This window comes from Rosa rugosa, chromosome 1 (genome assembly GCF_958449725.1).
Source record: "Rosa rugosa chromosome 1, drRosRugo1.1, whole genome shotgun sequence".
In the NCBI taxonomy this organism is placed as follows: Eukaryota; Viridiplantae; Streptophyta; class Magnoliopsida; order Rosales; family Rosaceae; genus Rosa; species Rosa rugosa.
Window position 1 is genome coordinate 55,255,783 of NC_084820.1, and position 142,257 is coordinate 55,398,039.

At 39.9% G+C, this 142,257-nt stretch overlaps 10 protein-coding genes, 4 long non-coding RNA genes and 3 pseudogenes across 19 annotated transcripts; 4 read left to right on the forward strand and 13 right to left on the reverse strand.

Moving 5' to 3' along the window:
• Positions 1 to 8,269: 8,269 nt before the first annotated feature.
• Positions 8,270 to 12,521, forward strand: LOC133725539 (tyrosine-sulfated glycopeptide receptor 1). The gene is made up of 2 exons (XM_062152827.1): positions 8,270 to 8,776; positions 8,918 to 12,521. The coding sequence occupies exon 2, from the start codon at positions 9,006 to 9,008 to the stop codon at positions 12,300 to 12,302; it is 3,297 nt and encodes a 1,098-aa protein (XP_062008811.1). The 5' UTR covers positions 8,270 to 8,776; positions 8,918 to 9,005; the 3' UTR covers positions 12,303 to 12,521.
• A 16,215-nt stretch (positions 12,522 to 28,736) lies between these two features.
• On the reverse strand, positions 28,737 to 33,799 carry LOC133730769 (GDSL esterase/lipase 2-like; annotated as a pseudogene).
• A 2,152-nt stretch (positions 33,800 to 35,951) lies between these two features.
• LOC133725540 (GDSL lipase-like) lies at positions 35,952 to 52,308 on the reverse strand. Its single transcript, XM_062152828.1, has 5 exons — positions 51,890 to 52,308; positions 51,677 to 51,795; positions 36,815 to 37,045; positions 36,462 to 36,708; positions 35,952 to 36,328 (listed from the first exon to the last, which is right to left on the reverse strand). The coding sequence occupies exons 1-5, from the start codon at positions 52,149 to 52,151 to the stop codon at positions 36,090 to 36,092; spliced, it is 1,098 nt and encodes a 365-aa protein (XP_062008812.1). The 5' UTR covers positions 52,152 to 52,308; the 3' UTR covers positions 35,952 to 36,089.
• A 9,069-nt stretch (positions 52,309 to 61,377) lies between these two features.
• Positions 61,378 to 63,427, reverse strand: LOC133741878 (GDSL esterase/lipase 1-like). The gene is made up of 5 exons (XM_062169595.1): positions 62,997 to 63,427; positions 62,782 to 62,903; positions 62,252 to 62,482; positions 61,910 to 62,165; positions 61,378 to 61,813 (listed from the first exon to the last, which is right to left on the reverse strand). Exons 1-5 carry the CDS (start codon positions 63,262 to 63,264, stop codon positions 61,575 to 61,577), a joined length of 1,116 nt encoding a protein of 371 aa, XP_062025579.1. The 5' UTR covers positions 63,265 to 63,427; the 3' UTR covers positions 61,378 to 61,574.
• A 13,233-nt stretch (positions 63,428 to 76,660) lies between these two features.
• Positions 76,661 to 77,518, reverse strand: LOC133730777 (GDSL esterase/lipase 1-like; annotated as a pseudogene).
• Positions 77,519 to 77,903: 385 nt separating this feature from the next.
• LOC133725542 (uncharacterized) lies at positions 77,904 to 79,994 on the forward strand. 3 transcript variants are annotated; one of them, XR_009854493.1, is made up of 7 exons: positions 77,904 to 78,152; positions 78,267 to 78,332; positions 78,482 to 78,556; positions 78,643 to 78,690; positions 78,956 to 79,073; positions 79,422 to 79,493; positions 79,698 to 79,994. It is a non-coding gene; the product is annotated as an uncharacterized LOC133725542 (long non-coding RNA). The 3 variants fall into 3 exon arrangements; XR_009854492.1 differs by having other exon boundaries at positions 79,753 to 79,994; XR_009854494.1 differs by having other exon boundaries at positions 78,956 to 79,065; positions 79,753 to 79,994.
• A 1,026-nt stretch (positions 79,995 to 81,020) lies between these two features.
• On the reverse strand, positions 81,021 to 83,079 carry LOC133725541 (GDSL esterase/lipase 1-like). Its single transcript, XM_062152829.1, has 5 exons — positions 82,655 to 83,079; positions 82,441 to 82,562; positions 81,937 to 82,167; positions 81,595 to 81,850; positions 81,021 to 81,488 (listed from the first exon to the last, which is right to left on the reverse strand). The coding sequence occupies exons 1-5, from the start codon at positions 82,917 to 82,919 to the stop codon at positions 81,250 to 81,252; spliced, it is 1,113 nt and encodes a 370-aa protein (XP_062008813.1). The 5' UTR covers positions 82,920 to 83,079; the 3' UTR covers positions 81,021 to 81,249.
• A 3,403-nt stretch (positions 83,080 to 86,482) lies between these two features.
• LOC133725543 (uncharacterized) lies at positions 86,483 to 87,663 on the forward strand. Its single transcript, XR_009854495.1, has 5 exons — positions 86,483 to 86,582; positions 86,683 to 86,754; positions 86,979 to 87,099; positions 87,197 to 87,304; positions 87,390 to 87,663. It is a non-coding gene; the product is annotated as an uncharacterized LOC133725543 (long non-coding RNA).
• A 5,373-nt stretch (positions 87,664 to 93,036) lies between these two features.
• Positions 93,037 to 95,243, reverse strand: LOC133741891 (B3 domain-containing protein Os04g0386900-like). 2 transcript variants are annotated; one of them, XM_062169602.1, is made up of 3 exons: positions 95,067 to 95,243; positions 94,327 to 94,504; positions 93,037 to 93,647 (listed from the first exon to the last, which is right to left on the reverse strand). In XM_062169602.1, exons 2-3 carry the CDS (start codon positions 94,456 to 94,458, stop codon positions 93,342 to 93,344), a joined length of 438 nt encoding a protein of 145 aa, XP_062025586.1. In that variant the 5' UTR covers positions 94,459 to 94,504; positions 95,067 to 95,243; the 3' UTR covers positions 93,037 to 93,341. The 2 variants fall into 2 exon arrangements, with proteins under 2 accessions (XP_062025586.1, XP_062025592.1); XM_062169608.1 differs by lacking the exon at positions 95,067 to 95,243 and adding an exon at positions 94,795 to 95,060.
• Positions 95,244 to 96,305: 1,062 nt separating this feature from the next.
• Positions 96,306 to 97,827, reverse strand: LOC133730784 (B3 domain-containing protein Os04g0386900-like). The gene is made up of 3 exons (XM_062158309.1): positions 97,745 to 97,827; positions 97,355 to 97,520; positions 96,306 to 96,611 (listed from the first exon to the last, which is right to left on the reverse strand). The coding sequence occupies exons 1-3, from the start codon at positions 97,825 to 97,827 to the stop codon at positions 96,306 to 96,308; spliced, it is 555 nt and encodes a 184-aa protein (XP_062014293.1).
• An 8,490-nt stretch (positions 97,828 to 106,317) lies between these two features.
• Positions 106,318 to 107,004, reverse strand: LOC133730790 (mitogen-activated protein kinase kinase kinase 20-like). Its single transcript, XM_062158313.1, has one exon. It carries the CDS (start codon positions 107,002 to 107,004, stop codon positions 106,318 to 106,320), a length of 687 nt encoding a protein of 228 aa, XP_062014297.1.
• A 432-nt stretch (positions 107,005 to 107,436) lies between these two features.
• On the reverse strand, positions 107,437 to 109,225 carry LOC133741901 (GDSL esterase/lipase 1-like). 2 transcript variants are annotated; one of them, XM_062169619.1, is made up of 5 exons: positions 108,924 to 109,225; positions 108,711 to 108,832; positions 108,297 to 108,527; positions 107,939 to 108,194; positions 107,437 to 107,815 (listed from the first exon to the last, which is right to left on the reverse strand). In XM_062169619.1, exons 1-5 carry the CDS (start codon positions 109,186 to 109,188, stop codon positions 107,574 to 107,576), a joined length of 1,116 nt encoding a protein of 371 aa, XP_062025603.1. In that variant the 5' UTR covers positions 109,189 to 109,225; the 3' UTR covers positions 107,437 to 107,573. The 2 variants fall into 2 exon arrangements, with proteins under 2 accessions (XP_062025603.1, XP_062025607.1); XM_062169623.1 differs by having other exon boundaries at positions 107,610 to 107,815; positions 108,051 to 108,194.
• A 2,691-nt stretch (positions 109,226 to 111,916) lies between these two features.
• Positions 111,917 to 115,552, forward strand: LOC133730794 (uncharacterized). Its single transcript, XM_062158318.1, has 5 exons — positions 111,917 to 112,013; positions 112,258 to 112,400; positions 113,041 to 113,220; positions 113,944 to 114,014; positions 114,725 to 115,552. Exons 1-5 carry the CDS (start codon positions 111,917 to 111,919, stop codon positions 115,158 to 115,160), a joined length of 927 nt encoding a protein of 308 aa, XP_062014302.1. The 3' UTR covers positions 115,161 to 115,552.
• A 7,899-nt stretch (positions 115,553 to 123,451) lies between these two features.
• Positions 123,452 to 125,391, reverse strand: LOC133730803 (GDSL esterase/lipase 4-like; annotated as a pseudogene).
• Positions 125,392 to 127,512: 2,121 nt separating this feature from the next.
• LOC133709994 (uncharacterized) lies at positions 127,513 to 128,684 on the reverse strand. The gene is made up of 3 exons (XR_009846433.1): positions 128,598 to 128,684; positions 128,404 to 128,515; positions 127,513 to 127,910 (listed from the first exon to the last, which is right to left on the reverse strand). It is a non-coding gene; the product is annotated as an uncharacterized LOC133709994 (long non-coding RNA).
• A 151-nt stretch (positions 128,685 to 128,835) lies between these two features.
• LOC133741920 (uncharacterized) lies at positions 128,836 to 130,623 on the reverse strand. Of its 2 annotated transcripts, XR_009862242.1 has the most exons (5): positions 130,262 to 130,623; positions 129,618 to 130,213; positions 129,435 to 129,500; positions 129,167 to 129,229; positions 128,836 to 128,877 (listed from the first exon to the last, which is right to left on the reverse strand). It is a non-coding gene; the product is annotated as an uncharacterized LOC133741920 (long non-coding RNA). The 2 variants fall into 2 exon arrangements; XR_009862241.1 differs by having other exon boundaries at positions 129,618 to 130,623.
• Positions 130,624 to 131,229: 606 nt separating this feature from the next.
• LOC133730812 (GDSL esterase/lipase 2-like) lies at positions 131,230 to 132,759 on the reverse strand. The gene is made up of 5 exons (XM_062158332.1): positions 132,495 to 132,759; positions 132,289 to 132,410; positions 131,890 to 132,117; positions 131,554 to 131,809; positions 131,230 to 131,456 (listed from the first exon to the last, which is right to left on the reverse strand). Exons 1-5 carry the CDS (start codon positions 132,757 to 132,759, stop codon positions 131,230 to 131,232), a joined length of 1,098 nt encoding a protein of 365 aa, XP_062014316.1.
• Positions 132,760 to 142,257: the final 9,498 nt, after the last annotated feature.

Below are 142,257 nucleotides of genomic sequence, written 5' to 3' on the forward strand. Positions count from 1 at the left end.
GGGGACGAAGAGTTTGGGCCTCCCTGAATTATTGCTGGTTCGCAACGGCTAGTTTTGGTGGTTTGTACTGCAGTTATAGTGCTACTTGTATTGCATGGGATGGTGACTCTATTAGCGATCTGGTTCTCGCGTCTAAGCACTGAGGAGGTGGTTGGCAAGAGCATTGCGGCGGTGGAACGCTTGGTTTACACCCTTTTGCTTACAGTGGCGGGGTTGCGCTTAGTTCCCTGTGCACGGCGGATCCGGTGGCACTAGTGGCGACTGTGGTGTTGTGGCGGAGGGAGCCCTCTCATTTAGGGTTTGCATTGGGTGGGCTTCTTGGGCCTGGTTTTGGTTGAGGCCTGTTAGGGTTTATCCAAACTGGGTCAATTGGATTCTGCGAGCTTGGTTATTTTGGGCTCATAGGATTTGTAAGTTTTTATTTTTAGATTTAGTTTTAGGTTCGCATCCTTTTTCACGAAAGAATGATGTGCCTGTTTTTTTCTTGCTTTGAGTGGGAGAGATCACAAAGAAAAGAGAGACCTCGTTTGCTCCTTTGTCGAGACTTTTATTTTATTCCTTGGGGCTCTAATTTCTTTTTTTGAGCTTAATCCTATAATTAAGGTGGGTGTACTAGGAGATTACTAGTTTAATTTGTTCTTTTATTTAGGGGTGGCTTAATTTGTAGTAGTTTCTCCGGAATGGTTCTTTCTGTCACTCCCAATAGAAGGGATTGTTTTTGTACTGCTTGCTGAGCTGCATAATGGATGACATTTCCAACTAAAAAAAAGAGTAACTTTTTGTGCCATTGAAATATTTGTTATACGATAACTTTGAAATTTACTCGTAAAACCTGTTCGATTGGATGAATAGAGTTGAAAAAGACACATTCAGTAACATTCTAACATATATAGTTTATAATTTGTCACACCTCTCTTTCCCTTGTATGGACTGGAGCCACTACATGCTCCATTTCCTTGAAATCTATAGAAAAATAACATAACGAATGAACATTAAGGAAGCAACATGACAGATAAAAAATAGGATATATTATAGTTTGATGGATTATTAATTTTATATTCCACGTAGGAAAGGGTAGATTTGAATTGAATATTGAATGGACAGCTCCAAGATTTTAGCTTCAGGAGGACTTCATCAAGTGCTCTAGACCTCTGGTGTGTAATTTTCCACTTGTTTCTTTGGGTCGAAAAAACTTCAGTAAGAGCCCAAAGCAGCCTAAAAGCTTACAAAGAGGGAGCTCTCTAGGCTAAGAAGAACCAGGCCTAAAGGAAACGGGTCTCAAAGTCACAGGCCACACAACTTTTTTGTTCAAATAACTACCCACTACTGAATTTCAAAAATATAAACAAGCATGCGTGACAAGACTAGTGCATAACCACTGAGCTTTGATTGGTAATTGATCAAGAATTTCTTCCAACTTTGTAGATCCGTTTTGCAGGGTATCAGACTCATTGTTGCATAAGTCATGTCTATGGTCAAAATCCATATCAATATACCTTTAAGCGTCATACACTTGTAGAGAGAAAACTCCTAGACAAATCATAATTTGCCAAGATTTGTTAGTCTTCGATGAAGTTTGTGGAATGTACTCGGATGTTGGAGAACTTGATGTGAAAAGTAGATGCGTATAATTGACTTTTTATCCAAAGTAATGTGGCAATCAAGCCATATTAATTTACAATTTATGAATGATATGTGTTTGATACGTAGTTCCATATCATTATATATAAAAAAGAAAATTAGAGTTTTTATTTGGTATCACAGGTTTTTTTTTATTTTTTATTTGTGGTGTCACAAGTTTTACTAAATTTTAAAATGTCTAAAACTCTTTTTCAAATTAAAAATTAAACTTAACCTAAAATCATCAAAGGAGGTTATTATGGTAAAATTAAAAACCACAAAATACAGAAATATGAAAAAGATTGAAGAACTAAGGGAAACTTCTATGTTCTTCAATTTCTGTGCCAAATTTTAAAATACCTTTTTTTTTTTTTGGGGCCGTGACCACTTACCCCATTTTAGCCTAAAAATTACCCACTTACTCCACTAAGAGTTTTTTAACCCCATTTACCCAATCTAACACCAAGAGACAGTTTTGCCCCTATTATTTAACTCTATCCTCTCAGACTCTCTCTCTCTGTGCCGCGCCCCATCTTCGGCTTCGCTCTATCTCTCTCCCAACACCGCCCAAATACCTCTCCCTCTGCAACTGAAATCCGGCATTCAACCCAGGCCTTCGGCGACTCAACCCATGACATCAGCCCACCGGATCTCTACTCGTCCATGTCTCCGAGCCCGAGGTCCTCCAATTCATAAATCACAGGCGACTGAATTCGATCCGACCCGGCGGCGATTAGACGAGAATTCTGTTTGCCTCGGATTTCGATCAGCTATTCCGGCGTCGGTTGACTGAGTTCGTTTCCGTCTCAGAGCCAGACGTCGTCTTCTGCGCCATGACCGTCCTCGAGCTCGTCTCCCAACACCAGGTCTCTCTTAGATGATGCCGGAGGTCTGTTAGTGTTTTCCCTCCTCGGGGTCAGCGCCAAGATCCGCGACCTCGCCCCGTCGGAATCGTGCCGGAATCGGGCTGGAGAAGCATGGGTGTCCACAGGGGAACTTTGGGTGGCCGGAGAAAAATTCTGTTGTTTTTTTTTTCTGATTTGGTTGGTTTTTTTTATTCTGATTTCGCTGGTTTTTTTTTTTTTTTTTTCTGATCTCGATGGGAAGAGCTCCGAGAATGGGGAATGAAAAAAAAGAAAAAAAAAGTGAACGTTTACAATTGAACATATAAATTGATCAATTATGTCTGTAGTGTATTCATTTTGGTTCACTTAAGGGCAATAATATGATTATTGGAGGGTAGTAATATGATTATTGGGGCAATAATATGATTACTGGGGGGCAATACTATGATCAATTGTGACCTATAATGTATTCATTTTGGTTTTGGGAGTTTATACAATTCACTGGACGGAAATAATATGAATTTGGGAGGCAATAATATGATTACTGGGGGGCAATAATATGATTACTAGGGGGCAATAATTTGATTATTGGGGGGCAATAATATGATCAATTGTGACCTATAGTGTATTTATTTTGGTTTGAGGATTTTATACAATTCACTAGACGGAAATAATATGAATTTGGGAGGAAATAATATGATTACTGGGGGGCAATAATATGATTACTGTGGGGCAATAATATGGTTACTGGATATTATTAAGGACCGGTCACCGGTCGCCGGATTCCGGTCACCTGTCACAGGTCGCCGGCGCCCTGCCACTGGTCACCGGAGGCCGGCAAGGTGGAGGATGACTTCTCCCTCTAAGTGAAAAAGAATGAGAGGGCAAAAAAGTCTCAAAAAAAAATAAAAAAGAATTAATTGGGTAAAGGGGAAATAATCCCTTAGAGTGTTTTGGGTAAATGGGGTTAAAAAACAGTTGGTGGAGCAAGTGGGCAATTTTTAGCCTAAAATCGGGTAAATGATCATTTCCCCTTTTTTTTTTTTTTTGAGAAAAGAAGAAAATTCATTAATCCAAGATATTACAACGACGGGGATGACTCCGATAAATCCCAACTACTCTAACTAGAGAAGAGAACATACTCATACCCCTAATATAGAACCAGCGGTTACAGATACCATGAGCCGATAGGAGCTTAACTCTAACCACATAAATCACCCTTTCTTCTGGGCTACATACCATCAACTTATCCCAAGAGTCCCGATACATCCTTACAGTCAACCTCAAGAAGAGACTAACCCCTTCCAATACCATATACCAAAACAGCCAGTATACGTGTAGGGGCGTCTCCCCATTACATTGACAACAAGAAAACATCGAAATTAAAACTAGTCCCTGGAGATGACACCATAACAATGGCACAATCACTAAACCAGGACAAACAAACCCTCGCTCAAATGAGGAAGGACTACTTATTAGACCTAACCAAAAACCAAAAAATAAAAACCTACTAATGCAAAAGAAAAAGCTGCAACGAACCGCTTTCCGTTCCCTCAAAGTTGACTCTAGCTTCCCGGAAACTGCCACAATAAGATGAGAGCTTGCAAGGTCAGTTAGCTCAAATCCAAGTCTCAAGCATCTAGGCCAAGGATAGAGGCGCGGCCAACCCCACTCTAGAAAGAAATCCCACCATTCCTTTCCGTAGCCACCAAACCCAAATCTAATCTCAGTGGAGACTAGAGATCGAGAACCATCCTCCCACCATGCCAACCTGCTCCTCCCTTGACCAGAAACTCCTACACCTTGCGAACCCACCGAGAAAACCAAACCTCGTTGCTCCATCAATCCCGTTTCAGCCCGCCATGTAGCACCAGACAGCTTTGTGGTCGACTCCAAGCAATGGAACCCAAATCGACTACGCCGTCCTTTGCCAGCGTTGAGCCCCCACGCGCTTGTAACGCAGCCCCACTCCACCATAAAACGTATGAGCGAAAGATAAAGAGAGGCGTTGCACCCTCAAACTCTGATAGCCACCCGCCACCCGCCGCAACCAAACAAAAACCCGTCCGGCCACACCCATTATACACCAACGAGGCTGGAAGCCACCATCAGTGTGAGGGCACCGCCGGACAGGCGACAAAAAACCCTTGTGTTTTTTTCCAACCCTAATTCTCTCCTATTTTTGCGGAGCAGAAAGCCGAGAGTGTTTAAGTATTTTAAATTTTAAAATACCTAAAATGCTCTTGCAAATAAAAGATAAGCACTAATAATAAAATCTTCTAAAATGGTTTTCATAATAATAAAAAAAATATAAAAAAAAACAAAACATATGTAAAAATTGAGGAACTGTGTGACAGAAGAACTTTGGCGTTCTTCCTTGCTTCACCAATCAAACGTGCATTGCACGGGTACGAGGCTATATGATTAAAGCTAAGCTTTAATAAAGGACCTTTAACTATAAATATTTTCTTGCTCTCCTCTTGTGACAAACATCTAGGGTTGGTCGGGTCCTTTACTTTTGATCGGCGCACCGATCTATCTTTGAAGATGCTTTACATCTTCGTCACTTTGTCGACAATGGTCAGCCCAACTGTTAAGGGTATGAGACTTAACCTTGTTTAGGAGTTAGGACATAAGGTATTCCATAATTACTTATTCCTCAAATAATGTTTGTATTCCTTTAAAAGGTCATTGAACATTGACTATCCGGACAAGTCAGTATATATTGCACTAAGGTTAACTAAGTTTTGAGTTACACGTTAGCGCATTCAACATATATAAAATCCTTTGACAATTGGTATCAAGGCTTGCAACTTTATGTATAGTGATGTAGCACTTATAATATTCTTAGTAATAAAATTCTGAACATCGTTATGATATAATCTATCGGACAAATTAGTTATTCATATCCACACATATGTAATGGTGCTAAAAACCAGTTAAATATAGAAGATGTTAACACAATCCTTTCTTGGAGCAAGATAACATCCCTGTCAACCTTGAAAACCCCTCTTTAGCAACCCTTTTGAACATCTCCCATTTTATCAATGAAAGCATATATGCTTAATTCACTCCATCTCCTAGTGGGCATAAAAAACCAAAGTAAAACCCCAATTCACAAGAAATTGATGTCTTAAAAATTTATTGATCAAGAGCAATAGTTGGTTCACATTAAGATATATCTATGAAATGATCAAATCTATGAGGTGTTTCTTTGTAGTGGGATCACATTCAGATGCCTATTATTTAGTTTGACATTTGCAATCTTTATTTGATTATTCCCCACTAGCTTCTTATTATTATTTTTTTCGTTTTCCATATGATATTGACTTGGTGCATCCAACCTGGTAATCAATCTATTTGCAGAAAAATATTTGTCTCCTAACGTTTAATTCAAGTTTAATATTAAAGAGAACTGCGGGTCATGATACCCAAGTTGACTTTGCACGTAGAGAACTGTGAGTAGTGCACGCTAATCACAGTGATTTTTCGTGATTAGTGATCGATAATGTGAATAGATGATAACTATGCTTTGTATTTCTTAATGAGAAGCTTAATAAGGATTATGAAACTGTTAAGTCGTACTTGGTTGGAAATTATCTAGGTTCATTATCAGAAATGGACCCACGTATCTAGGTATCTACGTTCACTTCATCTTTCTCTGATTAATGACCTTCTGTTCACAGTGAATCTACTGCCATCGCGTGGCTAAACCGCAAGAGTTCCAACTTTTTTTTTTTTTTTTTTTTTTTTTAACCTTCTTATTACAAAATAAATGAAGACAAAACTAGAACAAAAATTCACGGTAGCAACTTTTAACCAAAATAAAACGTGTAGGAAGATAAAACGTGAAGGAAGAATCAAATTGGACCAAATCCTAGTATCTTCAGTCCAAGATTTGTCATTGCATCCGCCACTGCATTGTCCTTCAAGTATCTTCTTACGATGTCAAAAATTTCATGAAGAATATGGTATTACGAAGACCTGTCTTCACTTCACAAGGGATTTCACACTATCATTGGATGCAATCAATTGATAGTTTGGAGTCTCCCTGAATATCAAGTTTATTGTAAGTTTGTAACCAACTTGTAGGTAGCATGAAGATCAATGTACAAAGCTAAACCTCCGGCTTGAAAAACATTATAAGGATCTAAATTTCTCGCTCATATAATTAAATGTTTATCATCTCAAAATATAATAGAAAATACTACTCTGACTCTCTCTCTCAAGAGAGAGAAATATCGCCGTTCTCTTTCTTGGGCAAGCGAAGGCGACAAAATTACTCATCTACTTCTCTCTTCGGGTTGCGCAGGTGACAAATCTTTTCGTCAGACTCTATCTTCGGTTAGGGGATGCGTATTTGCTGTAATTGATGGAGATTGGGTTCTAGTTAACCGGATCTGGCTTGGTGGAAGATTTCTAATCGGCAGTGATTTCGTTTTGACGAACTGTGCTGGTGATTGGTAGGCGCAGCGCGGCGGGCTGATTCACATATCTGCTGGCGGAGGTGATTGCGGCGGCTTCTATGCCTACTGCGGCAAATTGCCGTCTAAATCTGCTTGGGCAACCGATGGCGTGGTGGGATGTCCCGATGGTTTTCCTAGATTGTGATCGGCCTTAGGTCGGGGAGTGGCTGCGGACAAGGCGGTGTTCGTTCGACTTCGTGGTTTGGAGGTCGAAGATGTTGGAGCGGCGGCCCTGATGGCGAGCGTCAGCGATGGCGCAACTGGTGGTTGTTGGCTGGAAAGATGTTTGTGAGTTCAATGGGCTAGGGCTTTGGTTTACCCTACTCTTTGGGCCTGCTTTTGGAGTGGTTGGGCCTCTTGGGCCTTGAACTAGCTTGTGGGCCTCATCTTGGGCTCACTGGTCTAGGACTTCAAGTGGGCTGGATTACCCTTTTGCTGGGGGGGGGGGGGTTGGAGGAAGTGGGTCTCTATGGCCTTAGTTGGTTTCATTATGTCAACTTCGAGGTTTCTTGGTTTTTATTAGAATAAAGGTGCGTAGATTTCCTAAAAAATGAGTGTGTACTGTGGACTTTTTTGGGTTTTTATTCTTCTAGAATAGGGATTTCAGGAGGTTCTGAGGAACGATTCTTTCTGTCGACCCTATAGGGGTGCTTCGTTTTTGTATTGCTTGCTGAATTTAATGAAAGGGCTGACCTATTTCGATAAAAAAAAAAATGTTTACCATCTCATCTCTAAGAACAAAGCAGCAATAACTTGGTTGTTATTTTTAATTTATCCATCAAAATTTAACTTAATTTCATTTTAATAGGGCGGCTTCTATTTGATCAGTTGTGGTAATTTTAGTGCAAGCAGTGGCCTTATAACATGATTTTTTAAAATTTTTTTTTAACTTCTTTCATTATTGAAGGAAGATTTTGATATTACGAAGAATGACTAAATACTGAATTTAGAGCCTTTATATCCGTAATATTTATAAGGATTTCTCAATTTTTTTTATCGCTGAAACAAAAAAGTGTGTTTGTATGCTCCACGTGTCAGTTAGTCACCGTTAGAAGAGTTTAAATAGAATTTATCTTTTTGGTCGGATATGAATTAAAGACAGACAATGAATGAGTTTAAAGCGATCCATTTTGTCTCGTAATCATTCTCAAATATATATTTATAAATATTTGTTGAAATTTTTTCAGTTTTTACTTTTGATGGGGATAAACTGACAAATTGTCAATTTGATCAAAAGTAAGTGGTATTAGGTTGTTAAAAACGTTTTACACGTCTAGTAACTGTGGAATAAGAATTTCTACTCTATCATGTGATAAATTCCTCCATTGCAGCTGTGGCTTCTTTTCTCTGTTTTTGCCTTTTTGGTCAGACACTTGTTCTGTGTTCAGTTCAACCTTGCAAATTCCCCATTTTTTGCCCAATTGTTTTCTCCCAGTCCTCGCTCCAATTCCTACCTTTGACCAATGCAACGCCCGAGTCACGAAACCACCACAGAAGATTCCATATCCCATCGTTTACCAAACACAGCAACCTCTTGGTCTTCGACCATCTGAATCCGGGTTAGGGTCCAACAACTGCAACCCGGACCCGGGTTTGAATAAGCAGCAACCATCCATCCATCCATCCATCCCCAATTCCCCATTTGTTGTTTGTTTGAGAAGCAAATAATAATGGGAGGAGGAGGCCAAGTGTTTCAAAGAATATTTGAGAAAGTGAATATCCTAATCCTACTATACACGCTAAGCTCAGAGGAATCGATCATCATCATCATCCCCATCATGATTGCAAGATTAGAAAATGTCCAACAACAACACCAACAGCCACCAGCGGCCGCCCACAACAAAAGTAAACGCTTCTTCCTCTCCCCCCCCATTGGATTTTTTTTATCATTATCATCATCTCTCTATGCCCATGTCAACGTCACTTGGCCTCTCTCTCCCCTTCCCTCTCCTTCCTTCTCTCTCTGAGTCAATCTCTCTGTACCAGGTAGCTAGCTAGCCCTCACAGACGTACATATAGATTGGTGCCCCATTGATTGGGGGTTGATTAAAATGAAGGCGACGTGTTTGGTAAAATGAGTGACTTAGACTCAGCGCCCGGCCTAGTCTTCTTCATGTCTTCTTCTCTTGTTCCGATGAAACACGACAAGGAGCCAGAGGTCCCAACATATCCAAGAGTGGAACTGATCTTTTCTACTAAATGGGTTTTCGTTTTGCTGCTTCTACTTGTTCTTCTTCCTTGCTCTGTCTCTGCTGTCTGTAACAAAGTGGATCAAGATGCTCTTTTGTCTTTGGAGCTATCTTTCAAGGTTTCCTCCCCGTTGAATTGGTCTGTTTCTTCTGATTGTTGCCTCTGGGAAGGAATACTCTGCGGCCCCGATGATGATCGAGTTGTCAGTCTAACCCTGCCAGGGAGAGGATTAAGTGGTCCGATCAGTCCAGCTATCACAAACCTCACATTTCTCACCCACCTTAATCTCTCCCACAATTATCTTTCGGGTCTTCTACCCGATGGTTTGTTTCAATCCCTTCAAGTTCTGGACTTGAGCTTCAATCGGCTCAATGGCAATCTACCACTTTCATCTAACGAAACCAGCAAGCTTCAGATTGTAGACTTGTCAAGCAATTACTTCAATGGAACAATCCCATCTTCGATCCTCACCCCATCCGTCGCTGCAGGCTCTCTCGCCACTTTCAATGTCAGCAATAACAGCTTTGCTGGCTCCATTCCCATCTCTGAGTTCTGCAAAAATGGTAGCAATCACAGCAACCTCACCATCTTGGACTTCTCCTTCAACAAATTCAGTGGCCCAATTTCCACCGGACTCGGTTCTTGTTCGAAGCTCCAAGTCTTCCGGGCAGGCTTCAATAATCTGTCTGCTCCTCTCCCTGATGACATTTTCGACCTTGCTGATCTCCAACAGCTTTCTCTGCCTGTCAATCGCTTGGCAGGACACATTGGTGATGGCATTGTGCGTTTAACCAATCTGAAGGTGCTGGAGCTCTACTCGAACCAATTGGCGGGGCCAATACCAAGCCAAATTGGTAACCTTTTCAGGTTGGAACAGCTAGCTCTCCACATCAACAACCTCACAGGTGCCTTGCCTGCATCTCTCAACAACTGCACAAATCTATCCACCTTGAATTTGCGGGTCAATTATATGTCTGGACAACTCTCTGCCTTCAACTTCTCTACACTCCAACGCCTCACCACACTCGACCTTGGCAACAACAACTTCACTGGTGAGTTACCACAAAGCCTCTACTCTTGCAAGTCACTAACAGCAGTTAGATTCGCTAATAACCGGCTCATAGGCCAGATATCAGCTGAAATAGGTGGACTAGAGTCCCTGGCTTTCCTATCCATCTCTAACAACTTCTTAAGCAATGCCGCTGGGGCTTTTGAAAATTTAAGGAGTTGTAAGAATCTGACCACTCTGGTGCTATCCAAGAGTTTTATGAATGAACCCTTGCCGGATGATGAAAGCCTAGTAGACTCTGGTGGATTTCAGAATATACAGGTTTTTGCCCTGGGTGGCTGCAATTTCACAGGTCAAGTTCCTACCTGGCTTGGCAAGCTTAAGAAACTTGAAGTCTTGGACTTGTCAGTTAACCTCTTAACCGGTCCAATTCCCAGTTGGTTTGCTACTCTGCCTAGCCTTTTCTACATGGATTTGTCCAATAATAACCTTACTGGAGGATTTCCTAAGGAGCTCTGTGGGATGCCAGGTTTGACATCAAAAGAGGCCAGCAGTCTAGCAAAGAGCAGTAATCTAGAGTTGCCAGTATTTGTGATGCCTGAAAATGCAACTAATCAGCAGTACAATCAGCTGTCCAGCCTCCCTCCAGCTATATATCTTGGTAATAACAGCCTTAGCGGCAATATCCCCATTGAGATAGGGAAATTGCAGTTCATTCTTGTGTTGGACCTTAGTGATAACGGCTTCTCTGGCAGCATCCCGGTTCAGATATGTAATCTCACCAACTTGGAGAAATTGGATCTCTCCCACAACAGACTATCTGGTGAAATACCTGCTGCTCTCAAAGATTTGCATTTCATGTCTTCCTTCAATGTGGCATACAATGATCTTCAGGGACCCGTGCCATCTGGAGGTCAGTTTAATACTTTTACCAACTCGAGCTTTGAAGGGAATCCAGGATTATGTGGCCCTCAGACTGCACAGCACTCTTGCTCTCAATCAACAGCATCTCCACCATCAGCACCAGTTCGTAGTCGGAGGTCAAACAGAATCCTTCTGATTGGGCTTGCATCTTCTATTTGTTTTGGCATTGTTTTTATCATTGCAATGCTAGCTGTGTGGGTGTTGTCTAAGAGAAGAATTATTCCAGGAGGTGATTCTGACAAGATGGAATTGGATACAATCTCTAGCTATTCCACTGCTGCTGTTACTCCTGAGCTTGAGAAGGATACCAGCCTGGTCATCGTGTTCCCTACCAACACCAATGAAATCAAGGATCTTAATATATATGAAATACTGAAAGCAACCAACAACTTCAATCAAGCAAACATCATTGGCTGTGGAGGTTTTGGTCTGGTATACAAGGCAACATTAGCAAATGGAACCAATCTGGCTGTTAAGAAACTCTCAGGAGACTTGGGTTTGATGGAAAGGGAGTTCAAGGCGGAGGTTGAGGCACTTTCCACTGCTCAACATGAGAACCTTGTTTCACTGCAAGGGTATTGCGTGCATGATGGTGTTCGTCTATTAATGTATTCCTACATGGAGAATGGAAGCTTGGATTTCTGGTTACATGAGAAACCTGATGGTGCTTCCCAATTAGATTGGCCAACACGGCTGAAGATTGCACGGGGAGCAGGGGCTGGATTGGCTTACATGCATCAGATATGTGAGCCACACATTGTGCATCGTGATATCAAGTCCAGCAACATCCTGCTGGATGATAAATTCAAGGCACATGTTGCTGATTTTGGGTTGTCCCGGTTGATTCTTCCATATGAGACTCATGTTACAACCGAGCTTGTTGGTACCCTTGGTTACATTCCTCCCGAGTATGGACAAGCATGGGTGGCCACTTTAAGAGGAGATATGTACAGTTTTGGTGTTGTCATGCTTGAGCTGCTCACTGGAAAAAGGCCGTTTGAGGTATGCAAACCAAGGTCATCGGGAGATTTGGTTGGTTGGGTACAGCAAATGAGGAAGGAGGGCAAAGCTGAGGAAGTTTTTGATCCTCTCCTGAGAGAGAAAGGCTTTGAAGAAGAGATGCTGCAGGTGCTTGATGTAGCTTGCATGTGTGTCAACAGGAACCCTCTTAAGAGACCAACCATCAAAGAAGTTGTCGATTGGCTGGAAAATGTAGGGGCATCTCACCATGACTTGAATAAAGACTAGCAAAAACCTTTTCTTGACACATCCTAAGATCTTCATATGTATACTTGCACATAGATATATGGTTTTGTTGATGCAGATTTTCCCAACCTTACCTCTGTAAATGGTATTGTTTTGAAGCTCTATGGAATCACTTCTTGTGTTAAACTTATAAAAGTACATGTCATTAGTGAGAAAATGAATGCTCTCCTGGCACACAGGCCAGTCTTTTAGTTCTGCTCATTTTCATCTCTAGTACTGAAAACTATTGTCTTACTCATGCTCTTGCCTTAAATTCTTTGAAAATCTATACATCTGGAGACACTGCTGATGCATTACTGCTATAAGCATTTGAAATTTGTTCAAGGTCTCTGCAATCTGAAACCAAAATCTGTCATGGGAAGGAAAAAGAAAAAAAATAGTGCTTTATACTGCTTGCTGGTGGCAGGTTTTTCTTTTTTCAGTTCTTCTGCATTCTCTTGTGGATATCCCCTTAGTGATATGTCGATTCATTCATTCGCAGAAATTTGGGATAAGCACATACATGAAGCAACTCTGAAATCTGAATTGAATATAACTGAGAGAGCAAATTGTGCAGCTTTTGTTTTAGACTTCTTTTACTGATCGAGCAGGATATTCACTACGTGAGCAGTGCCCAGCCAGGTCTAACTACAACTGTATTTGTGGGTTTTGATACTGAGCTTTTACTTCTGGGAAAGTGTATATGTTGGTTGCAGTGAATGCAATGTGAACAATCTGCCCAGTTTAAATTTATAACAAGCGACTGAAGGATGTCAAAATAGGAATTAGAGCATATGGTTATATTTCGTATAAAATACATGCAGATGCTCACATCAAGTTTTGTTTATCTGGTGTTGGTAACTTGGTATCGAAGTATGATGAACTCTGTATTTGGAAACTAAGGATTCTTCCATCTTCCAAAACAAAGGAAACGTATTGTCTTACTTATGCTCTTGCTTTATATTCTATGGAGATCTCTACATTTTGAGACTACCAATGCGCCGTTATGTTATACGGATTTGAAATTCGTATGAGGTCTCCGAAGTCAGGAGACAATTGACTTCCATTTTCTCACAATTCGTCATGGAAAGACATGGAAAAGAAAGAACTATATATACAGATCTTGGAAGATGCAGATGTTATGGAGTAGGTATTTATGATTCACGTACAGTTCTAAAATTTTAGGTATGATTGAAAGCAGGAAGTTCCTCTGATTCTTTTTCTTGGTCTAGATACTCACAACTACAATGTTGCTGAAGTATCTTGTGTATCTGGATATTGCAGTCAAGTCTTGTTCTCTCTTTACTCGGACAGGAAGAACCTAGTTGAGAGTGAAGTGTAGAGCATTATGAGGCAGACAAGATTAGGGAGTGGGGGATTGATCTCATCAGTTTGGAGGTTGAAATTGAATGCCTGTCTATTTGCTCAGGCATGAAGATCATACTTTTATGAGATAAAGCTTGGTGTTGGACAACTTTCTGTGCAGAGTGCTTTTTGAGTCATTAATTTTGAAAATGAAAATTGTAGATGTGACACCACAATGGTGACAATAAACAGTACCGGATCAAGTCTTGTGATTTGTGTGTAGAAAGTTCTGCAACAAAGAATCATACTTCAGCTGCAAAAATTCAGTCACTCTCTCCCTCAGTTGCAAGAATACCGTTATATGTCAGGTAGATATCTTTTATATATTTACCGTTATATTAGTTAATTTTATTGACGTGTAGTTTTTTTTTTTTTCCGACTAGGTTGAGATTCGCGCTGTACAATGACTGCATACTATGGTATAAAACAAAGGCCGGTCAAAGAAGAAAGTTGACAACTTGTTGAATAGAAATAAGAAAATTGCTAATTATAATAACGGAAAAAAACGAATGTAAACAAACAAACACAAGCACAAGAGGTTAGGAGATTAGATAAATAAAAACAAATTAACTAAAGTCTTCTGTAATATTACCTTATAAAATGTTAACGTATTAATGAGTTGCATTGAAACAACAATGATTATGATGTCAAATGACATTTCAAGTGGTGGTTCAGCTAAATAGAATCACAACACAAAATGTGAACCGATCAACCAATCACATTAGCCCGAATTAGAAACATTCAAAATCAATCACTCAACTTTTTTTTATTTTTTATTTTTCATCCTTTTCTTTTGAGTGAAATCACTCGATTTATTTATTTATTTTCTTTTTAGAAAATATGACTCAATTTTCTAGTAATAGGAAGGTAGGGGAGTAAAAGCAAAGTCGAAGAGAGATGAAGCTGTGGGAGTTGACTGCGGTGCTGGTGGCTGATATGGGCATTAACGTTCCTCTACGGCAACCTTTCGCCTTTCGGATGCCCTCTCTCTCCACACTTGTCGATGGCCTCATCACTCTCCTCAGGACTATGTCAAATTTGCTTTCATCATCCACCAATTTTAAACAACGTTGCTTTGGAAAATTATTGTGATGGATTGTGAAACGGGCATTGACTTTATTTGCTTAATTGATTAGGTGGAAGCAATGTTTAAGTCGTCTCAAACATGTTTTTACGTCGAGTACGCAAGCAAGAAAGACATTCAAATATACCACGTATGAATGTATTGTCTTTTGTACATGGTGTGCAATACCGTGCATCACTGAACAGATTTCAATGAGTAATGAGCATAGGTTTATAAAAGGATCAATGAATATTCGTAGAAACTCACCTGAAACTCAGCCAATTTGGGGTAGTCAGAGATCATCCCTAAACATAGGCCAGCAAGAGTATTTACAGTCTATTGTTGACACTAGAACCGCAGAATATATACTGACAACTCCAACTTGCTGCCCATAGAATCCAAAGCATGCTTTGGAAAAAGGCTTAGTGTAGGTGTTAGCTACCTGGTCGGAAAAATGCACCTTTTAAGTTCATCGAGATAATAATTTGAACCGAATTCATCTCGGCCACAAGAGAGAAACAAGATGAATCCTTAAACATAAGATGACAAGGCTGTTTATGTCTCTAGTCTGTTAGTGGCACTATTGCAGTATTACAACTGTTTCTTTTCTAAAATTACATATAAAGGACATGAAGCAAGACAAAATTTAAGGTTGCAATTCCTACATTAAGCTGCAATATTATTGGGGGTAATTCTGCCAAGTATCTAGATGTATTCTAGGCTGTCTAAATTTTTGGACAAATGCAACCCCATGTAGCTGATTTCCAGGACTTTGTTTATGTGTATATTTCTTTTGTAAATTTGTTGCAAAAAAATCTTGTTAAGAATTTGATTAGAATGAGCATGCTGCAGTGTTTTTCTTTTAATCATATTATGTATTTCATTAGTATCTTCCATCCTAAACCAGGGAATCGTACGATATGAAAAGGAATTGGTAGCCAAAACTATTGATTTACAGACAATTAGTGGAGTTTGTTGCCATTGATGCCCAAGCTATTGATGGAATGCATTGAAGTATTCTCTGTATTTCCATATTTGTTCTGTTTTATGCCTTCAATTTATGTAGTTACAAATTATCTTAGCAACACTACCCTTTCCCCTGCCGTTATCATCTTTAGGTAACACCAAATCCCTTTATGTAATTTTAGGCCAAGCATATAACTGTTTCCAAGATGGGTCATTCCTAACTACTTCTTTTGCTAGCTATTGTTTGATTTCAAATTATCCTTATCAGTTATGGGATAACAGCCGTAAAGCACTGCCTATGGGACGGCTAAAAGCACCTTTGTTTTTAGATTGTACTGTTTGGCAAATATGTAACTGTGTTTAAGTGCTAAAACATTTGTAGTGGTTTTGGAAAAAAGCAGAGGCCAGGTACCAGAATTACATATTGAGGAATCATCAATTTATTTATTGGACTCTGTTCTACCAGTAATTAAGTTCTGTTTCATCTCTCTGATGCATATTATCCATTGATTCATTGCCCTGATTAAAAGACATGGTTTCAAGGAATTGGATTCTATATGAATATGTCTGATATCCCCCACCTGTGTTATCCTCATCCTTGTCCCAAAAGCTCAGGCTATTGGGAAGCATGTCCATCTAGCTCATATTGTTTACAGACAATTGTAAGATGTTGTTTGTAAGCGATGTGTGGTTGTACACTCTACTTCATTATGATCTTTTCTAGCTGAGTGCTAGCTGCATAAACTGTTTCAGTAATATTGCCATCCGTAACAAAGTTTATGTGGTGTGTGACAATCGGAGAGTATTTTTAACCACATAATCCAGTTCTGAAGAGGCAACTCAACTCAACTGTGCTTTCTTCATGTGCAACTACACATTTATATGTGGTAACTCTCTACAGATGTGTAGAGATGATTATACAATTAAGGTTTTCAGCTGGCTTTTGTGACTCCCTACTTCTAACTTCTCTTTTCTGAAATTTCAGGTATATCTCACTATTTTATTTTCACCTTTCTTGTCCTCCTGCTTTGGCCAGCATTGCGTTAGTTTTTGGCATCATTTCAGTGATCTGGTGAACAACTAATAAGTAGCATTACAAGTAAAACAAAAGACAAGGATGAAGATCTAAAGTGGAGTATGAGATGAATCTGGGATGCAGAAGGATCAATGGATCTTGTCCAGAAAGCCTTCAACGTTGCTGTTACATTTTTAACAGGTGAATGAATCCTATAGCTTTGATCTGATAGCATCTTTATGTTCCTGTAATCTTGATTCGTGAGTAGCAGCTGAAAGTGTTTCATAGAAGCCATATAATCTGGATGGGTATCATTTGACTCTATTTTATATAAAGAACGTGTTTTGCTTTTACTAGCATATCTTTTTTGTTGAAGGATATCGACATTGAGTGTGTCTCTTCAAACTAGGGTTTAGTTCTAGAGTTGTAATGGGAGAGAAGGTTCTAGATTTCCTAATTATATTCGGATTCTATTTCCTTGTATGACAAGATTATGTACTTTGTAAATCCCTATATAAAGGGCTCTTATTATCAATAATAGAATACACACAATTCTCTCATCAATCCCTCTGCAAATCATATTTTACTTAAACACGTTATCAGCACGAGCCCTAACCCTAACCCGAAATTTCTTTCACCAAAAACTGCCGCAAGTTCCTAGCCCTTGCTAGCCATACCGTGCGCTGCTCCTGCAGCCCTTGAGCACCCGTGTGCCGCCTACTGCCCCTGCAGCACAGCAGCACGCTCGTTCATGTGCAGATCAGCCTGTTTGCACGCCCCGAAACGTCTTGATCGGGACCTCAGATCAAAATCCTTCCTTCATAAAAGTTGTTCGTCTCTGCCTCTTCTATCTGACCTCAAAATTTCAGCCCTATTGGAGTCGTTTTGAGACCTGCACACCATTCGAAGTGGGAGCTGTTCAGAAGCGAATCTGCTTCAACAAGTAAGTTTTAAAGATTAAAGTTCCTGCTTTCTTGTCTTTTAAATTTCTTTATTTTCTGCAGGATTTGCAATATACGAACATGGGTTCGATTATTCAATAAGCGGAATTGTGGGGATTCACGCTAAACGGACTAAGAGCGTTCGTAATCAATGAACTAAGAGTGTTCATAATCTTCGGACTAAGAGCGTCCGCAAGCATCAATTTTTGACCATATTAAACATCATTGTTTCGGTCTAATCCAAATATTCTTGGAAATTGATTTCTTGGTAGCATAGCTCGGAAATCTTATTATTTTAGTTTTCGTGGAAGTTTTTACTCCGAAACTAATCTATTCTCCTTCGTTTTTGAATGTCGAATGCAAACGTGCAAAAACTCGACTTCACTAAACCAGATTCAAATAACATTGGTTATCACCGATGGGTGAATAACGTCAAGAATCACCTCACTACTAGTGGGATTCTGTGGAGAAGAGCACACAGAATAAAGATTAATTGAGAAAATCCTCTCATCCTTCCCCGTCTCAGCGCTAATGATTGCCAAGCAATATAGGCTTGTGTGCAATGCTAGATGGATCACGAGGTTTCATCAACTTATGTCAGTTACTGAGTAAGCTGATAACATACTCGTGAAAAACTATAATTCAAAGGCCCGTTGGATCTAAGAGCGTTCATGAGGTGAATTATAAATTGCGCACCTAAAGGAGGGCGCAAGGAGCGGAACCTTAAAACTTAGGGGACAACAAAATGGACGTGTGGGTCCATACAACCGCCCTACAAAGGAAGGAAAACCGAGAGATACGCGGACACGTGGCAACATTGGCCAACGTGGGAGAGACAAAACAGGCACCGTTGGTAGTGGTGGTGTCGCCATCAACGTCCATGGAGGATGTCCAAATGCACAAGGTGCATCTCAATTAATGGGAGAGGTAATGCTATATATGGGGATCTTTAAAGCATTGGTTTAAGCACTAGAATGCGAGTGGAAAAACAAAGCTGCACAATACAAGTGTATAAAGATATGAGAGAGCATGAGGCTCATTTCGCAGTTGAAGGATATGATGGAAATGACAATGACGTCAATCTCATAATTACAAACTTCAAATCTGGCGAGGAAAACAACCATGTTGATGCCGCAGATTTTGATTAAATAGTCCATTTATTTTCCAAGAATTATGTAATGGCAATTATGCCTTAATCAATAAATGACAATTTTGTATTAACTCTTTCTCAAGTGGCGCATCCAATGAAGTATGATGTCTAGGAAAGTGATTGAGATTAGTGGTACTTAAGAGAGCCTCGCTCCACCGACATCTCTCTCTACTTCTCTGGTCATATTTGATTGGAGTTACCAAACGGATTGAGTGACTACGATTTGTCTAAGTTTGATTTTTATTTTGGATTAGACTTTGGTTAAGAAACTTTGATGTAATCATTGGGTATTAATAAAGTGTCGATTCTTTTACTTAATGTCTTGGACATACCTTAATTCGAACTTTATTTGAAAGATATAAAAGCCAATGGTTTTCATGTGGAAACACATTGTGAGAATGGACAAGAGTTCCTTTGCATCACCTCTAATGACTACAGACATAAACGAGTATTAGAGAAACTTATGTGTCGCTCTAGTGGGTTGTATGCAACCACTATTCGAGTCATTGAATCCAACCATGTCATGAGAGATGACTTATGGGATTCTGACACATATAGGCTTTGGCACGACCGTTTGGGATACCCAGGTCATGATATGATGATCCGTGATACTAAAGACTTCACACGGACATCTCTTTTTCAGAACGAAGAGAAGTGAGAATCAAAAGGTGATTCAAAGAGAGCATTGCACCGCCGCCGCCATGCACCACCGGCCGGCCAACGCCGGCGCCTTGATCCCCCTACGGCAAAATCATGGCTTTGACGCCATGTATGGAGACTTGGCTCCTCTCTCTACTTCTCAAAGTAAATTGTGACATTGTGGCTCAACCAAAACCTTCATTGGTTGATTATAAGGCCAATCTTTCGTTCTGTAAAGCCTGTTTTTTTAGGATCAAGACCATCCTATGCAAAGGACACTATAGAAATAATTCCATTCTTACATAGAATCCAAGGTGATTTTGTGGATTGATTCAACCAACTTGCGGACTGCTTAGATGTTTTATGGTGTTGGTTAATGTGCGGACACGCTGGTCACGTGTCGCGCTATCATCCACTTGTAATGCTGCTTATGATGAACTCTTAGCCCAGAACATATGGCTATGGGCTCACTACCCAGATCATCCCATTCAGTCAATTTGACTTGATAATGCTAGAGAGTTTACATCGAAAATTTTCGATGACTATTGCATATCATTGGGTATTGATATCAAGTATCATATTCCCATGTACACACCCAATTGGTCTCGCGAAAAAGCCACCATTAAAAGACTACGATGGTAGCCTGGACTTTGGTAATGCACACCAATATTTCCGCTTGGGTTATGCAATATCGCATGCAGCTATGCTAATTCGTCTACGACTCATAGCCACTCAACTTTTATTTGCGTTACAGTTAGTGACTAGGTGCGAGTCTAATATCTCGTACTTATGCATATTTGAGTGTGCGATTTATGTGCCAATTGTGCCGCCACAGCTCATCAAAATGGGTCATTGCAACGAATGCATATATATATTTATGTTGGATATAAATATCCAACTATCCGTCCGCTATGTAGAACCCTTGACAGGCGATCTCTTTTTCGCTGGATTTGCGAATTGTCACTTTGATGAGACAATCTTCCCGTCATTTGGGGGAGATTAGAACGTCAATGTTCAACAGGAACGACAGGAATTGTCGTGGTCTATCCCCACTATGTCTCATCTTAATCCCCTAAAAGTGACGAGATCACATATACCTGCTGTAAACATGTCTGCAAGGATTGATGTCCCCACAAGAGGACATGGTGCCACCCAGAGGAGATGGGTACGGCACCAATACCATGGATGGTGGTACGGTGACGCCACAAAGGTGGCATAATGGCGTCATAGGCCATGGGTTCCGCTAGAGAGCGTAGGAGACCCATAGGTTCGATAGATTCTCGCCCTAGGAAGAGAGCGAGTTTGGCACAACTTGATCCATTGATCATTGATACTCAAAATCAGTCTCATGAGAATATTCTTGTCACGCCCCTGATTTTTAACACAAATAAAAATCGATATATAACCTCATAATTATACATGCGTGAACGTTCAGTCATCAATACAAAATACCTGGAAACTTTTTCCTTTTCAAACTACATACACATTGATGCCCTGAACACACAATGTCAATATTGACCCGACCACAGAGTCATATATTACAAAAACTTACGAATTAAATTGCCAACACAATATAAAACGTAACTGCTCCTCAGAGTTTACTACACAACGAAAGTCATAAAAAATGGTAGGGCCAACCAAATATGCTTCCTACCCGTTCTGCTGCCAACAAGCCACCTCAGCTTCAGCCACGATCACCCTGACCTGCAAGGTTAACCCCTACACCGTTTGAATAGTGCACCGGGTCGTCACACAACAAACCCGGTAAGCTTTTGCAAGCCCGTATGAGTAACTCAAAATAACTCACACCAAATTACGGGATAAAAGCCCGCACAACTCACGCCAACACGAGGAAAATCTTTCGACTCGAGAATAAGGAAAACACAAAAGTCACACAGTGGCAAAATCATATAAATCGTTAACCTAACAATTCAAATATGATAAATCGATCCAACCTGGATAAAACACATCAGTTTGGTCCAACCTGGACAAAATACGTACCCAGGAGTCATAAGTAACCTACTTAGACCCATGAAGTACCATGGCAGACAGACTAGCGCTCTAGCTTATCATACCCACTTACCCGGCCAACTGCGTGATTCCCCATTTCACGCCTTAGTCACTATCTGCGACCTATCACCATCTGTGACCTATGATCATTCAGACTCCGTCTGGTCTCGAAATCAACCTTTGGTCGCCATTTGCGACCTGTCACCATCTGTGACTCTTGGTTTTCGATCAAACCCCGTCTGGTCATAGAACCAACCGTTGGTCACCATCTGCGACCCATGCTTTTCAGACCCCATCTGGTCTCAAGTCAACGTTAAGTAAGTCACACCTGACCTAAAACGTTACAACCATCTAGTTCCGGCTTTCTCCATCCCTGCTCACCATCTGTGACCCTTGGTACAAGGACCAATATCTTTAAAATGAGTCCCGCTTGACTCCAAAATGTAACATCTAACTCAATACTTCTCAAACAATAGAAAACATCTTTTTCCACAATATTGTTTCTATGAAAAGTCTCATTCAACAATAATATGAACCCATCATGCATATTATTCATCACATATCATCCACAAGAATATATATATTTCACGTAAATATATACGTAGTCATTCGCTCAGGAATGCCTACTAATACCAACTATAGTTTGCAGTTAAATAATTAACGCCAAAACAATAATGGTAATTCCGTTCATAATGAACCTTGTGAGATTACTCACCTCGAAACTCCCGCTGCGTCTTCAATACAAAACAAAGCAGCCAATCACAATAGCCGTCCGAAGAATACTTCGTCAAGTACCTTAGAACAAACCGGACCGATTGAAACCCTAGAATTTCAATCCCAAAATTCGACCTCCACGAGTTGAATCGATGCAAGCCACCTTGTGGGAAGCATCAACGTCCTATGGGCTTCAAAAGCCCTCAAGAATCACCGGCAAAGGTGGCCGGAATCGGAGGTTCACATCTGGGTCCGACGCAGCTCCGCCGCCAGACTTCTCGGCCTTGCACCGCCCTCCACAGCTCGTTTCATGCTCCAATTCTTCCACAGACCTCAAGAGGAGATTGAGGCGAAGAGAACCCACTTTGAATCGCGTCCTATGGTGGCCGGAGGAGGGAGAACGAAGCCGGCGAAGGGGAGAGGCGAATCGGGCTCGGGGAGAGAGAAATAGAGCTGGGTTTCCCAAAATGGAAACCTGGCCTTTTTTGCAATTTTCGGAAAAATCCTCTATATATACCAAAATGGAAACTTTTTCCGACGACCATAACTTCTTCATACGAACTCCGATTTCCGCGTTCCACATGTCCACGAACTCGTATCGACGCGCTCTACAACTTTCGTGAAGGAAGTTTTCAGAGAATCTCAACACTTCAAAAGTCAACCTTTGCAAACCCCCTAAAGTCATACTTTCCTAATAAAAATTCGTCCGAAATACTTCCGCTCCATCCACGAGCCACGAAAACGTCCAATAACCACAATTTAGATTCCGGAAAATCCTCGGAAAATAAATACGAATTTCCGGGGCATCACAATTCTGGATTGTGGTTATGTCCAAGAGACATCGTTGGGGGACGCCTCAATGTTAGAACCAATTCCTGAGAATATAGAGATCTCTACGAATTACACTAGTGTACATGAAGACGTGGAATTATTGAGACCAATGACATCGAACCTTACTCCGTTGAAGAATGCCAACGTAGAGAAAATTGGCCTAAATGGAAAGATGCGATCCAGGTTGAATTGGATTCACTAACGAAGAGGAATGATTTCGGGCCTGAGATGCCAACACCTCCTAACATAAAATCTGTTGACATTAATAGGTCTTCGTTAGATAGCGTGATGAGAAAAAGATATGATAATCTTGCCTTATGGCGCAAGGCTTATCACAAAACACCCTGGAATCGACTACGAGAAGACATATTCTCTCGTAATGGATGTCATTGCACTCCACTACCTTGTCAGTTTGGTAGTTTCCGAATAACTGAACATGCAGCTTACGAATGTGGTCACTACGTATCTCTATGGGGATCTAGATACGGAATATAATGAAGGGTCTTGTGCACTTCATTTACCCAAATCAAGTGGCTTTTGACCACGGAGCGCGTTTGCAATGAGGGTGAAACGCTCACTAAAGTGACTACTTTGACTACTTGATTGGGAAGGGATATGATGAACTATGCCCCTGCGATTTCATAACAAGTTCTAGATTTGCAATTGTCACGGTTTATGTTGATAAACATAATTGGAACCCTTGAGAGTTAAGGGAAACCGCTAAACACCTGAAATCCGAGTTTGAGATGAAGGACCTTGGGAGAACACGGTTTTGTCTAGATTTAGAACTTGTATACCGTGTCAATAAATGCTTTGCATTTTGATAAAGTCAAAGATGCACTCCCATGGTCGTCCGTAGTCTTGACCCTAAAAGGGATACGTTTCGTCCCAGGGATGATGACGAAGACGTGTTAATTGGCAGAAGTGTCTTACCTAAGTGCAATATGCGCATTATTGTACTTAACACAATACAAGACCGGACACCTCATTTGTTATGAACTTGTTCGCTAGATGTAGCCCTGCGCCAACGCAACGCCATTGGACTGGTATAAAGACAATCTTTCGTTACTTAAAATGTATGATAGATATGTGCTTGTTCTATCCCTTCAGAGAGAAAAGAATGACGGAAGAATGAGAACGGATCTCATTAGCCCAAGTAGCACCGTCCAAGATGCCGTGATCGGCAAAGCTGCCGCCACCAACGGTGGCCCACGTCATCCTCCTCCCTTAATCAAAACCATGATGATGTTTTGATAGATTTTGCTGATGTAGGGTATCTCTCTGACCCTCACAAATGTCGTTCCCAGACCGGTTATGTCTTTACCATGGAAAGCACCGCGATATCTTGGAGGTCTACAAAGTAGACCCTTGTTGCTACTTCCTCAAATCATGCAGAGATTATTGCTCTACTTGAAGCCGTTCATGAATGCATATGGCTAAGGTCTGTAATTAGACACATTCGAGGAGCTTGTGGTTTGAAGTCTACCACAGATGAAACTACATGCATTTATGAATTGAGCAAATGAAATTAGGTTTCATCAAGGGCAACAACACCAAGCATATATCGCCTAAGTTCTTTTACAATCAGCAACAACATTAATCACTTCTAAAGATTGAAGTGAATCAAATCCGATCAGAGGATAATGTAGCGGACTTATTCACTAAGTCGTTACCTAAATCCACCTTCGAGAAACATGTGAAGAGCCTCGGATTGAGAAAATTATCCGAACTCCCATGATTGTAGCAATCAGGGGGAGATGTCGACATCAGGGGGAGAAATGATGTCTACATGATCGATCTCGAAGAGTGAAGGACGTGTTGTGCTCGTTTTGTCCTTCGACCAGGGTTATTTTTGTCCCACAGGGTTTTTGTTACCTGGCAAGATTTTTAACGAGGCAACGATCAAAGTGTCATCACCAAGTTTGAGCGGCACAAGGGGGAGTGTTGAAGGATATCGACATTGAGTGTGCCTCTTCAAACTAGGGTTTAGTTCTAGAGTTGTAATGGGAGAGAAGGTTCTAGATTTCCTAATTATATTCGGATTCTATTTCCATGTATGACAAGATTATGTACTTTGTAAATCCCTATATAAAGGGCTCCTATTATCAATAATAGAATACACACAATTCTCTCATCAATCCCTCTGCAAATCATATTTTACTTAAACATTTTTAACATTTTCTGAAAATTTCAATCTAGTCAAATTTCAGAGCAAGCTCTAATAACAGCAGGCCTATAGATCAGACTACTAATAGAAAATTTTGTGTTATCAATGCTATGGTACGAGTAGAATAACCACAAGATCAAGATTTTAACATAGGTTGAAGATTTAAGTCCAATCATCTTCAACTTCACAGGTACTAAAGATCGGATGAGATTCATAAAATCCTTCTTAGATTCCGTCTATATATCATTATTACATTGTCAGCCAGTTTAAAGCACACAGCCATTATTTTAGTGTAATTGGAACGCCGTTGTCTTACATTGATAATTATGAATCTATAAGATGTTGTCACATCCAATTTTTTTTTTTTTTTTTTTTTGAGATGCAACTCATACTCCAATCATGGAAATAAATTTCCAAAATCAAAATACGAATAATTGGAAATTAACGATACTAGACAAGTTTCCGAAATTGAAACACAACCTTTATTACAAGAGGGGTTTACACCAACATTTACACCAAAAGGGTCAACTATATTCCAAGTTCTTGTCTAGGAACCCAAGCATGATTAACAATAACACACATGTATATTACATTATTAAAAACACCCTTGCAGTAAAATAACTTCAAACTTATTTATTCGTCACCTGCAAAATGATAAAAAGGGGTGAGCATACATTGCCCAGTAGGAGAACAAAACCTCTGTGAAGATCATAGTTAGAATAGCAATAATGAATGGATGCAACTATTATCTATTCCCGATAATCCACATTGCAAAATAAACTGAACCTACATGTCTCATACCATGTATTTTACCACGGAGGTGACTCAGAGTATTCAACAATGTGAACTAACCCCCACCCAAAATCAATCCCCCTAACCCTCTTTTGCTAGTCATCTTGTCTATTCCCCTTTCGCCAGTCCCGAATTACCCTTTCAATATCCTATACTAAGTGCACATTAACAAGTGGGCATACCTGAGATCTGGTACCTGCTGAGGTTATAGACTCAACTACGTAAAAGATAAACCAACATACTCATTCCAATAGCATATTCACATTACCATCACCACCCTTATACTTCATGTTTTATTGATGCATAAATACTTTGAATATGTAAGTGTATTCACTATTCAGACATACCAAACAAACAGAAACAGAGGACATAAATGCATATAATCATGTACACAACCATCCAATACAATCATATAAACAACCATCCAATGCAAACATATAGGCTCCCCAAGTTTTTCCCCTACCTCGATTGATTTTCACGTTAAGTATCCGGATGAAAACAAGTTCCTATTGCAAGAATAGAATTCATTAGTTCCACACACAAAGAATTTAAAGCAAAACTCAGCTAACATACTATGAAAATCTTAGCAGTGAGTTATTTTGACCAAAATAGGTTTTTACTTGACAAACTGAAATACTGCAGTTTTCTGACCCAGTCACCTTAATGTTAAAAACTGTACAAATCTGTTTAAAATCTGCTTTCATAGTCTTCTAACGATTTGTAGCTGACATCCTAAAGAAACTCTCGGAATTTGAATCACCTGAAAACAATTTTCCTAGAATGAATTTTTAAAGTTCAGCTACAGTCCCACATTTTTCTGCAAAAACTGCTACTGTGTGCTAACCTCTTCAGTTTTAATATACTTTCTAAAACTCCCATTTGTGTAAAACTTTCAGTACTGAAAATGGACATTCTAAAGTGTCAAAGAAAAGAAACCACACTTTCAACAAGGCTTTAAAAGATGAGTGAAGGCTTTCTAAATTCAACTTTAAAACTGCATATGTTTCCTACTTGGTTCTTGACTCTTCTCAAGTCAGATTCTATTAATCTATGTCTTCCAAAAACTCTAATGACTAAAGGAAACAACAAACCAGATACAAAGTGATTTCAAATTCTAATTTGGATTAATTCAAAGACCAAATATATAAACTATTTTCCAGAAAACTAGTGAAATCAAAATAGAAGATGAGAAAATAATAAGTTCTAGCTGTTCCAGTAACAACAACTTTATTCCTAACTGAACTTTATCTCTATTGCAACTTCTTCTATCAACCCAGGTCTTAATAATAGCCTATGGATATTTAAAGCATAAACATAACCCAATTTCCAAATTGCATTAACCATCAGAACCAACAAAGAGCTTATCAAATTAGAAAAAGAATCACACCTGAGTTTTTACTCCTCCACTTCTAAGATACCAAAACCCTCTTTCTCTCTCTCTCCCTTGTTTATCTATGTATCTAGCAACTCAAGGAACTGTATGGAAAGCATAGATGGTTTAGCCTATTTATAGTGTCTGGAAAGGAGGTGTAAACGTAGAAAGCAAGATTGGTCTAACAGAAAGAAAATTGGATATTCTAATTGAAATCTTACCCATATAGGTACTAGACTCGCCACCTCCAGATTGCTAGAGTTCCAGCTCTTGATTCTAGGGTTCCAGCTCTAGCTAATCACCAATCTGAAACTTGATTTCCAAGGCTGTTGACACCTCCTACTTACCCATGGCGGCGGCTATGTCCTTTGTACTTTCCTAAGGCGGTGGCTAGTGTATCAGATGGAGAAGAATTTGGGGGTGAGAAAGCCGATGAAGAGACGGGACAATGCTTTGAGTTTAGACGTTTGTTTGATTTGGTTTTGTCGTGGAAATCGTTCTATAGGCTGTTAAGTTACTTTGGGCCAAAAACTTTGGGCTACTCTAATTACTTAAACCCAAAACAAAACAAGTAAAATTATCTATAAATAATAATATTTAAACAAATAATTTAGCACAATAATTAAAATTAAGCTTATTTTTTTAGAAAATGTTAAAAATTTTAGGTCGTCACAATGATTCTCAGCTTGTCAGCATATCTTTCAGCATCTTATTTGAGTTTTCTGTCCCAACTTTGTTAGAGCTCCTCCATGGTGGGTAGGCAGCAGTCTCTTTGGAGCATATTAAACAAACCAAATGATTGACTGCGCCCGACTCCTTACAACATCAGATGTGGAACTTACTATTTAGAGTCCGGTGCAGTACACCTAGCAGACACTGTTTAGAGTCCGGTGCAGTGCACCCAACAGACACAAGAATTGTTGAGAATATATACATCCCACATGGGAAAAATGAGACATTTCCTATGGGTTTATAAAGGTTTGTGCCACTTCATCTATTGTCATTTGGTTTTGGATGCGAACTCCAAATACTAGTTGTCAATTGGTTTTGGATGCGAACTTCAAATACTAGATTACTTTATCATGGTATCAGAGCAGACTATCCACGTGTGCATGCCTCACGGTCACACGGGCTCCATGTCACTGAAAGTTGTCCGGGCTCCACGTCACTGAAAGTTGTCCACGTGTATGGCTTGAAAATTCGCCACACATGCAGAGGCGTGTTGAGAATATATACATCTCATATGGGAAAAATGGGACTTTGCCTATGAGTTTAAAGGGGTTTGGGCCACTCCATCCATTGCCAATTGGTTTTGGATGCGAACCCCATATTATTTTATCAGATTACTTTATCAAGAATTTCTTCTGATACAAACAATTACACATTTTATATATTGCTGTCAATTATATTGCATAAACCATGATTACAGATTCTTCTGTTTTTGGCCACTTGAAATTATTACATAGCAGTTTACATCTTTTTCAGAACAGAACATGTATATATCTGCAAAATGCTGAGTTTGTTATGAAACAAATAGATCCACATTTGGCTAAACATCAAATAGCTCTTTCAGATTACTGTAAGGCTCTTTGGCATTAGGTACTTGGTTCCACGGTACCATAGCTCGGAAAGTTGCTGGTAAACCCTTTCTGTTGGATGGAAAGAGTCAAAAAAGACATCCTCACTAACATTGGCACATAACTGATACTTGGTCACACCTCTCTTCCCTCCACAGCTTTTAATTCCTCCATATGGACCAGAGCCACAGCATGCACTCTTTCCTTCCTTGAAACCTTTGCAACACAATCAATAATAACAAGAGGATCATTAAAAGAAAGACACAACTTTGCTTATGACAAAAATGCAGATAAGAGAAATGAACAACAATATACTAGAAGGTGAGGGACTTAGGCCATGCATACATACCATATTTAGATGGTTTATTGATTCTTTCAGTTAGGTAAGTGTCTAATTTTGCAATTGAATATTTGAATCCTTGCAGCTTGCTTTTCAGCTTTTCTAGGTGTTTAGGAAGTGCTGCATTGTGTATGTTTGCTAGCGATGTAACTTCTTTAGCACAGGTGCCTTTGTTTCCTGGTCTCTGGGATGGCAAAAGATCCCAGATGTGGCAATCTTGTAAACCCGAATTTCTGTCCTCCTTTATTGTATATTTCCTGACGAAAAGAATACGAAGTAAGAGCAACTCCCCCAATATGTGTATGATGATTCATATATGCATATGAACTATGATAGAATGTTTGAAAAGGAGAAGTCTAGTACTTTGATCACATTTGTGAGGTTTCCAATCACAATGCCAACATATTCCTCTTGTGAGTCAGTCTCAAAGAAACTACAATTTGTCGCGAATGGAGCGAAATTGTCATTGACTCCAATGCTGATCAAGTAAACAGCATTTGACAGCAATGTGTAGGTTTTTACATCACCTAGATTGTGCCTCAAATGCTTCTCCATATTCTTGAAATTAATTATGCAGTTGATCGTTAAGGGGTATCACCTAATAACAAAAATTCACACAATTAAAAAAAATCATGCTAATTACCAATAACCCAAGTTTCTTTCAATTCCAACCAATTCAGAAGTTGTAAATGTAACCAAAAGTCTAGAAGGCAGAGCACATACGAATCCTTTATGTGTTTCATTTAGAGCACCAGCTCCACTTAAATTCAGAGACAACTTCTAGAAGTGAAAGTCAATATAATGTAGCTAACTCTGGTTGACTTAACTAGCTGATGGCTATAGTTTGGCAGCTGCGAGGTAGTTGGCCTCTGGATGGTGGAGAGTTTACTTGGCCTCTAGATGTCAAGATTCTGTCGGGTTCTGTTGGTCGCAGTATCACCATGGCGGCCACGTCTTGGTTTGTTTTGGTATTTTGGGCTTTTGGGCTTCTGTTTTAGTTTTAAGTATGAGTTGTCTATTGAGTTTTTGGGCCTAGAACTCTTATTTTCTTTGTATTACTTTTGTAATATGTGCTTCATCTAATGAAAGTTCTATTTGACCAAAAAAAAAAAGTTAGCTAATTAGTTTTTTTTTTATTTGTCAATCACACGGTGTCCTCAAAGGCTTCCTAGGCCCAGAGACTAATCCGTGCTCGGTTGTCTATTGGGTTTTTGGGCCTAGGACTCTTATTTTCTCTGTATTACTTTTGTAATAAGTGCTTCATCTAATGAAAGTTCTATTTGACCAAAAAAAAAAACTAAGCTAATTAGTACGGTGTCCTCAAAGGCTTCCTAGGCCCAGAGACTAATCCGTGCTCGGGGGATCTTGTCAGAACGCTTCCTCCCCCTTGGCCACCACGAATATATTGAGATTTAATCCCAATAAGCGTCGGAGGGATTCGAACCCGGGTGTGGGGGTTCCACACTTGGAGGCTCTTACCAATTCGACCACCTGTGGTGGTTGCTAATTAATTAGTTGTTAGCTTTTCAGTCTCGTATACCTAGTTTAGTAACGTGTAATCTGAGTAAGGAATCTGTTGCACACTAACAAAGGCCAAAGTTAATCTCCCATTCAAAACAATTGCTCATTTTTTTAAGAAAGTTATTCTCCCGTTCAAAACAATTGATGCTTCTTGTAAGAAAGTTATTCTCGATCGCATCCAAAACAATTGCCTCTTCTTGTAAAAAAAGGAACAAGTACTGCACACTAACAAAGGCCAAACTGGAATGTGTTGTCCATTCAAACACTTTTGCCTTTAGTTGCAAATGTTCTAACTCTGCACATTAACTATAGAGAAAAATTCAGCTACCGTCCCCAAACTATTCTGCCAAGGTCAATTTGATACCCGAACTCTCAAAAGTATCAATGTGATACCCAAAGACCTAAATTAGCATCAACGTGATACTTCCGTCCAAAATTTTTTACGGCGCCGTTTGTTTGCTGACGTGGCAAGCACGTGGGTAAAAAAAAAAGTGAAATGACCCATTTACCCTTCTTTTTTTTGGAGAAAAATTCAGCTATCGTCCCCAAACTATTCTGCCAAGGCCAATTTGATACCCAAACTCTCAAAAGTATCAATATGATACCCAAAGACCTAAATTGGCATCAACGTAATACTTCCGTCTAAAATTTCTGACGGCGCCGTTTGTGTTGTTGACGTGGCAAGCACGTGGGTAAAAAAAAAGGTGAAATGACCCATTTACCCAAATCGAGCAATTGACAGTGTGTGGGAGAAGCCAAAGGTACCAAGTACCAGCTGCCAAGTCTTTTTCTTGATCTAATTGTGCTCAAATGCTATCTGGGTTGGTTTTGCTTTTTTGGTTTATGCTGGGTTTGTTTTTAGTTCTTGTATACATGAATTCATAGTTATATGTTGCTTTGACCTTGTGATTGTGATTTTGATCGGAGTATCTGATATCTGTTGTTACTGACATGACGGTGGCGGTGGCGGTGGAGGCAGATGACGCTGAGGTTGTGGCGGTGGAGGAGGGCGTTTGATGAACGGAGGTTCTATTAGCGAATGGGTGACGGTCTTTGCGAAGAAAGAAGATGGTTGGTGGAGCTAAGGTTCACCAGAATTTGGTGTGCAGCGAACCAGTTTCCCAGTTGGTTGTCCCGAAAGAGGAAAGTTGCTGGGCGGAGAAGAAGGAAATCGGTTTTGGCAGAGAAGAAGACATGGGCGTCTCTGGGTGCCCAGAGCGGTTTTCTGGGTGCAGAAAGATTTGATTTTTTTTTTTGTTAATCGTGTCACCCAACTTTGGTTTTGGGTCCGTCCGCTGGGAGTTTAGTGCGAAGAACATGAATTTGTAGCAGGAATTGGAAAGGATGATGGCAGTGTTGGTGATGGTTTGGGCGGAGGGGAAGGAGATGAGAGAGAGGAGGAGGCGAGAGAAGAAGAAGAGGACTGAGGTTGAAGAAGAAGCATAAGCCATTTTTCTTTGATTCTTGGGTGGAGGAGAAGGAGCGGAGCTTGCGGCGGTTTGGCTAGAACAATATCCCAGAAGAACAAGAACAAGAAGAAGAAAAATAAATGAAAAGAAAAAAAAAAAATTAACAAAAAAAAGAAGGGTAAATTGGTCATTTCACTTTTTTAAGGGCCCACGTGCTTGCCACGTCAGTAAACAGATAGCGCCGTTAGAGATTTTTGACGGAAGTATCACGTTGATGTCAAAATACGTCTTTGGGTATCACATTGATACTTTTGAGAGTTCGGGTATCAAATTGGCCTTGGCACCATAGTTTGGGAACGGTAGCTGAAATTTTCTAAAAAAAAGAAAATGAAAATTAACAAAAAAAGAGTAAAAAGTCGATTTTGCCCTTTTTTTTTACCCACGTGCTTGCCACGTCAGCAAACAAACGACGCCGTCAGAAATTTTGGACGGAAGTATCACGTTGATGCCAATTTAGGTTTTTGGGTATCACATTGATACTTTTGAGAGTTCGAGTATTAAATTGGCCTTGGCAGAATAGTTTGGGGACGGTAGCCGAACTTTTCTCTTAACTATATATGTGTGTAGGATTTAGCATAACGTCTTCTTCATTTCTCCTCCAGTGTTGAGAATTAGAATCAAGAAAACATCAATCACGTCTGTTTGAGTTTTAAATACTAGTTCAAATGATGAGATATATACATACTTATTTTGAAGTAGAAATTGTGTCTGAAATATGATAAATGTCCTAGAAAACCTAGTAGTCCTCCTTTTTGGCTACATTTCAAATAGCTTTTTCAGATTTAGGCAGTGGTGTCCTGTGCCCCTGTGACATTAGGAGTATGGCTCCACCATAACTTGGAGACTTGATGATTAACCCTTTTCGTTGGACGGACGAACTCAAAGAAGACGTACATCATATCCATTAGCATTAACGTTACATACTTTGTACTCGGTCACACCTCTCTTCCCTCCACAACTCCCTATTCCACTTTATGGACCAGAGCCACAGCATGCTTCTTACCTTCCTTGAAACCTAACACAACAGAATAAATACAAGAGGAACATTAAAAACAAATAGAAGAAGCATGTCTGATGGCTAAGTATACCATGTTTTGTAAGGATTGTTGATTCTTTCATTTAGAAAAGTAAAGAAGTTTAGATTCGAATATTTCAATCTGTCCTGGTGTCTCTTCAGCTTTCTGAGGGATTCAGCAAATCCTCTCTGTTGTGTAGTTTCGCCAGTTCTGGTAACTTCTTCCACAAGTGCATAAGTAGCTGCAATGAAAATTGAAATTTACTGTAATACCTTAGTGTTGAATAAATGTAACAGTATTATGATTATAATCTTTCCAATGATATCCGGGGTTAGTAGTCCATCCGAAAATCTACCAGTAAGGCCAGAAATTTGCCTGGCAATCAGTGGTAGTACTCAAGTAGTTGTTGTTCCGAACATCAAACAGTGAATCACCAAAGATAATTAAGGCTGAGTTTTTTCCATGATGCCTAGAATGGCCACCACAGCTGCTTGAAATGAGAAGACTTGCATAAAAAGGCAAGGTAAAAATCTGAAACCTTATGGCTGCCATTCTAGTTCTGGTTCACTACTCTTCTTATTGTCCCCACTGCTTCAATTTATTTATAGATCCATGGTATCAGACTAGGTCTAGGATCCTAACCTGTATTTCCTTTCCTCTTCCTTCTGTGTCTTCTTTCTTGTCATCCATGGCCAAGGTTTCAAATTTCGGTTTCGATTTCGATTTCGGTACTTCAAATTTAAGGAAATTTCGGAGAAAGTTTCAATTTCGGTGGAAATTTTGGTTAAAAATAAAGAAATCAAATTAATTGCATTTATAAAATGATATTTTTGAATGAAACTTTTACATAGACCAAACTAACCTATAATAAACCTATTTACAATGTAACATCTCTAAAATTATACATTTATAACATAATTATGATATTTTATATGGACAAGTAATTAACTAGTACTGTAGTAGATTGCTAAACTAGTATTTTTATCTATGTGTACTGATAATGTGTTGTATATTGATAATGTAAATATGATTTACTTTTTTTAATAATTAGAAAATTACAAGGAGGTGGGGCGGGGCACGTAAAACCAAAACCCCGTGAATGAAAATGAACAAGTACAACAAAAGGAATATAAAAGCTACTACGATGTGGTTCGATCTAGCTGGTTGAACTGCTTTCATTTAGTATCATACAATATTGCTCCGAAGTACATAAATTTTGGAAATAATTTTCGTACTTCATCACATGGTTATTGTATGTGTACGTGTTGTTCCCTTTCCACATGCAATCCATATATCGGATATTGTGGAATTACCTAATATGATATTACAGTGTATGAAGCATACAATATTTGAGACGAAGCAAAAAGGAAATCAAGTTATGGTTGGAGCATTCAACTTTGTAGCAAATAAAAACAAAAAGATTTTTTGTTGTATTCAACTTGATTACCAAAAAAAAAAAAAAAAAATGAAAATTTCATATTTTCTCTATAAAAGTATGAAGTAAAAATTCACTGTAGGTGACATAAAATTTAACAGAAATTTTAGAGAAATTTCGGTATGAATTTTTAAATATATATTGTGTGTGTAGATATTTCGGAAATTAAGAATTTCGTGGAAATGTATGGAAAATTTCGGAAAATTTCGGGAAACTTCTGACGGAAATGATATAGCATATGAATTTCATTTCGGTACTTCAAAATTACGGAAATTTCGGCAGTTTCGGAGAAATTTAAAACCTTGTCCATGGCTGCTTCATCCTCTTCCAACACCCCTACCCAAAACACTTCTCAGTTCATCAAACTTAATGAAACCAATTATTTAGTATGGCTACGACAGATCAAACCTTACCATATAATCTGGATGGGTATCATTTGACTCTATTTTATAGAAAGAACATGTTTTGCTTTTACTAGCATATCTTTTTAACATTTTCTGAAAATTTTAATCTAGTCAAATTTCAGAGCAAGCTCTAATAACAGCAGGCCTATAGATCAGACTACTAATAGAAAAGTTTGTGTTATCAATGCTATGGAATGAGTAGAATAACCACAAGATCAAGAGTTTAACATAGGTTGAAGATTTAAGTCCAATCATCTTCAACTTCACAGGTACTAAAGATCGGATGAGAAACATAAAATCCTTCTTAGATTCCCTCTATATATCATTATTACATTGTCAGCCAGTTTAAAGCACACAGCCATTATTTTAGTGCAATTGGAACGGCATTGTCTTATATTGATAATTATGAATCTATAAGATGATTCTCAGCTTGTCAGCATGTCTTTCAGCATCTTATTTGAGTTTTCTGTCCCAACTTTGTTAGAGCTCCTCCATGGTGGGTAGGCAGCAGTCTCTTTGGAGCATATTCAACACACCAAATGATTGACTGCGCTCGACTCCTTACAACATCAGATGTGGAACTTACTGTTTAGAGTCCAGTGTAGTGCACCCAGCAGACATAAGAATTGTTGAGAATATATACATCCCACATGGGAAAAATGAGACCTTGCCTATAGGTTTATAAGGGTTTGGGCCACTCCATCCATTGCCAAGGGAAAAATGGGACCTTGCCTATGGGTATATAAGAGTTTGGGCCACTCCACCAATTGATTTTGGATGCGAACCCCAGATTACTTTATCAATAATCTCTTTTGATACAAATAATTACACATTTTTATATATTGCTGTCAATTATATTGCATAAACCATGATTACAGATTCTTCGATCTGTTTTTGGCCACTTGAAATTATTACATAGCAGTTTACCTCTTTTTCAGAACAGAACATGTATATATCTGCAAAATGCTGAGTTTGTTATGAAACAAATAGATCCCACATTTGGCTAAACTTCAAATAGCTCTTTCAGATTACTGTAAGGCTCTTTGGCATTAGGTACTTGGTTCCACCATAGCTCGGAAAGTTGCTGGTAAATCCTTTCTGTTGGATGGAAAGAGTCGAAAAAGACATACTCACTAACATTGGCACATAACTGATACTTGGCCACACCTCTCTTCCCTCCACAGCTATAAATTCCTCCATATGGACCAGAGCCACAGCATGCACTCATTCCTTCCTTGAAACCTTTGCAACACAATCAATAATAACAAGAGGATCATTAAAAGAAAGACACAACTTTGCTTATGACAAAAATGCAGATAAGAGAAATGAACAACAATATACTAGAAGGTGAGGGACTGAGGCCATGCATACATACCATATTTAGATGGTTTATTGATTCTTTCAGTTAGGTAAGTGTCTAATTTTGCAATTGAATATTTGAATCCTTGCAGCTTGCTCTTCAGCTTTTCAAGGTGTTTAGGAAGTGCTGCATTGTGTATGTTTGCTAGCGATGTAACTTCTTTAACACAGGTGCCTTTGTTTCCTGGTCTCTGGGATGGCACAAGACCCAGAGGTGGCAATTTTGTAAACCCGAATTTCCGTCCTCCTTTATTGTATATTTCCTGACAAAAAGCATATGAAGTAAGAGCAACTCCCCCAATATGTGTATGATGATTCATATATGCAAATGAACTATAATAGAATGTTTGAAAAGGAGAAGTCTAGTACTTTGATCACATTTGTGAGGTTTCCAATCACAATGCCAACATATTCCTCTTGTGAGTCAGTCTCAAAGAAACTACAATTTGTCGCGAATGGAGTGAAATAGTCATTGCCTCCAATGCTGATCAAGTAAACAGCATTTGACAGCAATGTGTAGGTTTTTGCATCACCTAGATTGTGCCTCAAATGCTTCTCCATATTCTTGAAATTATGCAGTTGATCGTTAAGGGGTATCACCTAATAACAAAAATTCACACAATTAAAAAAAATCATGCTAATTGTTTGGCTCCAAAACCAGTTGGCTTGCAAACTGTCTCTTTTGAGCGAGTGATTGCGCAGGCGTGCCAGCACCGTGGGGTGCAGTCGTTGGGGTAGTCCCTTGACCTGACTTCTTCTTCAAGCGTTGTGGACGAGGAGAGCACCAACCTCGTCACAGGGTTCTTCTCTAGCCTTTCGGAAAAGGACTTTCTGCCTTACGGATAAGGACTTTGGTTGTGGTCTCTTGCGTTCACCGAATCGATACTTAGTGTTGTAGACTAAGCAGAGCAATCACTGGGAAGTTGGGAGAAGCACAGGTTTTTTGCTAAAGCGTGACTTTAGCTTCGCTGGGTTGCGAGGGCGTTACCCTTGCTTCGCTGGTAGTAACGGTGGCGGTTGCGCTCGCAGTCGGCTCGCTGGGAGACTGGGACTGGAAGTGCGGTCGCCGGGTTGGTCTGGTGATGCTGACAGTCGGCTCCTGGAGAGACTAGGACTGGCGCACGGTCACCGGGTTTCAACAAGGTTGAAGGTTTGCTCCGGGGAGGCTTTGTAATCGCTAGGATTGATTGATATGAGAGAGGTCCTTCCTCTGTCCTAGAAACCTGGTATATATACCTAGGGTTTCTACCGCTCCTTGTCGTAGAAGGAATATTGACCGGAGTTTCCTAGTCAATCTCTTTACTTGATTCCAATAGGACTTCGCTCTCCTCATGGATTCCGGAATAGGCGGAGTCGTAACCCAAAACCAAGTATGTTTATTTTTGGGTCGCAGGTATCGGCCCGCTGTGCTAGATCCACTGAAGGATATTGCCAAAATTACTTTTGGGCTCAAACATTGCCCCCCAGGCCTCGAAATCAGGCCCATGAAAGTGTAACTGATTGAAGGGGACTAAAACGACGCGTTCGATGCTCGAAACGATGTCATTAATGAGGGTTGCGTCTTTTTACTCGCGAAACGCCTTTTTGTCGCATCGTTTCCCTCACAAAATCTCTTATTTAAATCCGCAGCCACTTCAGACCTGTCACATCAGAAACTCTTTTAGTCTCCTAAACCCAGAAACCCTCCCTGGCACACATCTTCCTTTTCGAAACCCAGAAATGGCTCCCCCGAAAAAGATGGTTATCGACCAAGAAGAAGAACTGAATGAACAGGCAGCACGCTCTTGGGGAACTGGGATTGGCGCCAGCCTGATTCTCCAGACCACCATCCAAAGACCTCTGCTCCTCCGACTTTCGAACCACCATGCCGGGCTGGTCCCAACGCCGCGAGATGCTTTCCCGGACGACGCCATCGCCTTTTATGGTCTTCCTGTTTGTCGCCCCATCCCCGTCCTCCGAAGGACTCCTGGGGATTTTACCAGTTGGAGTGCCCCTAATCATCGATCAAAAATAGGGCATTGGCCATCCTCCATCAGTGCGGAAGAGCTTTCTTGGTACCGGGAAGCACGCGCTCGAGATCTAGCCCGCTGGAACGTAGCAGGTATCACCCATACTATCGATCTTTGTTTTCGTCTTCCGCGCGGTGGCAATCGTTCGCCACTCGCTGCCTTTCTTTGTTTCTGGAACACTGCTACCAACACCTTTGATTTTCGATTTGGCCAAATGAGTGTCACTTTATTGGACATTCTCACCATTACTGGCCTACCCATTGATGGTGAACCCTATCTGCATGGCCAATTTGACTCTGATACTTTCACCTCCACCATGGCCCAACATGGTCGCGGCGCCCATAGCAGCTCCTACCCGCGGTGGCTGGCCTATTACCGCCAGGAGCACAATGCGACTGGCGGTATTGCATTCTTGGAGTACTGGCTCTGTAAATTTATTTTCTGCACTTCCTCCTGTAAGCCCACTGGTGCCTGGACTTCTCTGGCGACGGCCCTCTACAACGGCCACCGTGTGGGACTAGGACAACCAGTATTAGGTGCCCTCTACCGTACTTTGTATCAAGCCACGATGCATCCCTTTGAGACTAGCATTTCTGGCCCCTTTTGGATCCTTGACTTCTGGATTCAAATTTACTTTCCATACTTTCGTCGCGACGACATCCCATTACTTCCGCCCACTGACCAACTCTTAGGTCGATGGCTCAGTCGCGGCGAAAGGTACACATCCCCTCCTTATTTTGAGTGCTTCACATACTTGTACTTTCTGCACGAGATGCCGTACTGCGACTTAGTGCTGAGTAGAAGATTCCCAGCTCCGCTTGAACATGGATTCCTTCCTGGCGCCTCTCGCTACAGTGATCGCGCGCGCTTGGCTTTTCGCCGCGCGATCTCCTGTTCCGACATCAGGATTGCCGCTGACGAACTCAGTTATGAGCTCTACGCTCCCAACCATTTCGCTCGTCAACTTGGTCTTGTCCAATTAGTGCCATTCCCTCTACATGATGCTTGGAACTACAACACTTCTTGGCGTAGAATTGGGCCCCTTTCTGAGCCTCCGCCAGCACAAAGCACGCTCGCGCTGGTTGATCTTCCTGACTGGGCCAAAGAGATCGACTCTGTGGACGCGACTGAGGAAGGATATGATGCATGGTGGGCAGAAGTCTCTGTTAACTGCTGGCGGCAACAGCACGATGAGGTATTTGCTGCCATCTTCGGGGAACTGCAATATCCCTACGCCGCTGACGTTGATCAACTTGCTCGCATCCCTGAAGACGCTGCACAAGCTTCTCCTCCTGCTGCTGAACCGGCTCCGCGACCCGCGCAAGCCCCACGTCAGGCCCAAGCTGGTATCGTAATCCGCGAACCCCTTCAAGAGGTAACTAATCTTGACTCATGTTTTGTTCTTTTATCCCTCCCCCTTTAAATTCAAACTTTGCTTTTCTAGGGGAGCGCGCCACTTTCTGGCAGTCGCGCAGCCAACGCTTCCCAAGCCGCTGGCCAGTCTGGGAAGCAAAAGGCAGTAATGATAGAGCCTGAGGACAAAGAATCCTCCTCTGATGATGATGACATGCAAACGGTAAGAGCCCTCTGTTTGTACAAGTCATGCTTCCTTTACGAGTCATACCTAATCCCCTACCTCTAACAGATCGCAGCTCTCTCGGCTCGGAAGCGCGCTCGTTCTGATCCTCGAACTGACCTGTGGGCAGAGGATGAACCAATCGCTGACCGACTGGTAAGACCCAAGCACACTAAGCACTTGTTAGAAATTTCTTTTCATTCTGCGTGACTCTGTGACAATCCTCATTTGCAGGTTCGCCACAGGTCCTCGAGACATGCTGAAGAAGGATCTTCAACTGTCGGTGAAGGCACATCTGCTTCCCAAGCTCCAGCGCCAACTGTTGTGAACCACTCTCCACCTCCTGCGGGCGCTGTAGATAATGCACAATTGGCCTCGATACCAGTGCAGATCATAGATGACAGCTCGCCGGAGGCTGAAAATAGAGTACTGCTATTGGATGCACCTCGCGAAGAACCAAGCGACGTTCCTGTCCTGGAACAGACAGCGCCTGACTCAATTCCTGTTCCCAGCGAAGCTAGCCCAGAGACAATGCTAGCGATCATTGTGTACGAGCCCCCAATCGAAGAGGTATTCCCCCTAACCAACTATTTCATCATTATTTCCTGGTTCAAGTATTCTGATAATGTCTTCTTCCAGGTTCCAAACGTCGTTGGAACTGGGGACGATGTAATCGGAGCAGTAGAAGCAGAAGCTGCTGAGCCTGTTCCTGACGTGGTTGATCGGGAACTTCCTCCCCCTGCCCCCCAAGTCGCTGAAGCTGAAGAGTTGGAAGACCTTCCTGAACCAGTGCCGGAAGTACCTATCGCTGAACCTCCTGAGGCCCCTGTCGCTGAGCCTCCTACTCCCTCTACTTTGGAAAGGTTAGCTCGTGTACTTGAAGTGACCCCCCCTGGGGTTGTAGATGAAGTCAGAGAAGGTCTTCGCCGCTTCCTGGGCCCTGATATCTTGATTCCTGGTGCGCCTGTGAGGGTTCTAGAATACTTGAGGGTGCTCCTCCGCGAGGGAGCCATCACTGAGGAACAATTCCAGGAAATCGATCAACTGTTGCAGGATCTTCCTCAAGGGCTCAACGAGCGGGCAGTCGCGAATGCGCAAGCCAGGCAGACCGAAATGCATTATCAGAACCTTACTCAGCAAACGGAGACCGCGCGCGACTTCTTGGGTGACCAAGCTAACCTCATCAGGGAACTGACGCTCGAGAGGAACCACTTGAGGTCCCAAATTCAGGCCTTTCAAGCCCGGTTAACCGATGTTACTGCTATGCTCGTTCATGCAGAGCCTCAGTTGGAACAACCCCTCGCTGCTCTCGAGACGCTATCCCAGGAACTGGCTCAGGCACGCGTGGCAGCCCAACAAGCCGCACAAGCTGCTGCGGACGCCAGTTTTCGTTTGGACGAACTCTTCCTTCGCCTGACCCATGCAGGCCGAAGACTTTTGGGCCCCTAGAATTAGGCCCATATTTTGTATGAACAATATTATTATTATTAATAACTTACTATTTAGCCCACTTTGCTTGGCCCAAATAATAACTTATTCTCTCAAACGGTTCAACGCTTTAAGTTGCCTTTATTGCTTTAAAACCGTTTGAAAAGATTGAAAAGATAATCTCGAAACGGAGCGGTTACCTCCTTGGAGACTGCCCCCACTTTCCACGCGCTTTCAATTACTTTCATTTCCGAGATCTTCGCATTTAACTCCGATTGATACGCTCATTGATGGCGATGAGAATATCACAACTAACCATCGTACGGTCAAAGCCACTGAGACTGGCACTATAAATACCTGCACTCTGGGGAGAAGATATACACAAACGAATATGGGTTTCCCAGAGATAGCAACAAAATCTCTACTTCTCTTCCTCCAGTTTCTACAATCTTCTCCTCACGATATTAGCCTTAGCCTCAAATTCCTAGGCCTTATGGCTTAACCTCAATACTTGGGTAGGTCTTCTGGCCTAACCTCAGGTCCAACCTCATGTCTTTGGTCTTTGGAAGTCGCGGTGAAACCACCGGTTTCATTTAGACCAAAGAACATGTGATGCTCCCGTACAAGATTCTGAGGGGTCTCCTCTCTCAGAGTCGCCCGCGTGGAGCAGGAGGAAGAAGGGCGGAAGACCAATATGGGTCGCCTGTTCTTGCTCCGTCGCCTGCCTCCAGGGCCTGACTGCGTGACTTATGTTTTTCCCCTGGAGGTAGATGTGGTTGTGAGTCGCGCTTCTCTGTGAAGACCATCTCCATCCCGGAGGATAATCCTTCCCAAAAGGGTTGCGATGGATTATTTCCTTCCTTTTTGGTCCGGTATAGACGGTAGCGGCTTGCAACTCAAAGCAGAGGAGGCATGTGGGTGAAGAGAGGGAGAGTAGGAATGCCCGAGCACAGCCCCTTTGCTGCCAGAAGATCCAGAAACTCTCAGTAGATCTGTAACCTTTATGGTTTTTACTCTAAGCCACTTCTGGCCTTGTAAACCGCAAATGTAATTATTTTGATTTGCACTTTGTACTGCTTTTGGCCGCAAAGCCACTTTATGAATGAAAGTTTTTAACACTTTTTTGCAAATCAAAGTATAAAATAAGGCCTCAGGTATAGGCCATTACATGCATTCTTAACACCATAATGTCAAAGAAAAGAAACATTGAAATTGAAATTTTGAAATATTTGAACGAAAAGCCTCAAATAAGGCCTGAATGAACGAAAAAGGCCTCAGGTATAAGGCCTCAATGTACAGAGTGTTGCCCCCCTAATATGCGTAGGTGAAGCAAGTACAGGATACTAAGGCCACAGGAAAGGCCTGAATGTGGACGAAGCGAACCTGGGTAGACTAAGGTTGCCCCCCTGGCTGAGAAGGAGGTTGATCCGGTGGATCGTCAAACTCCCAAACACTAGGGTAGTATTTCTTCAGGAAACGCCCGTTAATGGGATTGCGGTGGAGGCCGCCATCCAAATCTTTGAGGTGAAAGGCCCCGCGCTCCAGAATGCGATGAACAACGAAGGGTCCTTCCCATCGCGGAGTCCATTTACCGCGACCGGTCAACTTCTCGCCAAAAGGCAAAACAGCCTTCCAAACCAAATCACCCTCTTTGTAACTACGACCACGTGTCCTCTTGTCATAGGCGCGAGCAATCCTCTGTTTTTCCAAGACCAAGTTGTCCAAAGCTGCCAAGCGTTGCTCGCTGAGATCTTCGTGTTCTTGCCACATCGCCTGAACATAATCTTCCCCGATCAAGTGATGCTGATCTTGGACGCGCAAAGATTGGACGTTGAGTTCCAAAGGTAAGACTGCATCATGGCCGAACATTAGCGCATAGGGGGTTGTAGCAGTGGGATTCCTCTTGGAGGTACGATACGCCCATAAGGTTTCATACAGCGTATCGTGCCACTGTCTGGGGTTTTCAACCAGCATCTTCTTGAGCAAGGTGATAATAATCTTGTTACTGGCCTCTGCTTGACCATTGGATTGGGCATAATATGGTGTGCTGTGGACAAACTGAATACCCAACTCATTGACAAGCGTCTCTACATCACCGCCCATAAATGCTGCCCCCCTGTCTGAGACCAACACTTCCGGGATACCAAACCTGCAAATAATATTCTGAAAGATAAACTGACGAATGGTAGCGCCGGAAGCCTCCTTCAATGGTTCAGCTTCAACCCACTTTGTGAAGAAATCAGTGGCCACAATGATGAACTTATGCTGGAGCGAAGAGTGAGGGTGAATCATCCCAATCAAATCCAAAGCCCAGCCTCGTGCAGGCCAAGGCTTAATAATGGGTTGCATGGGAATATTGGGAATGTGCTGCACCGGACCATGCACCTGACAATCTTGGCAGCCTTTCGCGAATGCGATACAATCTTTCAAAATGCTAGGCCAATAAAACCCATGTCTTCTGATAAGCCAACGCATCTTGGGGCCCGCTTGATGGGCTCCACATACTCCTGTGTGCACTTCGCGCATTAATCGTTTTGCTTCGCGGCCATAGACACATCTAAAGTCTACGCCATCTTCTCCACGTCGTCGCAGCTCATCACCTCGAAGGAAATAATTCAAGGCAAGGAAACGAATCTTCCTGTCTGTTGTAAGATCTGGTTGCTTGAGGTAGTCAATCAACGGTATGCGCCAATCAACGTCGATAGGCTCGAGGACCGCAACGACTGGATCGTCTGGTGGGTCAGGCCGCGCGAGCCACGAAGGCAGTGTGCGGCGCTCGACTTTCAGAATGCGCTCGCGAACGCCATATTTCAATGTAATGCCTGTAGCCAATTGAGCGAGTTCATTGGCCGCAAAGTTGCGCTCACGAGGTATGTGCTCCAAGTCTACATCGTCAAATTGATCTAGAAGTTCAATGGCACGATGCATGTAGGGTATGAGCAAAAAGCTTTCACACTTGTACTTTCCTTGGAGCTGGTTGATTATGAGCAAAGAGTCGCCGTGTACCTGAACGTCCCTCACCCCTAACTCTAGCAGAACCTCTAGGCCAATGATAAGGGCCTCATACTCTGCTTGATTGTTGGTACACTTAAACTCCAACTGGAAAGAATAAGAGAACCGATCGCCCGCTGGATTTTCCAGAACAATCCCAACCCCTGCTAACGTTTCCGTTCTTGAACCGTCAAAGTATAGTATCCAGGGCTGTAAGGAGACTGTGGCTTGGTACAAAATAGCGTACTCTGGGATGCGCGCCAAATCTGGCCGAGTGATGGCCACAGCTGCTATTTCTAACTCCTTCACTATAGGGATGTCTAAGGTAGGGTGGTGCGCGAGGAAATCTGCGATAGCCTGTCCCTTTACTGCCTTTTGTGGTACATACTGTAGTGAGAATTCAGATAAAGCTAACACCCATTTGCCAATGCGGCCTCTCAGAATAGGTCGCGATAGCATGTACTTGACTAAGTCAGTTTGAGCGATGATGCAAGTGGTAAAGGATAACATGTAGTGGCGCAGCTTGCACGCTGAGAAGTACAATGTGAGACATAGCTTTTCCATTGGAGTGTACCTTGTCTCGCAGTCTGTGAGTGTCCTACTAAGGTAGAATATGGCATGTTCGACACCATCCTCATCGTCTTGGGCGAGTAGGCTGCCAATAGAAGCCTCAGCTGCTGATATATATAGCTTTAATGAAAATCCAGCCCTAGGAGGAACGAGCACTGGCGGGCTCGCCAGGTAGGCCTTGATTCTGTCAAAAGCCTCTTGGTGCTTATGTTCCCAGACAAACTCGCTTTGGCCCTGCAGCTTCAGCAGAGGAGAGAAAGGCTGGATCTTACCTGCAGAGTTAGAAATGAAGCGTCTCAGGAAGTTGATTTTACCAAGCAAGCGCTGTAGCTCTTTCTTCGTGCGTGGCGGAGATGCGTTGATAACTGCGCTCGCTTTGTCTTCAGGGACCTCAATTCCCCTCTGATGGACAATGAACCCTAGAAAGTCTCCTGCTTGAACCCCAAAAACGTACTTAGCAGGATTCATTTTAAGCTTGTGCTGTCGCATGCGCTCGAATACTTTCCTGAGGTCTGTGATATGATCCCCTCTTTTCTGAGACTTGACAACCACGTCATCAATGTAAACCTCCAAAATCTTTCCAAGTATGTCATGGAAGATTAGGTTCATGGCTCTTTGGTAAGTCGCTCCAGCGTTCTTCAGTCCAAAAGGCATAACCACATATTCAAAAACGCCCGCGAACCCAGGGCAGCGGAACGCGGTTTTGTGTCTGTCTTCCTCTGCAACCGGAATCTGGTGATACCCCGCAGTGCCGTCCATGAAAGACAGTAATTCATGCCGCGCAACGGCATCTACCAACATATCCGCGACCGGCATGGGGTAGACATCTTTAGGTGTAGCAGTATTAAGGTCTCTGTAATCTACGCAGACCCTCATCTTACCATTCTTCTTTCGGACAGGCACTATGTTAGATAGCCACTGATTGTACTTGGCCACCCTGATAATGCCTGATTTGTGCATTTTTTCGACCTCCTCTTTAACGAGGATTTGAGTCTCTGAATTCATTCTTCGCGGCTCTTGTTTCACAGGCCTCTTGTCAGGGAGTGTTGGTAGCTGATGGCAAACCAAGTCCGGTGACAGGCCAGGCATATCCTCATACTTTTCCGCAAAGCAGTCCTTGAATTCTAGTAATAAGTCAATAAGCCTCTGTTTCTCGCTAGGCTCTAAGTAAGCACTGATAGCCACTTCCATAGGCTCATCTACTGTTCCGAGATTGACTTTCTCGGTAGGATCTCTGACCTTAGGAGGCGTGTCGTCCAACGCTGCCGGAGCGAGCTGGATTTCTACCTCATCCTCTTGTTCCTGATCAGAGAGTCCCTCTTCAACGATTTCCAAAGTCGCGATTTGCTCATAGGCCTCTTTTTCCACTAGATATGATGATAATCTTTCATGCAGCGAGTGGAGGGCCTCTATCCCTTCTTCTGGAAGGTCGTAATCCATTAATCGTTCAAGGGTTTAGGCACAGCGTGGCCAGGCCTTTCTAAGCCTTCTTTTGCGAGCGTAAGCCCCCACTGTGCCAGTTCAGAGGCCGTCACCCCTGTGGGGCGGCCTTTGTTATCGATGCCACTGACTTGCAATGGAGCGATAGGCTCCAAGTAGTACCTGGCGTCCACATAGTTTGCGGATACTGGGAAAGGACGAGGGTCCGCTTTGATCACCTCAGCTTTGTCTGTCTCCCTGTTCCACATAATAAGTTCCTGATGGAGGGTTGACGGAACACAGTAGCTCCGGTGAATCCAATCTCTGCCCAGGATAGCGCTGTAGGCCGCATAGCAGTCTGTCACAAAGAAAGCGTAAACTCCCTCTGCTGGACCTACCTTGATACGCAAGAAAAGTAAACCCAGGGTTTTTGTTACAGTCCCCGCGAAGTTCTTGAGAGTAAGAGATGTCGACTAGATCTTCTCCTTCTTGATCCCTAGCAGGTGCATGGTCCTGGTAGTAATGACATTAACAGCAGCTCCAGTATCAACCATGATCTTGCTAACTTTGGTACCACTAACGTCCGCCGTGATGTATAAAGGTCTCATGTGCTGGACCATAGCAGGAGTTGGCCTAGTGAAGCTCATGAAGAATTCTTTACCGTTAGCGTCCTCTGTTTCCAGACAAACAAACTCTTCTACCGGTGTTGGGACTGCTGACGTGATCTGCAGGGGTTGTGTATTACTTTCCTCAGCTTCTACGCATTCCTGAGCAGCGACCGGCATTGCATACCGCGCTGGAAGCACATAAACCATATTGCAGGACGTTTCGAATTCATCTATGTCGTCCTCCAGGTTAAGCTTGGGTTCGTTGACAGGGATATCCGTGTTGAATTGTTTGACCAACCTATCCACTAAGGATTCCTCGGTGAGGCCTTTTACTTCACATTGTTCGAGCTCTTGAACCACTGAAGCTTGTTCAAGGGAATCTGGCTTCAGTCCCCCAGCAATATCCGCCTTTGGGGGAGCGACCACCAAACTCTGGACTTTCTTAGGTCTCCACTGTAAAGTGTCGGTAGTCTTGTCTCTGCCCCCCAGTCTCTCGAAAACCGAGGATTTGGCTTCTGGTTCCTCGCGAGACAACCTGCGCCTGACGTGTGGTCGCCTGGACGGCGAGCTCTCCTTTCTGGCCAGCGGAGGTGTTCTCTCCTTGGTAACCGGCAAAAAACGTTGGGCTTAGATGTCCCAGATTCTGAGCTCGCTGGCTTTCGCAGACTGCGAGGAGCCACTAATGGCTTGGCAGCGAGCGCTTCCATCTCCTTCTGATACTGCTCAGGAGATTTGACCAACTGTGAAGGTTTGATCAGGCCCTGGTCTAAAGCCTCTAGCGCGCGCTTGGCTTCACCAAATCTGCGCTGCAGTTTTCGCTTCTTGGAAGGACTTATCTCCACTGCCTTCCCCTTCTCCCTGGTGTACCACTTTCCTTCTTTGATGGTAGCGGTTGAAGCAGGTGGTATGTAGGGCTTGGTCAGAATGTCTTTGTGCTTGTTCGCGGCCTTTTCCTCCATCTTCTGATCAGCCGTAGCTGCCTTCAGCTTCTTGAACAGATTGGAGTCCTTTGGCGATGTAGGCGACCCCATTCTCTCCTTTTCTCTTGGGCTGGAAGGCTGGTAGTGTCGTGATGGCGAAGCCCACTTAATGGGCGGGAAAGAGCCAAAACGAAATGTCTGCTCGACCTCTTCGTGCGGCACTTGGATGCCACACTCTTCTTTGCACCGCGAGCATAACACTACTGGCGAGGCTTGACCAAATGGTTTAGCCTTCTTCTGGGCAGGAGCCTCTTTAGGCTCTGTTTCTTGTCCTTTCGTGGACAAATCCAGAGTTGGTTTCCTCTGGTTCTGCTTGGTCCAGTTCACATCGACCATGTTAATCCCAGTATCAGGAAAAGGGTTTAGGTCAACAAGCGCTGCTGCAGTTACTGGAGCTTCCACCTGAAGACTACCGTTGTTGAGCCATACCTGAATCTGGTCCTTGAGCTTCACACAATCAGCTGTATTGTGGTTCCACAGGTTATGGAATTTGCAGTACTTTTTTCCTTTCAGCTGATCTGGTCGAGGAAAAGGTCCAAAGTCGGTCTTCACCATCTTCGCGGCGATCATCTCATCTAGAATCTCGTGTGCCTTGTTGGCATCATATGTATACGTCGCGAATTCAGGTTTAGTGAAGGCCATCGATTTGAGCTTGACAGGTTCCTTGGAGATTTTCAATTGCTTTAAGGCTGGGTTCTTTCTCCCTGTCAGCTCATAAGCGGCGATGTCGCTTTCATCTTCCTCCTCGTCCTCCTGAGCCACGTCCTCACTGTGATAGTGGTAGTAAGGATCATACGTAGCCGGCTGGTAGCTCAGGGCCGCTACAGTGCGGTGTTTCCCTGGTACGTATGTCCCTCTGGACGCATTTTTCCTGGCGTCAGTTTCTCTGAGGAGGTGTTCGAAGCTTCCCACCTCTGTGATGAGCTCTCCCATTGACTGGATCATGCTGCCATGCTGCTTCTTTCGCTGGCGAGGCTCTAAGCCCTTGATCGCCAACTTGATCAATTCTTTCTCTGGCAGGATCACATTCAGCTTGGCCTTCTGAATCTGGAAGCGCTGAAGATAGGCCACAGCGGACTCTGTGGGCTGTTGGGCCATCTGGGTGAGAGAGGCCAAGTCTACCTCAGGTTCTGTGGCCCCGAAAGTCTCCCGGAAAAGCTTTTCCATTGCAGGCCAATCTGCTACAGTTCCTGGCCGCAATTTGGAGAACCACCTGAAGGCAGCTCCTGAGAGAGAAGTGCCAAAAATCCTGCACTTGAGGATGTCATCATTCTGGTACTGGCCGCATTGTACCCTGAACCTAGCCAGATGGGTTGCCGCATTCTCGGAGTCTTCCCCTGAGAAAGTAGCAAATATAATGTTCTTATAGCCCCTAGGGAAAGGCGCGAGCATTATATGCGGCGGGAAAGGTCCCTCATAGATCCCATTCATCTGGGCCCTAGGGTTAGCCTGCCTAATCATCTCCGCCACCTCATCGCGTCTCACGTACTCTGGACCCGGAGGAGGAGGAGGTGGTATGGCCGCTGCATGGCGAACAGGCTGCACAGGTATTGCTTGGTTTACAGTCGCTGCCCCTTCTCCTATGTGGACAACGCGGGTTGTAGCGAGTTGTTGAAGAGTCACTGCTGGTATGGGCATCTCCTTTGCCAGCGCTGTTATCCTAACCGGATTACCAGCCTGGTCAATCCCATAGTAGCTTCCCGGCAGCTCTTGATATACGTTCTCTGCCCCGTCGCTGTCGTATTGAACGAACGTAGAATCGGACGAGGTTCCAGCGCCCTTTGAGGCCTGGTGCTTCTGCCTGGTAGTCTGCCCACTTGAGGCAGTACCTTTATCTTTGCTGCCGCCGATAACTAGCGCTTGTTCTTTGTTTTTCCGCGGCGTGGCAGCAACAGTTGCGGCAGGTATAGCAGTATGGCTGCTAACCTTCTCGCGCTGGTTCGGTGGCACGTATTTGCCCGAACCGGATGGCTGGCCAAGAGAACCAAGGATAGCATTGGGATCACCCAAGGTCTGGTTTAATACCTCCTTAGCCTGGTTCAGCTCGGCCCTCTGCATGGCAACCTCGGTTGCGAGGATCTCTCCATCTTTACGGAGACCAGCCATGTCAGCCGTTGTTTGCTTCGTATGGTTCGCAATGGCCTCTATTATTCCTTTCTGGCGCTGGTTCTGCTCTTCTGCGATACCTGAAGCATGGGCCATCAAAGCATTCTCAGTCTGTGAGATTTGCTGCTTAGTTTCCTCCGCTTATTGGGAAATACGCTGGTTTATCTTGCGTATGACCTGGTCGGCTCTCGCATTATCCCTTGCAAGGTCAGCAGCTATCTTCTTGCTGTGGTTTTCGATGTTCTCCAGGATAATTGCGAACGCGACCTCGGAGGAGGCCCCGTCTGGGATAGGCTTCGGAACGAAAGCCTCTCTTTGCACACTCGTCGCTGTGTTGGAGCTAGCGACAGTGTCAACCGGCTCGCTGGCCTGGTTGTTAGTGACAGTTTGACCCTCAGCAGCGGTCGGACGATTCTCTCCTTTTTCCGTCGACATCTCGGTTGGATGGGGATGAAGAGCGAATCTTTGAGCCACTTGTTGCTCAGAAAGACCACGACAATCCGCGCGAGAATGCGGCTTGTAACTGGAGGTCTTATGCTTTGGGCAGTTAGCGTAAACCTTCTGGTAAGGGTTTTCGCTTGACTTCCCAATGGCTACCGTTCACGAAGAGACACTAGTTTGGTCCCACTGGGCGTGCCAAAATGTTTGGCTCCAAAACCAGTTGGCTTGCAAACTGTCTCTTTTGAGCGAGTGATTGCGCAGGCGTGCCAGCACCGTGGGGTGCAGTCGTTGGGGTAGTCCCTTGACCTGACTTCTTCTTCAAGCGCTGTGGACGAGGAGAGCACCAACCTCGTCACAGGGTTCTTCTCTAGCCTTTCGGAAAAGGACTTTCTGCCTTACGGATAAGGACTTTGGTTGTGGTCTCTTGCGTTCACCGAATCGATACTTAGTGTTGTAGACTAAGCAGAGCAATCACTGGGAAGTTGGGAGAAGCACAGGTTTTTTGCTAAAGCGTGACTTTAGCTTCGCTGGGTTGCGAGGGCGTTACCCTTGCTTCGCTGGTAGTAACGGTGGCGGTTGCGCTCGCAGTCGGCTCGCTGGGAGACTGGGACTGGAAGTGCGGTCGCCGGGTTGGTCTGGTGATGCTGACAGTCGGCTCCTGGAGAGACTAGGACTGGCGCACGGTCACCGGGTTTCAACAAGGTTGAAGGTTTGCTCCGGGGAGGCTTTGTAATCGCTAGGATTGATTGATATGAGAGAGGTCCTTCCTCTGTCCTCGAAACCTGGTATATATACCTAGGGTTTCTACCGCTCCTTGTCGTAGAAGGAATATTGACCGGAGTTTCCTAGTCAATCTCTTTACTTGATTCCAATAGGACTTCGCTCTCCTCATGGATTCCGGAATAGGCGGAGTCGTAACCCAAAACCAAGTATGTTTATTTTTGGGCCGCAGGTATCAGCCCGCTGTGCTAGATCCACTGAAGGATATTGCCAAAATTACTTTTGGGCTCAAACACTAATTACCAATAACCCAAGTTTCTTTCAATTCCAACCAATTCAGAAGTTGTAAATGTAACCAAAAGTCTAGAAGGCAGAGCACATACGAATCCTTTATGTGTTTCATTTAGAGAACCAGCTCCACCAGAAGCAAAGTTGACCCCATAAGTATAGTCCACAATCCTCGGATAAAATGCCGGTACAATTGGCAACTTTGCATACTCAGCTGCAGCATTAATGGTAATTTAACAATCAGTTTTGCACACAAGGTGTGAATAAAATGACCAAAACAAAGTATGTGAATGAATAAAGGATCTTACCAATGAAATCTGGGATTAGACGTCCGTCGCAAAATCTGCCAGTTGGGTACTTGAAGAAAGTTTCACCATAAGGGGACCAATCTGCCTTGTAATCATTGGTGGTACTTATGTAGTTATTGTTTCCAGGGTCAAATAATGAATCACCAAACACGTACAGGGCTGCATGTCTTTTCTGAAGCCCTGAATCGCCATGGGAGCTGCAAGGAATAAGAAGAGTTGCCCAGGAGGCCAAGATAAGAATATGGAACTTCAAAGCTGCCATTTCAGTCTGTGTATTATTGCATCATCTTCTCCCTTGTTTCAGTATATATAGGTGTGAGTGTGGAGTCCTGAGTCTTGTCTTGAGTGCTTCAATTTCTCTTGAAATGGAATTGAACACAAACGAAAATTCAAAGAAAGTGACGAGAATAATATGACAGAGAAATTTTGTGTTGCTCTTATCTAATACGGATTTTTTGTCCTCTATACATTATAATAAGAGCAATTCAGACAATAATGTAAAATATTGAGCTTCAACATGAATCATAATTATTTCTTGCTCAGCTGCACGAATCACGATTTCACAAATCCGGAAAAGTAGTGCAGGATTTGATAATGTCTGGTGTTAAAGTGAATCACTTGAAATAATGCAAGATTTAGCGTATCAATTGTTACATTATCTGTAGCTCAAGTGTCATCAGCAGCTTTCCATAATTAGCCATGTATTAAATTCAGAGACAACTTCTAGAAGTGAAAGTCAATATAATGTAGCTAACTCTGGTTGATTTAACTAGCTGATGGCTAGAGTTTGGCAGCTGCGAGGTAGTTGGCCTCTGGATGGTGGAGAGTTTACTTGGCCTCTAGATGTCAAGATTCTGTCGGGTTCTGTTGGTCGCAGTATCACCATGGCGGCCAGCCTCTACGTTGAAGTGAAGAGTTTGGTGTTAGGTCTTGGTTTTTTTAGTATTTTGGGCTTTGGTTTTAGTTTTAGGTATGAGTTGTCTATTGGGTTTTTGGGCCTAGGACTCTTATTTTCTCTGTATTACTTTTGTAATATGTGCTTCATCTAATGAAAGTTCTATTTGACAAAAAAAAAAAAAAAAGTTAGCTAATTAGTTGTTTTCAGTCTCGTATACCTAGTTTAGTAACATGTAATCTGAGTAAGGAATCTGTTGCACACTAACAAAGGCCAAAGTTAATCTCCCATTCAAAACAATTGCTGATTTTTGTAAGAAAGTTATTTTTGTTCAAGTAAATTCAGAATATGTGTCTGGCCCAAACTCAAGGTTACTTGCTCTAGTTGAAATAAGGTTTATATTAGAGATATTCTCGGATAATCTTAGGAAATATCCAATCAATGTACGATTATGTTTCCATGTACAACTCTATCTCTATGTTTGTAATCCTCTATATAAAGAGACCCCTATTATCAATGAAAGCACGACTCAATTATCTCCCAATTTCAGTTTTTCCTTAAACACGTTATAAGCACGAAGCCCTAACCCTGAAACAAATAGCTAAAACCCTAAAATCCGAATACAAAACCTTGAAACCTTTTCTGTCTCCGCCACACTACCTGAAGCCCTCGACCCCAGGAATCCAGAACCGGCGGCAGAACCACCAGAACCGGCCGGAAATATACTGAACCGGCCACCGGAATCTTCAAACCAACCGCAGCAAATATTCCACCGGTTCACCACCTTCCGGACTTCCAATTGCTACCAAATTTTTCCAGCAGTAGCATCTCAATCCCAGAAATCTAGAACCTGAAGAAAAACCATGTAAACCGGCCTAAAAGTCACTGAACCGGCCAACTGAATCATCCGGCAGAAGGAAAAGAAAAAAAAAAAGGAGGAAAGAGAAGCCCACTGCAACAGGCCTAAGCCTTCGACCCAGAAGCCCACTGACCCAAGCCCAAAAGCCCGTTGACGTCAGCAGCCACGTCAGCACTGGTCAACAACAGTCAACCCTGGTCAACAAAAGTCAGCGCTGGTCAACCCTCCGGTCAATGACATTCCGGTGACTTTTTCTGACCAAATTTCTCAGCGACCTATTTCAAGGTATTTTTTACTAAAAGTTACCGTTTTTTTAGTTTTTATTCAATTTCTCGGGGACTTGCAAACTCCATTCTTCTACCCCCCTTTATTCATCATAGGGGAGACCTAATTAAGCCGAACTGTGGGGGTTCGTCCCCACTCCAAGCTTGGAGCTTGTTGAGATCTCCAAACTTAGAGTTTGTAGAGAATTTATGATCGACCACTTACGTCATTGTTTCAATCTAATCCAATACCCCTTGGAATTGAATTTCTTGGAAGCGATTACGCTCAGAAATTTATAATTTCTTGGGAGCAACTACGCTCATAAATTTTTTATGTTTTCATGGTAGCCTTTAACGCTTCAAAACTAACCCTAATTTCTTGTTCTCTTTCAAGATGAGTAACCTGAACAAATTGGACTTTGCTCCATTGGGAACAACTGGCTCTGGATATCACAGGTGGGTTCGTGATGTCCGCCAGCATCTCAAGGTCGATGGAATCTTGGATACGATTCTCGAGCCTAGCCAGGACGTGCTAACTGTTGAGCAAGCTCAAGCTTTGGAAGCAAATAGAGCAACCTTAGAGACAAATAAGGTGAAAGCCATCATCCTAATGACTTGTCATATGGATGATCCGCTCCAGTACGAGTGCATGAATGAAGAAGACCCCAGAAGGCTGTGGGTCTCACTCGAAGAAAGATTTGGCAACGTCCATGACTCCCTGCTTCCTGACCTAGAAGTGAGATGGCATAGCCTCCGCTTCTGTGATTTCAAGTCAGTTCTTGACTATAACTCGGAAGCACTTCGCATTAAATCCTTAATGGAATTCTGTGGTAAAGAGATCACAAATGCGATGTTGATTGAGAAGACTCTCTCTACCTTCCCCGTCTCTGCATTGATGGTTGCTAAGAACTATCGAATCAATGTTACTGCAGGATGGATCACAAGGTTTCATGAGCTTATTGGAGCTATGAATGTCGCTGAAAAGCATGACAACATCCTTGTGAAGAACTATAATTTTAGATCCGTGGAAACAGAGCATATTTCAGAATCCAATTATAGTCGCGCCCCAACGAAAGAGCGCCAAGAGCGAAACCCTAATCTTAGGGATACTTCTGGACGTTCTGGTCCATATAATCGCTCTACTTGCGAAGGTAACCGCCAAAATAGGCAAACACGGAACCAAAGAGGTCAACGTGGAAAGAAAGAGGGAGGCAACGCCTCTGGCCATGTTGGTAGTGCCAGCAACACTAAGAGCCATCTAAATGACGCTTTCAAAGCACCTCAATCAATGGAGACTGAGCGAAGAGATGTATGTTCTCAATGTGGAGTATCCGGTCATTGGGCACACATTTGTAGAGCTCGTGAAGAAATTGTCACCGCCTACAAAGCATATTGTGAAGCAAGAGATGCTCATTATGTGGAACAAGAAGATCAAGAAGATGATCTAGAGTGAAGGGTTGAAGACTACAAATATGGCTGGGATCAATAGATCGTCAATTCTGTTTAAGTCTTTATTTTTCCAAGAGATGTAATAGGCAATTGCCATATACTTTGTAGTAAATGTCATTGGTTTAGTTTTTCTTCACATATGCTCATCCAAAATGAGTGTGATGTCTAGGAAGGTTTTGAGATAAGTGGTACTTAAGCGAGCTTTGCCCCACCGACATCTCTCTACTCACCTGGTCATATTTATTTTGGAGTTACCGAAAGAAGTCAAACGACTACCTTTGTTTTGCATTCGCTAGCATTTGGATTAGATTCTCCTAATGGTTAAGAGACAATGATGTACTCCGTTGGCTTATGAATAAAATTTCGAGTTTTTTTCATTATGACTCCATTTTGATTCTGAACATATTACTTTTGTGACTATGATGGCTAGGTCATCAATATTAATTCAAGGACATGGAATAGCCCAAGTTCCCCTTTGCCAAATGACACCTTGATTACTATCACAGAAACTCTTTACGCTCCTAGGGCAAATCGCCCCTATGAATAGCCAACGGATTCCATGCGAAAACGCATGTAGAGAACGGAAATGAGTTCCTTTGCAATACCTCTAATGATTGCGAACAAAGGCGCATCTTAGAGAAGTTTATGTGTCTCTCTAGTGGACTCTATGTCACTATTCAAGCTATTAAATCCAATAAAGTTATGAGAGAAGATCACTTGGATTTAGACACATATTGGCTTTGTCACGATAGGATAGGTCATCCTAGTCATGATATGATGGTCCATCCACTAAAGACTTCCCACGGACATCAATTCTCTCGAGCGAAACGAAGCATGAATCAAAAGTTGATTCCTGGACTAAGTGTGACTGCCGCCGCTGCCTCTGGCGCCACCGCCGTCCACCACTAGCCTAGGGCCGGCACAGTCCCTATCCATGACGCCATGGATAGCATCCATCATGGTGATGGCGCCCTAGGTGATGCTGAAATCACCAACTTTGCTTCAAATAGCGTTTCAGATGCTCAGGCCCAACCAAAATACTTATTGGTTGCTGCTAAAGCCTCTAGCTAGTTTTACAAAGCCCGTTCCTTAGGGAAATTAGGACTGAGTCCGTTCTATGCAAAGGATATGAAAATACTCATTCCGTTCTTACATAGAGTCCGTGGGGATTCTGTGAACTGATTCAACCAATTTGCGGACATTTAAATATCTCATGATGTTGGTTGACACACAAACATGCTGGTCACGTGTTGTGCCATTGTCCACCTGTAAATGCTGCGTATACTACACTCCTAGCACATATCATATGACAACGGGCTCACTCCCCGGATCATCCTATTCCGTCAATTGGACTTGACAATGCTAGAGAGTTTACATCGAAGACTTTCGATGGTTATTGCATTAGGGACTGATGTTGGACATCATATCCTCATGTACACACCCAAATGGTCTCGCGAAAACAACTACGATGGTAGCCCGAATATTGGTAATGTGCACCACTATTCTTAGATCGGCTTGGGGTGATGCAATATCGAATGCAGCTATGCTAATTTGTCTACGACCACTGCCACTCAATCTACCTATGCGTTACAGCTAGTGACTGGGTACAAGTATCATACTTACGCATATTTGAGTGTGCCATTTATGTGCCAATTGCGCACAGCGCTCTATGATGGGTCCTTACAGACGAATAGGTAACTATGTTGGATTTGAGACTCCAACAATCGTCCGCCACTTAATGCCCTTGCAAGGCGATCTCCTTACCGCTAGATTTGCGGGTTGTCACTTTGATGAGACAGTCTTCCCGTCGTTAGGGGGAGATAAGAACACGGATGTTCAGCAGGAATGACATGAATTGTCGTGGCCTGTCCCCACTATGTCTCATCTCGATCCCCGTTAAAGTGACGAGATCACACAAATATGCTGCAAACATGCCTGCAAGGAAGGATGTCCCTACGAGAGGACGTAGTGCCACCCTACATGGAGGTAGGCATGGCGCCAACGCCAAAGAGAGTGGCACTCTGGCGTTATAGGCCATGGTCCCAGCTAGGATGCATGGGTGGCCCGAGGGTTCGAAGGATACTTTGGCACACTCCAATCCTTTGATCATCGACACTCAAAATCAGTCTCATGAGTATCTTCCGGGTTATGGTTATCTTTGGGGGACGCCTCAACGTCAGAACCTATTCTTGAGAATATAGAGCTCTATGAAAATTACACTAGTGTACATGAGACGTGGGATAGAAACTCCATCATGATTGATGATGTAATCGCGCATTTCGTTGCCCATGAGTTTGTTGAGTCTGATGATATCGAACCACGCTCCGTTGATGAATGAATGCCAACGTAGAGAAATTTGGCCTAAATGGAAAGATGCGATCCAAGTTAAGTTGGATTCTCTAACGAAAAGGAAGGTTTTTGAGCCAGTGATGCCAACACCTCCTAACATAAAACCTATTGACTAATGGGTATTCGTTAGAAAGCATGATGAGAAAAAGAGATGGCAATCTCGCCTTATGACTCAAGGCTTCTCACAAAATGCCCTGGAATCGACTACGATGAGACATATTCTCTCGTAATGGATGTCATTGCACTCCACTGCCCTGTCAGTTTGGTAGTTTCCAAATAACTGACCATGCAGCTTACGAATGTGGTCACTACGTATCTATATGGGGATCTAGATACGGAATATACATGAAGGATCATGGTGAACTTGATTTACCCAGTCAAGTGGCTCTAGACCACAGAGCGCGTTTACAATAAGGTTGAAACGCTCACTAAAGTGACTACTTGATTGGGAATGGATATGCCCACGCGTTTCCATAACAAGTTTCGGATTCTATCGCGGTTCATGTTGGACATGATCTTCATTGGAAGCCCTTAAAGAGTTAAGGGAAACCACTGAACACTTGAAATCCGAGTTTGAGATGAAGGATTTTGGAAGAACACGATTATGTCTCGGTTTGGAACTTGAGCATCGTGTTGATAGATGCTTAGGCATTTTGACAAGGTCAAGCCTTCAAGCACCCCCATGATCGTCCGTACTCTTGATCCTAAAAAGGATCCTCTTCGTTCGAAGGATGATGGTGAAGATGTGCTAGAGGCGAAAGTGCCCTACATAAGTACAATAGGCGCATTATTGTACTTAGCTCAATGCACAAGATCGGACATCTCATTTGCAGTAAACTTGTTAGCTAAGATATAGCTCTGCGCCAACGCGACGCCATTAGGATTGGTGTAAGAGATATCTTTCAGTACTTGAGATGTACAATTGATATGGGCTTGTTCTATCCCTATAGAGAGATGATGGATTCGGATCCATCACAAACCAGGAACGCCGCCAGCACTAGCCTGCGTCCACTATCCCCATCCCAAAACGACATGTGTTTTGGAAGGTTTTGCTGATATTGAGTATCTCTCTGACCCACACAAAGGTCATTCCCAAACTGGTTAAGTGTTCACCATGGGTAAGACCGCGATATCTTGGAGGTCTACATAATAGACCCTAGTCGCTATATCTTCGAACAATGCAGAGATTATTGCTCTTCACGAAATGGTTCGTGAATGTATATGGATTGGATTCATAGTTACGCATGTTTGAACAATTGTGGTTTGAAGTCTACCACATATGAGCCTACGAGCATTTATGATAATGCTGCTTGTTTTGAACAAATGAAGCAAGGCTACATCAAAAGCGATAACACCAAGGGATAATCAGCAACAACAGACACTCCTGAAGATCAAAGTGAATTAGGTTTGATCTGAGGACAATGTGGCAAACTTGTTTACTAAGTCATTGCCCAAATCCACGTTCGAGAAACATGTGGCAAGAATTGGCTTGTAGAAATTATCTGAACTCCCATGATTGTAGTCATCAGGGGGAGGCGCAAACATCAGGGGGAGATGTCTACATGTGAATCTCGAAACGTGAAGGGTGTGTTGTGCTCTTTTTCCCCTTCGACCGAGGTTATTTTTGTCCCACTGGGTTTTTGTTACTCGGCAAGGTGTTTTGCGAGGCAACGAGAGAACCACCACGTTTGGGCAACAGAATGGGGAGTGTTCAAGTAAATCCAGAATATGTGTCTAGCCCAAACTCGAGGTTACTTGCTCTAGTTGAAATAAGGTTTATATTAGAGATATTCTCGGAGAATCTTAGGAGATATCCAATCAATGTACGATTATGTTTCCATGTACAACTCTATCTCTATGTTTGTAATCCTCTATATAAAGAGGCCCCTATTATCAATGAAAGCACGACTCAATTCTCTCCTAATTTCAGTTTTTCCTTAAACAATTCTCCCATTCAAAACAATTGATGCTTCTTGTAAGAAAGTTATTCTCGATCCCATCCAAAACAATTGCCTCTTCTTGTAAAAAAAGGAACAAGTACTGCACACTAACAAAGGCCAAACTGGAATGTGTTGTCCATTCAAACACTTTTGCCTTTAGTTGCAAATGTTCTAACTCTGCACATGCATTAACTATGTGTGTAGGATTTAGCATAACGTCTTCTTCATTTCTCCTCCAGTGTTGAGAATTAGAATCAAGAAAACATCAATCACGTCTGTTTGAGTTTTGAATACTAGTTCAAATGATGAGATATATACATACTTATTTTGAGTAGAAATTGTGTCTGAAATATGATAAATGTCCTAGAAAACCTAGTAGTCCTCCTTTTTGGCTACATTTCAAATAGCTTTTTCAGATTTAGGTAGTGGTGTCATGTGCCCCTGTGACATTAAGAGTATGGCTCCACCATAACTTGGAGACTTGATGATTAACCCTTTCCGTTGGATGGAAGAACTCAAATAAGACGTCATATCCATTAGCATTAACGTTACATACTTTGTACTCGGTCACACCTCTCTTCCCTCCACAACTCCCTATTCCACTTTATGGACCAGAGCCACAACATGCTTCTTACCTTCCTTGAAACCTAACACAACAGAATAAATACAAGAGGAACATTAAAAACAAATAGAAGAAGCATGTCTGATGACTAAGTATACCATGTTTTGTAAGGATTGTTGATTCTTTCATTTAGAAAAGTAAAGAAGTTTGGATTCGAATATTTCAATATGTCCTGGTGTCTCTTCAGCTTTCTGAGGGATTCAGCAAATCCTCTCTGTTGTGTAGTTTCGCCAGTTCTAGTAACTTCTTCCACACGTGCAGAAGTAGCTGCAGTGAAAATTGAAATTTACCAGGATTTACTGTAATAACCTTAGTGTTGAATAAATAACAAATGTAACAGTATTTTGATTATAATCTTTCCAATGATATCCGGGGTTAGTAGTCCATCCGAAAATCTACCAGTAAGGCCAGAAATTTGCCTGGCAATCAGTGGTAGTACTCAAGTAGTTGTTGTTCCGAACATCAAACAGTGAATCACCAAAGATAATTAAGGCTGAGTTTTTTCCATGATGCCTAGAATGGCCACCACAGCTGCTTGAAATGAGAAGACTTGCATAAAAAGGCAAGGTAAAAATCTAAAACCTTATGGTTGCCATTCTTTTTTTGACTTTGTCAAGGGGAACCCAAAGGCTTCCTAGGCCCAAGATAAACCCCTTCAGCGCATGTGAAATGCTCCAACTGTGCATTGCAGCACAGTGTCTGACCACTTTGACAGCTTCGGGGTTCGAACCTAGGTTGGGGAGCACACCCAACTAGGCAAGAACCACTAGGCCACTTGCAGTGGTTTATTGCTGCCATTCTAGTTCTGGTTCACTACTCTTCTTATTGTCCCCACTGCTTCAATTTATTTATAGATCCATGGAAAACCAAACAAAATCACTAACAAGCAAAGCGACAACCTTCTCCTCTGTCATAGTTCTATATCATTGAAATATCAAAGCTTTTCTAACTTTTTAAAAGTTTGTCTCCGCATTGCATTTTTATAGGTTAAAGAAGAATTTCACCATTTTAGTTAACCGGGGACTCTTTTTTTGAAAAGACTGAAGACTCTTATAACATCATAAATTCATAACTTTTATATCCACCGTTTCACAGTTTCTTACATCATCTCATCTTATGGCTCTTAACATTTATTGTTTCCCAAATTCTTCTTACGTTTCAGTTCTTTTGGTGTAAAAAATTTGTATCTAGAAAGTATCAAACATCTCGATTAAGTAATGAATAACTATGTACAAATATGGTATAGTAAACTTGAAAATTTGAGTTCCATTACCGGAACATAAGATGTATCCCGGCCCGATTCTTATTCTATACTTCAAATAGCTCTTTCAAATTGATGTAACGTGCTGTGACATCAGGAGTATGGCTCCACCATAACTTGGAAACTTTCTGGTATATCCTTTCCGTTGCATGGCCGGAATCAAAAAAGACATAGTCAGTAACATTGTCACATAACTGATACTCGGTCACTCCTCGCTTCCCTCCGCAGCTCATAATTCCTCTGTATGGACCAGAGCCACAGCATGCCATCTTTCCTTCCTTGAAACCTATATAACATACACAATAACATAAGGCACATTAGAAAATAGGGATCAGCTTTTGACACAGGCACAGGACAAACTAGTTATGATGACTGTATATACCATGTTTTGATGGATTATGAACTATGTCATTTAGGTAAGAGTAGAAATTTGGATTCGAGTATATGAAATCTTGGAGCTGTCCTTTCAGCTTCAGGAGGACTTTAGCAAGTACTCTATTGTGGAGTTTTGAAATTGCATTTACTTCTTCTTTACAGGTGCTTGTGTTTCCTGGTTTATCTGTTCTCATGCCCGGTGTACAACCCAAAGGCTCCATGCCTGCAATCCCAAATTTTCTTCCTCCTTTCTTGTATATTTCCTGAAAAAATGCATTAGAGGTAAGTTACTTGTCTGAATTCATTTTCAGATTCATAAACATGTTCATAAGAAGACGTTATATATTACTTTGATCACATTTGTCAGGTTTCCTGTCACCATGCCAACATATTCTTCATGTGAGTGAGACTCGAACAAACTTGAATTCGTTATGAATGGGGCAATGTAATCATTGCTTCCAATGCTAATCAAGTAAACAGCTTCGGACAAAAATCTGTGAGCTTCTGTTTCACCTAGTTTGTGCGTCAACTGCTTCTCCACATTCTTGAAATAACCCAGTTGAGTTTTAAGGTCCAACACCTGCACAAAAGAAATCAATCAAAAAAGGATACCCAATAATGTCATATATTATATAACTGGGTCCATGTATTCTTTTCAAGTCTCTCCGGAGGCAGAGTCAACCAAAATAATTTGCATGTACAATGAATGAAACACAATCTACAAGTCGGCAGCCAGCAACAACCAAATTATGATGGTTTTGACTTTGGTTTTGTGACTACATTGACTAGCTGTTGTGCAGGTTGAGCCGAACGTCAGCCTGTACATAGAACAGAAAAAGAAAAAAAGAAAAAAAATTCCTATGAAGGCAGAAGACATACAAATCCTTGAAACGTTTCAGCTAGAGCACCAGCCCCAGCAGATGCAAAGTTCACCCCATTAGAATAGTTGTCGAACCCCGGTTGTAAGTATGGTGGAATCATAGGCAAGTTTGCATATTCAGCTGCAGAAACAATTCCAAGTTAACAATTTAATCAATTATCTCATAATCCCTTGTGTTAAAAGAAAACACTGACATTATGTACAACAATCTTACCAATGATATCGGGCATTAGACGACCATCGGAGACCCTACCAGTCGGGTGGCCGAAGAAGGTTTCCCCATATGGGAAGAAATTTGCTTGGAAGTTGGTGGAAGTGTTTATGTAGTTATTATTTCCAACATCAAATAGTGAATCCCCGAAGATGAACAAGGCTGCATGTTTTGTCTGATGCACAGAATAATGGCCATAACAGCCACTTTGAATAAGAAGGGTTGCACAAAAAGCCAGGACATATACTTGAAATCTTGAAGAAGTTGCCATTCTAGTTATGGTATGTGTAATCTCGTCTGTTTGAGATCTATATATAGGTCGATTTCTGATTCAGTTTGGGAAAGTCCGACCCAATATTAACTACTCAGAGACTATATCAATATGGAGCTTCTTGAAGCTTTTCAGAGTCAACACCGTATTGAACTACATATGCACACAAAAAAAAAAAAAACCTTAAATTTGATAGTCGAATTGAACTGGTCATTGCTGTGCTAATCACACGTAAAATGATTGAAACCAGTTGCAAAGAGGAACACGTAAACTAACAAGTTTCTCCTCTGTTTCATTTTTTTCTTTATTAAAGCCGCAAATTGAGATAACAATTCGTGTTCCTCGTGTTTGGATCCTTCTTCTCTGTATTTAAAGTGGTTGTGATCTGACACGGAATTGGTGTTACATATTTTGGTCCTTTGGTGTATACATATCTTCTCTTCTAGACAAAATGATCTAACGCGGAATTGTTAATTATCTTGCCATGACCTTCACTTGTCATAGATTCTATTTCAAAGATGTCTAAGAATATATAACAATATTATTGAAGAAGATCATCTGATCTACTACACTAATAGAATAAGAAGGCTTCCACAAGGAAGTCGATCAGGTATATATTTGAAATCAAAGCTGCCATTCTAGATTTCTAGTTCTGCTTTGCTCGGTGTTACTCTCTCTTCTGGTTGTAGACACAAGAAATTTAATGAAAACAAAATTCATTAAATAAATCGGTCAATCTTTAAAATTTTGGCTAAACAAGCTTAGTTGGCACATGGGTCCTACAAAAGGTACACGTGGCTCGTACATCACCAAAATTATGTGAGTTTTGAGGATGACATATGTCAAAACACGAGTGATCCATCGATTGAATGACGCGGAAGCATCAATTTATCGCTGATTGATTGTTGCTCGAGTTAAGCATTTAAAACGGATCAATCGTATTAAACTGATTGATCTCGATGAAAATCAAGCATCAAATACAAATATCGATCAAATTAAATTGTTTAATTCTGATTGAAATCAAGTATTAAATACAAATATCGATCAGATTAAATTGTTTAATTCTGATTGAAATCAAGTATTAAATTCAAATACCAATCAAATTAAATTGTTTAATTCTGATTGAAAATTTGAAATCAAGTATTAAATCAAATCATATTTGATTGGCATATTCCTTAAATAAAAGGTAATTAAATCAACGAATTTAAACTGATTGATTTAATTAAATATTTAGGGAATGTGATTAATGCTATGTAATCAATGCATTCCAAATTGAGGGAGGTGACAACACTATAAATACCCCCTCTCAAATCAAGATGAGGGGAGACGGGGACAGACAGAAGGACGACAGACAGACGGAAGAAATCTCTCCAAAGCTCAAAAGTCTCCCAAGATCGTGAAGAACCATCAAGCTGCCAAATAGTCGGTCCCTTCACCTCACCGACTTCAGACAAATAAGGAAAATCACCTACAAGTTCAGAAGTCGTCAAACTCGCAGAGGATCAACAAGCACCAAGTAAACGTGCCGATTCATCCCAATCAAAGTCATACTTGCCACGTGACACCTCTCGTGGTTCAAATCTGACCAAGATCAAGCCTCTTCAGCCCTTGATCATCCGTCGTCTTCAAGTCGTCAACAAAGCAAAGCTTCTGCCAAGTTCTTCATCAAGCTCGTGGAGAATCAACAAGCACTAAGCACACGTGCCGATTCATCCACCATCAAAGCTAAAGAACACTCACCACGTGACATCGCTCGTGGTTCAAATTCGATCAAGAGCAAGCCTCTGTATCCCTTGGTCAACCGCATTCTACAAGTCGTCAACAAAGTAAATCCTCTATAAGTTCTTCATCAAGCTCGTGGAGAATCAACAAGCACCAAACACACGTGTTGGTTCATCCCCTACCAAAGCCGGAGAACACCCACCACGTGACACAACTCATGGCCTAAATCCGATCAAGATCAAGCCTCTACAGCCCTTGGTCAATCGTCTCCCTCAAATCGTCAACATAACAAGAAGTTCACACTACAACCGTTCGATTCAAGATCAAGTGCTTGCCACCCTTGGATCAAATCAACGTCGGAGATCAAATCAGAGGAGATTCTTGTGAAAGAACATCTACAGAGATTATAACCCTCAAATTCATTAATAAAGAAGTTATATTATTTTGTACACGTGTCCTTCTTTCATTCATTGCAGGATTTTCGTGTTTACACTGGTCTTGGCTTCATATAGGTCCTTGATTGTAATCAACTAGTGGAAAATCAAAGCAATATAAACAGCTATAATCAGATTAGGAACGTGCATTTGAACTTGTTTGTGTAATTGTGCAACTGAACTAGTCATCAATCATGCGAGTGGTACATTCTGTGCCTCAAAGTTGATGATGCCAAAATCATATACTAAAGAAATTAAAAACTATTTTAGAATGAGGGAATTCTAGAGAGATTGATGAGAGAATTGTATGTTTCATTATTGAGAATAGGAGCCCTATATATAGGGATTACAAAGTACATGTTCTAATGGTACAAGGAAAACTATTCCGAATAGGACTAGGAATTCTAGAACATTCTTCTCCTATTACAATCATGGAACTAATCCTAGTTTGATTTGGCACACATAAGTCGATTTCCTTCAACACTCCCCCTTGTACCGCTCAAACTTGGTGGTGACGCTTCATCCGTTGCCTCGTTAAAAACCTTGCTCGAGTGAAAAACCCTGTGGGACAAAAAACAAGCTCGAGAAGGAGAAAAAGAGTACAACACGTCATTCATTCTTCGAGATCGAACATGTAGACATCATACCTCCCCTTGATTACTACAATCGTGGGAGTTCGGATAACTTTCTCAATCCGATGCTCTTCACATGTTTCTCGAAGGTGGATTTAGGTAACGACTTAGTTAATAAGTCCGCTACATTATCCTCTGATCGGATTTGATTCACTTCAATGTTTAGAAGCGATTGTTGTTGCTGATTATAAAAGAACTTAGGCGATATATGCTTGGTGTTGTCGCTCTTGATGAAACCTAACTTCATTTGCTCAATACAAGCTGCATTATCCTCATAAATGCATGTAGGTTCATCCGTGGTAGACTTCAAACCACAACTTCCTCGAATATGTTTAATTACAGACCTTAGCCACATACATTCATGCACGGCTTCATGTAGAGCAATAATCTTTGCATGATTTGAGGAAGTAGCAACAAGGGTCTGTTTTGTAGACCTCTAAGATATCGAAGTGCTTCCCATGGTAAAGACATAACCCGTTTGGGAGCGACCTTTGTGAGGGTCAGAGAGGTGCCCTGCATCAGCAAAACTCATCAAAACATCATTGTCATTTTGATGGAGGGAAGGAGGAGGACGCCATCCACCTTGGATGGCGGCGTCGGCGGCATGGCCGGAGGTTATGCTATGGACGGCGGCGTCTTGCCTCTTGGGGTCCGATCCCAATTTTCCGTCATTCCTCTTCTTTATGTAGGGATAAAATAGGCCCATATCAATCGTACCTTTTAGGTATCGAAAGATTGTCTTTACACCAATCCAATGGCTGCGTGTTGGCACAGAACTATGTCAAGCTAACAAGTTCACTGCGAATAAGATGTCCGGTCTTGTACATTGAACTAAGTACAATAATGGGCATATTGCACTTAAATAGGGCACTTCGGCCTCTAATAATTCTTCGTCCTCATCCTTTGGACGAATCGGATCTTTTCTAGGCTCAAGACTACGGCCAATCATGGGAGTACTCACAGGCTTTGCTTTATCTTCATTAAAGCACCTTAGAATTTTCTGAGTATATGCAGACTGATGGATCAAAATCCCATCACTACGGTGCTCGAGTTCTAAACCGAGACAATACCGTGTTTTTCCAAGATCTTTCATCTCAAATTCGGATTTCAAATATTTAGCAATTTCCTTTAACTCATCTAGAGTTCCAATTAGGTTCATGTCATCGACATAAACTGCTACAATTGCAAATCCGGAACTTGTTCTTTTAATAAACATGCATGGGCATATTTAATTGTTAATATATCCCTTCCCAATCAAGTAGTTACTAAGACGGTTATACCACATCCGTCCGGATTGTTTTAATCCATATAGTGAGCGTTTTAATCTTATTGAAAACGCGCTCCGTGGTTTAGAGCCACTTGATTTGGGTAATTGAAGTCAATCTGGAACCTTCATATATATCTCTGAATCTAGATCCCCATAGAGATATGTTGTAACCTCATCCATAAGCTGCATGTCAAGTTTTTCAGAAACTACCAAACTGACAAGGTAGCGGAACGTTATAACGTCCATTATGGAAGAATATGTCTCCTCGTAGTAAATTCCAGGGCATTGTGAGAAACCGTGCGCCACAGGGCGGACTTTATATCTAACCACCTCATTTTTCTCATTACGCTTTCTAACAAAGACCCATTTATGGCCAACAGGCTTTACATCTGGGGGTGTCTGCGTTATAGGCCCAAATACCTGTCTTTTTGTTAGTGAATCTAATTCAACCTGGATCGCATCTTTCCATTTAGGCCAATCCGCTCTTCGTTGACATTCTTTGACAGAGCGAGGTTCGATATCATCATATTCTATAATTCCTTTTGCAACATGATATGCAAAGGCATCATCAATAGCAATAGAATTTCTATCCATCATCTCATGTACACTAGTGTAATTCATGGAGATCTCCCTATTCTCTGGAATTGGTTCTGACATTGGAGCGTCCCCCAATGATGTCTCTTGGACATAACCATAATCCGGAATATTCTCATGAGATAGATTATTTACATCGATGATTAATGGATTATTTTGTGCCAAACTCTCTTTCTTTCTTGGGAGAGAATCCATCGAACCTATGGGCCTCCCGCGCTTCCTGGCAGGAGTCGTGGGCCTAGCCACTGCGTCACCCATATAGGGGACGTTGGCGCCATGCTTAGGTGCCCATATCTTGATGAGACGCCACATGGATAAATCACTCCTATTGGAATACATGGCGATCAAGGATGCTAGAGAACTATGGGTTGCGCTAGAAGAGCACTTTGGCAATGTCCAGGATTCCCTCCTCCCCGACTTGAAGGTTCAATGGGGAAATCTACGATTCGCCAACTTCAAGTCCGTCGTTGAATATAATTCAAAAGCTCTACGCCTCAAAACTATGTTGGGGTTCTGTGGACAACCCGTCACAGAGCAAGAGCTAATTGAGAAAACTCTTTCCACCTTCCCCGTCTCAGCAATTTTGGTCTCAAAGCAATATCGTACCGAGGTTAATGCTGGACGGATCACGAGGTTTCATCAGCTTATCAATGTTATGTCTGTAGCTGAGAAACATGATAACATACTCGTGAAGAATTATAATTCAAGACCCATTGGAACTAAGAGCGTTCATGAGGCGAATTATTATGCACCCAAAGGAGGGCACAAGGAGCAGAACCCTAAGAATAAGGGACATGAGGGATGTGTGGGTCCATATAACCGCCCTAACAAGGAAGGAAACCGCAAGTTTGGTACGGATACAAGTGGTGGCGACGCCACATGTGGGAGAGGTGGACATGGCAGCACCGGCCGTGGTGGTGGCGCCAACCCTCCTAGGGAGCGTCCACAACGTGCACCTCAATTGAAGGGAGGCAACCACAATGACGTGTGTCATCGATGTGGATCAAGTGAGCATTGGTTCAAGCAATGCAAGGCAAGCGCCCAACTTGCTGCACACTACAAGAAGTATAGAGACCTGGGGAGCAAGAAGTTTACCTTGCAGAAGAAGAAGATGGTGAAGATGTCAATCTCACCATAGAAAACTTCAAAGCTGGAAATGAAGTGCACAAGGATGCCGCAGACTTTGATTAGAATAGTCCTTTTTATTTTCCAACAATTATGTAAAGGCAATATGCCTTAGTCAATAAATGACAATTGTATTAACTCTTTCTCATGTGGCGCATCCAATGAAGTATGATGTCTAGGAAAGTAATTGAGATTAGTGGTACTTAAGAGAGCCTCGCTCCACCGACATCTCTCTCTACTTCCCTGGTCATATTTGATTGGAGTTACCAAACGGATTGAGTGACTATGATTTGTCTAAGTTTGATTTTTTTATTTTGGATTAGACTTTGAAAACTTTGATGTAATCATTGGCTATTTTTATTAATAAAGTGTCGTATTATTATTCAATGTCATGGACATGTTTTAATTCTGAACTTTATTATTTTTCAGTATGTTTCCCGGAGAGTTGGAATGCCTTGTTGATAGTGGCACCACACATACTATATTGCGACACAGGCAACTATTTCTATGGATGACGCCTAGTCGATCTTTAGTGACTACGATAGTTGGACCAATCCAATTGATTCATGGTCGAGGACCAGCTCAATTTATGTTGCCAAATGGCACAAGTATTAATGTCACCGAAGCTCTATATGCTCCTAGGGCTGGAAGAACCCTATTGAGTTTTAAAGATATAAGAGCCAATGGTTTTCATGTGGAAACACATTGTGAGAATGGACAAGAGTTCCTTTGCATCACCTCTAATGACTACGGACATAAACGAGTATTAGAAAAACTTATGTGTCACTCTAGTGGGTTGTATGCAACCACTATTCGAATCATTGAATCCAACCATGTCATGAGAGATGACTTATGAGATTTTGACACATATAGGCTTTGGCACGACCGTTTGGGACATCCAGGTCGTGATATGATGATCCGTATATTAAAGACTTCACACGGACATCCATTCTTCAAAATGAAGAGAAGTACGAACCAAAGATTGGTCCAAGGAGCAACACTTGCGCCACAAGGCACCATGAGTATGCATGACCGGCCACAAAGGGCCGGCGCCGTCTACCCCCTACGGCAACAACATGGTTCTGACGCCATGCACCCCTCCTTGACTCCTTCTTCTACTTCTAAAATCAAATGTGATTTTGTGGCTCAACCGAATTCTTCCTTGGTTGCTTCTAAAGCCCATCATTCATTTTGCAAATTAAGCCTGCTCTTTAGCAAAGTTAGGATCGAGACCATCCTATGCAAAGGACACTAAAGAAAATATACCATTCTTGCAAAGAATCCAAGGTGATATTTGTGGACCTATCCAACCAACTTGCGGATCATTTAGATATTTTATGGTGTTGGTTGATGCATCGACACGCTGGTCACATGTCATGCTCTTGTCCACAAGAAATGCTGCATTTGCTAAACTCCTAGCACAAGTCATTAAGCTAATGGCTCACCAACCTGATCATCCTATTAAGTCAATTCGTCTTGACAATGCTAGAGAGTTTACATCAAAAACTTTTGATGACTATTGCATGTCCATTGGGATTGAGGTTGAACACCCTGTTCCTCACGTTCACACCCAAAATGGTCTCGCAGAAGCTGCCATTAAAAGACTTCAAATGGTTGCTAGAGCATTGGTTATGCGCATCAATCTCCCTGTTTCTGCTTGGGGCTATGTAATAATATTGCATGCAGCTGTGCTCATTCGTCTGAGGCCTACTGCCACTCAACCTTTTTCTGCACCCTAGATGGTTACTGGATATGAGTCTGACGTCTCACACTTACGCATATTTGGGTGTGCAGTTTATGTGCCAATTGCGCAGCCATAGCGCACTAAAATGGGTCCTCAAAGACGATTAGGTATTTATGTTGGATATGACTCTCCAACCATTATCCGCTACTAAGAACCCTTGACAGGCGATCTATTTACCACTAGATTTGCGGATTGTCACTTTGATGAGACAGTTTTCCTGTCGTTAGGGGGAGATAAGAACACTAATGTTCAACAAGAACGATAGGAATTGTCGTGGTCTGTCCCCACTTTGTCTCATCTTGATCCCCGAACTGCACAGTCCGAAATTGAAGTGCGGAGAATTCTCGATCTTCAGAATGTAGCAGACTCGATGGCTGATGCGTTTTCTGATATCGCTAAAGTGACAAGATCACACATACCTGCTGCAAACGTGCCTGCAATGATTGATGTCCCTAAAAATCATGGACATTGCGCCGCCCCTAGGGATATTGGGCACGGCGCCGCCACCACTAATGGTGATGGCAATGTGGCTCAGGCCGGGCTCCCAGCAAGGAAACGTGGGAGGCCCAAAGGTTCGATGGATTCTCGCCCAAGAAAGAAAGCGAGTTTGGCACAAAAAGATCCATTAATCATCGATAGAAATAACCTGTCTCATGAAGATATTCCAGATTATGGTTATGTCCAAGAGACATCATTGGGGGACGTTCCAATGTTAGAACCAATTCCAGAGAATAGAGAGATCTCCATGAATTACACTAGTGTACATGAGACGTTGAATAGAGATTCTATTATCCTTGATGATGTGTTTGCATATTCTATTGCTCAAGGGATTATAGAACACGATGATATCGAACCTCGCTCCGTTGAAGAATGTCAACGAAGAGCAGATTGGCCTAAATGGAAAGATGCGATCCAGGTTGAATTGGATTCACTAACAAAGAGACAGGTATTTGGGCCTATAACGCGGACACCCCCAAGTATAACGCCTGTTGGCCATAAATGGGTCTTTGTTAGAAAGCGTAATGAGAAAAATGAGGTTGTTAGATGCAAAGCCCGCCTCGTGGCGCAAGGTTTCTCACAACGCCCTAGAATCGACTACGAGGAGACATATTCTCCCGTAATGGACGTTATAACGTTCCGCTACCTTGTCAGTTTGGTAGTTTTCGAAAAACTTGACATGCAACTTATGGATGTGGTTACAGTATATCTCTATGGGGATCTAGATTCAGAGATATATATGAAGGTTCCAGATGGACTTCAATTACCCAAATTAAGTGGCTCTAAACCACGGAGCGCATTTTGTATCAGATTGAAACGCTCACTATATGGATTGAAACAATCTGGACGGATGTGGTATAACCGTCTAAGTGACTACTTGATTGGGAAGGGATATGTCAACAATGAAATATGCCCGTGCGTGTTTATAAAAAGGACAAATTACGGATTTGCAATCGTAGCAGTTTATGTCGATGACATGAACCTGATTGGAACTCTAGATGAGTTAAGAGAAACTGCTGATATGAGGACTAGTTGAGGACTTTCTAATCAATAGTTAAGGTATATATACATAGTGGCTCTTCTAATAAAGATCACTAAAATGAGGACTAGTTGAGGACTTTCTAATCAATAGTTTAGGAGACCCACTTTTCAATTACATTTGTTTGGCTCCAGTTTTGTTGCAGCTGGTCAACTGTCTATTTTCTGCGCAGGCTTGCCAGCACCGTTCGGGTGCGGTCGTCGGGGGTGTCCCTTGACCTGACTTCTTTAGAGCGACTGTGGACGAGGAGAGCACCAACCTAGTCGCGAGATTCTTCTGTGCCTCGTGCTAGAGGACTTTGTCTTGTATCACCAAGTCAATACTCAACGTTGTAGGTCGAGCAGAGCGAAATCACCTGGAAGTAGAGAGAACTTACCAAAGCGTGACTTTAGCTTAGCTGGTTTGCGAGGGCGTTACCCTTGCTTAGCTGGCTCCGTAACCGTTGTGGTCGTGGTACTACAGTCGGCTCTCGAGGAGACTAGGACCGAAGCACGTTGACAGAGGGTTTGGTGGCACTGACAGTCGGCTCTTGAGAAGACTAGGACTGGAGTGTGATCACCGGTAAGAGAAATAGAGGAGTTGCTCTTAGAGAGGGGTTGCTCTAGAGAGGCTTGGATAATCTTAGAGATTGTTGTTGAATTGTGTTGTTTGCGAGGGCGTTACCCTTGCTTGACTGGTTCTGTAACCGTTGTGGTCGCGGTACTACAGTCGGCTCTCGAGGAGACTAGGACCGAAGCACTTTGACAGAGGGTTTGGTGGCACTGACAGTCGGCTCCTAAGAAGACTAGGACTGGAGTGTGATCACCGGTAAGAGAAAGAGAGGGGTTGCTCTTAGAGGGATTGCTCTAGAGAGGCTTGGATGATCATAGAGATTCTTTGATGAATTGTGTTGTCTTGTGTTACTTGTTGTAGCCTCTATATATAGGCTACCAAGCCATAGTGGTTGGCCTTAAACAAATCATGATGGATTAAGCACTTAAACACTAATGGAATTGTTAGGTTTAAGCACTTAAACACTAATGAAATTGTTAGGTTTGAGCACTTAAACACTAATGGAATTGTTAGGTTTGAGTCACTTTCTGATTGTTTGAAGGCTTTCCACTCAAAACTAGCTCTGGCACTCTTCATAAGAAATTATCCTTGAGATGTCTAGAATTAATCTGGAAAGTTTTAGCTCATTTGGATTTCGTTTGGTTAGTCTGCCGCCCTTCCTTCCTTGTTTAGCTCAGTTTCTCATAGTCGAAGTAGGAAAATGTGGTAAAGTTGACTTTTCATTTCCATGCTTCCATCATTTCCTTTTCTTGCAGCTCGCATAATCTTCCATAATTCTGCATGTAGGCTTTATTTAGCCTCTAAATAATATATCTCGAACTTGTCAACAATATATAGCTTGAGCCACTGATATTGGCTCAATTTCTCCAAGACACACCTTGTCAGGCCAAAATGCTCATTTTGGATTCAAACAACATTACGACAAATCAACCGTTAGATGTTGATATATGCATGAGTAGATCACTACTGAAAATTTTCATCCAAATTGCGAATCGTTAAGGTATCGAACTAGATCAAATCAATAGATGAATCAAATCTGTCAAACATGAACCGTTTAAGTTCATAACTGATAAATCACGATTATTTATGTCTTAATGATTTTCAATTTGGGTGAAAAATTGCATAAATGATCTACATATAAATATTTAAACATCTAATGGTTGATTTGCGGAAATGTGATCGAAAAGTGGGTCTAACACAAAAGTCTTCAACTAGTCCTCATTTTAGTGGTCCTCATTAGAAGGGCTCCCATATATACACACTTATTTTGAAATAGTTGTGACTGAATATGATAAATGTCTTAGGAAACTAACAAAGTAGTCCTCCTTTGGCTACATTTCAAATAGCGTTTTCAGATTTAGGTAGTGGTGCCCTGTGACATTAGGGGTATGGCTCCACCATAACTTGGAGACTTGATGGTTAATCCTTGCGGTTGGATGGACAAAGTCAAAGAATACATATCCATTAGCATTACTGTTTACATACTTCATACTCGGTCACACCTCTCTTCCCTCCACAGCTACCTATTTCGCTGCATAGACCACAGCCACAACATGCCGTCTTTCCTTCCTTGAAACCTAACACAACAGAATAAATACAAGAGGTACGTTAAAAACAAATAGAAGAAACTAAAACTAGAAGAACCATGTCGATCTGATGGCTAAGTATACCATGTTTTGTAAGGATTGTTGATTCTTTTATTTAGAAAAGTGAAGAAGTTTGGATTCGGATATTTCAATCTGTCCTGGTGTCTCTCCAACTTTCTGAGGGATTCAGCAAATCCTCTGTTGTGTAGTTTCGCCAGTTCTGGTAACTTCTTCCACACATGTGCATGTGTTTCCTGCTTTATGTGCTCTTGAGCTTTATAAACAACTAAGACACCTGTCTTGAAATCCCAAATTTCCTTACCTCCTTTCTTACATATAGATAATAAATCTGCGCGATGCTGCGGAAAGGAGTTTTTTTATATTTAGTAAATATTAACTAAAAGATATTATTATTTTACATATTACTTTTTGTAGAACTGTGAAAAGAGCTTTATTCATGAAAACTCAAACCATTATATTTCATTCGTCCATAAGCAATCTCCACTTTTCAAGTTTTGAGCAGGTGCGAGTGTTTTGACCAAATTTGTCTTCTTTTTTTTTTATAGTTTTCAAAAAAAAAAATGCCGGTGAGCTGTGAATTGCATGTTGGTAAGTTATAAGCAAAGAAAATTTGGGGGCAAATCGGGTATTTCACTACACATTGACCAGTGATCCTCCCCATTTTCCTTTAGTGTAGTTACCCTTTATTTACTTTTAGATACAAACAACATAATATAAGGAGCAACATATGAAACTTCGCAGTGAAGCTTTTAAAAATCTGCATAACAATTTACTGATCTGTGATAGACATAAAAAGTCCTAAATTTCAAATTTAAGAATTGCTCAAGACACTCATTTATATAATACCATGTTTACTGACTTTTTCTATTTGTATTTGAAAAATCAACTTAAATCATGGCTCAGATTATTTCACATTTGACAAACCTAAGCCATATATAAAGACAGATAAAAAAATAAAGACAGATAAAAAGTCTATATAATCTACTAAGCTAAAACCATGGATTCAAGAACAAATAAATTTTAAGATCATAATCATCTTTTATTTCTATTTGCAATAATCCAATTGAGCTAATATTCGCGTTTTTTCGTTTTTTTTTTTTTTTAACAAAATTGGGGACAAAAGTGTTTTGACCAAGTTTGTCTATTTCTTTTTTTTTACAGTTTTCAAAAAAAAAAATACCGGTGAGCTGTGAATTGTTGGTAAGTTATAATCTAACATTATAAAAATCATGACCTCGACTCTTACTGACATATGTAAGGATAGGCAGGCTAAGGGTTTATTAAAAAAAAAAAAATTTGCAATCAGGGATAAAATATTCAAAGCAAAGAAAATCTGGGGGCAAATCGGGTATTTCACTACGCATTGAACAGTGATCCTCCTCATTTTCCTTTAGTATAGTTACCCTTTATTTACTTTTAGATAGATACAAATAACATAATATAAGGAGCAACATATAAAACTTAGCAGTGAAGCTTTTAAAAATCTGCATAACAATTTACTGATGTGTGATAAACATAAAAAGTCCTAAATTTCAAATTTAAGAAATGCTCAAGACACCCATTTATATAATACCATGTTTACTGACTTTTTGTATTTGTATTTGAAAAATCAACTTAAATCATAGCTCAGATTATTTCACATTTGACAAACTTAAGCCATATATAAAGACAGATAAAAAGTATATATAATCTACTAAGCTAAAACCATGAATTCAAGAACAAATAAATTTTAAGATCATAATCATCTTTTATTTCTATTTGCAATAATCCAATTGAGCTAATATTTGCATTTTTTCGTTTTTTTTTTTCTTAAAAAAAAAAAAAATTGGGGACAAAAGCGTCAAAGACTAAAGAAAATGGGGGCAAATATGGAAAATCACAGTATTATTCATTGAACAGTACCGCGCACTCAGAGTGGCAGCCGGTAATAGATGGAAAAAAAAGGGCAAAACCGTCATTACGTACGCTTATGAACAGTATGAACAGTGATTGACGTTAGTATATATTTAAAATTTCCTGACAAAATACATATTATGTAACTCAATTTAAAAACAAACTATAGTATATGGCACAATGCTAAATATCAAAAAAAAAAAAGATCAAACTAGTGGTACATATTTCATCTGTTATATATTACTCTGATCGCATTATTTGTCAGATTTCCAATGACCATGCTGGTAAATTATTCATGTGAATGAGACCCAAACAAACTAGAATGTTTTGTGAATGGGAAAAAATAATCATTGCTTCCAATGCTAATTAAGTAAACAGCTTTAAACAGCAATGTCTGTGCTTCTGCATCACCTAGTTTCTGTTGCAACAGCTCCCTCACCTTCTTGAAATAACTTGGTTGAGTTTTAACTTTTAAGGTCTATTTCCTGAAAAGTGGGGATATATAAGTGGAAATATAATTAGCTAGGCACTGCATGTGTAGCACATTTAAGATCGATTGTAACTCCTTTTAGCCGAAGGTAGATCACTTTTGAAATTGCATGTACGATCTTGGATTGAGATATAAATCATCACTTTGATGAAGCTAATATTATAATTTCACAAAAAGTTACTAAGTCTGAAGGAGATTAGTAGCTAGTGTAAGGTAGATGACATACAAATTCTTGATGAGTTTCAGACAGAGCACCAGCGCCAGCAGATGCAAAGTTGACCAGTATAATTGTTGAAACCAGGTTGTAAGTATGGTGGTAAGTGACAAATTTGTAAAAGCAGCTGCAGTGAAAATTGAAATTTACCAGGATTTACTGTAATAAACCTAGTGTTGAATAACGTAACAGTATTATGATTAGAATCTTACCAATGATATCAGGGATAAGTAGTCCATCCAAAAATCTACCAGTAAGGCCAGAAATTTGCCTGGTAATCAGTGGTAGTACTCAAGTAGTTGTTGTTCCCAACATCAAACAGTGAATCATCAAAGATAATTAAGGCTAAGTTGTTTCCATATATGACGCCTGGAATGGCCACAACAGCTGCTTGGGATCAGAAGACGTGCCAAGGTAAAAATCTGAAACTTAATGGCTTCCATTCTAGTTCTGGTTCACTATTCTTATCTTCCCCACTGCTTCAATTTATTTACAGATCCATGGAAAACCAAACAAAAGGACTAACAAGCAAAGCGACAACCTTCTCCTCTGTCATTAGGGGTGGGCTCGCGAAACTGAAAACAGAAAAAAACCGCACCGAAATCCGAACCGAAGCCGAATAAAACCGCACCGAAAAAAAACCGAACCGAAAAAAAAAAACCGAACTGAACCGATTATGTTCGGTTCGGTTTTCGGTTTCGGCCCGGTGAAAACTGAACCGAACCGAAAACCGAAATACTGTTCACATTTGATAAAACGACGTCGTTTTGTTTTCCTTTTGGTCAGAACCCTACAGCAGCCGCACTATAAATAGTTTGATCCCTCAGCCTTTCGCGATATTTCATTTTAGGCTCTTTCTCTCGCCTCTTTCTTCTCTACCGCTCTAGTCATCAAGGAGCCGAATCGCACCGCAAGAACATCAAGCACAGCCTCATCGAGATTGCCAAGATCATGAAGACCATATCGATGGCCAAGGATCTGAGTGGGACTGTGAAGGAGAAACTCTCAGTTGTGTGCACGATCAACGACAAGGACCCCAAGGATTTTCAGCAAGAGATTACTGACGGTGATGTTGAGGTGCTAGTATGAACCCAAGCTATTTCAGTTTCAAATTTCTCTGCTTTTAATGATTTGGGTTCAATTTTGTTCGTTGTTTGTCTTGATTTTGTGTTGGTATGAATTTCATGGCAGTGAATGGATGAGCTTGTTCATGGCGGTAACTTGAGAAGAACATCAGGTTTGTGCTCCTACAGCAAAGTAAGTATCTTCTCTCTAGTTCAATTTCTTATGTAGATGATTAAATGCAAAAAGAGTTGTATTTTGGTTGCTGAAAATTGTGACTTCACTAATTCTATAACATAATCTTAATTATATCTCAATTCAATTGTTTCACCATGTCATTTCAGGGGAAGAAGTCCAGATCTGATCATGTTCTTTCTGCACTTTCAAATATTAAGAATGATCTGGAGTAGGTGCTACTGGTATGCATATTTTTTCTCGATTCCCCACATGTGATGCTAAAAGATTTTGTTTGCCTTGTAAATCATGTTTCAAATGCTTTGTACAGGTCATATTGGGAGACAAGGGATTTGCAGCTGTTTGCTTCATTGTTTTTGTACGTGGTGTTTCTTTCTTCCTTATTTGGTTTTGCTAGTGTTTGTACATGTTTCTTACTGGACAAAAATTTGTGTCTGGAATCAATTTATTTTACATTATTCTACAACCACCCATTACGAAGATGTGCTTTCTCATTGTCATATTTTATTATAAGAACCACCTGTATTATGTACATATAAATAAAACTTCTATGCTTTAATTAAAGCATGAGACCTTGATATTAGATGGCTTTATAATGATAATCAACTTGCCATATTTTGCAGACATGCATGCTAAACCATTCCTTCCAGCCAAATCGTTTCCTCCATTAATTGGCGGTTCAAGGATTGTATGCTTGAAGTAATGATAAAAGCTGAACAACGGATTAAGAAAGGTGATGAGGTAATATGATAAATGCTAAATTTTTGTTCCACATCAGTTTAGTTTCCAATGAGAACTTGTGGTCTAGGCATTGTATATCGCGAAACTGCTAGTGATCTTGCAATTGCCACAACAATTTGCAGCAAGCATGCATTATTACTCTTTAACTAAATATGGCATTAGCATTTACTATATTAGCTTCTCTTCCCAGATTGGTGATTTATCACTGTTTAAATCAGAACAAGAGACGGGGACTACAATTTTGTTTGCTTTATATTATAGGCGCCACCTAGAACAAATTATTTCAAGGGTTTGTTTACATATACATTTTTTTTAACCGCATGAGTTGCTTGTCCTTGTTTTCTGCAGTTTCTTGCAGTCTTCTATTCCCAATACACTGCATTCATTGGTGAAATTGGACTACGTGGTGAACTTCACTCGGTAAGCCTATTATTTCAGTCTTATTTCAGCATTGTAATCTTATGTCAGCATTGTTCATATATTTTCTGAATATTATTGGCACTTGTGATCATGAGAGTTGATCTTGTTTGTGTTCTGATACATTGGGTCAAATAAGATGTTTCTGCATGGTGTTTGATTCCTAGACTAGAGTTTGTGATTTGAATCATTTTTCTTTCTAAGCAGTGATTGTGTGGGAATAGTTCATTAAGAAACGGTCCTGGTAATCTGGTATGTGCAGGTGGAAGTTCTTTTGGCGGTTGTCAATTGAGTTGCAAACACCATCAGTGCTTTCGCAATAATTGATGTTGGTGCTGGTCAGGTAGTCTTGCTCTTTTATATATTGCATTTGTTATGTATGTATATATATATCATCTGCATGGCATGCTCTGGATTTTCTCTTTGTTCTTTGTAACGTAAGTATACATTGATCTTCCTTTATATCATATGCATGGCATGCTCTAGATTTTCTCTTTGTTCTTTCTTCTTGTGTTGGTTGTCCACTTATATGCCTTAGTTGGAGGACTAGTTGGAATGTTGAAATCTGAACTGGACAGTTGCTCTAAGACAGTGTTTGAAAGTCATGAATCTTGTGATGTTGAACATACATTTATCTATGTAATTGGTGGAACATGTAAGCTGATATAAAGTCATCTAAAGTTAACTCAAGGTAGTTTTGGACAAGTAAAAGAGTTTTAAACCGAAGGTGTTTTAGATATTGAGAAGGCTCCAATGGCCGTATTGAAAAGGCTCCAATGGCCATATTGAAAAGGCTCCAATGGCCTAGATTTCTAATTTCCTAGTTTTTCAGTGTAATTTTTTAGTATATTGGTGAGCAAGGGGCCTGAAAGGCCAGTTAAAATAGAAAAAGAACCATCAAACGGTACTAAAAAAAATTTTGTATTAAATAATTATTATTTTAGGAAAAAAACCGAAATGAGCCGGACTGAACCGATCGGTTCGGTTTGGTTTTCGGTGTTGAACTCGGAAAAATGGAAAACCGAACCGAACTGAAGCTCTAGTTCGGTTCGGTTCTCGGTTTTAGCTCAAAATCAAACCGAAGTGAACCGAACCCACCCCTAGACTGTCATAGTTCTATATCATTGAAATATCAAAGCTTTTCCAACTTTTTAAAAGTTTGTCTCCGTATTGCATTTTAATAGGTTAAAGAAGATTTTCACCCTTTCACTTAACCGAAGGCTCTTATGACATCAGAAACTCATAATTTTTATATCCACCGTTGCACAGTTTCTTACATCATCTCATGATCTCATCTTGTGGCCCTTGACATTTATTGTTACCCAAATACCTCTTAAGTTTCAGTTCTTTTGGTGTAAATATCAATTATGTAATGAATAACTATGTATAAATATGCTTCTAATTTTGATAATTTTAGTTCTGGTTGTCTTAGGGGTTTCAAGTTGTAATTTCTTTTCGCTCCTCAAAAAAAAAAAAAAAAAAAACTATGTATAAATATGCTATAGTAAACTTGAAATTTGAGTCCTTGACTGGAAGATAAGATGTATCCCAATTCTTATTCTATACTTCAAATAGCTCTAGCTCTTTCAAATTGATGTAACGTGCTGTGACATCAGGAGTATGGCTCCACCATAACTTGGACCATAGGATATATCCCAATTCTTATTCTATACTTCAAATAACTGGAACATAAAATGGATCCCAATTCTTATTCTATACTTCAACTAACTGGAACATAAGCTGTATCACAATTCTTATTCTATACTTCAAATAGCTCTTTCAAATTGATGTAACGTCCTGTGACATCAGGAGTATGGCTCCACCATAACTTGGAAAGTTTCTGGTTATACCTTTCTGTGGGATGGCCGGAATCAAAGTAGACATAGTCAGTAACATTGTCACATAACTCATACTCAGTCATACCTCGCTTCCCTCCGCAGCTACTAATTCTTCTTAATGGACCAGAGCCACAGCATGCCATCTTTGCTTCCTTGAAACCTGTACAACATACATAATAAGGCACATTAGAAAATTGGGATCAGCTTTTGACACAGGCACAGGACAAACTAAAACTCAGAGGACTAGTTATGATGACTGTATTTACCATATTTTGATGGATTATGAACTACGTCATTTGCGTAAGAGTATAAATCTGGATTCGAGTATACGAAGTCTTGAAGCTGTCCTTTCAGCTCCAGGAGGGCTTTAGCAAGTACTCTATTGTGGAGTTTTGAAAGTGCATTTACTTCTTCATTACAGGTGCTTGTGTTTCCTGGTTTAACTATTCTCAAGCCCGGTATGCAACCCAAATTCCCTATGCCTTTAATCCCAAATTTTCTTCCTCCTTTCTCGTATATTTCCTGAAAAAATGCATTGGAGGTAAGTAACTCGTCTGAATTCATTTTTGGATTCATAAACATATTCAAAAGATGACATTATATATTACTTTGATCACATTTGTAAGGTTTCCTATCACCATGCCAACATATTCTTCATGTGAGTGAGACTCGAACAAACTTGAATTCGCTATGAATGGGAAAGAGTAATCACCGCTTCCGATGGCAATCAAGTAAACAGCTTCGGACAACAATGTGTGAGCTTCTGCTTCACCTAGTCTGTGCCTCAACTGCTTCTCCACATTTTTGAAATAACCCAGTTGAGTTTTAAGGTCCAACACCTGCAAAAAAGAAATCAATCAAAAAAGGATACCTCATAATGTTTATATAAATATCATATAAATGTGTCCATGTGTTATGTGGAAGCAGAGTCAACCAAAATAATTTTCATGAACAATGAAACACTATCTACGAGTTCGCAGCCAACAATAACCAAATTATTTTGACTTTGGTTTTGTGACTATATTGACTAGCTGTTGTGCAGGCTCTATAACACACACACACAGAGAAAAAAAAAAAAAAAAAAATCTTATGGAGGCAGAAGATCGACATACAAATCCTTGATGAGTTTCAGCTAGAACACCAGCCCCAGAAGATGCAAAGTTCACCCCATTAGTATAGCTGTCAAAACCCGGCTGTAAGTATGGTGGAATCATTGGCAAGTTTGCATATTCAGCTGCAGAAACAATTCCAAGTTAACAATTTATCAATTATCTCATAATCCCATGTGTTAAAAGAAACAATTGACATTATGTACAACAAACTTACCAATGATATCTGGGATTAGACGACCATCGGAGAACCTACCAGTCGGGTCGCTGAAGAAGGTTTCCCCATATGGGAAGAAATTTGCTTGAAAGAAAGTGGAAGTGTTTATGTAGTTATTATTTCCAACATCAAATGTTGAATCCCCGAAGATGAACAAGGCTGCATGTTTTCTCTGATGCACAGAATGGCCATAACAGCCACTTTGAATAAGAAGGGTTGCACAAAAAGCCAGGACATATACTTGAAATCTTGAAGAAGTTGCCATTCTTTTTATGGTACGTATAAACTTCTCATCTGTTTGAGATCGATATACATATATGGGTGGGTTTCTGATTCAGTTTGGAAAAGTCAGACCCAATATTAACTAGTCAGAGACTATATCAAGATGAAGCTTCTTGAAGGTTTTCAGAGTCTAACACCGTATCAAAGTTAAACTACATATACACAGAAAAAAATACCTTAAATCTGATAGTCGAATGCGCTAATCACGCGGAAAATGATTGAAAACAGTTGCAAAGAGGAACACGTAAACTAACAAGTCTCTCCTCTGTTTCACTTTTCTTTGTTAAAGTCGTAAATTTAGATAACAATTCGTGTTCCTCGTGTTTGATCCTTATCCTTCTTCTCTGTATTTTTTTCCCTGGGTGTATACATTACATTTCTTGTCTTACTAGCGACGAAATGATATAACACGGAATTGTCATAGATCGTATTTCAAAGATGTCTTAGAATATACAAGTCAGCAATCCCGTATTGAGGACCATCAAGTGGTTGTGTTTGGATTGGTTTCTTGTTGATTCAGTGTCTATGGTTTGTGTTTTTGTATCGAATACGCTGGAAACCAGATTCTGTTTGATTGAGAATATCTGGGTTTAGGAATACCAGTTAATTGAACCAACTGTTGGATTAAATTTTACGGGTGTACAGATGTTATCAGGGCTGCGTTTTTTGCTTAATTGTGTGGCAATGGCGTTGTACATGGGCAGATTGAATTGGGATTGTGAAATTAGCATTGAAAACCCAGGATTCGGAGGATAACAGGACTAAGAATCATCTTTACATTTGGTCTTTCAAAGCTGACGTTAGACTAACAGCACGTGTAAATCACGTGCTGTAACCACAAAATGCCACTTGGGTGGGCTGAAGAAGCTCCGCACATGCTTGCTCAGCATGTGTAAGAAAAACTCATTACAAAAAATATTAGTAAAAATTATTTAAAAAAATAAAAGGAAAAATAATCATTTTTGTCGCTCAGTTATGACTTGGTTGACACTTTCATCATTATACTTTTAAAAATTTCACTTCAATAACATAACTTAAACACTATCTATCACTTTGGTCACTGTCGTCAACTTCACTGTTAATTTCTTATAAAGGGAAAATTGTCCAAATAGTGTCTGAACTTTTCCGGACTATTAACTTTCATACCTATATTTTGAAAAATATCAAAATAGTACCTGACGATTTAAGCCCGATCCAATACTCATACTTTCAGGGCATTTTAGTCAAATTGAGTACCAAAATCTTCTTTTTGCCTTTTCATTTTCAGATATTTTGGCAAAAAAGAAAGAAGAAAAATTCTAAACTTTTCTCAAAGGTTATTGGGTTAATTACATATAAGTGCATATTTGAATGTTTTTTTAGCCATAAGGCCACCAACTAGTTTTTTCCCTCATAAGGCCACTAGATTAAAAAGGGTGTTATATTTTGGATATTAAAAACCAACATATTTACATAAATGCCACTAGAGTAAAAAGTCAACAATCATTCTCTCTCTCCTCTTCGACGAGACCTCCGGCCAACTTCCGGCGAACTCCCGCGACCACAAAAATTACTATCACTAGCACCAAAAGCTACTCTGATGAGATTTCCGGCAACCTCCGGCGAGGTCACAATTGCTACTATCACTAGCAACAAAAGCTACTGTCACTAGCAATAAAAGCTACTCTGGTGAGATTTCCGGCAACCTCAGCAATATAACAAAAGCTACTATCACCAATAACAAAAGCTACTCCTTACCAAAAAATCTATGCTCCTCAAAACGAAAAGCTACTATCCCCACAAACAAAAGTTACTGTTACCAGCAACAAATGCTACTCTCACCAACCCCAGAAAACAACTCTCACCAACAACAAAAGCTGCTTGCACCAACACCAAAACCTACCCTTACCAACAACAAAAGTTACTGTCACCAACACCAACGAGCTACTCTCACTAACATTAGAGAGCTACTCTTGTATCAAAAACTACTCTCACCATCAACAAAAGTTGCTCTCACCAACACAAAAAACTACTATCACCACCGTAAAAAACTACTTTCACCACCGACAAAAGATACTTTCACCAACGTCAAAAACTACTATCACCACCACAAAAAGCTACAATCATCACCACCAAAAGTTACTCTCACCAACAACAAAATATACTCTCTTCAACATCAAAAACTCTTCTCACCAACAACAAAACGCTACTTTCACCATAACTGATAGCTACTCTCACCAACTCCGAAAGCTACTCTCACCAACATTGAAAACCGCTTCACTTGCTCTCTTTCTGAAATGATACAAGTGCAAGACAGATATTGCCAAAATTCAACCACCACTACTACACAAAAGGCTTCACACGACACCTCTCAGACGACGTAACACTGTTTTCCGTGGTGTGAATAATTTCTCATTATTGAGACGACGGTTGTAAAATTTCCGTCTTCTAATATGAATTCAACCAACGGGTGTTTTTCATGCTGAAATTATGTATTGCTTCAGAAGACGTTTATAAATGGAAGCGTGGTGTGAGGTTAAATTGTCACAGAGGCAGCAAGTTTCGCACCAATTGGCACCAGTTAAATTTACTCAGCATGTAGTGTTTATACGACGGTTACTTTAAAACTGTGGTGTGAATCTATAGATTTGCAAGTTAAAAAATGTTCACCGATATTCCCTCCCATATTTCCCTCCATTTGTCTCCCCCAAATTTAGTTCCCTCTCAGCAGGCAATATGAGGTGGGAAAATTGAAAATTTTGAAGTGGCATTCAAACAACGTATATGTGAAAAACCATGGTCTGATGTCTTGTATATGCATGCATCAACTAATTAATGGCTTATCTGCCCGGCATGTGTCGTACCTAGCTGGAACACTTAATGAAAAAAAAAAAGTCCTTCCCACAACTAATGCTTAACCTAGCAGCCTCGAGGCCCTCGACACATGCAGCTGTTTCTACTGAAGAATACGGAACGAGACTAAGTGTGGATCATGATAGGGAGAGAGAGAGAGGGACACAAGCATGTATAGTGGTTCACCTTGCCCTTGAGGCAAGGCTACGTCCACTTAGATATTTTACTATGTAGTGAGGCCAAGTAGCCTTTGATAGTGATACAAGTGAGGGGATCATGGATCCATCCCTTCTAAGAAGGGGAGGACTTCCCTTTATAGCTAAGGGAAGTCCCCATCTATTCTATATTTTCGATGTGGGATACAATGTACATATTGCTTCTCTTGAAGCCTCTTGGGGAGCATGGGAGGGTGGCCTCCCTACGAGGTACCGGCCGACCTCCACCATAGCGAGGTAGCTCGGGTGTCGGACTACCGGATGCATGTCGTAGGCGGGACTATCCATGTCGCGGGGCCCACCTAAGAGGTCGTTGCTTATGCTTGGCGGTATGTAATATAGGTGGTATGTACAGCAGCATTGCCCCAAACAGCCAAACTATACCTCGAGATACTCGATCACAACATTGCCCCCAAACTATACCTCGACATAGCGCCTCCAAACCACGACTCGATCTCTCCGAATCACTCTGACTCACTCCATAGCTACCCGGCCCCGACTCACTCCACGGCCCTAAACCTTAAATCCACCGCCTCTAAAGGCCGGACTCTGGTGCGAATCTTTCGAAGCCCTAAGTCGGAGATTTGTCTTCGAATCTGGTAAGCCCTAAAATTTGGGGGTTTTTGGTTTCTCGTCATCTCATTCTTTTGATTTCACAAATCATGCTTTTGATTTCGGGTTCTTCACTTTTGATTTCAGGTGTTGAGTTCGGGTTCTTCACAAATCACTCTTTTGATTTGGGGTTTTGACTAACTGGAGATTCTGATAAAGGTATAATACCATCACTCTCATCTTTTGATTTGGGGTTTTGACTAACTGGACATTTTCCGGCCCTGACTTTGAACAAATTGAGAATGTTGTTTTGATTTTCTTCACTAGTTTAAGACGGATTTTTAATGGAAGATTTGATATCAATGTGTTGTTGTTTTTCTGGTTTTGATCACTTTAAACGTGAACCCACTAGTGATTTGCTTTGATTTCCTTCTCCCTATTAGGTTGACGGAAGATTTCAGTGGATTGTTGTTGGACGAGAACCCGGTGGCACAAGCTATCAAGCTACTGATAGAAACGAAACATGTTCTAATATCAAATTTATCAGCTATCGGAAATGGAACGGTATGTTTTATCAGTTCTTGAATGTGTGTAACATTTTTGATTCATGATGAAAATTTGTGTCATTCAATATGCAACTTAACTACATTTCTGTGTGTAGCCTGAAGAATTAGCAAAACAGTTCTGGTATTCGTTTGTTTTGTTCTCGGTGAAAACATTGAGTGAGAAGAGTTCTGATAATTCACAAATTGACAGCTGCTAAGCTGAAGTATGTTGTTTGTCAATCTACTTTTTTTTGCCCCCCTTGTAGCTTATGTTGGTTGCTCATGAATTCTTCTCATTTTGTTTTTCAGTTGCTTCCAGCATTGTGGATTTCTTTAAGGAGCTTCCACAGTTTATTGTTAAGGCCGGGCCAATTTTAAGTAATCTGTATTAATGAAGACCTCCTTATTAGCTAGTCTCTTGTTTGCATTTGTTTTCTTCTGCTAGTGTTTTCATCTTTGACTCGAATATATTAATTACTTCTTCTATTTCTAATTATCTGTTAACATGGCTGTTTCTCACAAGATATATGGAATTCTTTTCAGGTACATCATGGAGGTTCTGGGACAGCTGCTGCTGGTTTGAAAGCTGCGGTAACGTAATTGCTTATGCTATTCTTTGAAATCTGACATTTTTGAATGAAAGCTGCGGTAACGTAACTGCTTGTGCTATTCTTTGCAATCTGACATTTTTGAATGATTCAACGGCATATCTTTGGTATTGTGATTAACTTTGGTAACTGCTCATTTTTATGCTTGATTATCTTTGGTATTCTGATTAACTTCTGTTATCTTTTAAAAGATCCCTTCTGTGCTTATTTGGTTTAGTTGAAGCAACTTTATGTGATATTGGCTCAAATTGGGAATGATCAAGATCAATGTCTTTTAACTAACTATTCGGCAAAAGGCTGTTTACTTGGCACTTGTTATTGATATTGAGATTTTGTCCTTGTTCTTCTTCTCTTGCTTGCTATTTGATTTCCAAAATTGAAACTTTAACTGAAATTAGTCGACTACTTTGAGTTGATGACTTTTAGAGTAATTGAATTGGTCAGCCATTATCGACTACTTTGTGATTATTTTCCTGGACTTAATATATATCCTTCCTTGGTTTAACACTTCGAGTTCTGTCGTAATTCCCATAATTCAATGAATACTATGTTTCACTTTAGATTAATGTTTTGTCTCTTTTTCTGTGCTACTTGTAATTGTTTTTCTATGTTACAGGGCCATCACATAGAGAGAATAATGGGGATGATGAGAGGATAGAGAACTTGGCCAGGAGGTCAAATGACCAATCTGAACAATGTTGTGGGAGTAATGAGATATGCTCTTATGAAGTTCTTTGGGATGGTGAATGTGATACTGATTCAAAATCGCTTCTCAATAAGTTTGCAAGAAAGGTAAGGTGCCTCTCTTTTTATTGGTCCACTCACATCTCTGGCTTGTTAAGGTTTTCTCTCTCATTCATTGGATCTATTTTGATTTCTGTTAGTACTAGCTGTGGATTTGGGTAGTAATTCCAGTAACTCTATTGTTAATCACCATTTCAATATGAATTCAGAGACTTTTTTCTTTTCTTTTCTTCCATGAGACAATTTCATCATATGGTCAAAATTTGAGCTGCATATATTCTGTAAAATATAGATGTCTATAGCCTAATAACAATTTTTGGTAAGAAATCTTGGTTAGCATGATCAATCATACAATATCTCTGTTTACTTTGAATATTTCTATATTTGTCACAAGGACCCGTTGGTGTTTCACATTTTGCAACTTTGTTAGTGCAATGAATTTCGCATAATTAATCATGACATTCATATTTCCACAGGCGTCATTCAAACTTTCATGGTGGTGCAAAGGTGACCAGAGTGACCAGCACAAGCATGACATTGTCTCTTTTGAAAGAGGAAACATAATAACTGCAGAGCGCAGCAGTAAACAGATGAATTAACTCTATCTAAACATTCACTTTTATTTCAGATTTCTTTGAAGGGGAAACTCACCCACAGACTGTGCTTATACTGACCAAACCAAATTCAACTTATGTTCGAATTCTGTGTGCAGAAATGGTCAGGTATGGATCTTATCCTCTGTCACTTGTGGAATCAGATGCCACCCATTTGGTACTCTTGTCAATTCAGGGTTGTGATGTGGGATTCAAAACATTATTGCAAAGGTAACCCAGTAACATATGTTTGACCTTCCTCTTTTTTTTTTTGTTATTTTTCTTTGTTACAGTTGTTGGACTTCAATGTTTGGAAGACTGCTTGGAAAAGAACTGCTGAGAACTGAATTAAGGAACTTCTCTTGCTTTTGTGTAGTTTCTCTGCAAATAGTTTCTAAAAGAACATGGTTTTTGTTACAGTTGTTTTTGTCTTTATAGTGATTATGGATAATGATCCTCTGTGCTGACTTTATGTGTGTATATATGTGCAGTAATTCGTACCTGAATTTATAAATTAATGTATGTATATGGCTGGATTATGCTAATTGAAAAATCGACAAGTGGATCACTACTGTTAAGGTCTGTTTCTGTCCGGAGTCAACATGTAATATATTCAGAGTATTTCTTTCTGTTTTTGGTTGCAATCTTATATTTTTTTATGTGGAAAAATTCCTATATTGTTAGGCATTATTGATCTATTATACAAATTGATTACTGTAGTCAACTATATTTCCATGACTAATATGCATAAACCTTGTTCATGCTAGGGTCGGAGAAAACGAAAACTTATGTGCAGCAATATCATGCAAGAAGAAGAAAGCCAATGTCTTCGTTCCATTAATTGGAGTAGTTGGTGGACTTGCTATAGGCATCTCACAAGGGTCTGATCTAATCACTGCCCTTTACTCTTGAGCCTTGATCCTTGTCCACCTCATCTTAGGCCTTTTCGTTTTGAGGCTATGCTATTATGTTTGTAGCATCAATGGTTATATTATTTAGCATGAGAAGAAAAAGAAACAAGGTAATGAGCTCATGGCTGCAAAGTCTGCTGAAGCTCATGGACTGGAAGCTCTGAAGTGCAATAGGCTTGAAATTTATTTTTAGGGCTGGCCTGACAATTTTAAGTACATTTTTGGATGTATTTTGCAATGGGGTTTTCTTAGATGTACTCCATTTGTGTATCAATAGTAGCATATATTGTCAAATCCATTTAGGTACATTTTTGTGGATTATAACAATCATATATATATTGGTAAATTACTATTTATTTGGTGATTTTTGATTCCAGCATTGAATATGAATCATTCTAGTAGGACAACAAATGAAAATGTCGTCTGATGAGGATTATAGGGTGGATTCAAACAAATTTTCAACAATTCACACGACGGTTCTTATCGATATCATTGTTGGATGCACACAAAGACAACAAGTATTAGCAAAAACCATTGTCTCAAATGTCACCATACAACGGTTCGAGTTATATCTGTCGTGTGAAGGCACACATACACTGAACCGTGGTATGAGTAGAAGTCACACCACGCTAGAATCCTAAAAACCGTGGTATGAGTAGAAGTCACACCACGCTGGAATCCTAAAAACTGTGGTATGAGTAGAAGTTACACCACGGCATATTTTTGTCAACAGCTTGTCGACAGCATGTCGGCAGATCTGCCGGTCCATCAGACGACGGATTCAGCTGCAAACCGACGACCCAATGATCGGTATACGACGGTTGAAAACCGTCGTCTGACAGCGTTTCATCAGACGACGCCTCGATAGACCACGGAAAAGCAAAACGTGAGACGACAGTTTTAAACTGTCGTGTGAAGCCTTTTGTGTAGTAGTGCACAAAAACAAAAACACAAACCAGAATAAAACACCATCAGAAACATAGATACCATAACATCAAAATTGAACAATGAGGCATAAAATTAAGATCCAATTTCATTACCATAACTCAAAACAATACAAAAGCTACTCAGAAATCAAAACAACTGTAAAATCCATAGTAGTTACACAAATCAAACCAAAGCTATCAAATTGAATGACAAATAACAATACAGGAGTTTCTACCTTCTCCAAAAACAGTAACAATTCATGATTCAAACCACAAATCTATAAGAAAATCAAAAACTTAGCACAAATAAAACATAGACCGATCAATTCCAAATGCAGCCGAAGTTACCCGGGTCGAGATCGTACTGTACGGGTCTGAGTGAGCCGGGAACAAAGTCTCCACAACCACAGCAGCCACGCCCTCCCTAATGTGCTAGTCGGCGACCTCTTCTTCATACGCGGCAGCCGCCGTCAGAGCCTGCTGAAAATCCAGGACTCCGACTAACCCCAGCTGCCCTTATTCGTTCACGTACGTCCTCACGCACGCAAGATCTTCTCAGAGGACTCGGAAATCGCCTGGAAGACCTCTTGCCCGGTGGCCGGAGTCGATTTCCAAGAAGAAGAAGAAGAAGAGCAGGCGATTAGTCGAACACCGATCTGGAATCCTCTCAGGCTGAATTAGAGGACACCGACGACCTCGTATCTCGATGAGGAGCGTAAGGTCGCCGGAGTTGAACGACGAGGCGATATCGAAGACACCGATCAGATCAGATCAGCTTCATCTTGAAAGGATGGCCGGAGCCTTAATCGGCGATGGGGTGGCTGAGCTTTGGTCAGGTTTGTGTTGTGGTTCAATTGATGGTGACGGTGATGAGAGATGGTGGCCGGAATTGGTGCTTTCCGGTGATTGCAGACGGAAGAGAAGAAGAAGAGAGATCGGGGAAAGAAAGAGAGAGAGAGAGAGAGAGAGAGAGAGAGAGAGAGAGAGAGAGAGAGAGAGAGAGAGAGAGAGAGAGAGAGAGAGAGAGAGAGAGAGAGAGAGAGAGAGAGAGAGAGAGTGAATTTCTTTTTGTTTTGGCCAGAGACAGATCATAGAGTTAGTTTTCTTCCACGAAGGGTAAAATTGTCAGGGTGTAAATAATTTAAAGATACATGTGGCCTTATGTGTACAAGAAAACTTTAGTGGCCTTATGACTAATTTAATTTTCAAACTGACACTTGTGTGTAATTTTCTAAAGATTAGACTATTCTGAAAGAGAGACTAAGCTTGATCCTTCTAGCTTCTTCAATAAATATAGCCAAATTTTAATATTTTTTAGTAATTGGACCAAAATATCCTTAGTTTTAACAATGTGTAATGAAGTATTTAACGGCAGTTACTCAAGTGAAAAATAAATCTAAACTTAAGTGACTATAGCGATTTTTTTTTTAAAATAGAGTGACCCAAAGTGTCGATTGAGTTATTGTTGAATGACTAAAGTGATAATTTTTCCAAAATAAAATACAAAATTATCTGCAGATAGTTGGTTGTTATCTGCAATGAAAGTGGGTATTTTTCATGGAGTGGGTAGTTTTTCCCACGTACTCATATGTTTCACCATTATTGTTTTCTTCTATTTTTCTGTTTCTTTTGTAATTCGACTATATTATCCCTATCTATTTTATAAATGCTAAAGTTTATTAATATTTCAGGATTATTTTGGTACATTTATTTAATTTTGGTTTTTTTTGGCTGACAACACCTCTTCTGTTAATAATAGTATAGATAAGAATATTATTGAACATGATCTTCTGATTACTATACTAATAGAATAAGAAGGCTTTGGTTAATAAAATGGTGCGATAGAGAGGCTTTATTGCTCTCCTATCCACGATTTTTTAGCCCAAAAAAATAAATAAATAAATAATTAAAAATAAAGTAAGATGTACTCCATATCAAGAAGTAATTGAAATTAGTACTTGTTATGAATAAGCCTATTGGCCCTGAAGCACTTCTCTCACATAACATGTCCCAATTGACAGTAGATGTTATTCCCTCGCAAAATGTAAGTGATCTGAAACTGGCACATTGTATCATCTGTATCTGATTTCTTTTACCAAAAAAAAAAATCATAAAATATTGAAAAGATGGGGATTATATTCAAAAATTGTAATAAGTGAAGACTCCAAGCTCTATAATTGAACAATTTAGATTGATTTTGGGAGGAAGAGTACAAAGGTGGCTGATTCGATTCATCAACTAAGAGACTGCATAAATCAGTAGTGCTCCCTCCTATCTAGATAATAAACCAAATATGCACCCCACGTTCTTCTCATGTTACTAAGATAAAATCGTGTCAAAGTACAGCACAAGACCTACACAGAAACACATATCTAAACATATTAAAGAGTGGCAGGAATCTTACTATAGGCTCTACTCAGTTCCTGACCAGTAATGTCATTCAGGAAATTCATAATACATCCATGAAAAGGCAATATTGTTATAGAATAATGGGCTTCTCGGCTTCGTCACCTTTTTCCTTCTCTAAAAGTTCAGCTGGGATGTCACCTCGGAGGATTTGGACTCTTAATACTAGTTTTGTACTGCACTCCATGACTTCAAACACGCATCCATCTCCAGCCTTCAAATTGTTGTCGTCAATAAATGCTTTCCATGACTCTTTGTCCAAGCCTTTGTGCTTTTTGTTTGATCCATCACATGTCATCTCCCAACTCTTTCCCGCAAAGGTGAGAACCGTAGGGAATGAACAAGATGGTAGTATTGGATGAAGTTTGGCTGGGATCCCCTATTTCAGACAAATGATTATTTCAATGAAAGAGTACAGCTAATTAAACCATCAATCCTAAGTCAGAGTAAAAGTCCAAAGTAGCCAATCTCATTCTTCGATTTCACTCAATCAGCTTGAATATCAACTTATAATGTTAAAATTAAGTAAATATGGCAAATCTCAGTCTATGATCTTCCTATGCAGAGAGCAGGGCATTATTACATGCAGTTCTTACCAAGAAAAACAAAATACATTTTGCTCATGTTTAACCACAATGCAACATTTGAAGACTTCAAATGGACTCACCAAAAAGTTCAAATGGAACTTATCAGAAAAATAAAATTGTGAATTAGCTAGCAATCACAATGACCTTCTCTACATGTGTAACCAGCAGGCAATATTTTGAACTCGGCTTCAAATTCTCTAGGCAGAAATAAACATGTAGTTCAAAACGATATATGGTTTTGCTAATTGAAAATTTCTTTAGCCTGAACAAGGGCAACCCTTTATCTTAAGATAAGAAGCATTCAATTGAACAAACTGTCACTTAGTTGCCAATAACTATGAGGTAAAGATCAAATGGTCTGAATATGCAATTAAGGGTTTTCCCATGGAATAAAATCACCAACTATGATCACATGGACATCATCAAGAGTAGAGAAACCATTTATATGAGAACCTTCAGAAGGATAATTACCAGTTTGTAAAACGGTTTGACATGTGTTTTTGCTAGTATTATATCAAAGTAAGGTTTTCCTGAAAGAGGCCAAAATTCTTCCCCATGCAATTGAATTGTTGTATCTGATGAGGATTGAGCCGATTCTGCCATTTCAGGATCTTCTGCTTTGCCAACTGGGACTTAACAGAGAACTTATCTGCGATAAAGATGAGTACTACTACTAGCATCCTTTCCACAAAAATAAAACCAACAGTACAAAAACACAGAAAAAGAAACACTCTTTCATATGATGCTGATATCATGCATATGGAGCACAACAAACATAAATATTCTTAGTTACGGTTATCGATCCTATTTTTCATTGATACTTTGCTTAGACATTTTCCCTAGCCAATTACACCCTCAACTAATCCCTAGTGTTATCTTTCTGTTCTTTCCTGATCTGATCGTCTTTAACATCAGACAATTCTTGCTTGAAGCCCTTACCTAGTACCCACTTCTTTCCTTGATTTCAAGGAGCTAACACTCAAGATCCACCAAAGAATCTCAAGGCTTTCAAGACCAAATGTTGAAGATATTCAGAAAAAGCATTCAACAACACCAGAACCTTCTCTTCAAACACTGACATTGCAATTCTTTATATGAAACCGAAAAAGCTAAGACCACCCATTGCACATGGGTACATTAGAAATGAAGAACAAAAGGCATAATAATTCAAAATATAAGTGAAAATAGCCAATAGTGCTTTTAGAAAATACCTGTGTGGATAATATCTGGTGAAAGTTGCCTGAAGAGTGGAGAAATGCAAAGGGTAAGTATAGATACTTAAAGGAGTGGAGTAATCAGGGTTAAATTTTAGAGGGAGGAGTTTGGTGGTCTCAGTATAGTGTATACCATAATACATAGTTTCATTAATGGAGTCATAGCTGCATTTACCAAGGCATTTTGCTATTTTCAGGAAAGTTACACTAGCAAAAAGACAAACTTGTCACAACTTGGAGACCAACTTAAGCACAAAGAATCAAGAAACCAGGATTCCCGTGAACCAAACTTTAAAACCCACATGCCTCTTGGTAAAGGAAGTTCTCTGCAGTGAACTACATCACCTAATTTCACTGGCAAGAGATAATGGTGATGTTACAATAATGATGATGACTACTCTGTAGTGTACTATGGTGATATGACGTACTACTCCTCATGAAGTCACCTAAATGTTCTATATCACTAATGATAAGAGAAATTTAAAGCGAGAAAAATGTGTACATTTGATCTAAATTTTCATTGATGGAATTATATGGAGGCTAGGAGGATAGGATTGATGAATGGCAGGCCCCTATCTTGATCACATTTCAAAAGAAGAATTCAAGAACAATCGAATTCCTAATACTTCAAACAAAATATCCATACGCTTGTATTCAGGATCAGTGAAGTATTTGACAGAATCTACTAGTCTACTTGGTTATTGTTTGGGAGGACACACGTAAAAGTATATATACTTGGTTCTCATATGCATAAACATTAATTAAAATGTTTTGCTCCAAAATAAAGAGTAGATGTTCTCTCACAATATCCAACTGTCATGAAACAATCTCAGTAAGAGCCTACTTCTACAATCTCCATTGACAAGTTTATTCCATATTTTCTGGCTGATTTTTTCTTGCAATAAGAGAAATATACATAACTGATAAACAAGGAAAAATGAAGTAAGACCCATCTCCTCTGATATGAGAAGAAAATAAAAACCAATCTCTTTGGCGATAATTAAGAACATGAGTACAATTGCATTTTTCTGAAGGTATACATACATTAATGCTCATGTAACTAAAATGGTATCATGTCAAATTACACCACAGAACCTAGACATAAAACCCATAGATCTATACATATTAAAATCTAGCAGTACTCTCAATATGCTCTACTGAGTTCCCTATATTATATTAGCTCCTGGCCATTAATGCGATTCAGGAGAATGATAAACCATCCATGGAAAGGCAGTATCATTGTATGACAATGGGTTTCTCTGCCTCACGGTTGGCCTTCTCTAGAAGTTCGTCAGGGATGTCACCTCTCAGGATTTGGACTCTGAATCCTATTTGTGTGCTATTGCACTCCTTGAGTTCAAACACCAATCCATCTCCAGCCTTCAAATTGTTTTCATCGACAAATGCTCCCCATGACTTTCGATCGAATTGTTTATGACGTTTTTCTCCATTATAGGTCATCTCCCAACTCTTACCCCCAAATGTGAGAACTGTATGTATTGAACCAGAGGGTAGTACTGGTTCAAGTTTGGCTGGGATCCCCTATATCAAGCAAATGGTTATTTCAATGATCTAGACTAAAGCTAATATATTAATGATCCAAAATTACGGTAAAAGTCCCTATAAGCCGATCATGCTTTTCTGCTGCAATTACACAGCTCAGTTAACCTACAACCAACTATATTATAAAGGAAGATAGCTTATCTGGTAATACCATAAAAATATGTCAAGCAAAGCACTAAGATTTTTCAAGGTGATCTATTATGACCAAAGATATCAACGATAAAGTTCAGAAAATGTCAAAAGTGTATTAAAAATCTGCAGTTGCAAATATCCTAGTTGTTGTTGGCAGTAAACCCTGAAGTGCTCAGTCTGCTGTTATCAAAACATGATGGAAGACATGCATTTGAAGAATTTCAAATTCAACTTATACGACAACAAATTCAACTTGAAACTTAGGAACCATATGACCTTCTCCACATATCTAACAAAAAGGGAACATTTTGCACTCAGCTTCTTAGGCCTGTAGGCTCAAGCAAAAACGTAACCTGTAGCTGAACAAGGTCAACATTTATTTGACAATAACAAGTCTATATGTTCAAATTGACCAACCATTCTGATCATTGAACAAATTGTTACTTCTTTCACAATGATGATCTGATAAGATCAAATGATCACACCAGATATGATCATATGCACAGGCACCAGAAGTAACTAAACTGATCCAAAGAGATGGAAAATTCCACCATCTATGTAATTACGTAGGAGCTTGCAGGGATAGTTACCAGTTGGTAAATGGGTTTCACATGTGATTTCGTGAGTATGACGTCAAAGTATGGTTTCCCAGAAAGTGGCCAGAATTCCTCTCCATTCAATTCAACTACAGGATTCGATGAAGATTTGGCCATTTCGGGGTCTACAACTGGCTTCACAATTTCACATACAAATGATCTGCAACAAAGATGTGTACTATAAGCACAAAACACATAAACAAAAAACAAAATAAAAATCCTATGATGGACAAATAGATTTCAGATTTCAGTGATTATTGTGAGCAAAGATCCCCACAGTATCCGAATCTCCAAAATTTCAAGGCACTTTTTCAAGCCAACCTCATGTTTCAAAGTTTTTCAGACACTCAAATTGCAATTCTCTTTATGAGAACAAAAAACTACCCTTCACACATCAGTCCCTCAAAGATTGAAAAGGCAAAAACTTTCTCATAACCTGATTCCAGAAAATTGACAAACAGATGCATAATGGTTAAATTGGGCACAAAGAAAAGGTTTAAAGAGTGAAGACAATACCTTTGGAGTTAGTTGGTGAGAGTTACTGAAGAGTGGAGAAGTCTAAAGGGTAATGGCGGATACTGAAAAAGGAGTTAGATGGTCTCTAAATGGTAGCTCCTCATTCAAATACATTTTGCCATTTTCAAGAAAGTTGCTCTGGCAAAGAGGACAAACTTCTGAACTTGTGATACCTGGATTTCTTCTTCCGTTCCGTATGATCCTGTGAAGATACTGAAACGGGTAATCAAAATCCGACATAGGCTCGCTCTTGAATTGTCAGGCGTCACAGAATTGTGAAAGCAAAGTAATTTACTTTTCAGTGTCTTGTCTCATCAAACTTTTCTCTTGAAAAATGGGTCTGGCATATGATTGGCCAAAATACTTAAACAGCCTATTTAAATTTTTTTAATTAAAATTCTCAGTAAATATGGCGCGAAGCGAATCCTTTCTCTAAAAAAAATCACACTTTAAAATTCACCGCTTGTTTCTCTATTCTTTTATTTTATTTAAAACTAAAGAGAAAATATAAAATATAACTTTTCAGGAAAAAAAATGCTCTCTCTTCTGACTCTCGAAAGAGAGACTTCTCGACGGCAACCAATTCTGGCTGGTGGGGTGGTTCGTTACCTGTGACGGAGAGGGGTGTCTTTTCACCTCTCTTTGGTCTAATTCTTGGTGGTGACGGCTGTTTTCGACGGCACCCCTTGCTCCTGGGCCTTGGCCTCTTTCTGCTTGCTACTATCGCTGGTGATGATGGTAGCTCTGGTGGTTTTGGGTTTGATCTGAGATCGGGTCGGGGTTGGTGTGATAGTGCGAGGACCGATGCTTATGTTGTTGCGTTTGGTTGGATTTGGGAGACTGTTATTGGCTCTGGAATAGGGGGTGTTGCATGGAGACTTGAAGATGGCTCTGTTAATCAGGTTAACTTGGGCTCAAATCCGATCGAATGGGATCAGTTGTTTTTGGTGTTCGGGGAAGCAAGGATCGAGGGCGATCCCGTTTTTTCTTCAGCATCAACGCTTGCAGTTAGATTGGGATTGGACTTTGACGAGGGTGGTGGAGCTCTCTCCTCCTTGTTGGATTTGATCCCGGTGCGGGCTGGTCTGAGTGTGGACCTGTGCGGTGGAGGCAACGGCTTATGCGGCGGCAGTGGTGTGGATGAGGCTGACGCGTGGAAAGACTGCTTGGTGGCTAAGGACGCTAGGGTTTACCGCTGGGTTTTAGGTTTGTTGGGCCTGGGGTGGACCTTGGCTCATTGTTGGGGCTTTTGGGCCCGAGTTTGGATATTGGGTTCCCTGTGGGCTAAGATGGAGGAAATGCGAAAAAATGGAGGCGTTGTAGGGGATGCTATGGCATCCTTATCTACTAGCATACTAGCAATGTTTAATTTTCCCTTGGGTAGCAAGACCTAGTTGCTCGGTTGTCACATTTATTTTATTTGCTTCTGAGTTTCTAGGTTTTGTTAGAATAAAGGTGCTTGATTGTCCTTAAAAGTTGGGTGTACCCGGGAGTGCGAGGCTCTGTTTTCTTAGAATAGGTCTTTTGTATGTCCTAAATGACGGCTCTTTCTGTCAGCCCCTCAGGGGTGTGTCGTTTCTGGTACTGCTTGCTGAATTATAAAATTGACTGACCTCCTTCGATTCAAAATATATATATATATATATATAAAATAGAAGAGGGAAACATCAATCCAAAGTTCTCACTAAAAATAAAACTAATAAATGAAATAACAAGAATGAGATATGCGAGCTCGTTCCTCTGTTCTTTTATTTTAAAACAGAAAATATAAGATAGGAGAGGGGAATATCAACCAAAGCCTCTCACTGAAAAGTGAAACAAAGAGCAATTCTAGAGTAAAAAAAATAATAAATGAAATGACAAAGTGACGGGGCTAAAATAAGATATGTGGCTGGACTTAACACAAACTCCCCCAACAATATCACCTCTGTTGCCTCTCCAGATGTTGTTGAGGCCATGGCTTGTAGGGCTGCTTGCTCCCTAGCAATGCAGTCTCATCTTTCTCCTATTATTGTTGAGACAGATTGTCAGAGCTTAATTTATGCGATTGAGGCTGAGGGTGAGGAGACATCATCCTTGGGTCTTATTATTGAGGGCATCAACTACTCTTGGGATTCTAGTTGGTTCTTCATTGAGACATGTGTTTCATGAAGGCAACATGACTGCCCATAATCTAGCTAAATTTGCTTTATATTCTTTTTTTTTTTTGAGAATATATTCTTCTTTTATCTTTCATGAAGGGGGCATGTCTCTCTTGATATTAGAAGCTTTATAGTTTCTCATTAATTGTACTATTTGATTTTCAATATAATTTGGTTGTTTTTCCCCGAAAAAAAAAAAAGAAATGTGGCTGGAAAAAAGTATTAGAAGTTTTTTTTTTTTTGATGGAAAGAAATCTCATTCACCAAATATGATTGAAATCATACAAAAAAAATTATCCTAGATGAACTCCGGAGCTTGGTTGAACCTTGAAAAAAAAAGGGCAAGCTTGAAGTATATCCCTTATATCAGCAACCAAGTTGCTCAGACCAGAGAGGTCCTCTTCCAAAGTAGTTATAACTTGGATTGCCATCGAGCAATCACTTTCCAAAACAATTCTAGTTGACCCACTCTAACTCCAATGCTATAAGAAAGTGGAGATAATGAGAGAACCTTATATATAGAGATATAGAGAAACTTGAATTTTTTTTACCTGTGAAATTTTAACTATAAATAAGGCATGTAAATGTGAAATAAAAATGTCTAATCAAATTTTAGGACAAATCTTACCTATAACACCATGATCGATTCTATATCAAAAGTAAGCAAAAACTTTTTACCAAGAAGGGAGAAGCCACGCAAAAAATACAGATATGGGAGAAAAAGAAATAAACAAAGAAATGAGAAGTATGTTTTGGAAAGAAGATATGCACGGAAGAAGGAGAGGAAAAAAGAGATGATTCGGTAGAAAAAAAAAAAAAAAAAAAAAAAAAAGAAGGAGAAGGAGAAGGAAAATGAGGCAATACGTAATAGGTAAGATCAAGGAAGAGTAATGTCTTAATATATATAGATTCCTCTTTTGAATTCAATCAAGAAACTAATAATATAAATTAAAGTCAACATATTAAATTTGCTAATTTTACATTAACAAGATTGCAATAATTTAGTATTACAATTAATATTTTTTTATTGATTATTGTGCAAAATATATTAAATAAGGATATGTTAGGAATGAAAAGTTTAGGTGTTGAGTCAACAAGATAGAAAAAGGAATAAATTCAATGTGGCAGTAATAGGACCTCGATTAACAAAAATATTTATCTGTACTACATCTAATACAGGATGTGAGTTTTGGACTTAGATCAAATCAACTATTTATAATTCAATTAAGTTGTGAATATTGAATACTATTAACATTTTTGTCGGAATTTATGTAGTTTAACATTGCTGATAGTTTATTTGAAATTAAAAATTCTTCAAATTCGAAAATATGTATTGTGACTTGTGAGTCGAACTCACGACCTCCCACTACTTGTTGTATATGAGTTGTTTATTTGATAAAAAAAAAAGGGTGGTGCTATTCGCACACCCATTTTCTCTATTCACACACCCCCTCTATTTTTTCATTACTTTAATACAATTTTGTTTTACAAATTACTCTAACTACCCTCTCTTGTAATTATGTTTCTTTTTCTTTTTTCTTTTTTCTATTTGACAAGTCAATCATGAATTAAACATCATTATACAATAAACCAATTTTTCTTGTGAATGTCATTGCTGATTAGAAAAAAAAAAACCAATGGCCAGGACGAAATGCAATATGTCAAATGTTCTGCAATTAGTGTGGCAAAGTTTAGGGCTCAGATGAAAAATCACGATGTAATTGGGTTTGGGATTTAGGTATGTGATCATAACTGCTATACAAAACTGAAGAAAGATATAAGCATATCACCTAAACTAAAGGAGATCCAAAACCTCTCACATTTGATTAAGCAAAGTTGATTCAAGATACTATTCCCAGTGACATAAAGCATTTTGTAGAGCGATAATAGGACTAAAGTCAAAATGAAATCAAAACGTCAATAATTTCAAAATTATCAATCAACTGAAGTCAAAACTATAATTAGCAAGCAAGTCATACCAAAATCAAACTAAGACGAACAGACGCAAAAATTTAAAGCTTCTAGTCCACCAAATCACTGAGAAATTGATCTTTTTAGCCGAGAGCGATAGATTAAAATACACCAAATAATTTCAGTTAGAATCTTATCAGGAATGATGGATTCAAAGGGGCTCGAATGATCACTAAACTCATATTTTTCTTCCATGTCTCCATTGCAAATCAGATGTAATTTTTTTTTTCAAAGATGGTTCTAAAGTTGCTTGTTCTACCATAATTAAACTTCAAACTAGTTCAAAGCATCACGTTAGAGAGATAGAATGACTGCTAGAGAAGTTTTTGATGGAAAAGAAAAGAGAAAATCGTAAAGAGTTTTGAAGTTCTCTGTGTCTGTAGGAAAATAAGAGTTTAGGATTTGAAAATGATTGACTTGCCAAAAAGAAAAAAGAAAAAAGAAAAAAGAAAAAAGAAAAAAGAAAAAAGAAAAAAGAAAAAAGAAAAAAGAAAAAAGAAAAAAGAAAAAAGAAAAAAGAAAAAAGAAAAAAGAAAAAAGAAAAAGAAACAGAATTTTTAGGGAGGGTAGTTAGGGTAATTTGTAAAAAAAAAAAATTAAAGTAATAAATAAATAGAAAGAGTGTGTGAATAGAGAAAATGAGTGTGCGAATAGCACCACAAAAAAAAATGTCAATAATTTTCGAAATTTCAATTAACACTCAAATTTCCTATAAATTCAAAATACGGCAGTTTGCAGAAAAAAAGAAAAAGAAACAGAATTTTTAGGGAGGGTAGTTAGGGTAATTTGTAAAAAAAAAAAAATTAAAGTAATAAATAAATAGAAAGAGTGTGTGAATAGAGAAAATGAGTGTGCGAATAGCACCACAAAAAAAAAATGTAAATAATTTTCGAAATTTCAATTAACACTCAAATTTACTATAAATTCAAAATACCGCAGTTTGCAGCAAAATCGAACTTTTATATCTTGACATGGCCATGTGGGAGTGGTTGGTTGCGGAGTCACCCCATCGTACGTTGTCCAATGACTGCGAGTTAGACGAGACATGGTCGTCTGTTAGAGCATCAGCAGTGGGGACCCAAATTTGGGTCCAAAACCAAAATTTGAGTCCAAAACCAAAGAAATCATGCTGCAATGGGTCGGAATAATTTAGACCCAAATCCATCGGAGACCCAAATTGTGGAGCTAATCTGATCCAAGGAAGGACCCAAAAAAATTTGGACCCAAATTTTGTGGGACCCACCACGTGGGTGCTGATGCATGCAAGTGGACGTGCAAAGTGGGAATGAATCAGAAATGGAGTGGGTCCCGCTTGTTTAAAAAACCAACGGCTCTTTGGTTTTGAAACTGATGGTCATGATTGAATTATTAATTCAATCTGACGGTCAGAAATTAATTGATTAAAAATTTGTTTTAATACTTTTTTTTTTTTTAGAAACGTAAAATTTTTGTCAAAATTGACAAAATTGCTGTTTTTCAACGGCTTTGTCATGAAATTTTTTTATTTTGAATTTTAATGAATTTTATGTATAATGTTTGATGATTAACTTTTTTTTATACTAATTTGTGTGACATTTTTCTTATCTTAATTTAAGATATGTATATACACACACACACACATATATTAAAACAAACATAAAATAGAAGACTCAAATATATTCGTTCCACAGTGGAAGGATTTGTGTTTTGGACCCAAATTTGAGTCTAAAAATATGAGTCCAAAATATAGGTCCAAAAATAAGTCCTGCACCACTGTAGCACCCAATAAAAGTAAGTCTTTTTGTACACTATTCAGATGGACTCAAATCACTATTCCAGCTTATTTGGACCCAAATTTGAGTTCAAAAAATGAGTCCCCACTGCTGATGCTCTTAGGGGAGATCGATTTACCATGATCTAGGCCGGGAAGATTTGTATTCCATGTTGTTATGGAGAGGGTTTTTGATAAAGTTGTTGTGCCACGTTTTTTTTTTTTTTTTGGTCTGAAAGTTGTTGTGCCACGTGAATGATACGATAACACAATAGGAACATAGCAGATAACACAATAGGAACATAGTTAAAAATAAGTTTATATGCGATTGAGATTTGATTGGGTCTCCACCCACGCGATTAGTAAGACATTCTCCAAGTTTGGACCCAATGTGTGTATGTTTATATTGTTGCCTCTTTTTAGGGTTGTAGTTTCTCTGTTTGGGATTTAACCCATTTAAGGTCCATATGCGTATTTTTAATGCATTCCTATTTCCTACTTCCTCTGATAAGAATAAAAAAAAAATTAATTAATTTCAGAGATTTTATGAAACTTTTTGAAATAGATCAATTTGTACGTTAAGGAACTAATAAATCCACATTTGGCTGAACTTTGCATAGCTCTTTCAAATTACGATTCCCTGTGACATTGGGAGTATGCCTATGCCTCCACCATAACTTGGACATTTACTGGTAAACCCTTTGAGTTGGGTGGATGGAGTCAAAAAACACATATTCAGTAACACTGTCACCAAAGATGAACAAGGCTGCATTCTTTCTATAAAGCCCAGAATGGCCATTGCAGCTGGTTGGCAGGAAAAAGCTTGCACAAAAAGCCACGACATGTATTTGAAACTTTAAACTAAGGGCCATTCTAGTTCTGTATTCCTCTGTTTCAAACTTTCAAATTTATACACAGAAGTTGTTACCCTAGGAACATGTGTAGAAGGATTGAAAATGTTGTTGAGTGTTGAAAAATCTGTATATATTCCAGATTCAGTGCTTATATAGGATTGAATTAGACCTTAACTAGATCATAAGCCAAGACTTCATTATTCGAGTATGCAGACTAGTTTATCCAATTAATATGAAGTCCCAGATTGATAAACATAAACTTAAGATCGTACAAACAACGATAGTTTTTAAGTTCGACATGGGTCATATGTACTCTACTTGGGTATTTGTTAATGATCCAGAATTGGTGCAAGTCATTGAAAATTAAATTCCTTAATTTCTGGGAGCTAGGCATAAGCTCATGGTGCACATGTTGGTGTTCTGTTCCTGACCCTGCATGATGCTAAGTTGACAATTTGCAGTATCATACCATTAATTAAACAGAAAAATGAACATAAGTTGACATCTTGTATTAATAAACAATTTAGTTGAAGCTGGACTCCAATTAGAAGTATTCAATAGTTCTTATTGGTATGTCACTGTATTGTACGAGAAACTCTCAGCAGCTTAGTTTTGAATGAAATTCTAACACAATGAGCAGCTGTCCAAACTCCATGCGTTTTCACTAGATTTGGGCACAGTGACAAGTAGTAAGCCTTTTGCCTGAGTGGTAGAAATGGTACAATGGTGCAATGGGTATCTATGATGGTTGGTATAAATGTTCACCTAGGAATCTATGATGGTTGGAACTGTACATGAAAGAACCATCTCTAGATAAAACTTACCCTGCATTGCTCCAACCATCATAGATTCCTAGATGAACCAGGACAAGCAGAACAGCTGGGATCAGGAGTATGGTTTTTTTCATGCCTGTTTACATTAGATAGCAGCCTGTCTATGATAACTAACCAAGTAATTAGAGAGCTTTGATTTGGAGGGATCTCCCAGCAAGAAACACTTTCCTTATAGTATCAGGAAACTGAACATTTCCAAACAGGCTGTAAAATTACAGATGGAAACACATAGAAGGCAAGCAACACCCAGCCAGTGTAGTCATCCCAGAAATCTTGAACAAGCACCTCATGGCCAATCATAGAAGGGTCAGTAGCCAGAATACACAAAGGGCTAACTGGCCATCCATACATAGTAGAGTCGTACATTACTTTTTGATCGAATGAAAACATTAAGTGATTATAGTCGATCAAAGCTCTCGATGTGCATCAATGACAATCTCCTTTCGAATGCAATTTGATTGCAATTAATAGTTATAGGAACCCAAAGTGAAAGTTAAGAATGAAATTTTGGCTTTCCAATAGTGCTGCATTTATCTAGTTGTATTGTCGGATAGTATTGTATAGCCAATGAATGAGCTAATTGAGTATGATTAGTTATAAAAACAACACCAGTCAAAGAACAACACCAACCTTAAAAAGAACCAAGAGCAAGATAAAAGAGATCAAAACTGGACATCCATAAAACCAATTGAAGAATAATATACATTTAAATAGCCTTTAAAATCACAAGTACAGAACAAAATTAATACAATGGATTAACACAGAGTCAGCTCATGCTGCACCCATTACAGGAATTGCAGATGGTTCTTGGCACATTGTGCTAGCTCGGAACCAAATCACAAGATGAGACTGTCCAGATTGGCAAGCTGTTGCACACAAAAGGCTAGGGTGCTTACGTTCCTAGAGGGTTCATTATGAAGCACTTCCCCAAAAAATCCTCAGCCTCATCGTTTACCTCTTCCGGAATAATCGGAATCTCAATTGGAAACCCCCAGTCATCTTTTAAGTCAGTATTGAAATCCCAAAATCTCTTCCCAGTCAGCATCTGCAGAACACTGCAGCCTAGTGCCCAAATGTCAGCCAGCGGCTCAAGAATGTTTTGAATTGATACTTCTGGAGACATATACAATCCAGTGCCATGTATTTGTTCAGAACGCTTCACCATATTGTTTTTGGTAGCCCTTTTCGCTAGCCCAAAATCCCCGATTTTCGCTACGTAAGAGCCAAACCCAGTATCCTTAGGATCATTACTTACAAGGAATATATTTGCGGGCTTAATGTCACAGTGCACAAATCCCTTGTCATGAATGTACTTAAGCCCCTTCAAAACCGACAGTGTATACTTCCTTACGTGCTGCTCAAACAACTCGAAATTCCTCGGTGTCTTTATGGTTCCTTCTATGGTTCCTCTTTGAGCATACTCCAAGAAAACGTTGAACAACTTCTCACCTTCATCTTCTTCCGTCACATCGCTGCCATACTTGTTTAAGATAAAAGGGCAGTTCCGAAATTTCTTGAGAAGTCGACTTTCTTTAGCCAAGTCCGCCGATTCCGACAAGTCTGCCGACTTCACGGCCATAATCGGAGGCAGTTTCTTACTTGTTTTCACCGGACGAGCCATGAAAACCGTCCCGAATTCTCCTTCGCCGATGATCTCTTGTCGAACCCACACTTTGGTCCGATCGCGGTTGCCGGAATCCGGCTCCCTAAACACTATGAGAAACTTTTCCTTTCGTTAATCCTAGTGTTGTGCGGATTAAATATGTAGGATTAGGGTAGTAGAAGTGAAGATTTAATTGGGTTCCTTCATTTAATATATTATTCCTTTTCCTAGTGGGGTGCGGAATAGATAGGATAATAGAAACCCTTACCTACTTGGGCTTCAAGTTTTGTTTTTCCTTCTTGTATAAATTGTAAGGAAATTTGACTAATTAAGCTTTAACATTATTACAACAGTGTAAGACCAACCTAGCTAGCTAGATGAACTTATATTATTGGAGACAGGAAACATCAAACACAATATCTATTATTGAGTAGTGAATACTCGAGCAAAACGGTAATACATCCAAACTTATATTACAAACATAAAAACCATCTGCAAAATGCTTATTGCTTGGCACCGTGTGACCGAAATCAATCCAGGGTTGGCTAAACTTCGAATAGCTCTTTCAGATAAACGTGAGGCACTTTCACATTAGGAGTAGTATGGCTCCACCAATACTTGGAAACCTGCTCGTTAGCCCTGTCGGTTGGATGGGCAGAGTCGAAAAAGACATAATCGTTAACATTGTCACATAATTGATACTCGGTCACACCTCTCTTTCCTCCACAGCTCATAGTTCCTCTGTATGGACCAGAGCCACAACATGACACCTTTCCTTCCTTGAAGCCTTTAGAACCAAACAATAAAAAAGGCAGAATTAGAAAATTAAGAGAGATGAATTATAGCGCATGATAGAAGCAAAAGAAAAACTGAAACTACAAGGAGAAGAAGGTTTGATGACTATTTGCACCATGTTGTGATGGATTCTTAATGATTCCATCTAGGTAAGAGTAGACATTTGGATTTGAATATTTAAATCCATGAAGCTGTCGTTTAAGCTTGAGGAGGACTTTAGCAAGTACTTTATTGTGCAGTTTCAATACTGCAGTAATTTCATCCACACAGGTGCCTGGGTTTCCCGGCTTTGTTGCCCTCATCATTGGTACACAACCAAGAGGGATTCCATTTGCAAACCCAAATTTCCTTCCTCCTTTCTTATATATTCCCTGACACATTGAAATATATTATGATCACACCCTTTCAAAAGTGATGCTCTCAATTAAGTACATAATTACAAGAATAAAAGAGCAAGGGAGAGAATTTATTACTTTGATCACATTCGTTAGGTTGCCAATCACCATGCCAACAAATTTTTCTGGTGATTGAGTCTCATAAAAACTGGAGTTTTTTACAAAGGGTGCAAAATAATCATTGCCTCCGATGCTAATTAAGTAAACCGCTTCGGACAGCAATGTGTGAGCATTATCATCACCTAGCTTGTGCCTCAAGTGCTTCTCCACCTTCTTGAAATAACTTAGTTGAGTTGTAAGGTCTATCACCTGAAAATAAAAAAATCAACCAACCATGCTATTTAAGCATATATTTGGAGTTAAGTATATTCTTCTTCTTCCTCTACACACAATGGAACTAACTTTCAAGCATAAGAACAGAAGTTTTAAGACAAATATATATATATATATATATATATATATATATATATATATATCAAGCAGACAACATACAAATCCTGGATGAGTCTCGGCTAGAGCACCAGCAGCCGAAGATGCAAAGTTGATCCCGTAAGTATAGTCTTTGGACCCAGGTTGTAAATATGGTGGTATAAGTGGCAACTTAGCATACTCAGCTGCAACATCAAAAGGAAATTTAACTCTCAGTTTGACATAATCCCTACTGCTGAGCTAAAACAACAGGGATAGTATTTAAGAGAACCTTACCGATGAAATCAGAGATTAGACGCCCATCTGAAAATCTACCAGTTGAGTGGTTGAAGAAGGTTTCCCCATAGGGCCAGAAATTTGACTGATATTTAGTAGTAGTGTTCAAGTAGTTATTGTTTCCATTGTCAAATAGTGCATCACCAAAGATGAACAAGGCTGCATGTTTTCTCTGATGCACAGAATTGCCAAGGCAGCTACATTTTAGAACAAGAAGGCTTGCATAAAAGGCCAAGATATATATTTGAAACCTTGAAGTTGTCATTCTAGTTCTGGTTAACTTTGCATTATCTTCTCTCCATTTCAAATTTATAGAGGAAACTGAGAATGCACACGTCTATGGATTGACAAAAGCCTAATAATGTCCATAGTCAACAATGAACTGTTGAACACATGCAATAATGCTGTTATCATATGCGAAGGTCCTTTTTTATTTAGTTATTAGGTGGATTCAATTTTTGTATTTGGCTATTAGGTAGAGTAATTTTTCTTTCTTTCTTTTTTTCTAATTTGCTTCACTTTAGATGGAGGCCAAACCCTTTCAAAAAAAAAAAAATGGTCTTCATGTTCAGCTCTGCATCCATTAGATGCAAGTTTCTTGTCTTTTCCCATCAAATTTCCAGAATGACAATCTATACCAGTATATAATGTACGTCTTGTTATGACTTATGAACAATATATTGTTTACCAATTTACCAATATATATTTGAACCTACTTCAGGTTCCCATATTCATTTCTCTCGTCAGATTTCCTTCTTCAACTCCTACAATATTTCCAATCTTGTGTTCAGTTAACAGATTGACACAAGAGAAGTCGACACGACATTCTTCTTTTTCTCCGTACAATTCAGCACAAATTCAGCTGAGCATATCAGCCACATGCACCATTACATTTCTGAGGTACAAAATTGCAAAAATACCCTACGAGGTGTTTCAGAAAGCCCTTAGTTATGTCATATAGGATATTTCAACTCGGAGTTTACTGAACTTTGTAATCAACAAAGACCAATCAATTGAATAAGATATTTCTCAAAACTCATAAAAATTCAAACCTTCTCCCCATCAGTGGCAATATGACAACCTATTGAGGTTGTTGCTGGCTAGCTGTGTACAAAGTTCTCACAACTTGAGAGGATAGTCTGGTTGCGTCCTGCTTGTCATGTAACCTTCGAAATCAGAAATTTTATATGCTTTTAGAGTAGAAAAGAATACTTCAATTCAGGGTTAATTCGATAATTCTATTCATCCCACAATGAGGGTATATATACAAGTACAAAGGAGTAGTCTAACTCTAATAGGAAACAATCTTTCTATAATTACAGGATATCCTAATTAAATAAAATCCTAATTACATACAGATTTACAGAGATTCTACACTCCCCCTCAAGTTGGTGCATAGATGTCTATCATGCCCAACTTGTCAACTGAGCTGTCAAATACCTTCCTGGACACTCCTTTAGTAAGAACATCAGCTAATTGCTCCTCTGAGTTTACAAATGGAAAGCGAATAACCTTTCTGTCAAGATTTTCTTTAATAAAATGACGTCGGTCAACCTCCACATGCTTTGTTCTATCATGCTGAACTGGATTATGTGCAATCTCAATGGCAGCTGTATTATCACAATGCAAATCCATAGGCTTTTTAAGCTTGTAACCTAGGTCTTTCAAGACATTACGAATCCACAACATTTCACAGACTCCGTGTGCCATACCTCGGAACTCAGCTTCTGCACTTGATCTGGCAACAACTTTATGCTTTTTGCTACGCCAAGTGACAAGGTTCCCTCCAACAAAAGTGAAGTACCCAGATGTAGAACGTCTGTCAGTTTTATCACCAGCCCAATCTGCATCTGTGTACCCAACAACTTCCAATACATCTTTTTTCTGAAACAGTAACCCTTTACCTGGCGCCATCTTTAAGTACTTCAAAATAGGAAAGACTGCATCCATATGCTCTTCACTAGGACAATGCATAAATTGACTAACAACACTCACAGCATAAGCAATATCAGGTCTAGTATGTGAAAGATAAATCAACCTTCCTACAAGACGTTGATACCTCCCTTTGTCAGTTGGAACTTGATCAGGATAAATAGCAAGTCTGTGATTCATCTCAATGGGTGTCTCCATTGGTCTACAGTCCAGCATCCCTGTTTCAGCAAGTAAATCAAGGACATACTTCCTTTGTGAAAGCAAAATCCCCTTCTTAGACCTTGCAACTTCAATACCCAGAAAATACTTCAGTTGTCCCAGATCCTTCATTTAAAACTCCTTTGACAGATACTTTTGCAATTCATTCATCTCTTTCGGATCATCCCCTGTAACAATCATGTCATCAACATACACAATAAGAGTTGTAATCTTACCATTCTTGCGTTTGATAAACAAGGTATGGTCAGAATTGCTCTGTCTGTACCCAAAGGCTTTCATGGACTTTGAAAATCTTCCAAACCAAGCTCTTGGAGACTGCTTCAGGCCATACAAAGACTTCTTCAATTTCACTACTAGAATAATGTCATTAGACATCGCCACTATTAAATCGGTCAGGATTGCACCTGATGTTAAAAATCGTGCTAACATCAGTTTGTGAAAAAACCGATTTCTGTTGTTATTATAGACATCAGTCACCAACTGAAACGATGAGAAAAGCTTCGTTGGAAAAATTTAAAAAAACGCGGAGGGACTAAGTTGAAATTTTCAGATACGCGGGGGGACCAAAATATTCATTTCCCCAACACTTAGAATTTTTTCACTTTGTCTAAAACTTACAAACCCTAATTACTAACTCTCACTTTGACTCCAGCGCGCGCCTCCTTCTTCGCGTCGACCTCGTTCTCCAACCTGACCCGCCCCGAGCTCATTCTCAAACCTGAGCGGCCTCGAGCTCGTTCTCCGACCACCACCAGTGTAGGTCCTCTCTCTCTTCTCCCCACCACCAATACTGATTTTCTATCCGGCGTTTCATCGTCTTTTTCTTGTGGAGAGAGAGTGAGATGGGAGCGGAGAAAACAGAGGTGTCGTTGGATTCGTTGATCGCCGGGTTCAACAGTCAGATCTCAGAGCTCCAAGAGCTCGTTATTGCTCGAAATAGTAAGACCCAACCTGATTACCCAATCTTAAATTTATGAACTTTTGATACGGCTCTTATCATCTCACATATTCTTCCAATTAGTGCTCAAGCTCAGATATCTGGTGGCTGGAGAAAACTGAAAAAGAAATTAGGGATCATGTCTCGATTTGTTTCAAGCTTTTCAGAATGAGTCTACGGATTATATATGGTGGCAGGTAAATGGGTCTAGACTTTGTTTATGGCATGATTTTGATGTTTTGGCAGGGATTTGGGTATTTGTTTCTGGTGGCTGCAGAATATTTGGTTCAGGTCGGAATGATAATTTTTTGAGTTCAGGTGAAACATATGAGCTGCGGAATAACCTTGTTGTCCGGCCATTTAGGACTCAGCATGCCATACCAAGCCAGGTGTGTTTCACTATATTATTGTTTATCATTCACAATTTACTGAAATAATTGCAGTATTAGCGATAAGAGTATCTCAAGATTTTTTCAGTGAACACATCGGCAAAAGTTGATGATCTATATATAACAAAAAATATATATATAGAGAGAGAGTCAAAGTTACAAACTCCGAGCACTAGTACAGCAGAACCAAGCCATTGTTATTGTTAGTTACTACTTACTACTATTATTATTTACTGTGCCCGTGTGTTTCCGGCGATCGTGATCACTGGGTAGTGATTGCGGTGGTTGTGGAAGTGAGAACTGGACAGGTAAGGAGGAGTAAAGGAGGTCTGCAATTCAGTTTTTTGGGATAAGGGCTTTGGTATTAAATGCTGAAACCAATTCTATTTATTAGGCCACAAGCCAAAACTTCTTCCCGTTCTACTCTTTTTTTTTTTTTTTTTTTCTAATTTTACTTTCTTTATCTCTGTATCTGTCATCAAAGTATCACTGTGATTTTGGGCTCGTTTTTATTATCCGCTTTAATTCAACTACTACGACGGAATGTTTTCTCTTTACCTAAGGTTTTACTTCGTCTTTAACTCTGTTTCCTCTGTTTTGAATTTAATACTGGGATTACGATCTGAAAGATGTGTAAAAGGGTATTGTTTTTGTTTATATATATGTGACATATATATGTATTAGCTGTTTTGAGTCTTTTGCTCTCAATTCTGGAGCTGATTGTTATTGTTCTGGGTTCTGGGTTCTGGTTGTGGGTGCAGTTGGTTCTGAACTGAGGCAGAGGAAGCTGCTGTTCTGTGGATTACTTACCAGATTCAAGGTACTGTCTTTTCAAGTTTTTATTTTTTGTTGTTGTATGATTTAATATCTTCTGGGATCTGATTTAGATCTTTCTTATTCCTCCATTTTTACTAGTTTTCTTCCCATCTGGAGAGATTCGAGTCTGGGTTTTCACTTTTCCCTCTGTTTGTTTATTCATTTCTTGTCTGAATTCTGCTGGGTTAGATCTGATCAGTTTTGTTTGATTGACAAATAGAAATGGTAGTGGCCGGGAACAGGGAAAGGTCTTTGATTTCAATATTTTACTAATTGTTTAGCTCTTTAAAGTCTGTGGAGGCTGAGCCTCCCTCAAAAAAGTCACAACCTTTTCTGTTGTCTTTTTGGAGTCCACTGTAGAGTCTGTCCACTCTCTGCCAAAAACAATCAGCCTCTGAACTGATTTTATGTCTCCCTACTATTATGTTTAACATTGGTTTTGGGGTTTTTCATTGTTTTACTTTTGGTGGAAAAGAAACAAAAGAACTTCTGAGATGTTGGTTATGTACCCAGATTTTGTAGCTGGAAAAAAAAAACTATTATTTTTTCTTTTTCCTTCCCAAAAATTTCCAAATAGGTATTACTTGATGAAAATGTTTTTGATTTATTATGTTATGTGTGAGATGGAAATAGGTATTACAATGAGACTGTTGATATGAACAATATGCTATATTGTGATTACTTTGTTTCATTAATTACTGAATAAATGGTTCCCTCCATATTGCAGGACATTCGTCAAGCTGTATCAAGGTTGCAGTCTAAGGTGTCAGCGAAGGTGGTTCAGGGCGATGGGCTACGGTAATACCACTCTAGATCTGGTTTTTCTTTTGGTATGGGTGTGGAGTGTTAACTTGTTTAAACTTTATTTTGCTGAAATTGGGATTATTGGGATAATTGACTTGAATGGAAATTCTCATTGACTTATTGAATATCCCCTATGGGTTGTTTCTGGTTTTTCAATTTTGTTTGCTTGAAAAAATCTCTCTTGAATGTCTGGGATAGTTTCTGATCAACAAATCTCTCTTGTTTGGCCTTTTTCTTGCAGGACATCTTTTTGTAGAAGTACTTCTTTTTGCAGTCATTGTTTTTCTATTCTCCCAAAAAAGTTACAAACCCCCTAAGAAGCCTTTAACAGAGAAGGTTTGTGTGAAAATTTTATGCCAGTACTTTTTTCTTGGAACAATACACTCTGCTTGCGCACCTCCTTTAATCCATTGAACTGCTTTTTATATTCGTAACTTAACAAAACAAGGAGTCAGAAGTGTTGAGGCATTGTTGTAAATTGTAATTTGATTATACTTCCTCCTGGGATTTGAAAGAAAAGATCTGTGTGACCAATTTAGTTGTCAACTTTTGTCTCAATGAATAAAGTTTTTAGTTATGCTACTATTTGCATATCACCACATATGAACTTGCTAAATGTCTAGTTTGATTATATGCTTCTGATTCTTCTGCTTTCTGATATGACATTGTATCTCTGACTTTGTGTTGAATGCATTCTTTTATAGGTGCTTGCGTAAAGTGTGTGATTCATGGAGCTTATTTGTGGAATTTCCACCGAGTGGACAAGTTATAAATCGATCATCTTGCAAGAAAAGAAAAGTTTCATTGAATGGATCGAGTTTCTGTGGAGCAGATTTGTTTGCGCTAGTGAAAGACTCTGGAGGTTTGTTTCTTGAAGATGAATGTGACGATGAAAACAAATATGATTTCAAGCACACTCGAGAGAATTTCCAAAAAGCCAAAGAGTGCTTAATTTCGTTGAAAAATTCGATTGAATGTCTCCACCAAAAGAATCTATTTCCCTACAATCCTAATGCTCTTTTGAACCGGTGTGTGTCTTTGGTGGAGCTAATCTATGGAGCTATGGAGTTTATTGTTATTTTAAACAATAATGAACGTGAACTACTCAAACTGAACTTCTTGCTCTTGCTTGCAGCTTAATGAGGTTTCAGGAACTCTGTTTCGAGGAGGAAAAATAAACTACTCAAACTTGCTCTTGCTTGCAGCTTAATGAGCTAATCACTGGATGCCATGGTGCTGGTATGAAGATTATATTTTGCTGTGATGTGCAGGATTGTCAGGTGTAATGGGGGTTGCTTATATTCAAGAAGTTGGGAAAGCCAGCCTCTTTTTTGAGTTAGGCTAGTTTTTAATTAACATTTTTGTAGCAATTATGAACAAACATGAATACTAATTGCTAGGCTAGCCTTGTAGTAGGTGAATTGGGGTTTTATTTTGCCCATTTTGTAAACTGTTAAGGATGATGATTTTAGATATATATTTTGTGGACATCATCCTTGTAATAGCTCAATATTCAAATCACTCTTGTCAACTATCGAAATTGCAATTTATAACAGCAGCTATATATTTTGTGGACATCATCCTCTTTATAGAATGTGATGTCTAGATATAAAGTTGAAATCAGTTTTAACCATAAAAATTGATGTCTAGTAATACAGATACATCAGTTCCAAAATGAAAATCGATGTTACTGAAATATACAGACATCGATTTTTTGTCGAAAAAGATATGTTACTGAGTACCAGACATCAGTTCCAAAATGGAAATCGATGTTACTAAAATATACAGACATCGATTTTTTGTCGAAAACGATATGTTACTGAGTACCAGACATCAGTTCCAAAATGGAAATCAATGTTACAAAAATATACAGACATCGATTTTTTGTCGAAAACGATATGTTACTGAGTACCAGACATCAGTTCCAAAATGGGAACCGATGTCTGTAACAGTGTCAGTCATCGGTTCTTAAATCAATAACGATGTTAAAACGCAAAGTTGTGTTGTGTAATCTATATTTCTTTAAGCATTAAATACAATAAAATGTGGATTTAACAATAGTAAAACATGTAAGTTTGTTATCATTTAAACCTATTTACATCGATTTATAATTAGGAACCGATGTCTACACGAATACTAGACATCGGCTAAAAACCGATGTCTGCATTTTCTGGATCTTTCTCATCACCCACAAAGACATCGATCGGGTTTTTGTTTCTCATCGGTTTTTGGCCGATGTCTGGGGCTATAATTCTAGTAGTGTTTACACACCTTGCCAACGCCACTTGGGTAATTCTTAACACCTGGGGGCACATCCATGTACACTTCTTCCTCCAAATTCCCATTAAGAAACGCATTCTTCACATCAAACTGGTGCAAGGGCCAATCTTTGTTTGCTGCAAGTGAGATTAGAATCCGGATAGTATTAATCTTTGCCACAGGTGCAAAAGTCTCCTCATAATCAATCCCATAGCGTTGTGTATATCCTTTGGCAACCAACCTCGCCTTGTATCTATTAATAGTTCCATCTGCATTAAGCTTCACAGTAAATACCCAACGACACCCTATAGTCTTATTTCCAACCGGCATAGGTACTAGTTCCCATGTTGCATTCTTTTGAAGAGCTTCCAATTCTTCATTCATCGCCTTTGTCCATTTTGGATCCGTCAATGCATCCTGCACGTTACTAGGAATAGATACTGTAGATAATTGATCAACAACAAGTGCATGTGACCCAGAAATCCTATGGTTAGACATAAAATTAGCTATAGGGTATTTAGCTTTGGCTTTGATATCTGGTTCATATTGTTTCTTAGGAATTCCCTTGGTAACCCTTTGTGATTTCCTAGGTTCGACACTTTCTAACCCAGAAGATTAATTAAAGTTTAGGGGTACCTGAGGAGGATCATTCTGACCGGGATCTTCAGTTGGTGATGCAGAAGGGGGAATATCTTGTGTGTGAGCTTCAGATACGTCTTGATTTTGATTCAAACTATCCAGAAAAGTCGTCTCTTCTGTCTCAGAATTCACAACACTCTGTTCGGCAGTTACATTTTCTGTTTCGGAATTCACAACACTCTGTTTGGCAGTCGCATTTTCTGTTTCGGAATTCGCAACACTTCGTTCGGCAGTCGCATTGTCTATTTCGGAATTCACAATGCTCTGTTCGGCAACTGCATTTTCTGTTTCCAAATTTCTACCCTCAAATGTATCCTCCAAATTTTCCAAGTCTTCAAAGACATCAAAATCAATAATAGAACGAGGATTCCCTTCACAACCTCTCTCCCCCTGAAGGGAAGACTGAGAAGCTCCCCCTGAGTAATAAGGCTCGGATTCACGAAAAGCAACATCAAGAGAGACATGTATAGTGCCAGTAAGGGGATCATAACATCGATAACCCTTCTGGAAGTCAGCATAACCAACAAAGATACACTTACGGGCACGGGGATCAAGCTTGCTGCGTTGAGGCTTGGGAATATGAACATAGGATGTGCAACCAAACACCCGAGGCTCCAAATTAGGCATAGAAGGGATGGTCAAAAGTGTATGAAGCTTCTGATGAGGATTCTGAAACTCAATCACCCGTGAAGGAGTACGGTTGATAAGATATGCTGCTAATTTTACTGCTTCTCCCCAATAGGACCGAGGTACATTCATGCCAAATAAGGAAGCACGAACAACTTCCATCAACTGCCTGTTCTTCCGTTCTGCTAAACCATTATGTTGAGAATATATGTCATCCCACATGGGAAAAATGGGACTTTGCCTATGAGTTTATAAGGGTTTGGGCCACTCCATCCATTGTCAATTGGTTTTGGATGTGAACCCTAGATTACTTTAACATGGTATCAGAGCGGGTCCTTCTCCAATTGCGTCTCCACGTAGGCACGTATCATGAGCCCAAATTGGGGTTCCCTATATAAGAATTGGAGGTTTGATGACGAATTCCATGTGACCGGCAAAACTCAATCATAGGGCCATTCACAAACTCTCCACCATTGTCAGACTGAAACACTCTAAGGATTGTTGATACTGAGTTGCCACCATTTTGTGAAATTCGGTAAACATTCCAAATACATCACTCTTATTCTTCAGTAATGACACCCATGTCATGCGAGTGCAATCATCAATAAACGTTACAAAATACCGAGCTCCAGAAAGAGAAGGAATTTTCACAGGACCCCAGACATCGGAGTGAATCTTCATAAAAGGAACAGGACTTTTATTAAGACTTGGTGAATATGAAATACGGTGACTCTTGGCCAGTTCACAGATGTCACAGTGGAAATCCAAATCACTAACAACTGAAAACAATTGAGGTTGCAGCTTCTTAAGATAACGAAAGGATAGATGACCTAAACGGCGATGCCATAACCATACAGCTTCCTTCGCATTCTCTACCCCGTTGATCTGATTAGCTTGTCCCAAAAGATGCTTCTGTTTCTTTCCAGTCTCTGTCAGATCCAGATAGTATAATTTCCCCCTTCTAACACCATAACCAAGAATCCGTCGAGTCAGAATGTCCTGAAACACACAGAAAGACGGATAGAATGTCACAATACATGCAAGAGCTAAAATAACTTGACCAACAGACAGGAGATTATAAGCTAGTGATGGAACAACTAAGACAGATTCAAGGGTTAAGGTATCAGATAAAGCAATAGAACCTTCTCCGGTGACCGGAGTTGGAGTACCATCAGCAGTAGAGACAACGGCTTGAGGGGAACGTCTAAGGTTTTTCACAAGACTTGGGTCATTGGTCATATGGTCAGATGCACCTGTATCAATTATCCATGTACTATTAAAAGTAACCTTACCCTTCATACCTGACTGCGCTACATTAGGGGAGGCATTGTTTAGGTAAACTTCCTCTTTAGTAGCAACAGCGGCCTTGCCCAGATTCTTTTGCGGTTTCTTGGTGAAGTCCCACCAATCAGGGTAACCAATCACTTCATAGCACCGCTCCTTGCTATGACCTAATTCCCCACAGATAATGCACCTTTTGTTTGCATATGGATTTGGTTTACCTAGAGGACGGTGTGGAGAAGGTCCTGAGAAGCCTGGAGGACCCTGTTTGCGTTGAGCCATAACAGAAAATTTGGTAGTCACCGAATGCCCCATAGCCTGTTTCTCTGATTGCATCATTGAGGAATTCATGATTTTCGCAGGATTGGATTTTCAAGGGTTTCAAGATGGATATGAATGTTTTTGAAAAAAAAGTTTTTTTTTCTTCGAAAAAAGGTAGGGTGATGGTGGTTTGAAATTCAGGATGGTTTGATTTCAACGGTGGTGGTACGCAGCGGTTTGTGGTGTTCTTCGGGATTCGGGATTCAGGATTCAGGATTCAAAGGATGCAGCGCAAGTTCAAAGGATTGAACCTGGTTTGATACCAAGTAGAAAAGAATACTTCAATTCAGGGTTAATTCGATAATTCTATTCATCCCACAATGAGGGTATATATACAAGTACAAAGGAGTAGTCTAACTCTAATAGGAAACAATATTTCCATAATTACAGGATATCCTAATTAAATAAAATCCTAATTACATACAGATTTACAGCGATTCTACATTTAGTGAATAAGACTTCAATTATTCATCAAACATAATCACACCTTGTACGATTGGGGTCTCCATTGAATCTCAGCATAAGTTAGTTCTCAAAAAACAAAATTTGAAATTAATGTCATGTTGATAAATTAAAGCAGCAGCATACAATAATACTTTGGTCACACTTGTCAGGTTTCCTATCAGAATGCCAAAATATTCTTTATGTGAGTGGGAGTACTCGAACAAGCTTGAATTTGTGCCGAACGGATAAAATTAAGTAGCCATTGCTTCGGATGCTAATTTCTGCTGGAGCTTCACCACCTTCTTGAAATTACTGTTAGGATTGCGGCTCAATATCTAATTCCTTTTGTATTTTGGATTCTTTACTTCTGAAGGCTTTGGGTAAGCAATTCTAGTGTATCTAGGATTTATGGAGTTTTTCCTTAGAAGTAAAGGTTTAGGATTGAAGATCCTATTGGGAGTTGGACTAATCGTGAGCCTATAAATAGTCATTCAGGGTTATTGGTTTGGTGTGTGCTTTCAGAGATTGGAAGACACCATTTAGAGAAGATGTGAGTTGAAAGAGACTCATTCTAGGAGGTGCCGTTGTGGGTTGAAAGAGACTCATTCTGGAGGGTGCCGTTGAGACATCGTTTAGAGAGATCCGTGTGTGGATCAATTGAGTGGTCTGATAATTTGAGAGATTTTAGAGAGTTGCAAGCTTTGAGAGATCGGGTGTATTTAGGAATTCTCTATTGAGAATTTGGGTTGTGAGGAGAGAGGTTATTTGAGTGGAAGAACCAAAACGGTCTTCAAAGTTTGTAATCTTCTTCTCGTTTAGTGGATCCACCATCATCATCACCCGGGGACGTAGGTCAATTGTTTGACCGAACCTCGTCAACAATCTTGTGTTTGCTTGCATAGTTTGTGATTACTGTCTTCATTCGGTTTCGGTCTTGGGCTAGGGAATTCGAAAGGTGACCCGAATTTCCTAACAAGTGGTATCAAAGCTCTAGGTTCGAGAGCGACTATGAAGACGTTAGAGAAATTTGGAAATCAAGATAGAGACAAGACGTGGAGTGCTATTGTTGTATGAGTTTCGAGCATATCAGATATTAATGTGGAAAGTTGAAGGCTAAGGAAAATTGAGGAACTACTATAGGCATGGCTAGTGAAGATTTCGAAGAAGATTATGAGATGCAATCGTGATCACATCATGTTCAGAGAAGCCACAAGCTGAGTGGATATGAGATATGGGTTGTTTCGAACACATACAGATTTTTTTTTTTCTTCCTACGGGCCTGTGTAGGAAGGTTTAGTGAAGTGGGTTTGTGCATAAAACCTACGAAGTCGCTAGTGTTAGAACAATCAAAATTGAGGTGCATGATGGATCAAAGGACTTTAGTGAATGTCGCCATGTTTCTAGTTTCGAGAGAAATCTGATATTTCTTGGGACTTTGGATTTTTGAAGACCACAAGATGATTGTGGGTTAAGGTGGAACTTTTGAAGTGTTGAATGGAGCACTCGTTCTGATAAAAGTTAAGAATGTGAAGGGTCTCTATCATTGAGAAAGGAGCTTTGTTCGAGGTGGAACTAACTATTCCACTAAAAGTTTGGTTCAAGGTGGAAAGATTGGCAATCTTGGTTCCTATAGGCATTCGGGGAAGATGAGCAATAGTAAATGTGGAGGAACGAAATTTGCTTATGAGATGAAATTTCAAAGAGCAACAAAAATTGCAGCAGTCCTTAAACGGAGGCAGACCCATAAAGATCCTAACACAAGTTTGTGGTGGAGATATGCTAGCTCATGCATATTCCACAATCAGAGTGTCACCCACTTTGGAGAGTAGAGTTAATGAGGAAGTTGAGAAGCAAACTTGGTGTTCTAACAGTGATGCGTCAAGAGAAGATTTCCATGGAGTTTATGGTGAGAGAATTGTTTCAGGGGGATGTTGCTCAAGATAAGTTGTGCAAACCATTAAAGATCACTCCTATTAGGTTTGGCAACTTTGGTGAAGCCTTGGATTGCATGCAAGTGGCTGCACAGTGCATGTTTGGGAAAAAGAATTGTTATCCAAGGGTCAAGTTGGAGTGGTTGTGAAACTTGGCAAACTAGTTTGGCTATCAAGCGCAAGAGGCGCATTGAGGAGTGGTGGTGATCGTGGTTTGTTGAGATCGAAGACCCAAGGAAGCTTGCGTTCAGTGAAAGTTCAGAGATTTTGAGCCGAGGTGGAAATTGTTAGGATTGCGGCTCAATATCTAATTCCTTTTGTATTTTGGATTCTTTACTTCTAAAGGCTTTGGGTAAGCAATTCTAGTGTATCTAGGATTTATGGAGTTTTTCCTTAGAAGTAAAGGTTTAGGATTGAAGATCCTATTGGGAGTTGGACTAATCGTGAGCCTATAAATAGTCATTCAGGGTTATTGGTTTGGTGTGTGCTTTCAGAGATTGGAAGACACCATTTAGAGAAGATGTGAGTTGAAAGAGACTCATTCTAGGAGGTGCCGTTGTGGGTTGAAAGAGACTCATTCTGGAGGGTGCCGTTGAGACATCGTTTAGAGAGATCCGTGTGTGGATCAATTGAGTGGTCTGATAATTTGAGAGATTTTAGAGAGTTGCAAGCTTTGAGAGATCGGGTGTATTTGGGAATTCTCTATTGAGAATTTGGGTTGTGAGGCGAGAGGTTATTTGAGTGGAAGAACCAAAACGGTCTTCAAAGTTTGTAATCTTCTTCTCGTTTAGTGGATCCACCATCATCATCACCCGGGGACGTAGGTCAACTGTTTGACCGAACCTCGTCAACAATCTTGTGTTTGCTTGCATAGTTTGTGATTACTGTCTTCATTCGGTTTCGGTCTTGGGCTAGGGAATTCGAAAGGTGACCCGAATTTCCTAACAATTACTTCGCTGAGTTTTTGAATCTATCTCCAACATCAAAAAGAGAAGCATTCATGTGTCTGTAAAACTGCGTTTCTAGTCAAGTCCTAGCAGTTTGTCTTAGCTGTACTGGTTACGAAGCTAATCAAGATTTGCTAATTAGCAATTTCAAAAGATGCTGAACATTTCAAGGCCAGTGACAATGGCATTTCTTATCCACATTAGCTGGAAACTTGCTGCTTAGTTCTTTCTGTGGGATGACTGCCATCCCGAAACAGACCAAGTGTACGTATTTTCCTGATTTCTTTTTCTAATATGTTGTGCATCTCAGTCTGGCTTGTCCAATTTCTAATAATGAGTAAACAGTGCATATGCATTTCTGTCTAGCTCGTCTGGTTTCTATTCAAGTCCTTTAGTTTAGTTTTTTTTTTTCCCATTATTTTTCTGTCTAACACAAGTTGACCATATTGTATTATTAGATACTTAAGTTGACATTGCAAGATCAAACAAGTTGAAATTGTAGTGTTATTATTGGACTATTTTTTAAGTAGTAACACTGCATTTGCTACTGGCCTACTGCTGACATCAAATTTTTTGACTTGAATATAATTGCGTTGGTTAGAAAGTGTTTGCTCCACCGTCATAACCTAGTGTGATACAACTTGTTGCCGGCTTAATAAAAAAAAAGGGAGTAACTTTCTTAGTTTCTTTTTGTGTGCCAAGAGTTAGAATACATAAAAACATCGAAGACGATGTCCAAAGTTTGACGTAATAGGAAGATAAGATGCAGATGCAAAATGTTATTGCTTATGATACTAGTAAGTCACACTTAGCACTAAACTTCGAAAAGATCTTTCAGATTAGTGTAAGGCCTTGTGCCATTGGGAGTATGGCTCCACCATGACTTGGCAACTTTCTGGTTAACTCTTTCGGTTGGATGGCCATAGTCAAAAAATACATAGTCAGTAACATTGTCACATAGTTCATACTCTATCACACCTCTCTATTCTCCACAGCTATCAATTGCTCTGTATGGTCCAGAGCCACAACATGCCACTTTTCCTTCCTTGAAACCTTAGAGCATAATATTAACAAAAGCAGCATTAGAAAAGAAAGATTAATTAGCTTATGACAGAAACAAAAGAAAAACTGAAACTAAAATGTTGAGAATATATACATCCCACATAGGAAAAATGGGACATTGCCTATAGGTTTATAAGGGTTTGGGCCAATCCATCCAATGCCAATTGGTTTTGGATGTGAACCCCAGATTACTTTATCATGGTAACAGAGCGGGCTACCCACGTGTGCATGCTTCACGCCCATATGGGCTCCACATCACCCAAAAGACCAATTAGTTTTCGGTGTGAACCCCGGATTACTTTTATCACGAGGAAGTCTCGTATAACCATGTTTTAATGGATTATTGATTATTTTAGAAAGTTTGGAGTAGACATTTGGATTTGAATATTTGAATCCATTGAGCTGTACTTTCGGCTTCAACAGAACTTTAGCAAGTACTCTGTTATGTGCTTAATTTTCTTCGAGATCCTCATCTTGTTCCATGGCGTTTATGAGTGGCATGGGGTAATTGTTTGCATTGCATATCTCAGATGAACTTCCGATCTTCTCATATTTTCAGGGAAGGTAATCAAGTGGTAGATGCTCTTGCTAATATTGGTTTATCATTGTCTGCATTGACTTGGTGGGACGAGCCTCCTCATTTCATTCAGGACCAATGTCAACGAGATAAGCTTGGTCTCCCTAACTTTCGTTTTCATTAATTTGTCCTTTCTCTTTGTGTTAGTTGTATTGTTTAAATTTGTTGTCACTCACATTGTTCTCCAGGGGTTTGGCGGTTGTGCCATCCTATTAGATTGTACATTATTTTTATTTCAATAAATTTGGGGTACTGGGAGAGCACTTTGCTCTTCCCGACTCCTATTTTAACCAAAAAAAAAAATTCTTCCACGCAGGCACCTTGGTTTCCTGTGTTTGATGCTCCCATCTTTGGCAAACAACCTAGAGGAACTGCATTTGCAAACCCAAATTTCCTTCCTCCTGTCTTGGATATCTCCTGAAATATCGAAATGCATGTGACCACAATGATCCTTCAAAACAACCTTTTGAATAAACACTGATGAGAAAAAGATACACACGCGCGCACGCGCACAGAGAGAGAGAGAGAGAGATTATGTTACTTTGATCACATTTGTCAGGTTTCCGATCACCATGCCAACAAATTCTTCAGGTGAGTGGGACTCAAAAAAACTGGAATTCCTTAAGAATGGTACAAAATAATCATTGTTTCTAATGCTAAACAAATAAACGGCGTTGGACAGAAATGTGTGAGCTTATGCATCAACTAGTTTATGCCTCAACTGCTTCTCCACTTTCTTGAAATAACCTACTGGAGTTTGAAGGTCTCACCCCTGAAGTACAAGAAATCAGATAGCTAATAGATATCTATTTAAAAAAATATTTCCTTCCTCCTATGCAGCCAATGCAGCCTAAAATACTATTTTTAAGAGAAACAGTATATATAAAGCATATGGATGGGTTTCAGCTGCAGCGATAGATGCAAAATTGACCCCATAAGTATAGTCGTTGAAACCCGGTTGTAGATATGGTGGTATAAGTGGCAGCTTTGCAAACTCAGCTGCATGATTAACAGAAATTTAGCAATGAGTTGTGTCATAAACTCATAATCCCTAATGTTTAATTAAATGACAAGAGAACCTACCAATTATATCCGGGATTAATTAAACGTCCATCCGAATACCTACCAGTTGAGTAGTTGAAGAAGGTTTCCCCATATGGCCAGAAATTTGCCTGTAATTTAGTGCTCGTATTTATTTAGTTATCATTCCCAGCACCAAATAGTGAATCACCAAAGATAAACATGGCTGCATGTGTCTGATGCTTATAAGTTATAATGGCCATAGCAGCTACTCTTCTTAATAAAAAGAGCTGCATAAAAAGCTACGATATATATTTGCAATCTTAAAGTTGCCATTCTGGTTAAACATTGTATTACCATCCCCCTCGTTTCATATTTATATACAGAAAATTGGGGTGCGCTTCTCCATGACGTTATAATTGGTCAACCTATAAAGCTTAGACATGCATATTTTGGTCAATAACAATGAAGGTGTTTGCTGAGGAGCTGTGGAACACAAGGATATATATAAGTTAATTGGCCTCCTATACTTGAGTCATTTTTTATGTAGGTCTTAGGTGGATTCAATTATTATATCTGATCTTTTGGAAGAGTCAGTTTTTTAATTTTTTTTGTATTGGTTCTTGGGTGGAATACTTTTTCTTTTATTTGGTTATTAAGTAGAGTCAAATAAATCGATGGCCTAGTTGATGATCGATTATACTTTTAACAGAGGACCCTCTTCTTAATATACCTTCCTGTTTAGCTCTGCATCAATTAGATGAAGGTTTGTTGTTGTTTGCCAATGCATAAGGTTTGTTGTTGTTTGCCAATGCATAAGGTTTTGTTATGACCAATGTGCATGCTTACTTCAGATTCCAATATTCTGTTTTTTTTTCTTTTAATCACTACTAGAATTTTGTTCATAGACATCGGTTCTGGACCGATGTTAAACTAATTTTCGACCGATGTCTTAGTGGGTGTAGAGAAAAGTATAGACATCAGTATAAGCGCGTTTTCAACCGATGTCCCAGACAACAACCAACATCGATTCTAAAAAACAAATCGATGTATAATCGTTATAATCATCATATTTTTGTATGTTAGGTATGTCTAATTCTTCATATTTTCACATTTTATGCTTAATAAAGTATATGTCGAACAATACCTACGTGAACATTTGCATCGATTTCTATTCCAGAAGCGATGTCCAGTACACTTGTAGACATCAGTTCCCATGAGTATTGTTTGTTCGTGGCCATTTTTACATGTAGGTTGCCACATTATTTTCCTAGGAACAATGTCTGTATCTTTATTCTACATCATTTTTTTATTCAGAAATGATGTTCACCTTTTGACCACACATCGGTTTTCTCCATGGTAGGTGATTTATATGTTCATAATAGATTACGGTTTGGTGATTAGAAATTGATGTGCAGTAGTTTTGATTACATCGATTTTGAGTTACAATTCGATATATTGATAATCATAGGACATCGATTTCATTTTTGATACTGATTTCTAATCTCTCAACTGACTTCGTTTTCCTTGGCATTACTGTTTTATTATGCTTTAATATACTTCACTTCATTTTGACAAGCATGATGTGAAAAGTTTGCATTTAGCTATTGCTGGGAAAAAAATTGCATTTCTCATCATCCAAAATAAGGGGCTTTCCCATTAATTTTCTTTCCAAATTCATGATTCAACATAATTCACAAAATAAACCCCTAAACTTACAAAAGCTAGCTTGGAAACATATGAGCAACAATGTACAAAAGCTCCACACCAAACTTTGCTTCAAAGCCAAAACTAGCTAGCCTTACTCAAAAAACATCTTGGCAGTCACATTTCTACATCAAACTCTGTATATAATCAGCCACTTCAATGCGCACCTCGTCAATTTGATCAGGGGATGTGACACCATTGATAGGGTCAGAAAACTCTGCTACAAGTTCATCTGCAACCTGGAATACAGTTTAGTCACTTTCCTGTTATATGGAAGATGCTACAGTTTAGCAAACCCCACATTAACCAAGTGGGAATGCAATGGTGTGGTGCATATACCAGCTCTGCCTGGACCACTGTGACAATAACCAAAGGAGAAACAGACAAAAACATTACAAATTTCCCTTCTAGATATCTATTCCAACTTTACATGATAACACAGAAGCAATACAAATTTTCTCTTAAAAAGATAAGAACAAAGGTTTTTGAGATTTGTTCAAGACAAGCTAGAGAAACAATTGGAGAAGTGAAGCAGGTTGAAAGATTCAGAATAAAGCAAATCCAAGGTAGGGAGGTTCAAAATGAATAACATTAACATATATATGGTACAATGGTAGTACAGCAACGCATTTCAAATCCTCCATGACAGGACCTACATTGATTGAAGAAAATGGATGCTTTACATTAATGTGATTCCGACTACATTGATTTCATCATCCGCCACCTACTTATGACCAGATAGATGAGTAGGTTTTCTTTTGAACATATAATTGATGGAAGTTGAGCTAGTTAGGAAAGGAACCAAAGTAAAGAATGAATACTGCCTCAGCTTGATCAACAAATGGGCATCAAAATTAGGAACTGGATGATAGGAATCAGTTTACCTAACTAACTACATGAATTGAATGTATGAGACTCTTGATTACCTTTAGTTTTTTGTTGTACTCCTTCAAAACATTCCATATAGCTTTAGCAAAACTCTGCATAATCTGATGGTTTCTCTCTCCATCTGCAGTGTCAACATTACACGGTTTTGAACCACTACTTAATTCCACCTTGTAGATTCTTTGTGCCGCTATAACAAAACAAGCAAGTATTAGACATTGCCAAAAGATAATTAGGAAATAAGGCTATGCAGTAAAAAGAAGAAAACAATAAGGTAAACCAATATATGAAAATAAAATTTTCTTTAACTTAAAAGAATATATTCATGCCCTGGAATTCATGTAAAGATTTCAACAGAAGCTTGGGAAATGCGTGCACGTATATACACATACCAAGGAGTTAAATAACCAAGTCAATAAGGAAATATCAACCCTGAAGAAATCATTTTAGGTCATCATCAGGAGCCATATGTATCCTTCAGAGTTACATTAATGCAGTCAAAATAATTTAATAAGGATCCAGAGTTTACTTGCAGGGAAAAAAAAACGGAGTGAAATAATCTTACGTCAATCATTTAAAGAAGCATAATGGAACAAACAAAATCTAAAGCTGCCAATTAAATTATGACACAGAGATGTAATTACATGATATAAATAAGTGAACAACTCAAAAACAAGACATACCACGCAAGACTCAGAACCGGTTAATTTCATTCTTTTGCGCTGCTCAGTTCTAGACAAAGACTGGATTTGCCTTTTGTTCGGAATATTTGAAGGGTCTTCAGCATTATTAAACCTGCACATATAGTATAAAAACTCTTAACAACTCATGTGAAAAATAAATTGAAGGGCAACATTAAGGTGTTGTAAAGTTGTACTTGATTTCCATATAAGGTGAGGCCTGTCTTAGCAGGTGAGATGTATCACGATAATCTTCTTCTCCTGATTTTACTGTTAAAATCTGTAATAGTAACGAATCAATCACATGAATAATTTCAAAGAAACTTGATACACAATAAAATGCAAACTGATTTTCAATAGTACTCATCAGAGGTTTCTGAAAAAATTTAACGAGTTAAACAATTTGGAAGGGAAAAAAAAAATTACCAGTGACATCCCCTTCTTGCCTTCCAAATAGTCTCTCAAGTACTTGGTCAACTGTCCAAAGATCATTGCATCAGTAACAATAGTCCTAAGCAATTGTAACAGATATTATAGGGACTCGAAAGACCATGTCTAGCCCTATTTCAGATTTTCAGTATCAATTGGTATATTAATCATTTAAGCATATATGGCTACAACTAAAAGCACACAATGAGTTAGGTACACATGTCATCCATATCTAATCTGAATGTGTGTGTGGTGTCACCAAGGATGAAAGAGAAGAAAAGTTAGAGCCAATGAAGACTACATATAAGTAATATAGAACCAGTACAGGAAAACATACCAATGAGTTCTGAAAGTGCTTTTGCATTGGCTTCTTAGGGTTCTTCTGATGCTCCAATAAGGACTGAAACACCAAAAATAAAAGGAGAATGACTACAGAGGCACACACATAAATAGATATAAAAAAAGAAACACAGAGCAAAGAAAAGATATAAAGGTCTTGGAGTTTTTTTAAAAGAAGCAGACAATTTTATATCTAGAAAATGATACATTGGTTATCACCAAGCACACATGAAGAAGATCCAGAAAACTGACTTAAAGTTACATACTCTCAAGCACAAGCCAAAAACCATCGATGTGTTGTTGATGAAATTACTTTCAAGCAACCTTGCTCCCTGCACCAAATTTAATAATAAGAAGAAAAAGAAAGAAAGTAAAAAAAGTAATAGAAAAACATTCTACAACGTCCTTAGTTGAAACAAAGATTAAAAGGAAAAAAAACAAAGCCAAACCTGATTCCCAGTTCTCTTTTCTCTTTCAGCTCCAGCAAGGTCAACAATACTCAGGACGACTTCATTTGCTTTATTGTTATCCTCTCCATCAAACTTGTCGGCAACACCTCGAATGTTAATAATACACTGTGACCGACTAGTAGAATGGAAAGAAAATAAGAAATAAACCAATATAATGTGATAATATGTAGTACACCGTGTTTGGACACTGCTGCAGGATTGTAGGCTCCTCCATAATCTGTTTGGCGCCGATACCGAACCCCAATCGTCGTTGACCACACATCAACCACCACCACAAACACAAAGCTCGCATGCCCAATTCCATGAAGAAGATCAACACCCGAGCCTATATTCCCACCGTCTCCATCCCCAAACCCAGAGGGTCAACAACCCTACTGCCGGATCCGAATCCCCGACCGTCGCCACACACCCAGTCACCACCATCTTCCGCTCACCCAGTCTCCGTGCAGCCACCGTCATCAAATAAAAACCAAACAGATCGAAATCCCAACGCCCCAGTCTCCGATCTCCATCCCAATCACCTCCGACAGCAACCTGTCCGGTCACACTAGACGCACACCTGCGAGGCCAGAGGCCTGCTCCAATCTACACAGAAACCAAGCAAAAAGAGGTTGAGAACTGACCCAAGACGCGAACTCTCCGTCAGCAGAGAAGAGAAAGCATCCGAGTTGAATCGAAATTGCGCTCGGACAGAACGAAACTCGCACGAATGACCTCGCCATTGAATTGAAAGCATCTGAGTTGAATGACCTCGCACGAGAGAGGAAGAGGAACGACTGGAAAGAGCCAAATTGAAATACCCAAAAAGAATAAGCCCATAAGCCCTGGATCTAGATCAACACAGTGGCCACCAAGTGCTCAATTTGTTGAGTTAGATCGAGAACGGAGAGAAAGAGAAAAAGGATTGCGGTGGAGATCGAACAGAGTTTAAGGGAAAAGACCAAATTCCGGAGCTTGTTCATCATAGAGAGAGAGTGAGAGTCCGGGGAGGGGGGGTGGTGGGGAAGAGTAGGGTTTGGAAGGAGTGAGAGTTAGTCATTACGGTTCGAAAGTTTCAGGGTGAAAAAAAAATTCAAGTGTTGGACTGTTGGAGGAATGAAGGGAATGAAAATTTAGTCCCCCGCGTTTCTAAAATTTTTAACTTAGTCCCTCCGCAAATTTTTTAAAATTTTTGAACGAGACTTTACACATCGGTTAATTTAATGACCGATATTTATAATCACAATAGAAATCGATATTTCATAAACCGATGTTAGGATGTATTTTTTACATCGCGTGCAATTCCGACCGATTTAATAGTGGTGATGTCTAATGACATAATTCTAGTAGTGAATATTAGAAAAATATATAGAAGATGGAACTATTATTTGCTTTTTATAATTATATAGCTTGTTGATATTATTAATCAAATACAAATTACTCAAGAAGAAAACACGTCTTTTGATTTGATAATATGTGCATTCAAGTATCAAGAGAGGAAAAAGGCTGGGACAGAAGATATATTCATTTAATTCATTTATTCATTTAAATAAAGTTGATGAGCCAAACTTTGATTAAATGCTCGATTGCGTCTGCAACAATTAAAACATTTTCAATAAACTTCAAATAGCTCTTTCAGACCAATGTAAGTCTCAGTCTGTTTAGGGGTATGGCTCCACCATAACTTGGAAACTTTCTGGTAAAACCTTTCTGTGGGATGATTGGATTCGAAAAACACATATTCAGTAACATTGTCTGTCACGCCTCGCTTCCCTCCACAACTCCCAATTCCTCTGTATGGACCAGATCCGCAACATGCCGTCTTTCCCTCCTTGAAACCTTTAACCATATAATTATAGCAAAACAAATGGTCTTAGCTTATAACACAAGAAAAAGAAAAAGATAAAGAAACTGAAACTGTAATGGCCATGTTTACCATGTTTAGACGCATTGTTAAATATTTCGTCTATGTGAGGGTATACATTTGGATATGAATACTTGAATCCTGGGAGATGTCCTTTAAGCTTTAGGAGGACTTTATCAAGTACTCTGTTGTGTAGTTTCGCTACCGCATTCACTTCTTCCACACATGTGCCTGTGTTTCCTGGTTTCATTGCTCTCATGCTTGGTACACAACCCAGAGGAGCCATGCTTGTAAACCCAAATTTCCTTCCTCCTTTCTTGTATATTTCCTGCCAATTGTGTATGAAGTAAGTAAATGATCAAATTCTTTTTCCAGTTCACAATCCTGAAATATAACTGGATATAGTACCTTGATCACAGTTGTCAGGTTTCCTATCACCAGGCCAACAAATTCTTCAGGTGAGGACTCAAACAAACTGGAATTTGTGCCGAGTGCATAAGAATAGTCATTGGCTCCAATGCCAATTAAGTAAACAGCTTCTGACAGCAATGTGTAGGCTTCTGCATGGCCTAGTTTGTGCCTCAACTGCTTCTCCACTTTCTTGAAATAACCCAGTTGAGTTTTAAGGTCTATGACCTGAAAATAAGAAATTGATCACCCCAATCATGCATATTTAAGTACGTATATCTTCTTCTGCCTACATTATATATGTACTTGGTTTCAAGCCTAATGATCCATATATATGCTGTAAGTGTAACCAGAAGACTTGAGACGTAAAGACACACACACACAAGGGAGATGACATACAAATCCTTGATAAGATTCAGCTAGAGCACCAGCCCCGGCAGATGCGAAGTTGACCCCATAAGTATAGCTTTTGAACCCACGTCGTAAATATGGTGGAATAAGTGGCAACTTTGCATACTGAGCTGTAGAAAATGGAATTGTGACAACCAGTTTTTCCGTAATATTTATTGTTAAACAGAATCAGCATATTGCATAGAGTACCTTACCAATAAAATCAGGGATTAGACGTCCATCCGAAAATCTACCAGTGGGTTGCTTGAAGAATGTTTCCCCATATGGCCAGAAATTTGCTTGAAGTTCAGTGGAAGTGTTCAAGTAGTTATTATTTCCGACATCAAACTGCGAATCACCAAAGACGAACAAGGCTGCGTGTTTCTTGTGAAGCCTTGAGTTGTCATGGCAGCTGATTGGAGTAAGAAGACTTGCACAAAAAGAAAAGATCATACATACTTGAAACAGTGAAGTCGACATTTTAGCTCTGGTTTACTCTGTATTATCAACTCCCTTGTTCCAAATATATATATAGGTCTCTGTGATCAACTTGTATCACAGAAAACAAAATATAAACTGGAATTCAATTCTACGATTACTATACCTTGTTGTTGTGGAATTTAATTGGTCTTCAGTCCAATATATGGTATATTCTCTGTTCCAAAGTTGCTTTGCTAATATATACATAAAATTATTGAAAACAATATTGAATGAGGAACAATCAAAATAATCTATCTTCTGCTCTGTTTCAGTTGTGTTTGTTTTAAAAATTATATCCTTTAAATTGATGGTGGAGTAATTGGTCTCTGCGTTTAGCATCCAGTACTTCAGAGGGCCAGTGATTACATTATTTTGATAACGTTTATGTTTTTTTGGTTTGTAGTTTTTTATTGCACTGCAGCCCAGATCAGAGTCCATTCAACCCCCAGACAAGTTATGGATTTGATGAAAATTATCTCAATTTTGAATAACAATATTATTGACTGACAACATAAATGATCAATTGAGAAATATAAAAAGTTCATGTGTTCATCATTTCATTCTTCAACTTATGACAGATGCATAGAACCTTTTCTTTAAGTAGCAAGACATCTTAAACGCTGCTTAGGAGTCTAAAGTCAAAGCTCTTGGCTGCGGCCTCTCTTTCTTCTTCATTTCTTTTTGTGGCCGGTTTAGAATGTATGAATCAACACAAACATGTAGTGAGGGTTCATATAGTTAGGACGATAAGGAGTCAAATTTATTTAGCGCCTGCAAAAATAGTGCAGTTCACTTCAGCCGAAACATTTAGGAGACTAATCTCAAGTTGCCTAATTTTTTTAATTTTCTTTTTTTTTAATCTAAAGTTGCCTAATTCAGTTCAAATAGTGCTTGAACATGTGAAAGACATGTGACAGTGGAATTTCTAATCCACTTTAGCTTGAAAAATTGCTGCTTAGTTATTTCAGTCGGATGCCCGCCATTGAAATTGACATAGTTCCTCCACAAACCATTACCTTCCTTAAAACTTTCAGAGTTCAAGTTAACATAATGCATAATTAGCCTAGACTGTGGCTATTTTGTTCGCTTATGCAGTCTTTCGCTCATGGAAGTATAGGAATCGATATGTGAAGTTATGAACATTTGAATCATCTTAGGTTGATCTGTAGTACATGAAGGATTTTCTTTTGGTCCTGTACGTATGGAAGACTTTAGATATTACATTGTAGAATGAAACAGAGGATTAAGCACGTAAACTTTACTTAATTTGTTTTGTGTGTCAAGAATTAGAATATAGCAAACAACAAATGCATGTGTATATTATATTACTCAAGTTGTATTTACTAAAGCACAAGGTGATTGTTTGACTCCAATTTTATTGCAGCTAGTCAACAGTTTCTTTTCTGCGCGGGCGTGCCAGCACCGTTCGGGTGCGGTCGTCGGGGGTGTCCCTTGACCTGACTTCTTTTGAGCGATTGTGGACGAGGAGAGCACCAACCTCGTTGCGGGATTCTTTGTGCCTCGTGGTGAGAATTTTTGCTAAGCTTCTTCAAAATCACACAATCGATACTCGACGTCGTAGATCGAGCAGAGCGAAAATCACTGGGAAGTGGGGAGAACTTGCTAAAGCGTGACTTTAGCTTGGCTGGTTTGCGAGGGTGTTACCCTTGCTTGGCTAGTTCCGTAACCGTTGTGGTCACGGTACTACAGTCGGCTCCCGAGGAGACTAGTGTAACGCCCCAAGCTGCACCTCACCAGCTTAAGCACGTCACAGTGCCGCGAGTCTCTAAAATGTAAACCGAACGCTCGATTTACATCCTAGAGAACCGCTAGGCATTTTGTTTGAAAACCTTTTTTGGAAAACACAGCAGAAGCTACAAATATTTTTGAGGTGAAAACTTGAATAGCTAAAATCTATTTCGTTCGTCCAGAACTTGGATAAAGGCTCACACGAGGTACAGATTTCAATGAAAGAAAATTCAACTGAATTTAACACGAGGCTAGATAACAACAAGCTCCGAAACACTAAGTTCAAGAAATAGAATTTAGAATAAGGTCCAAACGACGATTTACCGAACTTGTTCCGCACACCCAGCTCCGTCCATTATTGTCCCATCACTAGTGCACAGTACCTGCATCCACACTGTTGTAAGGGTGAGCTTTCGTCCTCGCTGCTCAATAGGAACTCTATCTCGACTAGATTTGAAAATCGATAAATAAATTATTGAGGCCTCAGTATGAAAACATGCTTAAACCAAGTGTTTAAAAGAACGACAAACTTTAATGTTTTTCAACTTGAAAACTGATGCATGATGCTTAAATAAATACGGCGCCAAATCCAAATATTACCTGACTGCCGGTCCCATAGACCCACTACACGACCTTACCTCAAATTAATTTATCACCAGGTAAGCGTAGCGAGAGCGTCCGCTACCTAGCTACACACACGGATCGGGTCGTCATTGCGATCGCTCACCGTCCGACCGGTGTAGCTAACCCTCCGAAGGTTTTGGGGATCGAACCCAAGGAAGTCAGAGCCACCCTTCGCTCTCAAGCCATCACACCTTTTCTCATACGGTTTGGTCAGTATGCATCGCATTTTAACTTAACCAAGCCACACTACGTAACATGCATCATATTGAAAACAATTAAGGAAGTAAAAACACGCATCGAGGAGAGTTCCGAATCCCTACCTGGATTTCGATGCTTTCTCTCACGTACTCCTAGAGTCGCGAACCTTCCGTTCCTCGGGTAACTGGAGTCCTAAGTTCCGACATTTCGATCGTTAATAGTCTATTGGACAAATATTATAATTCTCGACGATTAATAAATCGTCCAACCAACTTTTCCTGGTTTGACCAGGAGTTGACTAAAGTTTGACCAACATTTCTTAGTTTGACCAGTCTTGACCAATTTGACCAATTTAACATATACACAAGCAAAGATCATGTTTCCAATTTCGTCAACGATTTATCTCAATTCACCGAATACTTGGTCTTTTATTTCCATTTCGCATTTTATCGCATAGTAAATTCCGTCGAATTACTATGGACACCCACATAACTTAAACCATCCCTTAGCACCCTTTAAATTCACTCCACGAACTTGAAAGTGAAGTACTCTTTCTAACCACGCGGACGATACGCGCCGTTTAGCAACATCGACTCATGTTGCCCCTCCTGCAACAACCACGTGCCAACAGGTCCTTGGACACTAGTTTGTCGAACCGACGACCAGTCTTGATAACGATCTTCAACAAGCCCTTCCGTCACGATTCGACGAAATTCGAGGATCACCGTTAAATGTTTACCCCTTGGAGACTGAAGGCTCACACGCTTCCACGCATAGCACAGCGTCGATCTCGCAAGCTTTGCTAAAATTAGAGGAACTGATGGTTAAGCAACCATGAACAACACTCGTAACGTACTTGACGTCAAGACAATTTTCTAGTCTACACCTTAACAAGACCCTGTTAAGCCAAAAAGCTAAGTACACACAAGTCGCATTTCTAATGGTGATGACGCAAGCTTTCCGCCTTTCATTCCTCACACATCTCTTTCTCGACCTTCGGTTGCCAATCGTCTAGTGCATTTATGGATAAGCAACCGAAAACAATGCCCAAAACTTTGCTTTGCAAATTTCCTAAGAAATTGAATTTGAGCTCTCGGAAATTCCCAAATGATTTTCAATACCACAACTGTAAACTTCCAAGAAGGGAAGGGAAAGGAAGTGAAAATTTTTACCAAAACAACTTGCAGAGAAGTTTTCAAATTTTCCTTTCTCGTAAAGCAGATTTGGAAAAATTGCCACGACTTCATGTCCAGTCGAAATGAAGTGAAATTTTCCAGATCATTGGCCAAGATACCTAACATTGTGAAGAAAGAACAACAAAACCACATAATTGTAATTCCGACTTCGGAATTGACCTTGAGAGTTAAAATGTCTCACCTTTGGGTGAAGTTTGTTGGAATTGGAAACAATTTCGGAAACAATTTTGAAATCACTTTAGTCAAAATACTTTTGCAACCTGAACCCTCAAAGCACAAGATTTTTTCTAAACCTTGGAAACAACTCAAATGGATAAGTTTCAACGTTGAACTATCATGATTTCAACCAACCAGAACTTTAATGAGGTTGGAGAATCATAAAACAACATCAACCAAAACAAGGGAATAAAAGTCAACGTAACTATTAGCAAGAAATAAATACTTGCAATCCTTCTAGGATTCTTACCAGTAATACGTATTGTTGTAGACGGCTAGAATCCCAGAGAGTCGTCTGCCCTTCCTTGAAAGACGTCTTACTTCATGACCTTCCAATGTTGACTTCGGAAAATGGTGGAGCTCCGAACGAACTCAACCACGCAAGAGTCAAACACGTCGATGTTTACCCAATCTGTCGATACCTAAAGTCGAACCATTTAGTCCACGGAACAAAGTAGCCTTGTTTCTTCGTACGTACGCAAATCTCGACGTCCAAAAACTCTAGTCAACTGTAGCCATAATTGACTCGGAGTTTTCGCCTCACACACGAGTGAGTCGAAGAAACATAATTCGAGGAGTCGCCATAGAGGTCGCACCATGGACACACACCACTTTTCCTTTTTCCCTTATGATACGCTTCTGGCCTATGCTAAATACGCATTAACTTGCTAAAGCATTCCCGAGGAGGTCTAACGCAACTAGGTATATCATAGGGTGACCTTAGTCAAACCTATAAGTTTTCTAATCGCCTAGCTTCCTCGGCTACCACAAAGCAACGCCTTAAATGGTACCACTCGCCGAATCCATGCTTTCAGATTTACAATCCTAAATTTCCACAAGCAACGTCAAATGGCGAGTACTAAAGCACAATTAAATCCCTCTTACTTAATATCGAAGTTGACATGTCCCAGCGAGGAATTTCATTCCGCTGTTCAGTAGATTAAATAGCTGAAGATCCACTTTTCCTTGACTCATACCCCTAAGGCACGAGAAGTGTCAACGAGTTGAGTTCGACAGGATCTTCCAGGAATAATGATTCGAATTCTTCGAGAGTTGTCAAATGACATTTCAAGTCTAACATGAGAGCAACAATCAACATCACTCATACAACTAAAAGAAATTCACAAGACAGTTGTCCAAACATCCACTATGCTTATAGGGACCTAAAGTTTGTCGTTCACGTACCTTTTCCTTTTTACTTTTACCTCATATTGGGCCCACATAATCTTTGTCGCAGTCTGTGCACTGTGGAGGAGCTTTGGGTGGCAATACTCGTTCAGATTCAAAGAACAAATAGAAGGATGAACAGTAACTGGACTCGATAAAGATTACAAGACAAATGCAACATCGAGTCTGTGCACCAAGTGAAAGTGAATCCATAAACCAACTCAACATTACGTATAAACATATAACAGGTGGACTTGAAAAGAATTTAAGACAAATCACAACAATCGAGTCTGTGGAAGCAATCAAGTGAACTAGACTCGACAAGATATCCAAAGAAGAATCAATTACCAAGTCCAACATTAATAGCAACAACCACAACTTTACCAAACCGGATTCACTGAACAAAGCAATGGCAAGCACAAGTTCCATTACAGAGACAAGTCGGAACATAAGTCAACCTTTCGAAGAAGGGATAACGATTGTCGGATTAAGGGATCCAAAAGGGAAAACAAACAATAGTTCTGACTAACAACAAGTCTAAGTTTCGGAGAATAACTCTAGGGTCATTTATTTGTCTCAAGTTGTACTCAGTAATTAACAACTTTCAACCTTGGTATACATTAGGGGGATCCGGTGGCCAGTCGGGCCCTAAACTGGGTGAAGAGTTGTAATTATATGAACACATACTAGCAACAACCCTTTCAGGTAAACTTTCTTTTTACCCTCTCACAACCAAGGAGTGAACCGGAATTTCATGGTAAAGAAATTCCTAAAATCTCCCACGTAATCGGAAATCAAGACTCTAGACGAACTTCGAAAAACTGTTTAAATCAGTATAAGGTTTTGTTCAAGAACCTCAAATGTAAAAACCCATGTTAAAGTTAAACAACGATTTCCACTAAAACTTGCCTTTTTCGGCACAAAGCGTATTTCCGACAAAACACATTTCAAAGTTAGCTCGAGTTAAACACGTAAATCGCTAAGCAACAGAAATTGAAACATTTTCACGAGCTGACAGAACCTTTTCGAGTATCAGAGGTTTTTAATGGTTGAAATCGAAAACTCGGAAGCATTGCTCTGATAACACTTTCTGTAACGCCCCAAACTGCACCTCACCAGCTTAAGCACGTCACAATGCCTAGCGGTTCTCTAGGATGTAAATCGAGCGTTCGGTTTACGTTTTAGAGACTCGCGGCAATGTGACGTGCTTAAGCTGGTGAGGTGCAGCTTGGGGCGTTACAACTAGGACCGAAGCACTTTGACAGAGGGTTTGGTGGCACTGACAGTCATCTCCTGAGAAGACTAGGACTGGAGTGTGGTCACCGGTAAGAGAAGGAGAGGGGTTGCTCTGGGAAGACTTGAGTAGTCGTAGAGATTGGTTGATGAATTGTGTGTGTTGTTACTTCATCGTAGCCTCTATATATAGGCTGCAAGGCCATAGTGGTTGGCCTTAAACAAATCATGATGGAGCACTTAATGGGATTATGGAGCACTTATGGGATTATGGTGGGTTAAGCACTTAAGCACTAATGGAGATGAGCTTAACCATTTTGGGTTCAAACAGTGATATGTCATCCCTTTGAGTTTATTTGGAAAAGAAAGTGCATCAGCAAATTTTGATATTTTGATATTGCTTTTTTTTTTTTTTTGAAAAATAGATAATTTCATTATTTATCCATGGCCAGAAGGCACGTGCATAAGATGCTATCTCATACCAAAATCATAAATGGCACAAGCTGTCAAGCAAAAGATAAGTGACCCTCACTGTTAACACATTCACTCACTTATTGAGCCTAACAACAAAGAAACAAAATCCTCACTACCAACCTCTCATGGACGGTAACCTAATCGCCTAGAGACCTCAATTGGTATACAACTAGAGGAACTAAGATGAAAGCAGTAGAAGACCCAACTTCTAGTATTAGGCAAGGAGACCTGGAAAACCTAAAGCTTTCCTTTGCCCTTGTCTCTCAGGCTGGGAACAGAACAAGCGGCTGCAGGGTAGTGAGCCTCAAAGAGGCACCACTAGACTTCTTTTGGGGACGCTGGTTCTTGTTCTTGCTTCCAAGAGGTCTGCCGGTCTTCTTCTTCAGAGTTACAAGAGTAACATCATTGTCATCTTCAATCAACCCCTGATAGGCTATTTCTATCCACCTAAATAGATGCCCAAAAATGCCTATAATTTAACCCTACAAGAATGTTGAAAATAGTATAGGTAAGTAGGTATCGTTCCCGCAAGAGATTGTGGTCTAATCACTAATCTAAAGACTCAAAACAAAATAAAACATAAACTGTCCAATTATAAAGATCTGACTGGCAGACGACTCTAACTATTCTAAATGTCACGAAAATTTACAGACAGACTCTAGACACAATAAACTAACTACTGACAAAGTTTGATAATTTTTGAAGATGTTTTGGTTGACGAAATAATTTAATAAAGACTGAATAATAAATGACTCCGAAGATAAAAAGACTTGATTCAGGGTTATGAAAATCAAAGATAAAACAAGTTATGTTGCAAATGATAATGACTATTCATGCAATAGGTATTGTTTAATGTCTGCGATTGACAGACTCGTAATGTATGCGATTGACATACTTGTAATGTGCGATTGATCAGTATAGCTATTATGTATTGCCTTTTGTATACATGATGTAACCCTATATAAACCTCATGGTGAGATGAATACAATACAATACAATTTTTCCAATTCTCTACAACACGTTATCAGCACGAGCCCTAACCACAAGAGAAAAACCAAACCAGAAAATTCTTCAAAACCTGCCACTGCCACCTTCGAGCCTCACTGCCGCAGCTCCTAGCCTCACCTGCGCACCTGCCCCTACAGCACCTACGCGCCCCTGCACACGCATCCCTGCTGCCCCTGCAGCACCAACGCACACCGACTGCATCCTTCTCCTTTCCTGTGTACGTCCGTCTGCTTACAGGCTCCAAAACATTTAGTTTGGAACCTCAGATCAAAATCATTTCTTCATCAGAGTTGTTCGTCTCTGTCTCTTCCATCTGACCTCCAAATTTCAGCCTTATCGGAGTTATTTTGAGACCAGTACAACAATCAAAGTGAAAGCTGTTCAGAAGAGAATCTGCTCCGAATTTCAACACGTAAGTTTTGTGATTAAGGTTGCTGCTTTCTTTTATTTTAAATTCCTTTTATTTTTTGCACAATTTTGGAATATAGCGGAATTATGGGGATTCACGCTTAACAAACTAAGAGTGTTCGTATGAACTAAGAGTGTTCATAATGCTCGGACTAAGACCGTCCATAAGCATCAAATTGTAACCATATTAAACATCATTGTTCGGTCTAATCCAAATATTCTTGGAAATCGATTTCTTGGTAGCATTAAGGCTCGGAAATCTTATATTAGTTGTCGTGGAAGTTTTTACTCTGAAACTAATCTATTCTCCTTTGTCTTTGAATGTCGAATGCAAACGTGCAAAAACTCGACTTCGCTAAACCAGATTCAAATGACATTTGTTATCACCGATGGGTGAATGACGTCAAGAATCACCTCACTACTAATGAGATTCTGTGGAGAAGAGCTCACAGACTAAAGATTAATTGAGAAAAATCCTCTCAACCTTCCCCGTCTCAGCGTTAATGATTACCAAGCAATAGGCTTGTGTGCAATGCTAGATGGATTACGAGGTTTCATCAACTTATGTCAGTTACTAAGAAAACTAACAACATACTCGTGAAAAACTATAATTCAAAGGCCCGTTGGAACTAAGAGCGTTCACGAGGCGAATTATAATAGCGCACCTAAAGAATGGCGCAAGGAGCGGAACCCTAAAAAGTTAGGGGCCAACGAAATGGACGTGTGGGTTCATACAACCACCCTACAAAGGAAGGAAAATAGCGAGATTGATAAGCGGACACGTGGCAACATTGGCCAACGTGGGAGAGGCAAAACAGGCGTTGCCGGTAGTGGTGGTGTCGCCACCAACGTCCATGGAGGATGTCCAAATGCACAAGGTGCTTCTCAATTAATGGGTGAGGTAATGCTATAGATGTGAATCTTTAAAGCATTGGTCTAAAGCACTAGAATGCGAGTGGAAAAACAAAGCTGCACAATACAAGTGTATAAAGATAGGAGAGAGCATGAGGCACATCTCGCAGCTGAAGGAGATGATGGAAATGACAATGACGTCAATCTCATCATTACAGACTTCAAATCTAGCGAGGAAAACAACCATGTTGATGCCGCATATTTTGATTAAATAGTCTTTTATTTTTCCAAGAATTATGTAATGGCAATTATGCCTTAATTAATAAATGACAATTTTGTATTAACTCTTTCTCAAGTGGCGCGGGATGAAATC

Bases quoted from the DNA above. Each gene is read 5' to 3' on its own strand.
- LOC133741891 (XM_062169602.1), bottom strand. From the start codon at position 94,458: ATGGCAGAATCGGCTCAATCCTCATCAGATACAACAATTCAATTGCAT. The intron at 93,648-94,326 runs GTAATTATCCTT...TGTCTGAAATAG, and splicing joins TCAAACCGTTTTACAAACTG to GGGATCCCAGCCAAACTTCA.
- LOC133725541 (XM_062152829.1), bottom strand. From the start codon at position 82,919: ATGGCAACTTCTTCAAGATTTCAAGTATATGTCCTGGCTTTTTGTGCA. The intron at 82,563-82,654 runs GTAAGTTTGTTG...TTGTTTCTGCAG, and splicing joins TCTAATCCCAGATATCATTG to CTGAATATGCAAACTTGCCA. The intron at 82,168-82,440 runs GTATGTCGATCT...TCTTTTTTGCAG, and splicing joins CTGAAACTCATCAAGGATTT to GTGTTGGACCTTAAAACTCA.
- LOC133730794 (XM_062158318.1), top strand. From the start codon at position 111,917: ATGGGAGCGGAGAAAACAGAGGTGTCGTTGGATTCGTTGATCGCCGGG. The intron at 113,221-113,943 runs GTACTGTCTTTT...TCCATATTGCAG, and splicing joins GATTACTTACCAGATTCAAG to GACATTCGTCAAGCTGTATC. The intron at 114,015-114,724 runs GTAATACCACTC...ATTCTTTTATAG, and splicing joins GTTCAGGGCGATGGGCTACG to GTGCTTGCGTAAAGTGTGTG.
- LOC133730812 (XM_062158332.1), bottom strand. From the start codon at position 132,759: ATGTCGACTTCACTGTTTCAAGTATGTATGATCTTTTCTTTTTGTGCA. The intron at 132,118-132,288 runs GTATGTCATCTC...TCTTATTTTCAG, and splicing joins CTGAATCTTATCAAGGATTT to GTCATAGACCTTAAAACTCA. The intron at 131,810-131,889 runs GTACTATATCCA...CACAATTGGCAG, and splicing joins ACCTGACAACTGTGATCAAG to GAAATATACAAGAAAGGAGG.
- LOC133730790 (XM_062158313.1), bottom strand. From the start codon at position 107,004: ATGGCCGTGAAGTCGGCAGACTTGTCGGAATCGGCGGACTTGGCTAAA.
- LOC133741901 (XM_062169619.1), bottom strand. From the start codon at position 109,188: ATGACAACTTCAAGGTTTCAAATATATATCTTGGCCTTTTATGCAAGC. The intron at 108,833-108,923 runs GTAAGGTTCTCT...TTGATGTTGCAG, and splicing joins TCTAATCTCTGATTTCATCG to CTGAGTATGCTAAGTTGCCA. The intron at 107,816-107,938 runs GTGCAAATAGTC...TTGGTTCTAAAG, and splicing joins TAAGAATCCATCACAACATG to GCTTCAAGGAAGGAAAGGTG.
- LOC133741878 (XM_062169595.1), bottom strand. From the start codon at position 63,264: ATGGCAACTTCTTCAAGATTTCAAGTATATGTCCTGGCTTTTTGTGCA. The intron at 62,904-62,996 runs GTAAGATTGTTG...TTGTTTCTGCAG, and splicing joins TCTAATGCCCGATATCATTG to CTGAATATGCAAACTTGCCT. The intron at 62,166-62,251 runs GTAATATATAAC...GCATTTTTTCAG, and splicing joins ACCTGACAAATGTGATCAAA to GAAATATACAAGAAAGGAGG.
- LOC133730784 (XM_062158309.1), bottom strand. From the start codon at position 97,827: ATGCATCTGTTTGTCAATTTTCTGGAATCAGGTTATGAGAAAGTTTTT. The intron at 97,521-97,744 runs GTAGTTTTTTGT...TCTTTGTTGCAG, and splicing joins GAGGGACTGATGTGTGAAGG to ATCATTTGTATGTGAAATTG. The intron at 96,612-97,354 runs GTAACTATCCCT...TGCTTGATATAG, and splicing joins TGAAACCCATTTACCAACTG to GGGATCCCAGCCAAACTTGA.
- LOC133725539 (XM_062152827.1), top strand. From the start codon at position 9,006: ATGAGTGACTTAGACTCAGCGCCCGGCCTAGTCTTCTTCATGTCTTCT.
- LOC133725540 (XM_062152828.1), bottom strand. From the start codon at position 52,151: ATGGCAGCTTTGAAGTTCCATATTCTTATCTTGGCCTCCTGGGCAACT. The intron at 51,796-51,889 runs GTAAGATCCTTT...TTAATGCTGCAG, and splicing joins TCTAATCCCAGATTTCATTG to CTGAGTATGCAAAGTTGCCA. The intron at 37,046-51,676 runs GTATGTGCTCTG...TTTTGTTATTAG, and splicing joins ATGAAACACATAAAGGATTC to GTGATACCCCTTAACGATCA.